The sequence below is a fragment of the Ambystoma mexicanum genome, chromosome 5p (assembly GCF_040938575.1).
Source record: "Ambystoma mexicanum isolate Mex_15411 chromosome 5p, UKY_AmexF1_1, whole genome shotgun sequence".
Taxonomy (NCBI): domain Eukaryota; kingdom Metazoa; phylum Chordata; class Amphibia; order Caudata; family Ambystomatidae; genus Ambystoma; species Ambystoma mexicanum.
The window spans coordinates 600,733,783-600,877,961 of record NC_090930.1 but is presented as its reverse complement, the minus strand read 5'-3'; positions in this window follow the sequence as shown (position 1 = coordinate 600,877,961).

Here is a 144,179-nt window from a genome sequence, read left to right as displayed (position 1 = left end):
AGAGCCAATCTCAAAGGGGAAATAGGGCACACTATTTAAATTTGTATTCCCCATGCTCAGATTTTACGATTTGTCCGCGGACACGCTTATTACATACAGGGATTTTGAGGTTGAGAGGCATGCAAATTAGACATAGCAGAGCAATGGATTGGTCAATAGGGTCTACTGGGTGTGATGTGTGAGCAGATACTTTGTCAGAAAGTCTTTTTCCTGAGAGGAGAGCATATAGCTATGGTTGTGTGTTTCAGAAAGCAGATTCTTTGGATTTTGGGAGATTTATGGATACAATGGTTGGAGGTGCATGCAGATCGCTGTGGAGTGGCTGTACATCTTGGATTCCCTCATGTGGAAGTGCCTATGATGGTGTTTATGCACTAACTTCAAACAACATTTTGCCCTCGCAATCCAAGTAACAAGTAAGTGTACTCTAGTTATGATGTGACTTAGTCCACTACCATTTCATGTTTGACTCCTATATTGTCGTAACTTTGATCTATCAATGGCAAACAAAGGTACTCTTGCAATGCTATACATCACTCACAATTTGGGGAAATCATAATGGTGTCCTTATGTTTATTTCATGTAGAGACATTAAGCAATATTTCTTTTTGTCCCAAATGTAATGGAATCTATAGTCGTTCAATAATGTACAGTGTCTAAGTGACATGTGTACTGACAACAATTCCTTTCGATACTAGATTTGTCATTGTCAAGTAAGGTTTAATCCACTTATTTTGTTCATTTAAAAACAGTTTGTATCTTTCTCTTTCACAGGTGGTACAGGCTGGTGGCCTATCATTTGTTTACATGGTGGCTTCATGGGGGACTTGGACAGGAGAGAATGGAAATGCTGAATATTATGTACATTTTATTTTCGACAATTTTATAGACCAACGAGTCAACTTATCATTCGCTGACCGTTATTGCTGGGTTATATTGTACTCGATTGTTGTTTGTTGTATATTGCAACGACACGCAAATACAACCTGTATGTGTACATATCTTTGTCCCAGGCACATGGCCAGTCCAGCATCGAGATGTATATAGTGCACCACTGGGTTCCACCAGGCTCCACAAACGCCTAATTCAATGCTAATATTTAATTACAATTCTGTCTATGTATTCTTCTTGCACTTATCTTGCTACCTGATTGTAGCGTTAGCTTCCACATCCCATTTAAAGCTGAAAATACTCCATAGCCCTAACCTCTGAAGCAAATTGTGAACTACTTTCCATGTTGTTTTCTCTGTGTTCCCATTGTTTCACGTCTGTGTTCATCATTAGTTTTAATATGGGGCCAGATTAATGGGTGAAATGATAAATTGTAATAAAGATTGGCTACTGAGAGACATTTCTGTCATGTTTTTCAAACAGCTACATACTGCCTTTCTGCGATTGTCATCGATTCCAGATACCAACTGATAGGTTTTTTAATCGGCATGTGCAGGTACACTTGAATGGCTGGATCACATTGACCCTTTTTTGGGACGATCGCCACGGGCTGATAGGCCCTTATGTGGCACCAGCAATAAGGAACAACCTGATATCATTTACGGGTGCCTAGTGGCAAGCTGATGCGAAAGCCTTGCAATTGACGGTGCGTCTAATGCGCTTATTACACCCAAAAGGAACACTGCGTGATTCAAGATAAACATTTGTAGATGGAGATCAAAGAAAATAATTACCCATTTGCTTGAACATGGCAATTGCCGGATGTTCTCGGAGCATTTATTGTGAAATAAAAGTACTTTACAAATTGTACAGTTTAGCTATTTCCTTTAAAAGTATAGTTTTATGATCAAAATTGGGACACGCTGTGTTGTGAGATGATCTGTGTTGATATTACGGGTTGTCCGTCAACTAACGTTAACACGTAGATGATGACTGGGTGTGTTTGGCAACGCTGTCCAGTAACGTCTTGGAGATAGGTGGAGATTATCAATAGGTTTGGTAATGTCAGCCTCAGGGGCGGGGCTTTTGAATTAGTGCCGCCAGGGCAGTCCACCTTGGAAGATGCAGCAACGGATAAGATTATCACAAGATGGCCGCACACTGTTGCCTGATTTCGCATGTGTAAAAAAGAGGCAAAGTACGGTACGGTGCATAGGAAACATTTGTACGATCGATCAATGTATGCTTTAAAAACACAGAGTGTGCAGAGTGTTATTCGTGTTGGGATTCTGCTGCATTTTGAACTGTTGGCCAAACAAAGGATTTTGCAGCCCATTGACTTCGTTGTTGGAGGAAGTCCTTTCTGCTACAAAACCTCTGCCCCCGTCACGGAGCGACGCGGAGTGTGCAGAGTGTTATTTGTGTTGCTCGGGGTGCGCTGAAGCCGTGATACCGGAGTATTATGGCAAGTGGCATTAAGCCGAGGAAGATCTGTACCAATACCCCTGTATCTATTTCCAGCTGTATATCTAACTCGCCTGAGTCTGAGTCTGTATGTAGCACGTTGGAAATGTTGGGAGCGGGCCCTGCATGCTTACAGGCTGATGGCGGTACCAGAGGCCCTCAGCCATTCATTCATCCACTCACGTGACGACTACAGAGCTTTCTGTCTGCCAGAACTGGAAGCTGTGAAGCTTAGGCACGTACTGCGGTTCACACAGTAAGTATGACAGTGTCCAGTAACTCAGCTTGTGTGTCTGCTGCATCTTTATCTAACAATATCTTTCTGGACTGCTCAGCAAGTAGCCCTGTGTTTTTGACTGCCGATAACATATTGGGTTTGGGGTCAGAATGCAATCGGGTACATGAAAGAGGCGCCACCCCATGTGTGGCCGGTAGTACAACTAGCAGTACAACTTCCGAGTCCTTTGTGATGGCGCTTGGCTGCGTAATGGCGGATACAAATCTGAATACACCTATAATTGGACTAAATGAGACTGTATGTTCCTTAAGAGTTACAACATCTGAATCAGCCATGTTACAAGCTAAACTATGTCCAGATGAGCCCCATAAAAGGAACTTGAATGACACTGCTTTGGAATGCAAACAAAATGGCCATATTGGTGATTGCGAGTCTCCAAAACAAAGAAATATGCCTTTAGAGGACGAAGTTCTGAGCACAAAAGAACTGTTACTTGAGAACACCCGTCTAAGCCCTAATGGTCACATTATTCATCTAAAAGATAAGCAATGTGTGGCTGTAAAGTTAGACAAGGATGGTTCCACTAAATGGATGACGCCTTAAAATCTGGAAGAATGTAGTACTATTAATTCTGGTAGTACAAACCGACGAAGTTCTATTGCTGCTGTAGATAAAGTTTCAAAAGATTTAATTGCAATAAATACTAAAATTGGATCCCAACAGAGCAAGGAGATTACTGGTGAAGCTGCAATAGACGGGAAAAGACAGGAGCTTCTGCCTGAGACACAAACTCTAGGTGAACACGAGGGGCCTCAACTGAGTATGAAGGCGAAGTTGTGCTCTCAGCCCCAAGAGCTGGTTGATAAATGACCTGCAAAAAGAAAACGACTGGTCTTAAGTAGTGAAGAGTATGTAACCAATTCACAGAAAAGACATTGCGACAAAACACCAATTGAATCTCAGCATCACATCTTATAAGACTCTTATTCTTCTTCTTCCTCATCTGAAAGCTCTACTTTAGAACAATCCTGTGAGAAGCATGGCTCGAACAGAACGATGAACACTGTCGCACAATCCCGACTGAAAAATACTAATCAAAACTCATCAGAAAAGTTAGCACGAAATCTTGCGTACATGCTCATTAATGACTTAAATCCGATTATGATGGCCGCCCTTAATATAACCATGTCACCTTTCACTAAACTATACAAACAACTAAATGATAATATCAAAGATCAGACAACCTTAATAGCCTTGCATAATGCAAAAATGACAACGTTGGAACAGGAGATGGTGCTAAGCAAATAAGCTCTGGCCTCTGAGTGTTCGAGGGCAGAAGCAAATACTAGAGTAATGCTTGAACAAACAAAAAATAGTGCTGTGGATAAGCGTTTGTTTGCTGAAGTAGCCTGGGAAGCTATTGCTCTCTTAAAAATACAAAAAAACAACCCTAGATCACCGGTAAAGTTTGACTCTGTGCTTGAAGTTGGGCCTTATGTTTGTAGTCAATAGGCAGCAGTCAAAGCTAATAATCAAAGAGAACATGTGCCTTTACGATCTGACAACAGTACAATAGATCTGAGGGGAATCTCTGAGTGGACTGGTGTAGATACACCTGAAAACGTCATTAACGAAAGTGCAGCAAGAAAACAAAAAGAGAAAAGGAAACACTTTGATCATGTGACAACATGATCATCGAAGCACAGCCCATTATTCAGGGAGAGTTGGCACTTAAACCCCTACTTGTTACAGCCAGGGGGATCAAATAAAACCTGTGAAGGAAGATGCGACCAAAAAGCAAATATCGAAGTTTATAATTGTGACAGAACATGATAAACAGCCGGGAATTGAAATAATAAATGAAAGTTTACCCTCTACCTCAGCAAATGCAGAAGGAATGGTGGGAAATCCAGCTGAGTCTGATCTATTACTGGCGAAACCTGGAAACAACTATGAGGCAGCTGTGGCGTCCAACCCGCCTGTCGATTTTATATCAGGCGAACCAGGAATCTTTGCAATTTTCAACCCAAAAAAAATAGAGGTTGAAAAGAAAGTATTGATGAACTCAGTTATGGACAAGAAAACAAAAAATATGAAGAAACATAGAAAAATGCTGCAAAGATCTACTGTACGCTCATTTTTTAGGAATATCAAAGCCTTTAACAGCATGGCAACTACAAACAATTTTGGTGTAAATAAACACCCTAGTGATGCAAACAGCAAAGCAATTGTGCAACTAGGAGTGACACCAGAATGTGACGCAGCTGAAAGGACAACTAATCAATCGGAAAATAACATACCTGTTGAACTCCTAGATGTATCAACGTATGAATCAAGTGACAAAGGACATGTTGTAGAGCATCGGATTCATGAAGTTGAAACTAATGAGAAAGATGGTCAGGTAAACAATCCTTCAATTACAGAACCTAGCCCTGCGATTAAAAATAATCATGATAAAAGCAGCAGGAGATGTGTAATTGTGGAAACTCGAGATAGTAATGTATTACCACCCACAGCAAGTGCAGAGTCTTTGTGCAAGTTTCTTACTTTGGATGAGAAAATAACTATGATTGAAGCAGCACACACATCAAAAGTTCTAATGAGCAACCAGGCTAAGAGTAGCAATGATCGCACTAGAGAAAGTGATCAAGACTGTCAATTCACAGTTAAAGGTCCATCGCTTCCCCGCAAGATAACTTTTGACCTATATAATACTAACCGATGGGAACCAAAGCATAATGAAAAAACAAGTTTAAAAGCCAACAAAGATGAAAGCCGTAAGGTGAAAAACTCAAAAACTGTTGGCAGATATCTGCTGCGGTTGGAACAAATTGAAAAAGAGAAAGATGGCCTGATTTTAAATCGAAAAAACGCTATTATGCTTTTTCATCATATACCACAATTGAGGACCATTTGTTCACAAGATATTTAAATTATTGAATTTGAGTATGAACAAACAAATGACTGTGTAATTCTCCATATTGCTTCAAAAATTATATGAGATCTCCTAATGAATACCTGCTCTCTCCTAAACTCATTGGGGTTTGATCTAACTGAAATTAAAGAAAGTTAGTTTCAGGAATCGATCAAACAGACTGACACAGTTCATGTAGATGGTCTGCCTGTGAGTAATGTAAGATCCATCTGCCTACGTACCTAAGAGAATTAGGAAAAACCTTAATGCTAATAAACATCTACTGGCAGCATGAGGCTATACAATGAGAAAAATTAATTGATCAAATCTCTGAAATAATTAGCAACACCTTTGATAGAGATAAAGAAGTGAATGTGTTGATCTGTGGAGACCTTAATATAAATTGCTTACAAAAAAACAATGGTATGGTTCAAGATGACCTGATGGGTATGGAATCACCAGATGTCGTTGCCTGGCTCCATGAAATGAAAGTATGGAATTTAAAGGAGCTGAATGGTAACACTACTGGAGACATCCCTGCACCCTTCACTTGGCATAGAAATCAACATAAGTCAATAATTGACTATATGTTTGCAACTGAAAGGGTGAAGGAACAGGTTGAACTATTACAAAAAATTGAAAACAAACAAAGTGACCACTGTATGCTAAAAATTCAGATACAGATATCCAAAGCAAAAAAAAGGAGAGACATCATATCATGAGCTTTTGACTGTTGCACCAGGCTGAAATGGTTTACGGATTAATGATTGCAAGATGAGGTCTCTAATAAAAGCGCTTGAGAACAAGCAAGATACGGAGAGAACTGAATATACCTCACTCCTAGAAGCCTATCGAGAGACATATGTGATGAAGGGTAAGCCTGATTTTAAAAATACACACGCGTGGGATACCGAAATATCAAGCAGAAAAAAAGAACTAAACAAAGCGATAAGAAGATGCAAAAGGCTTGTGCATGACGATCGTGTAAAAAAGACAAAACAAGCAAAGCAAGCCTATAAAAACTGGCTGATTAGTCACAGAGCTATAATGTTCCAACATGACGCCGAACTAATGATGCAAACGCAAGCCAGTAGGAACACAAGCTCCTTTTGGAATTACTTGAATGATGTAACGGCACCGCAAGGTGCCCTCATATATGATATGGTGTTGGTTGAGCACTTTAAGAACATATTCTACGAAGAAGAAAAGGATGCCACCAAGCAATTTGAGATTGACAAGGAATGGCAAATTGTAATAGAAAGAAACGACATTCTAAGAAACATCCAGAGGCTAAGCATGTCCAGTTCCCCAGGGCCGGAAGGCTTAACGAACTATCTGCTAAAACAACATCCAGAATTATGGGCTGACTTTTGCTACGTCCTGTTTGTATCAATACTATGAAACGGGAAAATTCCAACATCATGGCGGAGTGCAATCGTTGTCCCTACTTTCAAAACAGGCAATCGAGCTGAGCCAAAGAATTATCGACCAATTGCACTCCCTAATGTGGTGGGAAAAATCTTTGCCACTCAACTCCAAATACAACTACTAAAGTGGATTCAAGAAACCTCAAGATTCGACCCACGCCAAGCCAGTTTCGCCAAAGGAGCTGGATGTGGCATAAATTTGACAATCCTAAACTTCCTAAAAATGGAAGCGATTCACCAAAATAAGAAGATCTTCATAGCCTTTGTTGATCTATCCAAAGCTTTCGACTCCAATGACCTTGAATTGCTATGGGGAAAGATTAGAAAATGGAAATGTCCAGAAAAATTACTCCTACCCATTAAAGAACTTCACACTGGAACAGAAATTAAGATCAGACTGGATAATGTGGGGACTCTAAGCAGAACAATACCGACTAACTATGGAGTAAAGCAGGGCTGCACTTTGGCGGCGATACTGTTTTGCTTATTTCTGTCTGATATTGGAGAGTCTCTTGGTACGACCAACTGCTATCCACCGAAAATCAACGGTAAAACAGTAAATTGGCTGCTGTACGCTGACAATATTGTTTTATTAGATCTTACCCCAATTGGTTTGTCACAACAGTTGGCAGTCCTTGAGAGCTACATGGAAGAACATAAACTAAGAATCAATCCTGCAAAATCTGAAGTAGTAATACTTGAAGACCTTACCAGAGCAAAAAAATCAACTAAAAGGCCAGAAACAACCTGGAGTTTGAATAACAAAAGACTGTCCTGCATAAAAAAAGGTAAAGTATCTTGGCATGTGGATCAATAGTAGCATAAATGATGCAAAGTGGCCTGAAAATGCAAAACAAAAATGTAAAAAATTGGCCTGCCAGGCTGCGATCATAAACAAAAAATATGGGAAATTCTCTGTGCAACCAGTCCTTGCCCATTACAATCAGAAGGTGGTGCCGACCTTTATATATGGCACAGAAAGCGCTCTTGGTGTATCTGCGGATCTGTGGACACAATTAGAAAACTAGTATTGGATGCGCGCTCTACAGTTGCAAAAGGGAATACCATCTGCCTGCATTTCTGTTTCCAACGCGCCCGCTCCCGATGGTCGCCATGGAAAGGGAAAATGGACTACATTTTCCCTTCCCTGGCGGCCATTTTATTGGTCAGTTTTTTTGGTTTTTTTCTGTCCCAAAATGCACGCAGATCTTGTGGGCCGGGGTACTTAAAGCAATAAGCCCCTCACATGGGGGGGGATCACCGAGTCGGGTAATGCCCCGGGGCCTTCGTTTACTATGGGCCCTGGGGGATTACCTGACTCAATAATGCCCCCACCGCTTGGTTCATGGGCATATTGCCCAATTATATGAATTGTGCATAATTATTTTTTTTTTAAAGCAAGAGTGAACAACTACGATACTCAAGCACATGTAGCTCGGATCCAGATTGAACATGAAGTGCGAGTTTAATAACATTTTTAAATTCACCTTTAATTTAGATAATTAAGAAATGTTAGGCATTGCTAATGGATACAATTATGTTCCAGGCGCCACTGATTTTTTTTAATAATGTATGTGTGTGTATCTTGTTCAACTCAGAAAAAAAATGTATACTTGTTTTTAAATCGCACGAAAGTCGTTCCGATGTAGCTGCAGGAAAAAATTATTTTCAGAATTTGAATAAAAGAAAACAGCTGTAATGAGGAGATGACTGTTTATTCTAATTTGTTTAATTTGTTGTTTGACCCCTTTTTGCTAGCCATTGCATTGGATACATTAATTTCACTTCTAATTCTTAGTTTGTTTTGGTTTCAGTAGAGCACAGCTTTGCACGCCACACACTCTGCAGTGAATCTGCAAGTGTGACATGCCATGATGTTGAAACTGAAGCTTTTGCAGCTTGTGAACTTTGCCTCTTATTTCCTATGCCAGAGTAACATGGGAAAGTCTTATTACAAACATGTGTGCAATCAGGCACATTGTGTTTTAAGGGTTGGGTGAATTATAGGAATGCAATATATATCTTTGGGGTAGATAGTTGACCCACAACTCATTCTATGAGTACCAACTTTTAGAGCAGAATACCAAGACTAGCTTGCAGTCACACAAGCCAAATATGGTTCTCATGACATCAATCACTAATTCACTGACATGGTCAATCACACAGTTTGCCCAACCCTACAACTCATAACATCTATTAACGCTACTGTTATAGTAATAATCACCTCTGCCAAAGCAATGTTGATATTCCTGCATTGTAATAAATAGTATATCATGTAATGTTCAGATGATGGCCTACAGAATTCCCAGACAACCCCACAACTTCAATATTATTACAATGGTAGTTAGTAACTATACAGATTTCACATAATATAAACTACCTTTAAAAATACACTACATCTATTTGTATTTGTATTTATTTAATTTTTATATAGCGCTTTACACAAAAGCGCTGTACATGACAACAAGGCAGCACAATAAAATGCAGATAAAAATAGAAAACTGTATTACAGTAACATTGTTAACCAGAAGAAAGAAGATAAGATCTCACAGAAGCCCAGAAAGTCGAATAGAGAGAAACAGAATGAAGAGAAAGACGGAGAGCATTCCAGTTTAGAGAGGCAAGAAGAGAAAATCAGTGAAATTGAGACTGAGCACAAGGAGGATGAGGAACAACAAGAAGGGACTGGGAAGAGGAGCAGAGTGAAAAAGAAAGGAATATACTGTGAAACAAAAGAAGAGATACATGTAGGTGCGAGGCCATGGAGAGATTTAAAAACTAAGCACAACAAATTATATTTAAGAAGATAATGGAAAGAAAGCCATCCCAGTTCTACCAGAGAGGAAGAAATGGAGTCACACGGAGCAAGGGGAAATAGGACACAAATAGAGGCATTGAATATAGATTTCAGAGGGGCTAGGTGAGATACAGGAATTCCAAAGAGGGTAGAAGAACAGAAGGAGTGCCGGGAAACGATTAAGGCAGACAGAAGAAGTTGAGTGGCTTAAAAGTCATAAAAGGACGAGCCTTCCGAATGTTGTGCAAGTGACAACTGCAGGAACCATTGTTTGTATTTTTTATTTATTTAACGTGATTTTACGCTTATACATTAGACAACCTTTGATCACATGTTTTAACTTCATATTTAGAAAATAAAAAAAGAAAGAACGAGAAAAGATAAGATGATATGGATACAGAGACCTCAGCATTGTATATATGTCATGTAGGCTACAACAGTTTCCTCTAGTCCAATTTAGCAAGGTGATACATTATGATGATTAACAGTTTGATCAATGCTAAGGTTATTGATGTTTTTTCATTGGCTAGTAGCATTTTCCACCACATGTCCTGTGGTCTGTATCCATATTTTTTGATGACATCATACATTACCAATGTTTTTGATTCTCAGAAGTTGAACAGTCCATTATCAGATGTTGTAGATTTTCAATTGATTGTCCTTCATTACATAGACGGCAGGTTTGGGTCCCTGCTTGTATGGTTTTGGACCATGTAGTTTCTTTAGTTTGAATTAGATTTAACTTGAATCGTAGAAATTTATCCCGGAAGAACCAATGAGGGAATATCTTCGAATAGTTCGGGATTGAATGTGGTTTCTGACTGATTTCCCATAGTTTGCCATATCCTTTGTACCTGCGTCTTTGTTCTTCTCTATTGAACCAATCTAATGAATAAAGTTTCTTTTTGATTTTATCAGGATTGTTCATTAAGGTTTCATTGGTTTCTTGTAAGGAATGTATGATGGTTAGACACTTTTCTTCCCATTCATTCAATATTGGCTCAGATCTAGTTGCCAGTGCTTTATTTAAATGTAGGAAGCCTCCTTTTGGTTGATCATCTTTGCATTTCCTGTAAAATGCAAGCATCTTCCATTCCACAGCTACCGCTAAACAACTCAGACCCAATTCCATTCTAGTTGATTTTATTCGGATTCCTTTTGGAAGTCTCAACACCGTTTTCCAAAAACGTCCTTCCAGAAGGGCCAAGTTTTTCATTTCAAAATTGAATGATGTCTCATCGCCATATGTCAGAATCGGAATGACTTTGGCTTTGTAGAATTGAATTAGTGGTATGAGACTATAGTTGCAGTACCTTTTTAGCAAATTTTCAGCCAAATTTGCCAAGTTTGCTATTTTCTTGGTCAAGACTTGTTGTCTCGGTGCATCTATTTTGCTAGTATTCAAGCACACTCCCAGATAAACAAATGACTTTACTACTGGAATAGTAGTTCGCAGTAACGAACCAGCTTAGATTTTTAGATTTTGTCTGATGATGTCGCAAGCCCATGGGTAAGATGGCTGATTTGTTTGGGTTAATTGTGAGGCCATTAGTTTGTAGGTAGTTATTACGATTATTTAGTTATCGTTGGAGGCCTACTGGGGTCTGAACTATGAGGACCACATCGTCAGCGTACATAAACCTGTTGATTTTTGTAGTGGCTATTGATGGTGGAAAGTGCCTAACATCTTGAAAGCTATCACCGGCATCTGAAGTAAAGAGATTAAATAGTTTGGATGCCATAGGGCATCCCTGCTTCAGTCCTTTCTTAGTTGGTATGGATTCGGTAAGCAATCCTGTCCTGTTGAGTCTGACTTGTATTGTGGTGTTTTGATGAAATGCCTGAATTGGGACTAGTATGGATTGGGGACAACTCCATTGTTGTAATTTTGCCCAAAGTCATGGATGTGATATGCTGTTGAATGCTTGCGTTAAATCAGTTTTTGTCTTCAGTAGATTTAGGATGAATATGTTGAGGGCTGTTCCGATCCCACAAACAAATCCGCCTTGCCATATGTCTATATGGTTGGATTTTTTGCCCAATTGCGTAGTGCTTTAAGAATCAGAGTGCCAAAGATCTTGCTGGGGCCATCCAGTAATGCTATAGGACGATAATTTGATGGTTCAGCTCGATCGCCATTTTTGTGAACAGGGACTATAATGGATTTCTTCCAAGATTATGGAATTTGGTTGACAATAACAATGTGAGTGAACAAGATCGAGAAAAAATTCACCCATTCGGCAGCATCTGTTTTCATTGCTACATTGCTGAGGCCGTCTGGACCACATGCTCGCGAGGTTGATAGCTTGTTAATGATTTCCATGATAGTTTGACTAGATGTGTCTATTAGATGCCATTTTTCCACTGATTTTGGTGCTGAGAATGGATATTCATTTTTGTTCACGAGGCATGGATGTTCAGTTTTATCCAAGAGGCATGGAGGTTCAGTTTTATCCAAGAGGCATGGATGTTCAGTTTTATCCAAGAAGGAACTGAATTGAGAAATCCATTTCTCCGGCGCTATAGGTCTCATAAGCATTGAATCTTGTTCTATTTCTGGTCTGAGTTGTTAATCATTTTCCACATCTCAGATGTGTTCTTATTTTTTAATGTGGACAGCATGGTTTCAGCATCTTGTTCCTTTTTGTTAATTTCAAAGTTTTTGAACAGGTTTATGTATTCAGGTGTGTCAACTGACCCTTTGACTTGTGGTGAATTAATTGAGGTAATCAGAGCATCGGTTAGCTTCGGTAGTTTTGACGATGGTATTCTCAGTCAATTTTTACTCATGGTTACTTCAAGACATAATGGATCCATATGATCATCTCTGTGAGAGACTGGGAACAATGTCACAAATAGCAAGTTATTATCGCTATCTCACATTTGGATTACTCTCATGTTGTTATTTGAAGAGATCAAAGGGTTTGGATGAATATATAGTCTAGGATATGCCAGTTTGTGGAGCTATCCCTTGTTATTTGTGCTGGGGAAACATCCATAGTTGAACCATTGATAATTGACATATTTTTTTCTTCCATGGCCATGTTCCACTGGATACCTCTTCATTCAGCCGCTGTGGCCAGTATGTCATTGGCCTTGATAGTTTCATCATTGATGTTTGAACATTTGCAATTTAAGTCCCCACACAAGATGAACATTGTGTTTGGCCAATTTATTTTGCGGTGATCGATCCATCTTTCTACTTGACTAAGATAATCCACACTAATTAATGTATTTGGGTTCCAATATAGGTTACATATGGCTAGTGTTTGCTCTCCCTTGTTATTTTTATTTGTTAATGTACCAACAAGTATCTGGGTTAGACTAGTTGGGTTCAATTCTGCCACAATTTTAAATTGTACATGGTTCTCAACTAGGATCAGGAGACCTGACATAGGGCGACCTTTGACATCTTTGGGTGCAGGATTTAGGTAAGTTGAATATCCATCCACAATTGGAAATTCACGGAGCCATGTTTCTTGTAGACAACATATATCATGTTCCTCAATGTTGTCATTCTACTGAGTAAAAAGATGTAAAAAACCCCTAGCATTCCATGATGCAATGGTTAGGGGTTTGTTAGCGATTGTCGGCCTGGCCTATGGCATTTGAATTTTGTCCGCAACTAAATTCTTTAGCCATTTCCAGTTATCCTCAGTGCCTTTAGCAGGTACACTACTGGCTTTCTGAGGGGTCTTTCCTAATGGTCCTTTACCCTGAGTACATATGATCTAGATCAACTTCTTCAGCCTTTACTTCCTGAACATCTTCCTTGACGATTTGAGTCTGGATCTAAAGGAGATTTTGATCTCTCTCTATGGATCTACCTCGTTGGCTCTTTTTTTCCTGGTGATCTTCCTCGACGTTTTGTATGTCGATCTAAGGGAGATTTTGATTTCTCTCTATAGCTGGACCGTCTATGGTGATTGGCTGATCTTTGTTCAGGTGTTCTATGCCTTGAGGAGCGACAATAATGGTCACGTCTTTCTCGTGAGTACATGTGAGTGCCCTCATTGTTGTTATGTGTTTTTGGTTCTTTCGATATTTCTTCTTGGAGAATGCATTCCTGTCTTCAATGCAATCTTGCTCGGTAAGTTTGTTGGCTTGGATATATTTGACTGCTCAATTACGTCAAAGTCCAATGTTCTTAATTGTGACGTTTCTTGTTTCAATAATTGGGCTATTAGAGGAGTTGTGGGATGGATAAGAGCTCTGTCCAATCTTTCTTCATCCATGAATTTGACTCTTGCTATATCATTAGATGTCAATGACCTAAGCGAGGGAACATGATGTAGAAGTCGAATGATGTTTGCACAATTCAGGATGAGACCATCCTCTTCAGGGCAGAGTCTTTCAATTAATAGTCCATTTGCATACTGAACTGGACAAGATTGATGTTTCATTGTCGGGTCTTGTCTCTTGACTTGGGGATATTTAGATAATTTCAACGGTGATATGTGATAATGGTCTGTAGGATCTGTGTTTGAAGTTTTATCATTAGCTGCTCCAGTGAAGTGAACAGGTGTCAAGTTTTCTTCACTCATTAAGGCTGCAAAATCCAGTTCAGGTACCTGTAGTTTTTTCGGTTTTGTCTTGGACGGCTCATGTTTTGCATTCTTGATGTCTTCTGTCATGTCAGAAGTGATTGACTGTGATGTTTGGAGTAATGTTGTTGCAGTTGTTGATTTCACTTCATTGTTATTCATGCAATTTTTGCACATACAGGGCTCCTCAGCACTAGGTTTGGACATCTTCTTTGGCAATTGACTCCATCAGCCCTTTCCTTGAAACAAAGGGCTATCTATCTCATTGTCAGATTCAAAGGATGCTATGAGTGTGCCGTCAGGATCTGCTTCGCCGTCGTCACTTTTGCTATCTTCCATAACAGAGTATGTGGACAGCTCCGTTAGTTCCAACATTTCATTTTCTCTTGTTTGTTTTCTTAAAATTAAGGTTTGGCAAGTTTTGGATGGTGACCTCAAGTTTGCAAGTTTGATTTGTTGACTTTTTGGAAGTAACTTAGTTGCATCGACGACGACCAAATTCACCTCGGTTTCAATTTGTTGCAAGTCGTTTCCTGGATTTTTAGAATCTGTGTTGGTGATCTTGGTCTTGTCATTCTTGATGATTCCTTGTTTTATCGCACTCTGGTGAAGTTTTAGACAATTGGTCTTTGCAGGAACTGACTCTTTTTTGGTTTTTGTAACATTTTTGAAATTTGGCAACATTTTTGATTGATTTAATTTTGCGGCTTCTGTAGCCTTTACTAAAATTGAACATATCTGTGGCATTGAGATGTGCGGTTCGGGTTCCGCTAAGACAATGTCATCATTTGAATTTGTGACTGATGTAATATCAATCACTAAGACAATGTTATTGTTTGAATTTGTAACTGATGTACTATTATTCGAGCCCGTCACTGTTGCAATAGCAATCTCGGGGTCAACATTCAATTTAGCTGTCTTTAGAGGTCCAGTATTGTTCATATGGTTGCTAGTTGAGTTTAAAGTCAAATCAAGCCGTTGTGTCTTTGGTACCTCTAAATCAAATCTTCATTGATGTTGAATGTATTTCAGTTAAAGATTCTAAATCAACTGAGCCCAGTCATCGTGACAGACATCGGTTCTCTCTGTCTTTAATCACTGGGTCCAATATTGAGTGAATCAGAATAGTTATTTTTGCTTCACTCAAATCCATTTCTTTTTGTATTGAGGTAATAAATCCTTCTACAAAAATCATCTTGGAGGTGAACATTGCAAGGACTGTCGTCTGATCTTTCATTTGTTTGGCCATTTGCTCATGAAGTTTCATGAACGGAGCCATGATATTAGTCAGTGTAGATACAATTTAAACATTTTGATCGCTGACAAGTTGAGTTTGAATGTCTTTTGGCTGTTTGTGGATTGTAGTTTGAGTTGCTACATCTTCGGACTTGGTTGACATTATTTGCCGCTGCTTCAGACGTATGACTTCCGCATTAGTGTTTTGTTCTGTTTGTTGGTTGTGCTGTCTTGACGGTTTCAAGATGTTAGCTCCTTGTAATTCCAAAGTAGTAGTGGATTCAAGCAGCAGCTGATTAGGTATCTCATTATCCTGTTTGCTGCGATTCTGGATAGCATGTCCTCGAGAAGTATTAGAACTACTTCTGTTGAATTGTTGGCGCTCATAGGAGTGAACCTTTTCGGCTTCTACTCCCACAGGCTTCCAAATGGACCTTTCAGGTAAGTAATATGGCATGGAAAGTTGTTTCTGTGGTATATTATGCCTCAGTTTTATTTTGCCTCCAGCTATTCCTTCATCTTTGTGTATGATGTTAAGATCATCATTCAAGGCATTGGACAGGTTGGAGATGGCTTTGGGATATGAGCTGGGCACACTTAGAAATGTGGGTGTATGTAGTGGTAAAGATAGTGTTGATGTTAAACCATAATTCGCAGTATGAGCTGCAGTAAAGAAAATAACCTCAGGATTGGCAGCTTTGAGTACCAAGAAGTGGTCCGTCATCCAGGTTTTAATAGCAAGGAGACAGGTGCTGAGCTTATTGTGAATATCATCAGAGAAATGTGGGAAGGATAGAAAGAGTTGAGTGTCCTCAGCGTAGAAATTGTGAGATAGCCAAAAGGAGGAAAAAATGCTGGCAAGTGATGAGGTATAGAGAGAAATGAGGAAAGGATCAAGGACAGAGCCTTGAATGTGTTGGAAGAAGCCTTGGCCCAAGCTCCTGAGAAAGTCCTCTGGGACAGGTATGACTTAAACCAAGATAGCATAGAACCAGAAAAAACAAAAGAGTGGGCAGACAATAGAGGTGAGTGGTCAATAGTGTTGAAACCTACAGTAATATTCAGAAGAATGAGAAGAAAGGAGTGTTTATAATGATGTGCAGAATGTAAAGTGTCCAAAACAGAAAGGAGAGTAGTCTCAGTGCAATAGCCAGGACGAAAGCCAGATTGATAACAAGGAAGAATAGAGTTATGAGAGACAAAAGTGGAAACCTGAGATTAAATAATACATTCAAGAATTGTTTTAAGATAGATAAGGCAAAAGCAAAATAGGGCTGAAGTTAGGAGCAGAGGATACATCAGAAGGTTTCTTTAGAATCAGAATGCTGGCAGCATGCTTAAATAAGAATGAAAAGTTTCAAGTGCATAGACAGAGTTCAACAGAATTGTAATGTAGGGACACGCAAGGGGTAGACTTTAGGAATAAGTATGGATGGAATAGATTCTATTGGAGAGGAAGTTTGGGGGGCCTGAGCAAGCAAGAGAGAGATATACACCTTCCGAAATACACCATTCCCCATGTATGTATTTCCATGATTACCTCCATGAATACAAATGAAGAAACCAAACAATCCTCATCGATTCTTCTTCCAAAGCCATCTTGCAAATATAGAGCTGTGCACACACACACACACAAAGACACACACACTTTCAAGGCCATGGCACCCTTACACTTAAAAAATCACTGTAAATACACATTCTTCTTTTAGAGGAGCAGTCAATGCCAGCTTTGCCACTGCTATGAAAGTGCACACTATAGAGAATAAACCTTGACAACAGTGATGAATGCACACAGCAACAACACTGGACTCAATACAACTCATCTAAACTTTGTTCAATAGTCACACATGACCTATACCCTGCACATTTTATGATATCAGTCTAAACCTCCTGACACTTAAACTCCTGGATAAACACATTTTGAAAGGTGTGTCAAACTGAATTAGATAGTGGTTCAGTTTGGATTCCGATGAACATGACCGGGATTATAAGAGTGACATCAGGAAGTTTTTAAAGTGGTGTAGTGTAAATCTTGTGCCCAAGTCAGTGAAAGCAAGCAATGTGAGACAGCCTCAAACCAAACAATTCCCCCACACAACTGTTTTTAAATTGCTCGATAATGCTCTATAAAAAGTATAGGATTTACAAACAGTTTGGAATGGGATCTCATGGCATTTTCCAGAACATCATTTGACAGACCACTAACAGTACTAAGAATATTTCACTGCAGCTAGTATTTGGATCCGCATTTATTTGAAAAAAAGGGATGTCAATTTCTAACAGAAATAACTTAGAATAACACATTTACATATGGTGGAGGCATTATTTAGAAGGGTGAGCCACTTTATGCGGGTGTAAACAAGTGGGACATTTATCAGCAACAAAAAAAAACAACCAACATTTACTTCATAAAGCAGGTGGCTTACACAGATAAAATTAGCCTGCCATATGTATATACAAAATCACATTATTAAGCATCACTGAAGAGTGTGGTGGATAGGCCCATTAGAAAAAGCTGTGCCACATGGAACAGATGGATGCGTAGTATACAGATATATATATATATATATGACACAATATCACTGAAGCACCAGCCCGAAGCAAATCCACTACCACACTGGGAAAAAGGTCAGTTGTTGGCTTACAGCTGAGTAAACATGTAAAAGGGGTTGGCAGAGCTGTATTTCAAGCTTCAGCTTTAATTTTGTGAAGAATTTTTATTATATGAATTGTTCATAACCCTTTTTTTTAAATCCAGAGTGAACAACTAACTACACTGCTCAAGCACATATAGGTCAGATCCTGATGGAACATAATGTAGAGGAGAGGCTGCATGCCTCTGCAGGAAATACCACCCCAACTGCAAATATTTGAAAGACGATACCCACTGAGAAAATCTTATCAAATGTATTCCTGAAGAGACGATAATCTGAGGGAGGAACTCCCTGACGGAATATGAAAACGAATGAAAGATGAGGCGGTGACGTCACAAGTGACGAGCGTGATGCACTAAGACTACTGGCTGAAGAGAATGCATGGACCTTATAGAAACTGATGACAAAGTTAAGAATCAAGTAAAATTGCAAATGCAAGAAGAAAATTGCACGTGTGTGACACACTGCAGAAAATGCAAGTCATTCAGTAACTACAGATGCAGCAACACAAGTAGATTAAGTAATCTTAGAAGCTGGCTATTTGTACTGAATAGACTGCAGGTGGATCCGCCATTGTATAGAAGCTGGACATCGGTTTCATAAATTTAGTCAACCTGGACCCATGAAGCAGGAAGGCAGAGAACTGTGTTGAAACAAGAATTAGCTGAGATCGTGGATACGAATGGTGAGGCTGTCTGGCATCATGTCAAAGCTGAGGCAGCCAAGGCCAGTTATCTATTCTCAAAGGGAGTGAATGTGAGAAGCTAAATCACCCCTTGTTAAGGTGCAAAGAAACAACACCAAGCGTGTCAAGTTTTATTCAATTAAGACATTTAAATGCTGAAAAATTGTCCAAATTGTGGTCTCCTTTCACATGAGTCAAGGATAGAAATAGAGTTGACCTTGGAGTTCTAGAACAGCAATAGTGCATGCTCGTTCTCCCTTATATTCCTAGAGACAAGAATACTATGCAAGGCCAAGTTCAAAGACAATCTTCTTGCAGAAGGTATGGGTGATGAGAGATTTTGGGCTAATTGAATGGGGAGGTTAAGTCCACATCCTGGCATCTGGAAATGAGCTTACGTTCTGCTAAGTCAACAAAATGTCCCAGACATGACACAAACGTGCCAACCAATTATAGAGGGCCGTATAACGAAGGGCTTTAAAGTTGAGAGCCAATGATATACTGTGTACTTAATATTGTTGAAGATGACATGTTTCAGAGGTGGGCATCAGTTATCCATCTGACAGTAGATATCCAATCACAATCCCACTCCTTATAGAAAGTATACTTAGATGGTCCCCTAGAGTCGATCACAACCCCTAATAGGTTTTTTTTTATTTAATTTGACATGTAGTATGACAACACTTATGATGAATGTCTGGCATATAAATGTGTTTTTATGTGGCATGAACCAAGAGCTCGAGTGAACGTCCGTTGCTGTCCGTTGTAACGCCTTATTTTAGACAATTCATATTAAGTTGTTTCGATTACTTGGTGTCTGAGTTATTTTGCATTCCCATCTATTGCATGAACGCTATCCAAAGGGCCTTAGGCTCAATGAGCTAAGAGTTTAATAACATTTTTAAATTCACCTTTGTTTTAGATCATTAAGAAATGTTATTCATTGCAAATGGATAAAATTATGTTCCAGAGGCCAGTGATTATTTTTCTAATCCATGTGTTTGTATCGTGTTCAGTTCAGAAAAAAAGTATGTCTGTTTTTAAATGGCACAAAAGTCTTTTGGTGTAGCTGCTGGAAAAAATACTGTTCGAAATTTGAATAAAAGAATACAGCTTTATGGAGGAGGTGACTGTTTATTCTAATCTGTTTAATTTGTCTGACCCATATTTGCTAGCCATTGCATTGCCTACATTCATTTAACTTTGGATTCTTATAGTTTGTTTTGGTTTCAGTAGGGCACAGCTTTGCACCCTGGCCACTCTGCAGTTAATCTGCTAGTGGTGACATGACATGAAACTGAATACTTTGCAGCTTCTTATGCCAGAGTACATTTCTGTGACATATACATTGGGCCGAATTTTCAAAAATGTTCTAACATGGGAAAGTCCCTCTAAAACATGTGTGTAAATCAGGCACAACGTGTTTTAAGGCTTGAGGGAGCATAGGAAGCCTGATCTAGCCTGTGGGCCTTATATCTGATGCACTTGGTCTAGAGGCATTTCTGAACAGAAGGGAGGCTCAAGCAACTCCACTGAAATTGCACTCAGGGGTACAGAGGTCGGGTTGATCTAGACTCTCAGACTCTCCGTTATTGGGCAGCATTCTGTCCAATCAGAGAGGCCAGAATTCTTAGAATCAGGTGTTATCAGAGGGTTAGAACGTCCCATGCTTCTTGATTAGCTGGACTTCTTTGCACTACCAAGTCACCAAAAAATATTATTAGCCCTACATTCTATGTGTTTCTTTTTTGGGATAGTTAATGTACAAATGGGCGGTGGCGGGACCCCACGTCAACACCCGTCTCTTTCTCACTCTTGTGCGCCCCATCCCATCTTACACGCATATTTCCTTTGTCAGCATGGCTTCGAAATTGTGGGATTCTGAACAGAATTTTCAAACTGGTAATTTTTCAAGCATGGGAATAGCTATCAAGGAAGGATTCGGCTGTAAACTATAAAGCAGGTGTACACACTTCTGCCAAATCTGCATCGTCATCAAGTCAATCGACCTACTCCATGATCAATAGGCACAGGTCACCAACTCCACGTTAGTTCACACTGGAGAGGGCCACTTGTCGTGTCTCGCCCAAGGACAATCAAAATTACTAATCCTCTGTAAGCTATTATTTGCATACAACAGAGTTGATCACAACATCCAGTTGAAACGATTTGATGCATTATTTGTGTTAATGCTGTTCGGCTGAATCTGTTAATTTTCCCTTAATTTAAGACTTCTTGTCATAATAGATGAAGCCCCATCAGGAATGAGGAATTCCACCGTCGGCACCATCCACCATTCTCTGCACTGTCAATATTACTGTTCAATATTTATATAAAAAGACTGTCAGAAGTGAAAAAACAAACAGTTCCCGAGCTAGGTGCATAACACTGAACTCCAAAGCATCCTGAAAAACACCACAAATCCATTATCGAACCAGAACTTTTTTAAGACAAACGTGAATGGATTGAGAAACAATGCATTTTCCTCAATGGTTGCAAGAGCAACATTTGAGGGCAGCATAAATGATGAGGGCAGCCCAGATGAAGGTTTGATTCCATTATCATGGTGCAAAAGATGTAAAAGCAAACCCACTCAACCTTTTCTGAAAGACATTGATGTGGGGTTAAATGACTTTAAGTGGAACATCGCTGTAATTGCACTGCCTTAACCATAGATTAAATAGGCTGCAGAGCCAAATCCACCGATGCAAATATATGCAGTTATAGCTGGTGTCTCTACACAATCGCATCATTCCTCAGAAACACCCACATTTTGTATTGTGCCATTTCTGTCGATCATATGACCCAGGGGTGTAGTAAATGGGGAGGATATGCTGGACAAATCCCCCACAATTTTAAGCAGGAGGGTATAATGCTATTTACCCCCCCCTCCAATCTTTCAACTTCCAAGTGAAGCAGGGCAGTATTTTTCAAAATGTGTATTTTTCAATATGTGCTCCCCTTCCCTTGGATTACTGCTCAGCATCTCAGGCTCAGAAAGGCAAGTGACAAGGCCAGATGGAGAAGGAACAGGGATGTACTGTCTGGACAGCTGTGAACGATTTGTACAGTCTTACCTGTAAACAGGTTGTTCTTTTGGTAATGTCATCTCACGTGAGTGCTCACTCAAACAGAGAGATCATATCAGACATACTGAGACCAGTTAAAGCAGATGCTCTCATCTCCTACACTCTCCCCAGAGTTGTTTATTTCGAAGTGAGACTTCTAATACACTGCCATCTGAATTGTTGCACTTTCTACTTCTGTCTGCTTCAAGGACGCTTATCTGAACTAGGCATTTTCTGCTGCTCCAGTTAGGTTGTTAACATTTTTAATTGCAGTTCTCCTTGCTAAGCACCTGCCTAGTCAGCTCTGCAGATTCAATAAATCTTGCTGTATGGGCAGACTGGCCTGTCAATGTATCACAGACTGGCTGAGGCGTTCCTTGAATGTAAGGGCAGCTGGGCTCTCACACTACAGGAAGGACTCAGAGAGAGAGAGAACACAGCATACCTTATAATGCTGCTCCTAAATGACCCTGCACATTGATGTCTTGCATTGCTTCCATCAGCTTCTTCCTTACTGGGCAGTGATGAGCCACTGTCATTTAAATGTATAAACTGAGTCCCATAGCTTTTCCACTAGCAGGTTCAACCTCCTTCAGTCAGGGTAAGAGGAATTGCTGTTCTTCCTTTAAATTCTGACCAGATGGGAACTCACATCAGGCTATCTGGCTACAGCTACAATGCAATGCAATGCTGGACATTTTCCCTTGTTTTCTTGCTTCCCTAAGACTCAGGCACTTTGGGTTATAAAAAATGCCACAAGTCTCTGAAAGGCAAAAACAATACAGCTACATTTTAGCAAGCATGAAAATAATTGTTTTCTCAAAAATGTCTTCAAGTAGCTATTGTGGTCCTAGCGTGTTTGGCAGTGATGCATGTCCTGTGTCGGAAAGCAAATTCCAGTCACGTGTCTGTATATAAGTGACACAGTTGCATGCTATTCAGTGCAGCAATGCATTTAGTAATACATATTGATTGTTCTTAATTATTGCCCTTAAATACTCATTTTCAATTGGAAGTAAATATTCTGCATGAACAAATCAGCAGCTTAAATGCTCTGAGTGAAAGCACAACTCTAATATTTTGCACTACTGTAATGAGACATTTTGACTTGCTCTGATATTATCTTGACCATACCCATATGAGAATGAAGGCACCCTAGAAGCACCGTGTCCCAATACTATGAATAAATATAATGAACTGCCCGTCAGTGGTATGAGACCAGGAGATGATTTGCAAAGATAACAAAGTTTATATAATCATAAAAACTGCCAGCAAAGAACTCTGCTGTCGGAGAGCGCTCTGCCGAAACATTGCACGGGCAGCACATTAAAAGGTCGACATACATAGTGTACACTTCTTCCATCAGATTTTAGAGGACCCTATAGAACAGTTGATACTATAAGGGATACAGGAGGTTAATTGGATGTCGCCTCTCTGTTGCTCTTGGCACAATTGGGTTTGCTGGCTAATCTATTTGGTGTGAAGGTCAGATTGAGGGTGCAACATAACTATCTAACTAAACTAAACAACATGAGCTGATAATGCAGAAATAATAGCACACATAAAGTCTTGCATGAATAGGGGTACTTAGGTCAAAATGAGCTAATATATTGGCATTCCAACCTCTGCACTTTGGATTATTTTTGATACTGCAATCCCTGCACCGAGGTGCCCACCACAAAGGTTTGATCTACCATCAGACCCTCTTGGGTCCTAGTGATATAGGGGGACACGTGTTGCTTTTAGGAGAATATACTGCTACACAGGATTAGGGGTATGGTGGGGGTTCTGGAGTGGTCAGGGCATGGGAGGGTCATATGGGTATCAGCATGAAAGGAACTGGGGGGTCGGAGCTGGTGGGCTCTAGACTGGCAGGCTGGGGGTTGCGAGGGCACGGGCAGTTTAGTGGAGATCAATGGCCATTTTAGTCACATGACCTGTCACTGTCTCACGCTCTCTACAGAGCACATTCCTTCGGGAAATGATACCACAGGATTGTAACAAGGCATGGCTGGGCTTCCGGGAGAACAGGGCTCGCGTGGAGCCGGCAGGGGGAGGTGATGGTTTGGGCTGGCGGTGCGAGGCGGTGCGAGGCGCTGGGGATGGGAGAGCTGCATTTCTACTGAGAAATTGATTTTCAGGCCTATTAAAAGGCTTCTTATTGAGAACTCGGGGTTATAGTGTATGTGTTATTTTCTATGGGATGTGGTGAAACAGAATGTCACAGGGAGTAGCTGTGCCTCCCCCCTTGGTTATTACATATGTTATGTACCTAGAGTGATGCAAGGGGGGTGTAAGGATTGTTTCCTTTCCAACAAGAGCAACAGTTTTACTTCTTAAACTCTTAAGTGCCATTGAGGTTCCCCCCCAGTGCCAATGGCTTTTTTTTAAAATCGCGGTATTCACCGCCCAAACCCGCCACCATTTCCCCCCTCATTAACCCCTTAAGTGCCACCGACGAGCCGGCTCATCGGTGGCAACCTGGAGCAGTTTTTACCGACGAGCCGGCTCGTCGCTGGCATTTAAAGGGTTAAACTGTGTTGAATAAACATGGTGTTACATGTCCTCCCCTGTACCTTGCTTTTTATGACTATTTTTTATTACCATGATTAAATTCTAAGCAGTTTATCATAGGTTTTGTTCTGGGAACAATGCTTAATATACCCTTTATATTTATTTACTTAACAGAGGCTTCAGTATATAACAAGTAGAGAAGATTCAGATTACTATGCTCTATTTATGGGATACAGAACTCCTTAATATATGTTAGCATGCTATTACACATCCATGGGGAGTTCCATGACCAAAGAGAGGAACACAGCAGAAGGTCACAACACTCCGAGGTGACTTTCAATATCATTTTTATATACATTAGTGGGATTTTATTCCATATAATACATGGCCATACACTGTCATCCAATATAATTCATAGCCTTTTGCTTCATATAACACAAGAAGCTAATAGATTTCTGATCAAAATCATCCATTTACAATCTGTTTGGATTTAAAAAAAAGCTAAAAAGCAGCTTCTTAAGCAATTTAAAAATGCATTAAAAACTTTTCATGTTTAATAAACAATTTCATACAGATTCTTCCTGACAGTGTTTAAATAAAACATTGTACCATGAACAGTTTCTTTGTCAATGAATGGATGAATTCATTCAATGGATCAAGGCATGACAGAGAATATTTGACAAGAATGGAATATGTAAAGGTTGTCAAAGCTTTAATTAAGTGGTGCAGGGACAGCTGAATTATCTCTGCTGGCTGAAACCGTAGGCATTGTGAAGTCACAAGTGTAGCGTAATAACTGATTACAGAGTGGTGGTGATTCATTTTCATATTACAGGTCAGTTGTGATGTCCCAACGAGTCTGCGCTAAGCATATTATTTGCAGGCTTTTATATGAATATTGCAGGCTGCCATGTATTACATATGTTATTATGAGGTGGATCGAGTTTCAATTGCATTGTAATGCAAGATTATTGTACACAACTGATCAGAGACCCTCTCTGGCCCAGGACACTGGTTTGAATACATAAGGCAGAATTCTCCCTTAAGTATCGGTCTATGCTAAAGAAGAATGGGTTTTACCAGATGAATTGCCTGAGACTGTATAGATTTGGTTCTACCCCAATCAGCCCCTACTTTCATTTGGCATGCCCTCTTTTCAGTCCAGCTCTAGCTTGAACTCATAGTGCCTTCTCTAACTCTTGCATGCTTTTTCCTCTCTGTCACACATTCTGCTACCCATCACCACCTCCTTCCTTCCTAAATATTCATATGGCATCATTTCTGTATATTGTGCTCCCCAGTGCCTTGCCTAGTGTTTGTAAATTCTCCTTTTAATCCTCTGTTTCTACATGTTCCATGTCTTATCTCCTTCTCTTTGTTTTGTGCATTGTATCTCCCCAATTCCTAAAATCTCCCCACTTATTTGCTCTCTTGAACACGCATGAAAAATTGCTTGCATCTCTTGATTCCAACTCACCTGCTGTTCTGCTTCTACTTGATCTCTCTTCTGCTTCAACACGGTTAACCACTCCATCCTCATAAAACCGCTCCATGATACCCGTGGTATCTCGGAGTGAACACTGGACTGTCTGACCTTCTTCCTCACTGACCGTCCATCCCAGGTAATTCTGGGTTCTTTCTCCTCACCCCCCTTTATCTCCACCTATGGCATTCCCCAGGGATCTATCCTATTGCCTTGCTTCTTTAACATCTAGTTTTCCCTCATTCTCACCTTATCTCCACTTTTCCATGCACTTCCAGTGTTATGAAGATGACACCCAACTCTTCTTTAGACTACCCTCTGCATCTCTTCTGTCATGTCTTCCTCTGTCATTCCTGATTGCCTGTCCGCTATCCAGTCTTGGTGTACCTCCAATGATCTCTGCCTCAATGCCAGCAGACTGAGATTCTTCCTATCCAGACTACTGGTCCCTCTTTTCTCCCTTCACTCTGGCCACCCTTGATGGGTTCACCCCTCTTCTTCCTCTGAAACCAGAAATATGGGAGTTATCTTCGACTCCTTTTCTCTTTCATTCCTCACATCTTCGACTTTGCAAAGAAGGACCATGTCCAACTCTACCTCTTCAGAGACATCCTCCCTTTCCTCACTTTTCCCCAGAAGTTCAATGTCTCCGGAGCTCTGGATCTCTCCAGGTTGGATTATTGTAATAGCCTCTTCCTTAACCTACCTTCTTCTCTCCGCCCCATCCAGCTAATCCAGAATAGTTCTACAAGACGTATCCTTGGCCTTTAGCCCAGCGACCATATCTCTTCATCCATCCCTAAAATCCCTCCACTGGCTCATGATTACTGCAGGGATCACATTTAATTCCCTCTGCATTTCCATAAGGCTGTCTGGGGCCACGACTATACTATCTGCAATGGCCTCTCAAACAAATACTCTCCTTCCAGATCCCTCTGATCCGCCGGCTCCAACTATCTGCATTTAAGCAGAGAGTTGATGGCCATTCCCTATCCTTAGCTGGCTCTCTCCTCTGGAACAGCCTCCCCCTTTCTCTCTGGTTTGAGCCAGATCTCCACAAGCTCTGCAAGCTCCTCAAGACTTTCCTCTTCTCCACATCCTTCCCTCTCTCCCTCGCGTTCTAAACCTCACAGTCGGTGTGATTGGTGGCCTGGGCCCTTGTGTGTTTCTTCTGAGTTCTGGCTTCCTGTCTGATCTCCCGCAGCTTCCAGCTTCCCCCTGCTCTTGCATGCAGGCACCATGTAGCTTGTGTTGTCCCACAGGCCTGCACTTGTTTATGGGTAGGTGACTCCTATACCATCTAGTGGTCACTTACCTGTTGCCTTTCCATCTGGCTCTCTGGCACTTACCTATTGGCATTGCAGTTGGCTATCTGATAATTCACCCCGCTTTGGAACCTATAGCACTAACACCCCTTCCCCTGTCCCTTCTCTCTCTCTGCACTTGCATGATCCAAATGTTCACAAGGCCTAGTAGGACCGTTTTTATTTTTTGCTCATCACTGTATCATGTTCCATTTTCTTGCTGTTCCCTTATTCCCTTCCCCTCCCTTTGCCCTGTTAGCGCTTTGAAGCAAAATGTATTGATGTATAAGCACCTGACAAATTCCCAATAAAATAAAGTAAATAAATAAACTATCTACTAAATTGAGGAATAGCAATATTCAAAATATGTTGTGAAAAACTTTGTTGACAGAGGTAAGAAACCTATTTTTCTAATGATGTGATTTCCCATGGGGTAATTCCCTGTGGTGTCACCATATACACATTAGAGGGATTCCACATTTAAATTGCTGCACTTGCTATGATGTGATAATTCATTTATAATGTACCTGTACAGAAGTGTTTCTAGGTGTGACAAGATAAGAAGGGGGGAACAGAAGGAGGACAAACAATGATCTTACTAGGCCTTGTGCCATTCAGATCGTGCAAGAGCAGGTAAGGGGGGAGGGGGGGTGAGTGCCAAAGTGGCTGGGGGTAAGGAGAAGTGTAGGTGACTCAATAAGTTCTCCAGAGGATGGCTCTCAGATGCAATGAGAAGGGACTGTAGGGTTACTGATACAGACCCTTAAGTGCTGAGGGAGCCTGGAGGCAGTGCAATGTCAACTGGACATGCAGGAGCCTGGGCCCGAGTTCAGGGGTGTCCAGGTGACCAGTGTGTGAGCTATCAGGGACATTAGCAGGGGTAAGGAAGAGAGAATGTGTAAGCAAAAAGGAAGGTCTGGAGTTGCTTCCGGAACCAGAGGTGGTTCTGTTCAAGTTTAAGAGAGGCAGGGAAGCTGTTCCAGAGGGAGGCCCCAGCCAAGGAAAGAGATATGCCCCCCCCTTCTTTGCTTGTAAAAGCATCTGACCCTCAGTGATTTGGAGATGGATGAGCGGAGAGCTCGAGAAGGAAGATGTTTAGGAACAGAAATTTTGAGGTAGTGCAATCCCAGGCCTCAGAAAGCCTTATGGATGATGCAAAGGGTCTTGAATTTGATCCTACCAGCCACAGGGATCAAGTGCAGAGATGTCGGAGCTGGAGTGAAATGATCCCTGGACTTGAGGCCAAGGACACATCTCACAGCCCTGTTATGAATGAGTTGTACAGGCCAAAGAGTAGAGGCAGGCAGATTTAGAAAGCGGCTGTTACAATAGTCCAGCCTGGAGAGGACCTGGGCTCTAGAGATAGTGAGCTTCTAGGGGAAAGTGAGAAAAGGCAGAATACCTCTGAAGAGGTGCAGCTGAAAGTGTGACTTCTTAGAGATGCCAGAGATGTGAGGAGAGAAAGAGAGGGAGGAGTCGAAGATGACACCAAGGTTCTTACCCTCACATGATGGAGGAGGAAGAGGACCTATTGTGGGTGGCCAGGGAGAGAGAGAGAGCGAGAGAGAGGAAAGGAGGGAGCAGGTGTCCCGATGTGGAGGATCTCAGGCTTAATGTCATTAAGGCAGAGATCATTGGCAGCACTCCATTCCTGAATTGCGGCCATGCAGTGTGGTATGTGAGAAGGAGCAGATGTGGCTGAGGGGAGCCTGAAGGAGAGCTGGGTGTCATCCACATAAAACTGAAAGTTAGAACAGAATGTAGCGATGTGGTGGGACAGAGGTTCCAGGTAGTGTTTGAATAGCCAGGGAGAAAGGTTAGACCCCTGGGGAACACTACAAGTAGAGAAAGAGATAGAAGAGAGGAAAGACCCCAGTTGGATTTGGGAGGGTCAGTTAGTGAGAAAGGAGGTCAACCAGAACAGGACTTGACCAGTGATACCCAGGTTGTCACTGAGGCGATTGAGCAGGATGGCATGGTGGACCATGTCAAAGCAGAGCATAGATTGAGGAGAATGAGTCCAGTAGGAAGATTAGAGTCAAGATTAGAGAGCACGTCTTCACAGTTGTTCAGGAGAGCAGTTGGCCCCACAAATCCTTCGAATGGCCCTGCATGAGCAGACACAGAAACACATTCTTCCTCTCAAGCCACTCACACATATAACATACACTGACAGATACTATAGGTTTATGTCCCTAAAAGAAATGGATGAAACCCCTCAGTGTTTATTGGCAACTCAATGCTTTTATTTCTACTTCTGTATCAACTTTCACTGTAGCATCCGCCCCTGGCATCAACTTATCTTTGAGAAAGCACAGAAGTGTGCATTGTGGAGCTTCAAATGTTGTGCATTGTGGAGCTTCAAATGTGTTTAGATTGACCTGCCTGTCATTCATCATACAATTGCCTTGCTTAGACTTAGCAATGTGAGACTAGATCACTCTCCAGTTATGCAAATACTGGCCTTTTATTATTATTATTATTATTATTATTATTATTATTATTATTATTATTATTATTATTATTATTATTACATTTACTGAGCTTGGACCTAGCTTCACAAAGCAATAGAGCACTTTACAATAGTATACAACAATACAGAAATTAAGAAAGTCACAAAAGCCAAAAATAAATGTCATCAGCTCCCATGACTTTATCATGGACCATAGGAATTTAATCATCACTAATATTTCGAAGGACGAAGAAAAGGAGTCTAGACAAGCGAAGCACTACAAGGTCCTCGCCTGGCTTCGACAGAAAACAGCGCCGGGTGTAGTTAGACTGTCGGACCTGAATATTCTTCGCACACTGGACCTTAGTGACAGGTGCACACAAACAAACAGTGACTGTGCCCTAGTAGGTTGTGGGGGCAGCTTCTTACCTGTTTTTTTTAAGATGGTGCAAATACTTTCCTAAAGGTCCATCTAATTGCAGTTTGATCATTTGATATGCCTCGCTTTTGGGGTTTCCTTCTTTTGCTCTTTTCCTATGTTTAACTGTTCCTTTTAGCTCCCTGTCATTTGTTTATGGAGAGATCATGTCAGCTGTGACTCATATTTCCATGCTGATATATCTTGGTATATGCAATTTTTTAAAATGTTTTATGTTGTTTGTATTGTATGTGCCCTCACGCCTCCGGGTCTATTGGTGAGCATTATAAGTGAAATAAAGTAAAGTACAACAGACACACATTGAGTATATTACAGAGGTATACAGAACAGATCCTTCGTGCTATAGGAGACCAGCAGTGTGACATTCTCCACAAATACTCAGACATATAATTCTGCAACGACATTGTTTTTGCGGCCAATAATATTAAGATAATTTGGTTTTTGAACCCAAAATAAAAGTTGGAGAAAACTGTAAACCTCTCACTAATGCACCTACGGTTGCAGGGTTCAGCAGTGTAGAAACATATAACTCGGTTATTTGCTTATTCAGAGAAACCTCATTCAAATACTGATTTTACCTTTTTTGTACAAAACCAATCTTTATGTACCCTTCGAAACAATAATTGAGACTAGAACAAGCCCACTGATTACTTTAAAAGCCCCCTCACTAAAACTGCATCAATATCATGAAAGATATAAAGACAAATTGGGTTCCTCTTATTCTCTGCTGTAAGATTTCAAACCTTTGAAAGTTTGTTCTAGCAGTGCAAAAATACTTTGTCCATCACTGTTTTGATGAAACCGTGTTTTCAATCAGCTATCAATATTGTTGCATAGTTTTAAAATCTGAAACTTGCTCGAAGCATGACAGTTTTTAAAAGTGCCATTATTGGTGGTGTTTTATTTTAAAATGTATTAAACGTATGTGTTTATCTGAGCTTTAAGGCTTTGGCACTCGGCTGACCAAGCCTTCTGTTAGTTTGAATATGGGTGTGTGTGTGTCTGTAGCAAAATCCACACGTTTTCCCTTATCCGCCCCCGAACTGCATGTGTGCCATACGCCCCTGATAGGACCAACTGCCGTCCACTATCCCTTCAATCACACTGGGATTCTCCAACCACATTCAGGAATAATAAAATACTTCTCTCTTGAGCACTGACGTCGCCAACACCAAACATGAAGTAGCAGAGCACCATAGGCCTGCACCCTACCTTCCTGCAAAAAACAGCTTTATGATACATGATGTTCTTAACACTGATTATTTCAACACTTAAAAGTGATAAAAATCCAGCATAAGGCACTTATTATTATTATTATTATTAGTAGTAGTAGTAGTAGTAGTAGTAGTAGTAGTAGTAGTTATTTTAATGCACTAATAAATACTTGTGCAAACTTAGAAATGCATTTGGACTATATATGGCACAGTGCTTCTGAAGAGTGGGCAATAACGTGACATTTGCTGTATCTGTACATTTTAAAGGTCGAGGCATCTGCGTAAGTACTGCAATAAGCCTGGACTGAAGCAGACTCATTCACTGCAACTGGAGCACAACTCCTGGAACTCCTGAAGGTATTCTTCCTCATCATTTTCTAAACCCTGGAAACTGAAAAGGGAGCAGACCAATTGGAATTTTGGGGATTGTAGTTCTCCAGCCCTTACATACGTATAGGTAGGTTTATCAAAATACCAAATTGTGCGCAAAGGAACATTTCATCCTGCGCTTAGAAACCAATCTCTGGTATTAAGTGCATTATAAAAGAACAATTATAATAATACTTATAATTATAATGGTGTTCAAGTGGCAGAATCATGAACATATGCCAGTCAGTATTGGGTTCAAGCTAGATACATCGTCCTTTCCTGGGACAAAAGTACCCTCTGACCTAGTATGGTCACTGCCTCTCCTACACACAAACAGTGACACATATCAGATATGTGAACCCTCAGGTCTTCAAGGAAAACCAATACTACCTCAATTTTATGAATGGAGGAGAAGTTAAAAAATGACAACAGCCAGGTAAAATGGATGCCACAATAGTGAAGACATTTTACACTAAGAAAAAACCTGCACCAGCCTTGCCACATGATCAACAGAGCATCACCGCTCTTGGACAATATGGGATGCCTTTACGGTAACTTTGCCTTAGGTTTCATTGGGGCTCTTAAGGCACAGCCCCAAATATAGAGCCACTCCCTCAATCATCATATGGCTAAAATAATTTAATGAATACAAATCAAAAGGGTCTAGGAAGATGGGGAGGGGATCCTCAAAGAACAGTAAAGAACTCCAAATATGGAATTGTGTCCTAACGAACTGAAAAAAAAACAACACTGCCAAAATTGCACCATAATGTCTTTTGTACCACGCTCCTACCCTCTGTTTATTTGTATCATAAGCTACAAGCACTGTACCTTGCAAATTAGGATTCCACTGCTTGCCACTAGCCAACATAGAACTTCCATTCATTTGTGGTTAGGTGTTTACTCCAGAGATTGCTTCATGGAAAACAGCAGCAGTATCACACTTATGTGATTTAGGTGAACAACCCTTATGCATTGTTAGGGCCTGTTGTGACACAATTACTTCTACTCTGCAGGAGTCAAAGGATGAGTAGTCGCTAAACCGCCTACTTAGCCCCCACACCTCCACAAACCAACAATGATCCCAATCATAAAGGTAAAACAGGTACAGCCTCCTTTACCTATTGTGTTAGCTTGGCCAAGGGAAGGCTATTCACTCCGAAGGAGTGTGAATGTAAACTGGTGGTGACCCGAACATTCCAAAAATAGGAATGGCCAATCAAGTTTCTCTAACCATATAAATACCTTATTTTAACACACCCATGTACAATACAATATTAAACTCACTATAAAAACACACCACTAAAAGAGAGAACACAGAATATGCAACTACAGAAAATTGCAGCACTCTGGGAAATGAAAACAGGGAAGAGGATGTAAATCGGTATTGAAGCAAATCAAAAGAAAATGTTGTTCAGTGGCAAAACGGTGCAAAAGTGGTCTAACCTTTTTCAAAGGCCCAGAGATGGACCAGTGGAGCAGGTATGAGCAAATTGTACCTTTCTGCAATTCCTAGGCAGTTTGACAGCACCACACAGGGTTTCCAGCTATGCTGTGGTGTGGGTCAAACCAGACTTAAGTCTGGCGAACTCTGCTGGGTCAAGAGTGAAGCTGGTGTCTAGTCAGTTTGAATTGGGATCTTGTTGGGGTTCAGATGGCTCACCATGGTTGAATCAGTAGTTGAGGCAATTGAGATGTTGATAACTGCTGGTTGCAACGCTTCATCCATTTGAGTCAAGGTCGGTCAGTTTGATGCAGTGACCTTGGTACTCCAGTGCAGGGTTCGAAGAGATGGCAGTTCCAGTTTGATATGCAGTGGTGAACAAGTTGTTTGAGCCAATCCAGTGAAGGGCTCCACTTGGCACGATGCAGCAGCGAGTCAGTTTGACAGGTGTGATGTAGCAGTAGTTGGAATTGAATGGAGTGCCAAAAGCAACAACACAAGTCCCTTGGATTTGCATGCATTGAACATGTGCTCCAAAGGCTCTAGGAGTCTTTTTTAGGTTCTGCTCTCCCAGCCTAGGGTGGATTGGTGCAGAGTGGCAGGCTCTGGTCCTCAGCAAGAGTTGCCCCCAATGTACCCTGGAAGTGGGTATGGCGCAGAGCTTGCCTCTGCCTTGGACTGCTCCTTCTTCACCTCAGTGGTCTTTGGAATGTTCAACTCTCCCTAAGAGGTCCACATGAATTCTTCCCCAAGTGTTTTCTCAAGAGTGAATGAATCAAATAAGGAATAGGAAACCCTTTATTTTAAAGACAAAGGTCCACACGTGCTTGGACTAGAGTATTCCTATTTATAGGGGCCCAATCCCTGTTCTTGAGACAAGTGGTATCAACATCATACTCAAAGTGTTTTTTTGTTAAAGGATGTGGTGACAGGAAGGAAAGAGAGATGCAGAAAGAAACACATGGTTTAATACTCTTGCAGCTATGCTGAGTTCTCTGTCTACACTTACTACACACTCTTCCCTTTTCAATAACATCTAATGCCCTTCTGGTATGAGGCTAGTCTTTTTGGGATGGATGTGCCCTTTAATACCTGTTTCCCAGGACAGCTAGTGCAGGGAGGCTGTCTTGCTGGAGCGAAGTGTTACCCAAACTCACAAAGGATCAAAGGAGAAGCATAGCCATGCATGCTCCTACCTGCCAGCTGGCCGAGCCATGCTGTCTGACCAGAATATACATAACAGTTCCACGGCTATGCTGGTCTCACAGTGCTGACACATGTATGATATAACGTTGATATGGCTGTTGTATGTATCAGAGATACTGGCCACCAGGTTCTAAACTCAGTTATGACATAACGTTAAATAATAATGTTAAATTTATGAATGCAACAAGGATTGTAGCTCTAATATTGTTTGTGAGGAGGGATGCATATTTTAAATGCATATCTGTCCCTGCAGCTGTAAAGAGGCACTTGTGACCTGAACCGGCTCTGTGGCAATGGAGAGCACTTGCCTCAGATCAGGATACTGATTCGGCAGGGCACAGGTGTAGACTATTATTCTGGAATGGAATTTGTTGAAAGGGAGCCTGGCAAGCAGGTCACCCTTTCTGAGCTAGAATTACCCACATCATGTTTACTATTAATAAAACTTTTAAAAACTAGCACTTCTACATTCTTGCCAGATGGTAATCCTTAATGTCAATAGATCAGTAACATTAATATATGTCAATAACTGTCTGTGCTGGCTATAGACCCAAAATACATCAACATTGTTACAGGACAAGAAAGCAGCTTCTCATCTAGCATTATGTGAAAATGTCACCAACATTTGTTCATCCTCCATTTAGTATTCATTTATCTGATTTCTTCAGTCTAAATTGAAACAGTTATCTCTTTAGAGTCAGCAATCTGCTTCACGTCTTACTTCAGGCAGAAGACGAGCATAGAATATATACCTGTTGGGCATGGTGTAAAGAACAATACAAGAGACATGGCCATAATATGGAAAAATGAATTAAAATGTCAGGTGGGACCAAAGAAGACACACCATATATGAAAGACTATGGGCCTGATTTACAAAAGCGTTTTACAACGGTGCAATCCTATTTGAAAATGCTTTGCACATCACACACTATGCCTCTGTGTATCCAAATAACCTTCAAACTGTCAGAAGGTTTGATCCAATTATCCCCTTTTTGTTTGCTCCTGAAGGATTTTCCCGATCTGATGGAAAGTAGCAACTAAGGCCCCATAAAAAATCTAGACCATAAAACTCACCCTTAGATGTCTGTTTCTGAAATCGGGAAATCTGACACTGAAGCTTCTTTGGTAGACAAGATTATCATGTGAGAGAAGCAAAAATGATGGACCACTTCCACCGATAACCTGTACTATTTATGCCTGTGCATGCAGAACGTCTCCAAATGTGCACTATTTGAATGTGTTTGGTTAGAACATTTACATTAGGGGCACATGTGAGAGGTACATTGGTATAGCATTCCTAGCCAGCAACATGTGCTTGGGTGTAAGTGGTGAACCTTTGGTTGCTGACCATCTGACTGGCATGGTTAAAGAATTGCTGTAAATAATTATCATATCTTAAATATTTTGTACATTTCAGTGGAGAAAATTGTTACCAATCCAGGTCTTATATAAGGTAATGTAGTAAACCACATGTTCTCGCAAAAATCATTGAACACCCTATCCTGTAATGCTGGAGAAACATTAAGGATTGTAGAAAGAGTAGCCCAACTGCTTCTCTAATATCAATGTTTTCCTGGAATGAAAGGTGCGGTATAAACATAGGTTTGAAACACATTGTGGTCAAATACCACATTGAGTAATGTGTGATACACAAACCCCATATACAAACCCCAAGTAATGTGTCCTTGCAAGTGGATAACCTTGATTTCTGGTTATGATTAGACCAGTGTTCGTGGGTGTAACTTGTCCAGGATTGTAGGAATGAGTTGATTGGCGAAGAGCACTCAAACAGACATTGTTACCAAAGAGCCAAAGGTGCAAAAAGATTCTTAAACACCTCATTGAGCCTCATATGAAGTTCACTCCTCTGATTGCAATCAAACTTCATCTTTCAGGATGTGTACCCGAATTGGCATACCTGGGGGCACACAGAACATCTGTGAAAACTGTATCAACTCTTGCATGAGGCACGAAACACAGCAACAGAGAGTGTGAGAAAGAGCCTCTTCAGGAGTAACTATTGCTACCTGATCTACACTGTACTACCCTCTACCAGCCCTTAGGGAAGTGACAAGAATACTGACCTATTGACATTATGATATTGTGAAAAGTACTGCACCATCCAGGCACCTGATTATACAAGTGGGACTACATCTTCCATCTACACACCACCTAAATTTGGACACATCCGGCGCATCAAAGCTGGTTTGTGCCCGTTTGTGCAGGGTCGCCAGGGAAGACCAGGGCACAATATACAAGAGTTTGCTATCTCCATTCTTGCTGAGTACTTTAGATACACAGACCCCTTCAAAGCTTCACCCACATAATCACGGGCTGACTAATCAGATCAGAGATTCTTCTAGCCACACAGAAGTTAACTTGAGAAGCAACTGTATAAAAATATCTCGCAATGGCACTTCCTAAAAAAGAAGCCACAGCACCCGTGATTTCTACACTCACAGACGGCATGGTTTCTCCTAATCACACCAACCCTCAGAAAACAACACCAACAACAACAGACACACACTCATCTACACCCCTAAAAGCAAGTTACTGATACCAGCGACCAACAAACAGATAAACCTAATTGCTGACATCAGGAGAGGCTCACTCAAAAACTCTGAATTTTCGAATAACTCAAAAGCGAATAGGCCAAGCAGCACAAACAGGGTATGCTGAGGTGTGAATGGCGCCTGTCCCCATCAGCTCGGACCATCGCACCACTACAACAAGGTCATCAGATACACTGACCAGTCATAACCATCCAGACCTAGAAGTTTCACCCAAAGTACTGATAGAAATTAACTCCCCATCCAACAAGAAACACATTACTGCATGTCAAACCACTACCATGGCTGTAGCTCATCAGCAACGCCGAACAAATCTAGGAATGCTATTATTAAATGATCTCCACAAGACACCAGATCTTTAAACAAAAATGCATTGGAAATACACAAATAAATCCTTGAATATGACATTGACATATTTTTGAATACAGAAACGTGGCTTAAATATTTAATGGTTCGCCTATTGATCTAGTCACCCCTCAACGTTACGCCTTCATTGCTCCGAATCATATTGTGGGCAACAGGGGAGGAGTCGCAATGCTAGCCAAAAAGGAGTTTGTGTTATACAAGGTCCCTAGTAAATGCAGTGGATGCAAAATTATATACTCAAATTCAACCCCAATCACAACATGTGCATACATTCCATCTTAGTGTACAGTCCAACTGAAAACAGGGTGATCTTCAATGAAAAAAATCACACAATCCTTATCCCTTGAACAAACCCAACTGTTCCACAATTCTAATGGGAGGACTACACTGTTGGTGGAAACATACCTTAAGCAAAGGGGCCCTTTCCCTGGAAAAAGATCTTAACAACATCGAGTTTAGCATCCACAACTCTGAAGCCGTGCATACTAAAGGAAAATATTAGATTGGGTGGCTCAAACATTTTTGTAACTAAAACAAAGCCCTGTAATTGGTCAGACCACTCACTGGTGAAAACCACACTTTATCACCCAAGTAAACTGAAAGAAAAGTCAATCAGACCAAGAGTTACTAAAACATTGAAACCCATCAATCTTACTAGCTGTATAAAAAAAGTTGTACACGCTACCAAAGACTTATAGCCCCAAGACAAGTTGGCCACCTCTTAGCAAACAATCTTGACAGGCAACTGGGATCAGTTGGTACTGTTAAGATGTAAAACGGGAAAAGACAGCCCAAACTAACAAAACGTGTTCACTGCTGATTTCGAGGGCATACAGCAAAAAAAAAACACTGGGCTGAAAGATCCTGGCTCAAATCCAAATCAGAAATTGACAAACTCATTTGTAAAGACCTTGCAAAAACATACAAACTGTCCATTTATGAAGCCAAATGAAATGTTCTCAATACCCACATGTTGAATGCAAAAGATTACTCAAAACAACACTTTGACATCATGACATCTCTAGAAAAACCAAAGGCCCATGCTAAGCCATTTGTACCTGCCACAAAATATTGCCTTATGGCCCAACAAGCCTTTTCAGACAAAGTGAATTAGGCCAGAGATAAAGCAAAAAGGGCAGACATCCCTAAGTAAACTGTACACAACAGCCTCGAAATAAGAGAGAAGGGTGAGGAAGCCTCAAACACCAGACAACTATCCGATATCCCTAATTTCAACCTCAACTCAATGAACATTCTTGAGATGGAAGAGATGTTAAGGAAACTCCACCCAACCTCATGCTTTGGAGACGTTATTCCAACCAATCTATTTCTGGAGAATATACAAATCTCCCCCCCCTTTCTTACAATATTTGTGAACTCTTCATTCCAACACACACTAGTGCCGGATGGCATAAAAGAGGACACTGTGACACCACTTGTAAAAACCCCAGGACACAGCCAAACCTAGACTGATCACCAACTCACATTTCATACTATATAGTGGACAAGGTTGCTTGCTTCAGCTCCAAAAACACCTGGAAGAAGCCTATCTCCTACATCTCAAGAAATCACGTTTTAGTATGCATCAAGGTACAGAAAGTGCTCTGATTGAAATGGCATCAGGTAATATTATCCCCACCAAAAATATCGCTGTATATATGGTCATCAGGAACAGCCACAGGCGATATTTTTAGTGGGGATAATATTTGGGGTTTTTGAGAGTGGGGTTGCGGGGGTGTCCCGCTCCCTTTAAAGTAATATGAGTGTTGTGATGGTGTTTCCCGCAGGTTCCATGCCATAATATTGCCGCAAAAATATGGCATTATTTTTGTATGGCGATATTTTTGCCGATATTAACACATGGAACAATAGAAATGCAATCCAACATGCTCAATATTATGGACCGGGGGAAACAGGACTACTGGTCATGCTGGATCTTTCTGCAGTATTCCATCTCCTGGATGGACCATAATCTCTTACCAGCCAATCTCGCTACATTAGGTCATTGCTCAGCAAATGTTACCTCTTGGATACAATCCTTCCTGAGCAATAGAAGGTCTACATTCCAATGTGGTAGTGCTTTCTCCACCTCAGCCCTCATTGATCATGGAGCCCCACAGGGCACAAGCTTGTCATTAGTGCTTTTTAAAAGTTATATTAAACAACTCTGTGACATGCTGGTCAATAAGGGTGTGACATGTGCAAATACACTGACAACATGCAGTTACAAAAAGCTACAAAACCATTATATTAAAAAAAGACAGTCACAAGGAGCTGGATGGGATATATGAGATGGATTCTAACAAGCTCCAGTCTATATGCACTATTATCCAAGCATGGATGTCGGACGATTGGCTGTGCCTCAACAACAACAAGACCAAATTGTTGATATTTGGCTCATTCCATTCCAGGTCTAAGCTCTCGTCCGATTGTGCTACCTTTCTCAATAGATGATTGCACAATGTCAGTCCTCAGTAAATTAGAATGGCTAGGAGTCATCTTAGAAGCATCATTAGGCACAGACGCCTATGTCAACTACATAAAAAAAAAATCACCTGCTATAACCTAAAATTTCTGAGAAAAATAAGACAATTTCTCTCTGAGCAAACTGTATCCCTCTTGATCGAAGCACCATCCTCCCAATAATAGATTTCTGTAAGGCCTTCCTGGGGGGCTTAGATAAAACCAGCCTCCAAAAACTAGAAGTGCTTCAAAATCAAGCTATCCGCAATGCCAAAAAACTGCCACAGCACTCCTGCGTTTCTGAACTATGAAGAGAACTACACTGGTTCTCTTTGGCATCCCGCATACAGTTCAAACTACTCACCTTGGTGCATAAATGTCTGTATGGCTCCACATCTAGTTGCCTTGCAGAGAGAATAATCAAATTCGAACACAGACAAACTATGAGGTCCTCAGGGACCAAGCTACTTGCATGTACAAAAGCAGGTCATGCCTTAGGCAATGGAATATCTTTAGTAACAACAGCCCCCAAGGAATGGAACATGTTGCCCTTGGCTTTACGACAGGAGGTCAACTTATTGCATCTTTGTAAACAACTGAAGACAGTCTTGTTCACATAAATTCAAGTGGCCTACACCTCCCCTGGCTGTGTCCTGTGCTTCATGTTCTGTCCTGTGTCTGATTGCGCTCGTGATGCCTGTGGGCTTTGGCACAATATTAAGTACGTAAATAAATAAACATGTCCTAATGACTATGAAGTAGGTTTTAGGGCCAGGCAACATGATTTTACCTTTCTTTTATGCACTTCATTGGGCATGTGTGGCCATGAAAATAGGCTATTGCATAGACTGAACCCTGTGGAGGCTGGATGGGCAAGAATTCCCCAGATTGGTCCCTTCCCATCTAGCAGCTATCTTGTTTCTATCGTAGGGCGGGCTTGTTTGGTTTACATTATGTCAACCAGCACTGTACAGGAATACTCCTAATACCACAAACCAGGGCATAGTTGATAGACAGACAACTTATTTTAGTCTGGCATTCATGAATGCAGATAGATGTGTGAATAGAGCTTTTTGACTTTTGCTAACAAGCTTGTTGTACTCTCGAACACTCCACTTCCTGCCCTCCAGCCTCTGCAATGAAGTGATGAGGAATGCATTATTGCTTCCTGTCACTGTCAAACATGTGGTCCCGATGTCACCATTGCTCTTCCTTGTCAAAAAGCATCCTGCTCATTTCTGGAGTACCTGCATAAGTAGGTGACAGAATAGAGACAGATACATTTTTTAAGCCATAGAAGAGTCAGAGGTTACAGAAAATAGTCTGTCATGATGATAAGTGACATGTTTTTCTTCTGCATTGGATATTCCGGACTCATCTAAAGACCCAAGGACATGATGCAGAATTGTTGCCCTGGAGAAAGTACAAATGTGCACGTTATGAGCACTATGGCAAATATTCCCCAAGTACCAACATGTTTTCTTTCAATGAATTTTTACACCAGAAAAATGTTTACCACTGTATAGGAACACAGTTGTATTAGCATGACGGCAAACAACGCCCTACTTCAAAAATGCATAAATGCATTCAAGGAATATGTGTTTGTATAAAAGCAATGTTTGCCCTAGTCCTAATACCGTGAACAATGAACTTTCACTTGTGACATGTTTCTCTGATACATTCCCAGAAGTGTTTGTATGTAAGGAACTGTATGTTCTATTACACATGTGGCAGTGATATATTCATGGCCGGTGCAAGAATATCTGCTGCCCTAGGTGAAAGGTAATTTTACACCCCCCCCCCAACAATCGCTGTCCTGACTATAGCATCCTCTCCACAAGTACCGTTTCTCCATCATGTTTTAGATATTCTTTACATAACATGCTAAAGTAAGAATAATTTTACACACTGCCTACACTCAGGCAGAATCATAAATCATCTATGATTTTGGGTATATATAAAAATAATGACCTTTATGCGCGCGCACGCACGCACGCACGCACGCACGCACGCACGCACGCACGCACGCACGCACGCACGCACACACACACACACACACACACACACACACACACACACACACACACACACACACACACACACACACACACACGCGTTCTGATTGAGCATGATACTGACATCTGTGCAATAACAGAATCGTGGCTTCACAGTGCAGCAGGACCTGCCTTGAAAATAGCCATCCCTCAGGATTGTATAATCTTAAGAGCTGATAGGCCGTCTGGGAAGGGAGGAGGTGCAGCACTTATCTTTCGCAAGTCTCTGAATATCCGACTTCTTAACAAACACCTTGGGTATTGATGACTGTGAGTCCTTACATGCTAACCTGCTGTCTGACCCTAATGCCAGAGTGAATATATTTTTGATATATCAACCCCCCCCATAATATGTCAGAGTTGTTAATCCAATTTAGTGATTGGATTTCAGCATCACTGAAACCGCAATCAAAGGTACTTGTACTCGGGGACCTGAACATGGGGGACCAATGACCCTGATGACACCTTAGCTAGATCTATGCAAAAAAATTTGGAGTGGTTGAATTTCAGCAACAAATCTTGAAGCCATATCATAATGGTGGTAGAATTCGAGATTGGGTGGCATCTCATGATCTATTAGTGGGCAACGTTACAGTGAACGCTTGTCCTTTGCCCAACCATTCCTTTATTGTTTTTCAGCTGCCCAAGATATTGCCTCCTGAAAAGAAGAGAAGTACACTAGTGAATTGCACTGTAATTGACAGCATGTTCATTACACCCCTTCTTCTCTTCAGTTCTTGACAATCTCTCCTACCTAGATTCAGCATCTAAACTTGTTGCAGCTTATGAAAATATGATGACACTGGCCATCAAAGTCTTGACACCACTAAAACAAAGACTGGTAAAGCCACAGCCTTCCAAACTATGGTATTTGGTGGACATCCACAAATTAAAAGTGGTGAAAGATAAAACATTTAAAAGATGACAAAAATCTTTTTCCTCAGAAGATAGGTTTAGGTATTCAGCAGCAGTAAAACACATGAATTGGCTATCTGTGAAGCAAAGACAATGTTTTATGAGGAAAGGATTAATGGGGTCTCTTCAAACTTGCAGGAGATGTTTCATATCTTGAGAGAATTGAAGGATCGCTGTCCGCCTTCCTCCCTGATCAAGAAAGACACACAATGGTGTTTGAACATACACAACTGTATGCATCTTAAGGTTGAAAACATCAAAATGTACATTGCCACTAATCTGACCAACCTACCAAATACCCCTCCAGTATGCAGCGCAGAAAAATCTACTATGTATGTACCTTGATTCGGTTTTTCTGAAGTAACCGAGGCAGCAGTCATAAAAACACTGGAATAACTTAAGCCAACCAATTGCAAAGGTGACATCTGTCCAGCAACTATTTTCAAATATTCTACTAGGGTTCTTGCTCCTATGATTACCAAATGTGTTAGGATTGCTATGTCCCTAAATCCATTAAACAGGCCTGGATTTCCCCTCTGTTAAAAAAATAAAATAAAATAAAAACTCCCTGAACCCACTGGAGGCTGGCAACTATCATCCCATATCCAACACACCTTTTTTGTTGAAGATCCTGGATTAAACTGCCCATCAACAAATCCTGAACCGTTGGGAGTATTTTAGGTCAAAAACAGTCAGGGTTCAGATGTCATCGCAGTACAGAATCCACCTTGTTGGCCCTGAAAACAAACTTCTTTTTTTTTTAACAACTTTATTTATATTTGCCCACAGGTTATGCACATACATTAGCAATTTACGTTTGTACAGGCATATTACATATATAATTCAGTTGCTTTCCGTGTCTAGCTGTTCTGATTCATTTAGTTCAGCCAGATATTGCTTGTATCATGCCCATATGTTTCTGGGTCTGCTTCGTGGGGTGACCGAGTCAATATACAGTTCTTCAGTGTCATTAATGCAGACCATGTCCCTGTTCCAGTCGTCTATTGTGGGGGGTTGTGCATTCTTCCACCTCATTAGTATGACCCTCTTGGCTATGAGTAAACCCAGGTTCAGCAATTTCTGCCACTTCGGATTCATTTTCCCTTCTGCCCCCAACATGCAAGTACGAGGTGTCCATATCACTGGTTGATCTGCCATTTTGTTTAGTGCTTCGCATACCTCCTCCCAATAGTGTCTCAATTTGGTGCAGGCCCACAGCATATGATATATATTCGCATCTTCGGATTTACATCTTGGACAGGCACCTTTTGAGGTAGGATATATTTGCTTAAGTTTTAATGGAGTGTAGTGTGTTCTGTGCACTATTTTATAATGTATCAATTTAAACCTTGAGTTGCATGATATCCCTTTAGTCAACATCTTGATAAGGGAAAGATTACCCGTCTGATGTTTATGTACCTGACAACATCCTTTGATCTGGTTGATCATGCCACACTAGTAACCAGGCTGCAAGAATCTTCTGCTTTCTCAGCCGAAACCTCAAGTTGGGTTCTGTCATTCTTGTCTAATTGAACAGTCAAAGTGTATATTGAGGAGGCGACAACAGAAGTTTTTGTGCTGCCCTATGATGTACACAGTGATTGTGTTATGATGCCTATGCTTTTCTCCATATTCACCTTGTCTTTTTCTGGACTCAAAAAGAGTAGTTTATGCAAACTACGAAGATGACACCCAGTGCCTTACTCCCCTTACAGGCAATTATGCAAATGACTCCAAAACAATCAACATCACATACAACTATATACATAGATGGATGTTCTTAAATGGGATCTCACTGGCAATTCAAAAACTGAAATTATGATTGTGGGCACAACACATAGGCTTTGCAAACTGAACCCTCTACATCAATCCTACGAAGTGGTTGAATGTTCACTCACATCACGACCTAAAGTTAACACTTTGGGAGTCATCTTAGATCAAGAGCTAAGTATGAAAACTCATATTATCGATCTAGTCTCATGCTCCTCTTACTGAAACTCCTATGTCTTATTTGTCCATTTCTGAATCCACGTAGCTGTGCCACGGTGTCTCGTGCCATCATTCGGTCATGTCATGATTACTGTTCAAACCATCTGCAAGGTCTGGGTAAAGGAGAACTTAATTGTCTCCAGGTGGTCCAAAACAATGCAGTGTGTGTGATTTGCGGACTGCAAAAATTTGATCATGTATCATTTGCCAGATAATCCCTGCATTGGCTTCCGATGGGTAAACAAATTGTGTTTTGAACCCTCTATATTGTGTACAATTGGTCCTGTCTATCTTTCCTCTTTGCTTGGCTGGCTCCCTGTCAGGCATTCATTGAGGTCCAATAATTCTGGCCTTTTAGTGGTCCCTAAGTCCAAACTTTCACTTGTACTGGAAGGTTGCTTCCCTATGACAGCTCCTCGCCTCTGGAATGCATTAACTCCTGATTTAAGGTCCTGCTCTTTACTAGTATCCTTCAAACGCAGACTCAAGACTCTCCTATTCGAATGAAATTATATCTTTCTTTTCCCGAAATCTGACTCGATGATATCCCATTTAGTTGTTTTCTCTTGTCTGCTCTTCCATGCCCAAGATCTGTGTTCCAAAGTGTTACAAATACAATAAATACATACATTATGCATGAATAAAGATCAGGCGTAACAAAGGAAGCAGCATTAAATGTTGCACTCACACACTGATTCATCATAGACAGCAACACTGGATGCAACTCTCACAAACCAAACAGGCGCAGCATTGTAAGCACCAGTGCCAGCTTCCCTCAAAGGCACCCAGTCAATACCTACAGCACTGCAAAGTTCCCAAAGGTGTTACCCTCCCAAATACAGCACACACAGTTGTTACATGGGCAGGACCAGCACAGGCGCCCCTCACAAATAGAAGAGGCGGTGCAACCCTTCGTCAGACAGGTACAGTATGTACAGGGCCAGTGCAAGTCTCTGTCAAACTATTAGGTGTAGCATGGGCAGTGGCAATGAATGTTTTGTTCAAAGATGATAATGAATGTTTGGGGATAGAGTAAGCTTTTCTTACAAATGGTTCAGCTTGGGCAAATGAAAGTTTTCTCTCAAGAAGTAGAGCATGGGCATGGTCAAGGTAGGTTTCTCTCAAATACAGGTAAAGAATGAACATGGCCTGTGCGTCCTTTCATCAGAAGAAGGTACCCATACAGCTTCCCCTAACAAAAGGTTACATGAACAGCATTGGTTGGAACAGGTTAACATTCGTTCACAAGTTGTACATTTACAGCATGGGATCGGCCAGTGCGAACATTGCTCTTAAACAGGTACATCATGTGCAGGGTCACTGAAAGATTTTCTCACAAAAAGGTACACCATGGTCAGGGACAGTGCATGCTTCCCTCAAATACAAGGGCCTTTGAACATTTATCTCACAAAATATTACAATTACAGAACAAACAGGACCAGTGCACAGTTCTCTCTGCAAGGCTGGGGCAAACTTTCCTTACTCATGGATACAGTCGCAACATGGACAGCCCATTGCAAACACGCTTGAAGATGGGTGCATGTTCAGCATGGAGAGTGCCAGTGAAGGTTTCATATGCAAAGAACAGTTACAGAATGGCTGATGTCTCTATACAGATTGACTGCTTCCAAGCAAATGGACTTCTCTGCATTCAGATTCCTCAGCTTTTACTGGCAGCTGGCTGCAAAGAGGGGGAGGTACAGGTGACATACCATGCACCCATGCCTGCTTTATGCACTCTGTTGCAGCAACATCTCTCTGTCAGTCGTTCTTTCTTTCTTTTTGCGTAGAAGAAGAATGGAGAGGTGATTAAAATGTAACGTTAGGTGCAGGTGTTAGAAGACACACAGACACACACACACACCTTTGGAGCGCAAGTGCACTACAGGAAACGTGCTATCAGTGTCCCCTTTATTCATACTCCTGTTGGCCTTTACTCGTGCCCTGCTTTTCAATTGAGCTTAATTCAAAGGCTCATACCTTTTGATTATCACCACATTACCCATATTCTGCAACAACCTTCCAAAATGTTGAATAACTTTAATACTTTTCACTGTAAGTTTAATATAATATTAGATGACCCACGTGGAACTTGTACAGGTTAAGTGATCTTAATTTATGCTCAACACACACACATATTCACAGACAGCATCTTGGTTTTATAACCTGTACTAGATAAACATACATGGGTGTACGTGGGAAAGTCAACCCTATTGTGGTTCAGCAGCGTTTGAAAAGTTAGTACAATTACAAATGAATTGGGCAGTTTTTGGTTACGAACTTCCCAAGAAATGCAAGAAATACCAGATATTGTTTGCATCTTTGAAATCACCCATATACAAGGTATTGAAACTTGCAAGTAGTGTTTCTGCTCAAAATAGTCTATTTATTTAATGCAGTTTCTCTAAAGATGCATGATTGAATATCCCTCAGCTTGAGAGCAAATGCTGCAACAAACCCAACATGGGGCTACTCGGAGGCAGTCCTTCAATCAATGCTTTAAGACTTTGTCGTATTCTGAGATTGTGGGCCTCATTACGACCCTGGCGGTAAGTACCAAACATTACCGCCATGGAGTAATCAACGTTTACGCCATGGGTCGATGGCGTAAAGTGCGACATATTCCGACCCATCGGGCACGTGCATTACGCCATGGCGTTAATGTAAAGTACGGCATGGCGTAGATGGGGCAAAAACGGCCCTTACCGCCATCGCACGCCACGCAAGGAGCATTACCGCCACACACACCATAGCGGCGACCACAATTAGCGGTCACCGGAATTAGCGGTCACCGTAATTAGCGGTCACCGTAAATAGGCGGAACCGGAAATAGCGTCATTGCGGCGGAACGGGAAACTGCACGACGGCCATCTTGAAAAACACAATCCATTGCCATCCTCCACAACCATACCTGATCCAACCCTGACAGCTATCCACACCCAACACCCACCCAATTAGCCAAGTAAAAATTCCCAAAGCCGTTAAAAAAGCATGTGACCGGCAGCGCCAAGACCATTTCTCAAGGGAGGAACTAACCATGCTCGCAGAGACTCTGCAAGAAAATGCTGCAGCTGTATTCTCCGCGCAGATGACAAGGCCGGCAATAGCGAAAAAGAAGGCCATATGGGCCCTAGTGGCACAGCGTGTGAGTGCAGTGGGGGCTGTACCCCGCACTGCCCAGCAGTGCAGAAAGCGCTGGGACGACTTGAGGCTCCGTGTCCGAAGCATCCTCTCAGCTAACCGGAACCTAGCCACGTCAACTGGGGGTGGATCCGATTCGCCCATAAAGCTGCAAGCATGGGAGGAAATATGTGCATCCACCATCGGGATGGAGAGCATCCATGGTGTCGGAGGGATGGAGAGAGGAGCGCCGACCTCAGGAGATGCAGGTAGGTGGCCAGAGCAAGCCATGCTAAACTCAACAAAGTCCCATCATGTGAATTACCATGTAGCCCCATAGTGCATATGCAACACATCGGCAGGTGTATGTCCACAGACACATCCAGACTCCACCCTGTACACATGCAGCATGCACACCCTAACTGCTGGCACACACATACCACCATGCTACCTCCACACAAAAGGCACAAAACCTGTATGCCTCTGCCTGAAATGTGCTGCATGTACCCACTGTATAGATGTCATCCCTCACAATGCACGGCCAATGTCCGCGGACCCATCAATAACACTATCCCTCCTTTGCTCCACCACAGGATCTGACACAGACCTCGAGGAAGAGGACAACACTGCATCCAGATCCACCAAGAGGGCCAGGCCACAGGCATCCATCTCAGCCGTCCTGAAGGAAACACACCAGCAGCCACAAACCCTGCCTGGGGAAGAGGACAGGCAAGTGCCAGCCCCCACAACAGCAAACACAGACCCAGCAGCAGCACCGCACATGTCACTAGTCGTGCCCACTGAAGGGACAGGCTCTGCTGCAAGCAGCACCCTCGGTGAAATCGCTGCCATAGCGGCAACCTCCGACAGTGAGGCAGGCAGCATCGAGGTCATCGATGAGGGAAGGCACACTGCCCAGCCACATTCCCCCTGCACATCCCTAAGCCCCCTGCAGGCGGATGCCACACAGGGGCAGTCGGAGGCCGAGGATTGGCCAGCCACCCCATCCCCCCAGCCTGAGGTGAGCAGCCCAATGGATATGCAAATGCCACTGGGCATGGGCCAGCGGAACCAGCAGACACTTGAGGATATAGTTACCCGCCCGCAGCAGCTATCCGCCCTCCTCAACGAACATATTGCACAGTGTGGGGTGCCAAGGGATGGCATGGAGAGTTTGGCAGACCGAGTCACAGCTGCCATAGAGTCCTCCACAAAGGACATATGCACGGAACTCGCGGCTGTGCGCAATGTCTTCACAGAACTTGTGCGTCCAGATGTGCAGGCCGGACCGTCCTCATCAGCCAGCTCGGCACAGAGCAGCCCCATCCGCAGATCAGGGCGCAATCTACGCAGCACAAGCAGGGGTGCAACGGGGGCCAGGGGAGGGGATCGACATTAGTGGCTTGACAGTCGAGCAGGACTACTGCACACCCTGCTGCACAGACACTACCGCACCTTCGTAGGGATTCCAGGGTGGAGGGGGGAGGGGGTGTGTTGGGGTGTTCAGGGGGGAGGGGGGAGGGGGTGTGGTGGGGTGTTCAGGGGGGAGGGGGGAGGGGGTGTGTTGGGGTGTTCAGGGGGCAGGGGGGAGGGGGTGTGTCACGACCTTTCATAGTTTGAATACACTTTTTTCTTTCCCAAAATGAAATGTGTGGACATTTTCATTGCATATGTGTGCTTTATTGGTGTACAGTCCACAGTGTGCATGTCCCAGAGACACACAGTGCCCCAAGTGCAGTCTCCATGTGATTCACACCAGCCGTGTGTGCTAGAAGCAGAGGTCGATGATACTTTGGCGCATTGCACGCCCCTCCTGTGCGTCGCCTCCTCCATGGGGTGCTGCCCCATCGGCACCCTCCTCATCCTCATCGTCAGGTGGTTGCAGTCCTGCGTCAGGGGGCAGGGGCACATTCCGTCTGACGCTCATATTGTGTAGCATGACACATGCCATGACGATCTTTGCCACCTTCTCATGGTGGTACAGGAGTGCCCCACCAGACCTGCTGAGGCTTCGGAACCGTGCCTTCAATAGGCCGAATGTCTGCTCTATGACCACACGAGTACGTGTATGTGCACGGTTGAAGTCCTCCTCGTGCTGGTTCTGCGGGTTCCGGACTGGTGTAAGGAGCCACCTCTTCAGGGGATAGCCTGCATCACCTGTATGTAGACGAGAATGTATGTGTCAGTCATGTCGTCTGATCAAGAACATGATGTGCCACAATGGCTTGCATCCAACTGTTACTTCGGCTCACTTCTACATGCACTAATTGATTCACACAATGCAACCAGTATATGCTCATGGCTCCCATGGCCTGTTTTGCATGCCATCACCCAATGTATGCAGAGGGGTTGAGTGCATTGTGAGTGGCCATCCTCTGTCTCCGTTCTCTGTGTTGCTCACAGCCAGGTGGAGTATGCATCATTCCCCCCCTTCAGCCAGGTGGAGTATGCATCATCCCCCCCCCTACAGCCAGGTGGAGTATGCATCATTCCCCACCCCCTTCAGCCAGGTGGAGTATGCATCATTCCCCCCGGCCCCTTCAGCCAGGTGGAGTATGCATCGGTACGTCATTCACCTGCCCACTTCCATGGCATTGGACTCACCGAGTAGCCAGGATATTGGGCCTGCATGTCGCTCCATGTAGCGTGGTATTGTGGAGTTCCTCAGGACCATAGAATAATGGGTTGATCCGGGGAATCGGGCACAACAATGTGTGATGATCTTGTTGGAGTCACAGACCATTTGCACGTTGATTGAGTGGAACTGTTTCCGGTTGCGGTACGGTACCTCCATGGCACGTGGAACCACCAATTCCACATGGGTGCAGTCGATGGCACCAATGCAACCGGGTATGCCGGCTAGTGCATGGAAACCCACTTTGGTGTTTGCAATGTCCTGGGCAGTCCGTGGTAATGAGATGTGGTCGTCTGTGTGCTTGAGGAGGGCATCGAGCACTTGGATGAGTGTTCGTGAAAATAATGGTTGTGAAATGCCATGCAAGTGCCCCACTGTGTGCTGGTAGGTGCCTGTGGCCAGGAAGTGGAGTACAGACACTACCTTCAGTAGGGGGAGGGGGTGGCGGTTGGAGTTTCTATCATGCTGACGATGTTGTTGTGTATCATGTCTACGATGGCGGTGATGGTGTCCCGGTCCATACGGTACAGGGTGTGGATGTGCTCAGCAGTGAGGTTGAATGGATTGGCTCTGATGCGTGGGATTGGGGGCTGCCTGCGTGGTGGCACTGGCTGTGCTGGTGAGGCTTGCTTGGCCTGCCTTGCCCTCCTTCTCCTCCTGTGTCTCCTCTGTGCAGCCTGTTGTTGTTGTTGTTGTTGTTGTTGTTGTTGTTGTTGTAGTAGCACTTGCATTGCTATCAGGTCCTCCAGCCCCAACATTGCTAGTCGTATTGGTATCATTGTGGAGTGTGACTGGGTGTGGGAAGGGGTGGGGTGTGCTCTTTTTGTACTTCCTGAATCTGTATTGCCTTCACCTGTGCTATTTCTGTGCACCTGTGGCAGCTGCATTCACTTTACATTGCCCTTTACGGTTGGTTCGCGATGGCGTAATTAGCACCATGGCGGTAAGGTTCTTAACGGGCTGGGTGATGGGGTTAGGTGCATGTCCGCTTGGGTCGGCATTTGCGTACCTTTCCGCCATGGCGCTAAGTACGGTGTGGCCGGTCGCGTGCGCGCAACCTTAGCGCAGTTAGCGGTGGCGTTAACTACGATGCCGCTAATGGCATTGTAGTTAACGGTCACGGGTCATGATCGGACCTGGCGGAAAACGATGGCGGTAACCATTTACCGCCATCATTTTTCACTTAGCGCCAGGGTCGTAATGAGGCCCTGGGCCTCATTACAACCTTGGTGCTAAGTGCACCAACTTTACCACCATGGTGTAAACTCTGTTTACACCATGGTGGATGGCGGATTTACCGCCCCATTCCAAGGTGAGTGGGGCGGTAAATCCCCATTTCCCATTTTCCTTTCCCCATTCCCATTTTTGCCCCATAGGGCACAATGGGAGTGGGGAAGGCGCTAATTACGCCGCCGTAAATTACGGCGGCGTAATTAGCACCATGGCAGGTTAGCGCCATGGATTTTAACGCCTGCTAAAAGCAGGCGTTAAAATCGGAATCAGGCGTTAAGGGTTAACAGTGGCGTTAACCCTTAACGCCTGAGTTGTAATGAGGCCCCCTGTGTGTTAAAAGTGTATTCAGATCCTTATTGCTGAACTTGCATGAGATTGCTAATCACATCCCATTTCCCACCTGCTTCTATCCGTGAGGTGTCTGCTTCAGCTGGCCCATACTCTGCCTCCAGATGTTCCAGCATGGCTCTACCATCACATTGACATGCCTGCGGTGATTGATCAGTTTCTGATATTTTTATCAAGACTTCTTCCTACTATATTAATTTTAACTTTTGGACCTGAGAAATTGGTGTTCACCCCGAAATTAGGTGTAAGCAGTAAACAGTACTACCAACACCAAGTTAGTGACTCGGAGACCTTTGAGCACTGTGATTGCATGATTGCATCATAAAGCACTATTTCAGACATTTCTACTACTCTTTTTGTAATTGATAAGAGTGAAGCAGTTGCTGTTTGGAGCCCACTGCTGGCAAATGCCTATGCAGCTGCTTAGTTTGCTTAGTGCTTGCACCAGCGCTGGATATGTTTTGGACAGATAGAGTGTATCAAGGCACAGGCAGCAAAACCAGCATAGTACACGTAAACAAATGTGATGTCATGCAGCCTCTGGAAGACTTAAAGCACATGGCCCTTTTACCGGGAATGTATTTTGCACATTGCTTTGAAATAATGACAATGCATCACACATGGCATTAAAAATGTGCATAATACTGCCTCTGATACATATGGTATGTCATTTATAACGTGCCTGTACACAAGTGTTTCTAGACATCACCTTCAAAATGTATAAAAACATTGCATGTAGTTCATGTTATAATAAGCTTACATGACGACAGCGTATGTGCAAGAGTGAACACGTTATGTCTACTGTATGTGTGTAATATATATTCATATTTGTTTTTTTCAGGAGTAATATTATATATAAATAAATTTATATTGTCTTTTTCTAATCAGACTAGCTGGGAATAATCGAATATAATTGTGGCATTAATAGCTCAAGAGACCATCGAAATTTGACCATTGGCTGTACATCAATTTTACTTAATTGTATAAAGAGGACACATGCATGAGAGAAGAGAACAGGGCAGTGCATTCCACAGACATGCATTAGACCTACAGGTGAGATGCTTATTTAATCCCTGAAGTCTCAAACTAGTAATGCCTGGATCCGTACCGACCAAAGCATTTTTTCATGTTAAAATAATGCTTTGGTTGACAGCAGTGAATGTGACATATAAATCGTATTCCATAACTCTCTCACAGAGCTATGTGCTGGGCTATGATTAAAGGCAGTTGGCCATAGTCCACTGAAGAGAGAAGGTCAGCGCATTCACCGAGGAGTGACATTAAGAACACTTTAGCGCAGTGTATAACTCTGCAAATAACAGGCCTGAAATGTTTCTAATAAATAAGACTTGCAGAATTATATCTTTCCCTCTGACCTTCGTATGACTTAATGGGGAAGCTAAACACTCAAAGTTGGCTGTTTCTCAAAACGCCTTGCCTTTTAAAGAAATTTTAATCCAAAATATATTCATAAGTAATTCTATTAAAATACAGCGTTTATGGAATGCCTTTATTAATCTCAAGGAGAACGTATAACCAGAAATAAAATAAAAACACATCATTGAAGATGGTCAAATAGCAAATGCACAGAACAATGTTCACACTATGTATCACACTCCTGTGTCATTCTAGATTATATACCTTTTTTTAAAATTATTTACGAGATTTAATCACTGAGGTTATTTTTACAAGTGACAAGCAAATGAAATCTTGAAAAATAGAAAAAAGTAGAAGTAGAAGTAGAGACAGCAATAAAAGTAAAAGTAGAAGTTAAGAAGAGTTTTAAAAAACAAGAATACATTGTTTTAAAGGAATGTAGACCAATAATTCACGTGGATCTTGCTGCGGTCAAGACCTTGATCGAGGGCTCCGTTAATTTGCCGTTGAAAATTAAGTCCAACATTTTTGTTGTGGCTATCGCCCATGATGGTCTAAGACCCCCAATTAGCCACGCCCACCACAACTCTTCTTCTGACAAGTGACATTTGTTTAAGTGGTGAGACAATTATGGTGTTCTACAGAGCCTAGTAACAGTGCAAGATAATAAAACATGTCAAAGCGTTTCTGAGCTCGACTGTGTGTCGCAAAAACGGCAGCTGTTGGTCATTGAGACTCCTCTTATGTTTAGGATCTCGTTTGATGGCAGTAGGTTCAGCCTTGCCCGCAGAAGGGTTGAGCACAGTTTTCTATTTGGGTGCTAATTTAGAAATGTTTGTAGCTCCTTTAGCTTTCTGATCGTTGAGGGTAGGTGCAGTGTTAATTCGTAAGTGGAGGCTTTTTCTAAGGTGGCGATCCAGTCGGTTTCATCTAAATGTTTTTTCGTTTTAGTTGGATTTAGAATGAGTTCTTCGATTGAACTGCCACATGTCGCCAAGTTTGCTTTGCATCCGTTCTCCCATGTGGACAGCATTTTGCACTGACCTAGGCTCAGCTCCTCGATTAATAGTGTAAAGATAAGTAGTCTAGATATATCTATGGTTTTCCGATATAGCATTATGCTGGTTCGAGCTACGATTGCCTCAAGAGATGGCCTGGACCTTGGAAGGTTAAGAGTTGGGCACCAACACAGGCTTTCCAATGTAGACCATAATGACTGCGGAAGAAACCGCATAGCCTCCACACCATATGTGATTGCAAGAGTCACTTTCCCCCGATAGAACTTTATTATCGGGAGTGGTGAGAAAAGACTGCATTTTCTATCCAAGATTTTAGCTTGAGAGATAAGGTTTCGCACCTTGGCATGTAGATGCAATTGCATTGTGTTGTCTTTTTCTAGAGGAGTCAATCAAAACCCCTAGGTATTTGTAGTCCAAGACATGTTCCACTTTCCCTCCTTCTAGATACCAGGTCGGTTTTCCTCTTTTCTGACTCTTTTTTTCAAAAACCATAATCTTTGTTTTGAGCTTGTTTACTTCAAGGTCGTTATCTGCAGTGTACTTAGAAAGAGAGGCAAGCTGGCGTTTCAGACCTATTGGCGTTTGATCCAGTTGGATAAGGTCGTCTGCATGTAAGATCCGGGGTACTTTCGCTTGGCCGATTGCTGGAGGAAAAGATCTAGTCTCAGCGTGTGCTTCCTTATTGTCACCAAAGTACGCCAGAAAAAGAGCCGGAGCAAGAGGGCAGCCCTGTTTGACCCCTCTGGCTGTTGGAATCACAGAAGAAAGCGAACCTCTTGAGCTCAGCTGAACTTGTACACTGGTGTTTGTGTGTAGAGCTTGCAGCGGGCCCAAGATCTCCTGCAGGCAATTCCAGTCTGCTAGTTTCTTCCAAAGTTTCGATCTATTGACTAGGTCGAAGGCCTGAGTAAAGTCTATAAACACTATGTAGATTTTCAGGTTGCCTTCCAAAACATTTGCTTTCAGGATACAAAGAAGCATGATGTTAATGCTGGTGCCTGTCCCCTTCTTATACCCAGATTGCAGAGGGTTGCCGCAGGGGGCTTTTTTTGGCCAGAGTTGGAAATGTTTCAAAAGTAGGTTTCCGTGTACTTTGCCTATAATGTCCAGCAATGCCACGGGTTGGAAGTCCTTAGGGTCACCTTTGCAGCCTTTTTTAAAGATGGGAACAATCACTGACGTTGTCCAGGAGGGCGTAATTTTTCTTTGGTTGCTGCATCTTTCGAAGATTAAACTCAGCAGTTTAGCCCATTCCACTGGAGAAGATTTTACATTCTCATTAGATAAACCATCGGGCCCCAGAGCTCTCGAGTTTTTCAACTTTGTTATCCTTGACAATATGTCATTTGTGTCGTGCAGATCAACTCAAGGGACAGTTGACTGGGCCAATAAGGAGGAGAGCGTCAAAGGTGTGAGTATGACAGGTCTCCTCATTTGCGCTGCTCTTGGCCACAGGTTTGGAGCTTCTGAATGGTTCCATGGGTGGTTTATAATCCACTTCAGTGATATTTTTTCAAGTTCTTGTAGTATTTTGTTATGGCTTGGATGTTGTTTGGGGTAACCCGTAGACGGTTTCCCTTGCCTACTGCTTCGACGTCTGTCAAGTAGTAAGAGTTGTCTCGCTTTGCAGATGACCATTTTATATACAGCAAGTTGTGGTCACTTTGAGCTGTTTGCAAGACATTAATTTCCAACAAGTTAGGGAGAAATGATTGTGAGGCGTAAATGTAATCAATGATGGAGTTTAACGAACCTCGCTTCCATGTTGGGGTCTTACAGCTTTGAGCCGACATAGTGACCGTGTTGTATATGTTTCTTAATGACAGTATAAAATGACCTGAGAAGCTGTAGTATCTTGAGACTCTACATTGTTCGGAGAGCAGTTGATGTTGAGATCCCCACAAATCAGTATGTCAGCGGTCTTCAGCTCAGAGTATGAAAAGTCCAATATAGATGTCACCAAGACGATGTTACGCTCACCTGGTCTCTGCGGGGGGGTTGGGTCATGGTTGGAGCCCTCCCTCGACTTGGCTCCCCTGTGTCGGCTATCTTCTCCAGCTGCTTAGGTGTAGGCTGTTCTGGATGCTGGTCTTGCCCCTAGGAGAAGATGAGAGGTAATGAGAATGGTGTGGGCGTGTCGCGAATTCCCTCCACCCTTTTCGTGCCAAAATGTAGTGCACAAGCGTTTTCCCATAGAAACTAACCTGTTGTTTTGTAATGCTGTGCTCTCCGTCCTGCTTCCTTCAGCAGGGGTGCGCAGACTGGACCTAGTTGCTTCACTGGCCCAAGGAAGTGGCTATCCAGACCAGCTGCGACCAATCCACTTGGAAAGTAAGTCTTTTGCTGTGATTGTTGTTAATTTATTATAATGTCTTTGGCAGTGAGACTTGTGCTTGTAAATAATAAAATAATTCTTGCAATGTCTCTTCTCTTCCCAATCGGTGTGAAGATGGTAAATCGGAATCATGGAGTGGTTCCGGTGATTCCCTAGGATGATGGAGCTCTCAAATCTGCAGGTAAATTGGCCTTATCTAAACTCAGGTATGGAGCAGCCAAGTGTATGTTATTTATAAGATTTCTAACCTGTTGTGTTATTTTTCCCTTGCAGGAGCGGTCTGGCGGCGTGGAGCAGAGTCTGGATGCTCGAAGGCTGATCTGCGGCCCCGGATGAAGATGCTGCGAAGATGAAGAAAAGAAGAGGAGCTCCCGCATTGCTGGATGTCCGGATCAGGTGAAGAAAGGCTCAGACTCTGATTGCCATGGAAAGCAGTTAGGGTGCGTGCACAGCGATGGAGCAGCTGGAATCAGGTAAGGTGCACCTTCAGCGATGGAGAGGCTGGGATATGGTAAGATGCGCCTTCAGCGATGGAGTGGCTAAACTCAGGTAAGGTGCACCTTCAGCGATGGAGAGGCTGGAATAAGGTCAAATGCGCCTCCAGTGATGGAGCGGCTGATCTCACGTAAGTTGTGCCTTCCGCGATGGAGTTGCAGGCTTCAGGTAAGATGGTCTTCAGAGGTGGAGTAACAGGAACCGAGCTGAGGAACAGTGGTAAGAGTCATGCTGCAAATCAGAATAACGTGAAGCGGGGGCATGTGGTTGGGCTAGCCTTAAATAGGCTGGCTCTGGCCCCTTCTTTTGGCCCCACATTGTGGCTCCACCTTGCCCCTCCCAGGGATTCTTGCACGTTCCTCCCAATGATGTTCTATAGCCATGCTCGGCCCTGATGCATGTTCCTTAGGCACAGAGTGTGCAAAGCACACTTTTCTATGAGCCTGGTGCCAGAAGCCCAATTTCGACCCTGAGGGTGAGGAAGGCCCGGGCTCTTGCCCAATGGCCATGACAGTCGAACAGCACTTCTCTTTGTATTTCCTTTGGATTCCATTAGATGTTTGTAATTAGGAGAGGCGTAGAGTAAAGCGATCCAGTTCCTGGATCTGTGCGCGACCTTGAGAGGCCACTTCCCAAGCGGACTGCAATCATCAAACCAGGGGTGGGTCAACCTTGTTCTCCTCACATCACTGATGAGAAGGCTATTTCAAATCCATCCAAGGTTGTTTTTTCTTTTAGCCACAGCTCCTGTAGACATAGTATGTCATACGCTCCTAAATTGATCTCACTGGGGGCCGTTAGATGGAGGAACCCCATGGTGTTCCAACAGGCTAAGGAAAGAGAATAGGTGTAAGGAGTGCTGTCAATTCGCTTTGATGGTCATTTATGCAGTCTTGTTATCAGTGCTTTCGAAAGCCATGACCACGATTGCTTCTATAAGTTTGGTCTATGGGAGTCAGCGTTCCTCGGAGCGATTAAGTCCCGGACTGGCACCACTGGATCCTTGGAACTATTAGATGATCCTTTTAGCCGATGGGGTTGGTCTCCCTTTTGTTGCAGGTGCTGAACTGTGTCTTGTCTATGGCCTGGGGACGACCTTGCTCGAGGTCGCTTCTGTATGGAAGACAAAGCTGTTTGAGTCTTGGTTTGTTGATTATCTGCCCCTATTTCTTGAGATCCTGGCCGTGGTTCGTCCTCGGAATGTGGTCACATTCTCTGATCTTGCGCAAGGCTCCACTGTTGATTGTTTACTGGTAACACATTATCGTTCTTTTATAGATGTGTTAGCTCAAATCCTTGTTTGTAGAGCATGTCAGAATCATTTTTTAGCAAGTCATCCACCCCATTGGACTTTGTGTAAAGAAAACAGGATGTTTTTGTTTTCCTCACGGGATGTTTCAACCATCCTGAAATCCTCAGATTTGATGGATCTGAGTGATGAAAGGCTGTGCATCAGGTTCAATACTGTGCATCTATTCAACACCATATAATTTAGATTTCCCGTTTGTTGGAGCAAGTTGAAGGTGGGACTCACCCTGTGCTTGGAGCACTCACAGCGTTGAGGGTGGCCTTTCTGTTTGTTTTGTGGAGAGCGCCTTTGTGCTTGGTCAGCATAATAAGTTTGTCTTTGCTGTTTTTCAGGGTTAGGAGAGGCGTGACCAGTGTCGTCCTTAGCTCTGAACGTGTGGACCCTCGAAGTGTACTTTGACGATGTGTGGTTAGTTGTTGTTTCCGTCACTGGTGATAGGTGGTTGAGCTTTCATCTGTGTGATTTAGGCACTGACATAGGAGAGTCCGGCAAGTTTTTAAAATGGTCACTCAGTGAAAGGAAACTGCAAGGGTCGACTGTGACAGTTTGTAGTGTTGTCAGAACACCACTTGGTGGGTGTATAACGTCACTTGATTGACTGTCATTTGCGTTTTCGAGATGTTGACTAAGGTCCATCGATTCCTTGTGAGCAAGGAAGTCTTCAACTGTGTGAGGGGAGCGTTGGTTACGAGAAACAGCTTCCTGTGGATTCAATGGTTCAGTTGACTTTGCTCCTTCAGCACCACTTGGTACGCCTTTATTTTGGATGGTCGCTGATGGAATAGCCAGGGCCTTCATTAGCCCCGGTGCAGCTGGGTTCAGCGTGCTGGCAATTTTTAGGCACACTTGGGGAATGTTGACCTGGGTTATACGTGCCGTTGTGGAGTTAACACTGCTGTTAACTGGCTGCTTAGCTGGTAGCTGGCATCAGTGTTTTCACGTTGACCTGCCTTTCTGACTATTTTGCTTGCAAAAGTGGAGTGTCATCCAAGCACAGCACCTTGTTATCCAGCGGTGTAAACAGAGTTAGCTTTGTTTTATTTGCCGGGAACCCTTCTGGACCCGAGGGACGAGTCGAGAGTTCTTTGGACTTAGCCCCACTTGGGTTAAACAAATTTGCTTTCACGTTCAGGTCCCATGGTTCCGTTTGCGTGCTTAAATCTGTAGTTGACCGGGGACCTGAGTTTGTTGCTTTTGTGCCATTGCCACTAGTAGCGTTTGGGTGGTTCGTGTGGGTTGTTATTTCGACGTTCCAAAGTGTTTATGTAGCCCTCCAAGTAAATGAGCTTGGAGTTCATCATTGCGAAGATTGAAGTGTGATCCTTAAGTGAGTCGTTAATAGCTTCATACAGCTTGCAGAAAGGCGCTAACGCTATAGTGACTGAAGACATAATGGTGAAGATGTCAGGTTTCTTTGTTGGAGTGTCTTTAGGGTTAGTCTATGATAAGTCACTCATCCATCTGGAATTAGAGAGTCGTAGAGGCGAGGCTGGCAAAACAGGCTTGTGACGGTTGTGTAAAATTGTACTGTGAATGGTTGAGTGAGGGAACCGCGTCCCAGGGCTCTTTGAGAAGCCAATCCAAAGTTTTAACGGGAGGCTGTGTGTGGGGATGCAGAGAAATAGGGCCGATCCTATGAGCATCGGAAATCTCCTGATGAGCCAGGCTTATGGTTGATAAGTCTGGCCAATCTAATGGTTGAAGGTGGCTTGTCTGAGCCTGTTCTTTATCCGAGGAGGAAACTTCCTTAGATTCTACTTGAGCTTTTGCTCCCGGCGGCACAGGCGGAAGCATTGGAGAAGAAGGAGAGCTAATGAAACCATTGTCTTCTGTGGATGAATTGGAAGAGGGCAGCTGCTTTGCTGGGTACAGCATAGGATGGTGATTCACTGGTGGGTCCAAGCCCTCCGTTTCCTTGGGCTCGGACGTTTGGAGAGATGGTAGAGGAGCTGGCACGTTACCAAAATGCCATCTTGGATTGCTTGATGGCTCTCGAGAAGGACTTGGTAGCTCTATTGCTGCTTGAGAAGTTGTGGTAGCCACAAGAGGCTCAAGGAGTGTCTCCAGTAAATCAGCATCCGAAATCTCGTCCGGTCCATTTTGCTTCAGTTTGTATACCGTTTTACATTCTGCAAGTTTTCAACCAGCAAGACCACAGCTATGTGAAATACAGTACAGAGGTTGCCCTAATGTGTGCTATAGCACACTGAGTACACAAATCCGTATGTGCAGATCTCCTCGATCTTGTCTTTTCTCCCCTAATTGTCTGGTCCAGCATATGCACCAAACTGAATAAAACAGCCTGTTGATGAATGTGGTGGCGAGCGCTCTCTTTGAGTTACGCATACCTTTGCCATGTAAGTCAAAGTTATGTGAGTTGGTCAGGATACAAGTAAGGAAATGACGTTTACTTTGTGCTGTCTGTCTACTGGTTGTAATGTATGGTCGTATTAGATAAACATTGTATCCATTCCACTCAGCTTTGATGCCAACTTGCATTTTTTCCATGGATATATAAGCCGCATCACCAAAACTGCAGGGGTAACAGTCCAGTCGTGCACATGATTCTTCTATGGATTACCACTTTTCTGGACAACATAGTTTGCACACCCGTGCAGAATTTTAGGCAGTGATAATGTTGAATTGCAAGTACTCGTAGTGTGTGCACGTTTACAACGATCTTGATGTAAGGCTTTGTGAATGCCAACAGGGTTCTTTTTTTACGGTTATCCATTGCTTTCATCAGAAACCTAGCGCCATTCCAACACCCCCTCTCATCCCATCGTAATTCCGTCCCCTCTTTGCATCATGTTTTCTTTCACTTTCTTTCCATCTCCCTTTTGTCTTTATCTCCATTTGACCTCATTGCTTTAATTCTTTCACTTTCACTTAGAAAACAGCTTTATCTGGCTTACATACCCCAGATCAGACGTTGGGGTTAGGTCAGAGTTGGTGTGCTGCTGCATACTGGGACCTTCTGTGCTCTCACCCCACCTGTTGCCTCATCCTGGTGTGGTGCAGTTCATTGTGGTGCAAATATCTTGGAAACTGTGCACCCTAATGCCTGGACCTCAGGTTTTGTTCCTCGTGTCGGGACCGATCCTTCTATAACCTTGTTGATATTTCACCAATTTCAGGCAAACGTCTCGTGTTTGTGGGGGCTGAATCCAGGGAAATTTGTGGGGTGTCAAAATGTCATGTAGCTAGTAATGTTCGGAGCATCCTAAAAGCATCCTAAAAGGTAACTATGCAAAATATTGTGCATATAGGTGAAAGGGTATTTGTATAAGGAACAATGCTTTACCAAGCCACAAACCCACAGACACTTTGTCACTTGGGCTGATATCCGGGGAATGGGGTGGTGTCCAAATGTTATGTAGCCAGTAATGTCAGGAGAATCCTAACAAGTAACTCCACAGAATTGTGTGCAGATTGGTGAAACGGTGTGGAATGTATAAGGAACAACGCTTCGCTACAAACCCACAAAAACATCTGGACTAACGCTGAAATACGGGAAAGTCCTGGGGTGTCCTAATGTCATGTAGCAACTAATGTCTGCAGGGTCCTAACAGGCAACTATGCAACATTTGGTGTAGATTGGTGAAACAGTGTGGAATTGTATAAGGAATAACACTTTGCCACAAATCCCACCACAAACAAACACATTTTGACTTTTATAATGTGAAAAGAATTAGGGCATTGCTTTCCCTCCCTGATCTCAGTCAACACCAATTACATTTTTTCACCCCCATTCCTTAACTGCTACTCTACCTGTACTTACGCATTAATACAATTCACAACAGCATAATTACTATCCAGGACTTCGCCTTGGTGTATAATAAGCACTGCCGCTTGCATCCCATTGTTTCTTGGCAGAGGCTTCAACCAACGCTCACTCTGCCTCAGGTAAAATCTACAATGCCCCAATGTCCCTTTTTAAGAGGCCTCAACTACACTGTAGATCTTCGTATTTGTATTTTCTTTTCATTTATACCACGCTTTACTACGTTTTGTAATTTGCATTCCTCTGCTCAAAGTATCTATCTCTCATTCTTGTCGATTTAGCTTGTATTTCATAATTGTATTCCTCATAGGGTTATGCATGTCAGTGAGATATGGCCAGGGATTCTAGCCCTTGCATCGACCAATGCCTGATGAATGCCTGACACACGCCTTCATTCCCTTCCCAGGTCTGACAGAATTCACAGTAGGCCATTGGGCACATCACCTAAGCATGACAGAGTGAGTTTTGAGGCATCCCTCAGTTTGCCTACCAGCATTTAAGAGAAAATGGGTTACTGTGGCCCCATATTTCAAATAGCCCTGTCTCTGAACCATAGGTCCTTACCTCCGTAACCCCTAGCTGTTGCTTATGGTAATTGACTGGAGTTCACAGACTGGCTAACCCTTCCCCCTCATCTGCCAACTCACACATTCATGTGTTGCTGCACATCGGATACAATATACCAATGTGAAAGAGAGAGAGAGAGAGGGATTGGCAAGGGCAGTAGGAACTAGTGAAATGTGACCTATATGCAAGAGGCCAGTGGTGGGATATCTAGTTGCTTTTGCCATGACTACATGCTTTTCAGTGTGCACGTAGTCAACTCAAAATCAACTGCAGCCCTTCACTCCCACCACTGGCCTTGTGTACAGTTCTCATTTCACCAGCTCAGTGCCTGTTATTCAGTGTGCATATGTTCTGCATGTCAACTATAGCAGAGCCCTCTTCTCTGTGTTGTACATCTCCTGTTTACATTTCAAAGCTGTTTTAGAATGAGACCAAAAGAGCACAATGACCCATTGCTTTTTGTGGTCACAGACGGCATGTGCAATGGCTGCCCAGTTTGGGGGGAGTGTTGGGTACTTCTGCTGCCTTCTCTGACATTTCCCAATACATCTTACCAACTTGTGCAAACTTTTTTAACATAAGAGCACAATTCGGTTAACAATCCAAGTACATCAGCGAGACAGACCGGCAGCACCTCACTTGCTTCCCTCTCTTCTGTAGTGTACACAGCTGTTAATGGGTAATGGAAAACCTTCCCTGGTGACAGGAGCTCCGCTGTGGGAAACAGCTCACACCATGTGCACATGCTAATCCCTCCCAGCCCCTCCTTTCCCTTGGAAGGACAGCCCCCAGAATCTGGATGAATAAAGCATGACTGTCTTTATCCTGCTCTCATCATGTCAGCTGCGGCACAAGTAAGGACATCCAGCTCAGACCCTTACCTAGACAGGGGACAGAGAGACTGCAAACTCGAGATTGCAGATGTATTAGAAAGCCCATCAAATCCCAGAGCCCAATAACCCCTGTCCGTCACTTCCAACACAGTGCTGTTCACTCTCCTGAGGCCATTGCACTTCCCCATCCACTTTTTCATGTCAAGGTGATGCATATTTTTGAAGACTCGCCACCCCTACTTCTATCTTGTCTGATATGCGTTTCATCATGAAGAATACCTTGCAGGGTTACATTATTGTTGATACCGAAGCCCTGTTGACAAGTCGAAACCCAGAGAATTTGTGTCTGTTGGTGATGATGCAGAGGGAATTTTCACTGTGGACTGTGCGAGAAAATTCTTGGGCTTCAGTGAGACAGCAAGGTCTACTCCTGGCAACATGACCAGGAATTCTGATTCCTGTCCCAACCAATGCCTAGTGAAGGCGTGACAAATGCCTTGTTATGCTGCCCAAGATGGGCCGTGCCCTGATGGGCAGAATACCCACAGGTCAATGAGCACAGCACCTGAGCACAGTAGAGAGGGCTTTGAGGCATCTCTCTATGTGTCAACCAGCATGCCGAGCAAGGCAAAATGGGTGACTGAGCCCCCAAATTTCAGTCCTTTCTCTGAACCAACGGTTGTTGCCTGCCAAAACCCGTAGATGTTGTTTATGTTAATTGACAGGATTTTAAATAGTGCCTAACCCCTTCCCCCTGTTGGAATGGAAATGAGCCCATCCCACCCCCCTAGGCACTTTCAGGTAAGGCAAACACCATATGAGGTGATGTAGTGTATACGGGAGGAGTAATCCACACTATTAAGTGCCATGGTAGAGGCACTGTAGGGCCTACAGTGGATTCACGGCCCTAGAAAACACATAGCACACAACTCCATGTTGTATTAGGCCCAAGACAACAGGAGCCTGCACACTGTTCATGAATCCAGCTCACTAGGCCCAATCTCATTTAAGAGAATGGATCCACAGAGCCCCCTTCCCACAGAGGTTCACTTTCCCCTCATTCCTTCAGTGTTGCAAATATTTAGTATTTTTCAAAGGAATGCACCCTGCAAGAGTGTGAGACAACACCAGGCTCCACATTGCGCCCATTCATCTTCACTAAACTGCCAGTAGGCCTCCAACCCCCAAAAGCCAGTCCGGAGCCTGCCCCACACCTTTTCCTTCCCCGATCAGCAAATGACCCCACTGTCCCGACACAAATTAAGGGTCCACAGAATATCTAAGAATGTGTGGCTGTATTTCCTAAAGCAGGAAAACACATCTCTTATAGCACGAGGTACGGGGAGGGATAAAAGATCAAAACCCAGGGTGGAGACCTTGAGTACGGGAACTGTGGTATCAACAAAGCCCTAAATGCGTGGGTCAGCGTGAATATATTTTATCCTCCCTTCCCCTTGGCACCATTTCCCAAACTTAGCATGTTTAGTTTAGACAGAAACAATGTAGTCTATGTTTGCCCTGATCTTCACTGCAAGGATGAGCCCAGCTGACCCATGTGGATCCTGATCGACGGGGAGGAATCATCCAATCACAGCCTGGCATCCCCTATGGATGGGTGCCTCCAATCAGTGGCACCAATTAGTACTTTATGTAATGATGTTTTTCTGTCTTTTAAGCCCTTGTTTGTAGCAGGCTGAGTCAGACCCCTTCTCGGGCAGCAGAGTCCTTTGCTGATATTTGTATTCTGTACAATTAAACCTTGTTATCCTTGCAACACTATCTTCTGGCCTATTTCCCTATTGGGTTGTTTTTATTCTGGAGTGTACATAAAAAGGAACTTGCCTTCATTTGGTGAGCCTTATGATGTGATTCCATCACCCCATACTTGCAGAGGTATCCAGGTGGTCTCTGCAGAAGGGCCATGCCCACCTACGGTGACCAGCCCCAAACGATGCTCTCTGAGTGGCCCTTTCGGGTGCTGTCTTTGCAGAATTCCCTCCTGCTCATTGAAGCAGGGTCCATCCCCAGGGAGAGGCCTAAGCCTATTGTGGATTTCCTGTGAATGGAGACCTTTGGAAGAACTTGGAGATGTGAGTATATCTTGAAAGGAATAACAAAATACAGTTGGGGATGTAGAGCAGTGTGAAATGGTTGAACACGCAGTGAATGCAAGTGAGAGTGTATTTTGGTTTGCTGATTGTGGACCTTTTAAGGCCATTTTTGTTCATTTATTTTTCAAGGAATATTAAGGATGAGGGAAAAGGAATACGGGAGCCTCCCCGAGTAAGGGGCAAAGGTGGCGGCACATTGCACTGACCCGACAAGTGCGAAAGATAAATACAACAAGAGATACAGGAGCTCCATATAATTAGAGAGCTCAGGAAGAGTAGTGGTTGTTATTTTAGTTTATTTTGTTAGTGTATGTTTACATGTACGGAGGATGCCTAGTAGGGGTGTGTGTGACGTGTGTGAGAGCATCAGAGGATCATGTAGGGAGTGAATGAAGAAGCTCTAGTGGGGAACAGGGGAGGGGGGAAAGTGAGTTTGTTTGTGTGTTATGAACGATTTGACAGTATTGACTGGTAGTAGAGACACAATTACAGTGCATATCGTTTAAGTGATATTGGAAGTATTGTATCCCTGTTGTAATTGTGGTACAGCTTTACACGCATCACCCCGACACAAGATAATGACCGGGCATAGCCATGAGGATGGACACACCCCTAGACTATATAAATCCATGCCCCTGCACTGTGAGAAAATCAGAAAGTATCACAACCAATGGGTTTCTGAGACTAAAGGGGAGTGAATGCCCCACTCCTGGCCTTTACAGGGATAGTTTGACAGATGTGCCCTGGACCATATGTCCACCTACTTGACTGCAAAATATAAGGGGAGACAATTACAGAGTAGATGGGAAATTGGACCTCTGGAGAATGTTCAAAGAAATGCAGGTCCCAACTGGAGGGGGGCGACAACTGATAGTGACAAGCAGAAGAGGCAGGAGGAAAAGGGCAGATGAAAAAGGGGATATAACCGCTCGTCACATGGCCGGCAGAAGGGTACACCAACCCAACATATATTTCAGAGGACACGATAGTGGCTGCCCCAAGTACGGCCCTGCCCCTGCTGTATGTCACGCCCCCTGCAGTGTCGACCCACACAGGCGTAAGCGTAAGAGACCTCGAGGTAGCAGTAGCATCCACACACACAAATTTGGCAAAGTTGAGGGCAGCCTGTGAAGCAGCACAGGTGACAGAGATTCCCATGTTGCCTGCAGGAATGCCCCCACTGCCACCCATGGATGAATTGAAGTCAGGTGAGTTCCTGTTCAGAATAGACAATGCACCCATAAGAACTGCCCATGTTGAACGGGATGAGGAAACAGACAGTTTGCGGCATGAGAATGTGGGGATCCCGGAGAGGGGATGATGATTATTGATATGACTTCAATGACACAGAAGAGGATGCAGATGGAGGGGCTGAGCAAGCACCCCTGACAATACCGAGAGTAGAAAGCCTATGGGACAGAAGAGGAACCACTGGTGTGGGCACTGATAGGGAATTAGCAATTAATCTTCATGGTGGACTCGGAAGTGGAGAATTTGTGCATTAGTGAAGGAAACTTCCTGCTATCATGAAAGACTCTCAACATACAGGATACTCTGGGGCTCTTTTAACAGTCCTTACACAAAAGACTTAGATGTCAATGTGGGAGGGAAGGTTGTGTGAGCATTCCTACTTTATTCTGAGAGTGCTCCTGTCAATCTGCTTGGTAGGGATCTGCTTAGCAAATTAAACATGACAGTATTGTTCACAAGCAGGGGGATTGTCTGCACCACACCTGGCATGTGCTCCATCCGAGTCATGCTGGTAATACATGCCATGGCCAGCTAGGTGGCATTGAGGGGTATTCCCGTAAATCCTGACATGTTTGTTTATGGCATTAGGGTGCTTGCACGAGAGTCCCCCAGATTACCAGAAAAGAGTAAAAGGTACACACCGACTTCATTTTCCGACCTGTATTGCTACCTAAGGTGGTTCCAGGCACTATCCTAACATTAGATCTGCAAGACATACTGGTGTCTGCTAAATGGATTGTAGTGCTGGGTACTGACCCTCATGGGTGCCATTTGTGCGTGGTACTATGCGTTGACCCCAATGTGCCCCTACGGCAATTGTCTGATGAAGAGCTTTTCAAGGAAAACAATAACGATGGGGAAATCATCCTCAAGATTTGCATACCATGTGAAATAATGGTACAATACAGGAAAGTGCAGAGCCCCCTCACGGATGTTATTAGTGGACCACGCCCATTCAGTGAGACAGATTTGCAATATGACCCCACACATTTATGGACCACAAATCCACATGATTTACAGATGTTGAAAGAAGTAAGCACTGTAAAAATAACACTCAAACCAGGAGCCATACTCCCATGGGTCAACCTTTACCCCTGTCCAAAGAGGCGAAGGAAGGGATTCAGGAAACACTGCAAGCCCTATTACACCAAGGGATCATAGTGCCCTCCATCTCATCATGTAATAGGGCGATAAACCCTATTAAAAAGGCAATGAGGGGCAGTTGTAGGTTGATTCAGTATATAAGTCCTCTTAATGATATTGTACAGAAAGAGTTTCCACTTGTTCACAGCCCGGCATCCATTTTGTGTAGCATTCCCAAGGAAGCCACCCATTTAACGGTGGTTGATTTGAGAAATGTGTTTTTCTCAGTGCTCCTCCATCCAGACTCACAATACCTTATAGCATTCACCCTGGGAGGATAGTGCTATGATCATCTTCGCTTGCCCCGGGGTACTGTGAAAGCCCCAGTATTTTTTTACAAGATTCTAGGGAACATCCAAGTAGCAAGCATGATCATTCAATACGTAGATGACCTATTGGTCTGCAGTGACAGTGAGCAGAGCTGTGAAAGGGACTCTATCACACTACTACAGTTGCTAGCAAGGAAAGGGTACAAAGTGGATAAGCAAAGCTCCAGCACTGTTTACTGGAAGTGCTCTACTTAGGACAACTCATCTCCAAGGATGGTAAGCAGATCATTTCTGACAGGGCAGCTACAGTACGTGCCACTACCAAGCCACTCACAGTCAAAGACTTGCAGAGATTCCTTGGGTTGGGTTATGCAACTATTGCAGAGAACGGATCTTAGACTATGCAGCATACACCAGACCGATCCTACAAGGCCTCAAAGAATCCCAAAAGGAGAGCAACAAAATTGAGTGGACAGCAGAAACGATAAGCAGTTTTAATGACTTAAAAGTGGTGATTTCAACATCTTCTGTCCTTGCCATCCTTGATTACACACATGAATTCTAAATTTTCTCCCACTCAACCGGCACACTCATGAAAGCAGTACTCACACAAAAAAACATAATGGGCCATTAACAACTAGCATAATACCGTAGCATGCTCAATTCTGTCATGCAGGAACTGTTTGTTTGCAAACGAGTCCTTGCTGCCACAAACTTTGCCATTGAAAGAAGTTCCACTATTGTCATGGGGTGCTTAGTAACATCATATGTCTTTGTGATATTAGTCCGCTCCAAGTCCACACACACTACACAAAGACCATCATCATATGAAATAATACTGTCCAGCCCCCATATCCATGTAGTGCAGTGCAAAACAGTAAATCCCACCATGTTTCTCACTAAGCCATGCACTGCTGAGGAAGTTCAGCAGCATGATTGTACATCCTATGAAGGGGAAGGCATGATATCCCCAAAGCTAAAGACGGCCCATTAAAGAAGGAGACGTACTCTTCATAAATTTACCAGGAAACAGGTGAAAAGCATGTTGGGTGGCAGTGGTACACCTAGAAGAGGGAGAATATGAAATACTACCCTGGCATTATTCTGTACAAGCAGCTGAACTGGTAGCGCTGATAAAAGCCGTGCAGTTTTCGAAAATTTGAAGGGGTGTTATGTTAGTATCTATTCAGATTCACCACCACTGTACATGCAGTTCTGTCATGCTGGAGAAGGAGGGAATTCCAGAGAGCAGATGACTCACTGGTACAGCCTTCAGCACAGCTCAACACATTGATTACCGCTGTTGCAGTACCTTCTGGTGTGGTGGTTGTAAAATGCATGGCACATACACTGAACACAGACAGAATCTCATTGGGGAATGCCGCCGCAGACACAGCAGCAAAAGCTGCAGCATATCTCCCATTACAACCATCAACAGAATACATCATGACCACAGCAATCACAAGACCAGCCACATACACAGCCCTCCACATCACACACATTATTTAACAGCAGTGTAGGGCGCTCCCAGAACATTTCTACTTCCAGATTCATCCACATCTCCACCCACCAACACAAACTACAGGTATTCATATGTTTTATAATTCACATAAAACATCAAACTGCATGTATGTTACCAAAGCATAGCAAGTACACATATTGCATGCATATGTACAGGGTGCCTGACACTTGCCCTGCATACCCCACCAAATAATCATACTGTCATTTGTACCAGCTCCTCCTATCAACTGACAGTTGCTTACAATGTGGTTTGCTTTCACAGTTTTCTTGTACTGCCCACTAGCATAACAGCTGCAAACCACATATTTCAATGTCAGCACCACTGCCTTTGATTTTGTGTAAAAAACACATTGGGACCATTTCCACCGCACATGCAAGTGCCAGATACTTTGTGAAATGCCCAGAATGGACCCAACAAAGGGAAACTGCATGTTTATATATTAGGAAAGCATGCCAAGCATATGCACTGCACAAGGCACCATTGGGATGAAAGCGAAGAAATGCATATGCACATTAGAAACAGTGCTATCTATAAATTTGCATACATAAATGCAACAGCTGAAAATCATTTCTGCACTCATGTAGCAGGCATCTAGGTGTGAGAAAATTAACAAAATTCCACACACAGTAACATTCCCCTTTCCAGTCTCTACATCTGTATTCCTTTTTCACACTGCACTATGACTTCCACTAATCCATTTCCAAACCAAATAGTGTATAAAGATCTCACACACTTCAAAACTGCACCCCCATAGGACACTGTTATCACTGCACCACTGGCCCCCATACCAACAATGCTACTTGTATGCAGTGTTGTACAATTGCACACACACACTAACTCTTCTTGCCACCAAATCCTCCTACGATCTAAAACAATGTGTTCTCCTACTGCTACTGCTCTACCATTAACGCACATAGACATTAACTTCCTTCTTTTGCAATTGCAGTGAAGAACCACCTGCTAAAAGCTAGTGGTGTGGCTGCTGGAAGATGAAACCCAGAAGAAACCTACTCTTCACATCGACAAATGTAAGTGCACTACTGTTGTAGTGTTCTACCTGTTACTCAGACAGTAAAGTGTCTTATATTGTAGCCTAGACAATGTTTTCCAAGCCCAGAGCACTTGCTTCACCCTTACTTATTGCACCTTGCCAGGTCCACTGTTTCTATTGTCATCAAAACACCAGTATATTAACACCCACTAGTTTTATAAAAAAAAAACATTGCAATGTCCTTACTTCCTCAAGCACATTACACTGTAATGCACACTGAAGCAAACCTTTCCCACAGGAACACAAACACATAGTAGTACTTTCTTCCCAACCAAAAGTAACAGCCATTTGTACAATCAAACTCCTCTATTCATACATACCCTCATATTCAGACACTCATGCACAGTACACACAAATACATTGCACAACTTCCAAACCAATACTTTCCTTTTTCCTCCAACAGACACAAGGCAATGCCTACCAAAAAGCAACTCCATAGAAAACAATGCAAACATAGAGCAGATAAAACTCCAGCCATGCAAAATGGCCATCCACCTCTAGCAGTCATTGTACAAATGTTCAAACAAAACAGCTAATACAGTCACTAAGCAAAACGGTGCCATGTACAAGAAAAAAAAGTGTGATTTCTCTTTCAAAAAGTAAAACTAAAGCTAAAGGCATTAATATGAATGCAATTACCAGTAGTGCTAACACTACATCTGCCAACGGTAACATAGCCACAAGGCAGCCTTCCAAAAAATTAATTTGGCGATAAATGTTCCACCATAGAATCCTTCAGAACCTTATAAAAACAGGGAAGAAATTACGCTCTATCCTAAAAACTTACCGCAGAAAACTCATCCTAGAAGCTCTCATAGACAGATCAATGATCCTCAAAAGGACATTATTTATATTTGTTTTAAACAGAATGAAACCACTAACAAAAAGAATTAGTAAACTACAAAAAGCACTACGCAGCAGGTGCAATATAAGCATAGATATCTTTGCAAACATCAATGCACACAGCCATATTTCAATGAAGAGGCATACAAACAAGTGCAAACAAATTCCATTGCTATAAATAACAGTGGGCGAGGGTATTAAAAGGTGGATAATACCATTATCGAAGAAGAAATGCTGCTTGCAAGAATATCCCAGCAAACATACAATCAACTCTCTATTCCACCAAACCAATACGTACTGTCTACAAATGGCTGTGCACATCAATATGTAACATGTGCAAACAATCTTTCAAAACTTTGCAGCAGTTCCTCAATCAGTATGTGCAAGCCAAAGACAAATTAAAAATTAAAACATTGACCACTTTGTACTCCTGTCCAGTGCGCAAATACACGGGAGTACAAGGACATTCATTAGCCTACATTTCTGGACCTTCTTTCAAAAGCACCTTCAACCACATCACATAATTTGCAACACACCATTCTACTGTACGGAATCTCATTCACAAACTGTACTATGCAAAAAGTCCAGCTTTAGCATAGGAGCATTTAAATAACATTCTCCTGCATGATGCAGCCAAAGAACTGCTCTAAGAACTGCTCTGAGAAATAGACCATATCCAAAGCAAATATTTTGTAACTGCAGAGCAATTACAAAATCCAGTAACATAAGAAAAAAGTACCAATGAACTTGCAGATGTCAATCTTCTATCACACACATACAAAAAATGAAATAGCAAAGTTTAAAAGCATATCTGCTGAAGTACCAAACCAAGTATGTGTGTGTTGCCGCAGAACTGTCTATACAAATGCTCCAAAACTGTAGATATAAAGTACAAAATAGAAGACAATGAGCAATCCCAATGGTTCCAATTATTTCTCTTTATTATAGCAAAAACAAATACGAAATTACTAACCCATCAATACTTTGCACATACTGCACTAGAAAACTTGACAATAACCAAATGCCTTCATGGGCTATCACTCCTAACTTGGAAATATTCCCACTGCCAAAACCACTCCAACAGCTTAATTTGTATGAGAGCATTATAATCGAAACAGTAGACCCTTTTCAAGCGATAATATGCCTTCAGCCGAAACCAGCTAAATTGCATCCTGCTGTCATGATCCCTGCTTCCAAGGGGTCAGGACTTGCCCCACGACCTTGGAAGCAGGCCCATGACTCTGATCCCAGGAACCAGCCAGTCCCTATAAGGACCCTCTGGACCTTGTCCTGGCGCCAGTGGCGCCAGGCTCATGATGGTGACTGGTCCCGGCACAGGAAGCGCCGGGCTCATATTGGATAAGAGTGCTTGGTGGACCTACCTGTAGCAGACCATGCTGCTTACTTACCAGCTAACTGGTCTCCTGATCCTTCTCTGCCTGGAACTACTTTTTCTGTCTGGGTGGAGCAGGAGCCACTCCCTGGAAGCAGAACACAGGAACTCTTTTAGAAATCTGGAACTCTTTTCTTACCTGGGTGGGGCCGTGGAAGGAGACGCCTAAGCACTACAGAAGGCTATTTAAACCACACCCGATTGGTTTCACGTGCTTCGCGTTACTCTGCATCTGCAGCAGGACGCTCACCGTGTCAGCTCCAGGAAACCTCCAGCTCCAGATCCTGTGAACACGAAATAACCTGCTGGAATCCAATCTTCAGTCTTCTTCAGTCTTCTGCAGCTCCTGCAAAACAAAGGCACAGGTTAGGCTAAAGTAAAGGCAGTGAATCTACTTACCTAATCCAACGGCAGCATCCAAGGCGCCTTTTTCTGCCTTTCTCTTCCGGCATCCGACATCTGCAAAGAGAGAGAACATCGGTCAGTAATATTCGACTACAAGTTCTGCTTACCTGTGTTACGCCCGTTCCAACTCAGCTCGCGCTGCATTCCGGCACCTGTAAGGCAAGATACATCGGTTAGTAACGCTTAGTTACAAGACTGCTTACCTGTGTTATGCTCGCTTTCAATCTGTTCGCGCTGCACCTCAGCACCTGCAAAGACAAAAGAGACATTACGGAGCAATCTCCAGCGCTAGTGCAGTCTTTCTACTTACGTGCCATTAGAAGGATAATCTTCATCGTCACAGCGTCTGAAAAGGGAAAGACATAGACTTTACAGACTTAAGACTTTTGAAAGAGAAGAGAACAAGGCAAAAGGAACTTTAATACTTACAAGGCACGCTCGTGCATTAACGGCGTCTTCGCTCTCAGCAAATCCTCTGCTATCAAGAGACAGAGCTTGCATCCAGTGAAGCAACTGGATCCAGCGCCCCTGCATAAGACGCAGGATGGAGAGCCCGGCATTTACCTATATAAGGTAAGCGCAATATCACCCCAGTTCCACGGGGAAAGAAAGGGCGAGAGGGGCTAGGAACTTTCCGAACCTTCCAAACACTAATACCTTGGTTTACCCTTGCAGACACCTCACTCTTCAGCTTAAACTGTCGGTGGGAAGGGGGCCCAGTCCGGGAGCAAAACGAACCCTGCGCCTAACACTGAAGACAGTATCCTCGCCAGATCAAGACCTGCGCCTCCGGGGGAACCAGGTGAGCGTTACAGAACGCGAAGCCATACCACAAAATTCCCGCCCAGGCGCAATGGAAACCTCAGACACAGACCAGTTGGCCCAATTACTCGGGGAGTTGAGGGCGGAAGTACACGCTGCACGTCAGGAAACAAATGCCCTAAGGAGGGAGTTAGTGGTCTCCAAAGAGCGAACAGATGATTTGGCTAGACAATTGCTGCAAGCCCAAGCTGGGCAAACTCCTCTATCAACCCCAAGTGGGGGCCACGCTCCTCCAGCTTCCTCGAATCCGGTACAAATCAATCTACCAGGAAATATACCTTTGGCTCTGCCCGAACGCTTTTCAGGTGATTCAAAAAAGTTTGCTGTGTTCTTCAATCAATGTCGCTTGCACTTTTTGTGCAGACCCGCCGCTTTTCCAACGGACCAGGCTAAAGTGGCCTTCGTGCTCTCTTATCTCAGTGGCAGTGCCGCAGATTGGTGTGTTCCTTTAGTGTCTCAAGATGACCCCATTCTCCATAACTTCCAGGACTTCCAAGCCAGTATGGAGAAACTGTTCGCAAGGCACTATCAGGGACAGGCCTTGGACAATGAACTTCTTTCACTACGACAGGGCAATCAAGATCTTCTGACTTATATTGCATCATTTAACAGACTAGTGGTGGAAACCGGATGGCCGGAGGATAAGAGGATCACACTGTTTTACAGAGGTCTGCGTGGGGAATTAAAAGACGTTCTGGCCCAAGTGGTAAATCCTCCACAAGACTGTTCCGAATATATCGATCTGGTAGTGCAATTGGATCATCGACTACAGAATCGGAAAGCCGATCGATCCAGATTTGAAACCCGACTTTTTTCAAGGCCGCAAAGTTCTACGAAAGGAACTGATTCCGTGGAACCCATGCAAATAGGGGGTGTAAAAGGACCTTTAACCCAAAAGGAGAGGGAAAGGAGGAGACAACTGCAATTATGCCTCTATTGCGGAAACTCAGGGCACTTTCTTTGAGATTGTCCAGTGAAGCCCAAGAAGAAGATAGTAGGGGCGTCTGATAAAGGTACCGAGAATTCTGAGCCGGGAAACGACCTCGCCCGGCAAGTGTAGAGGTCCGCTTGCCGAGCGTTAAAACCAGTTCTTTGACCTCGCATTTCATCATGCCCATGGTCCTCGTGAGTCCTGAACAACCTAATCGTATGCATGCCATTAAAGCATACATTGATAGTGGCGCAATCGGGAATTACTTGGACTGTGAGCTGGCCGCCAGGATCAATCTATCTCTTTGTCCAAAGACGGTGAAAGACGTCATTACCACCGTGGATGGGACGGAAATAGCTTCCGGACCCGTAACTCACACCACCATGGAAGTAACGTTAGTAAGCCAAGATGGGCATCAAGAGAAGATCGTGTTTGATGTGATCAAGGCCCCTAAGTTTCAAGTCATCTTGGGAGTTCCTTGGTTGGAGAAACACAATCCTCAAATTGATTGGCGAGCAAAGACAATCGGGTTTCCAGAATGCGCTTCTACCTGCTACCCTCAGCTCTCCACCAAACTAGCTGCAACTGTTTCTGAGAGTCCGCAACTGCCTCCTGAATACCAGGAATTCCAAGATGTCTTTCGGAAAGACCAAGCTAATTCTTTGCCTCCCCACAGATCATACGACTGTCAGATAGACCTGATTCCCGGATCCACTCCTCCGTGCAGTCGGATTTATGCCCTTACTGAACCTGAAAATCTCCACCTAAGGCAATATTTGGACCAGTACCTGGCTAACGGATTCATCCGTCCTTCGAAGTCCCCGGCCTCCTCAGCTCTGTTCTTCGTGCCAAAAAAGGAAGGAGACTTAAGAATGTGTATAGACTACCGTGCCCTGAACCAGATTACAATTAAGAACAGGTATCCATTGCCATTGATCCCAGAACTACTTGACCAAGTCAAAAACGCCTGCATATATACTAAGTTAGACCTCAGAGGAGCCTACCATTTGGTGCGAATAAAGGAGGGCGATGAATGGAAGACGGCCTTTCGTACCAAGTATGGACTGTTCGAGTATCAAGTGATGCCCTTCGGGTTGTGTAACGCACCGGCCGCATTCCAGTTCTTTATGAATGACGTGCTCCGTGAACTCATTGATGTGTGTGTAGTTGTATACATTGACGACATTCTGGTTTATTCGTCCTCTGAGGCAGAACACCGAAAACATGTAACCGCAGTACTGGAGAGGCTCCGCAAACACAAACTTTTTGCAAAATTAGAGAAGTGCGTCTTTCATGTTACTGAGGTCGAATTTCTGGGATTTATTTTGTCACCTAACGGAGTTCACATGGACTCGAGGAAAGTAGATGCAATAATCAAGTGGCCCTCACCATCATCTGTAAAAGGGGTTCAAAGTATGTTGGGCTTCGCCAACTTCTATTGCAGGTTTATTCCAGACTTTTCTCGGGTAGTCCAACCCATTACAGCTCTCCTCAGAAAAAACAAACGTTTTGAATGGTCTACCGAGGCAGAACAAGCCTTTCAGGAGCTAAAGACTAAATTTACCTCCGCCCCGATTTTAAAACATCCCCGCCCGGAACTACCTTACATCGTCGAGACCGATGCCTCCAGCCTTGCTATGGGAGCAGTGCTTTCACAAAGAGATCCAGAAACCAACCAGTTGCACCCCGTGGCGTTTTGGTCTCGCAAATTATCAGCCCCAGAAATCAATTACACCATTACCGATAAGGAACTGTTGGCTATTAAGTCCGCCTTTAAGGCCTGGCGGCATTATCTCTTAGGAGCCCGACACACAGTCACAGTCATTACTGACCATCGTAATCTACAGTATCTTAAATCAGCCAAAGCTCAATCCTCCAGACAACTTCGCTGGGCATTATTTTTTGCCGAATTTGATTTTATAATCACCTACCGACCAGGCAATAAGAATGGTAAAGCGGATGCCCTCTCTCGAATCGGAGTAGAGGAACACATGGTTAACCCCGAGCTCGTACCTATTATTCCTGAACAAAGAATCCTGGGTTTGATCAGCATGCAATCCATTGAAGAAATTGAAACCCAGGTTAAACAACTTGTAACTCCAACGGACATACAAAAATGGCAACTTCAGGGGGAAGACTTCACAGTAAAGAACGACTTATTATACTTCAAGGAACGACTTTATCTACCCTGTACCAGCTTACAAACTCAAGTCATCTCTTGTTATCACGACTCCTTAATGGAAGGACACCCGGGTATGGCCAAGACCTCGGAAAAGGTCAAGCGTCACTTTTGGTGGCCATCTTGGAGAAAAGACATCAGAAACTTTGTCATGTCCTGTGGAGTGTGCGCCCAGAACAAGAGTCCTAAGGAAAAACGAGCAGGCCTCTTACAACCACTTGAAATTCCACCTCATCCCTGGCATACCCTTTCCATGGACTTTATCACCGACTTACCTCCCTGTTCCGGATACAATACAATCCTGGTAATCGTAGACTTATTTTCAAAAATGGCACATTTCATCCCACTAAAGGGGTTACCGTCAGCAGCAATCCTGGCTCGAGAATTTCTTGAAAACATCGTTCGGTTGCACGGCTTTCCTTCAGTTTTAATCTCAGACAGAGGAAGTCAATTCATCTCCCACTTCTGGCGGAGTTGCTGTCGGTTAGCTCAAATTGATGTGAGGCTTTCCACCAGTCACCACCCACAAACCGATGGTCAGACCGAAAGGACCAATCAGACTTTGGAACAGTACCTACGCTGCATGCTGCAACAGACAGGAGGAACTTGGAAGGACATCCTTTGGATAGCCGAGTACGCTTACAATAACTCAGTCCACTCTGGAACCGGAAAGACCCCGTTTTTTCTTTTGTATGGTAATCATCCTCGAACCTCTAACCTGGATCCACCTCAGGATCTTGGAACACCAGCAGTTCACCACCTACATTCAACCATCACCCAAGCCTTCAAGGAAGCTACTATCCACCTTCAAAGGGCGAAGGAACAATACAGGAAAGGAGCAGATCAACATCGAAAGGAAGCCCCTCAATACCAAATAGGAGATCAAGTCTGGTTATCCACCAAATATTTACCCCTAAAGGGACCACGCACCTTTAACCCAAGATACCTGGGACCCTACTCTGTTACTGCCATAATAAATCCAGTAGCGGTCAAGTTGGATTTACCCCCTTGCATGAAAATGCACCCAGTCTTCCATGTTTCACTACTAAAACCTGTTCAACCAGAAACCCGATTGACTAAATCTCCTGAACCTATCCTAGTTGACGGAGAACTTGAGTTTGAAATCAAAAATATCCTTGATTCCAAGATCTCCAAATCAAAACTACACTACCTGATTGACTGGAAAGGCTACGGCCCCCAAGAAAGATCTTGGGAACCTGCAGAACATGTACACGCTCCCCGACTAATCAAGAAATTTCATCGGACATTTCCTAACAAACCAAGACCCCCGGAGAAGTCAACCTTGGGAGGGGCCTTGAGGGGGGGTGCTGTCATGATCCCTGCTTCCAAGGGGTCAGGACTTGCCCCACGACCTTGGAAGCAGGCCCATGACTCTGATCCCAGGAACCAGCCAGTCCCTATAGGGACCCTCTGGACCTTGTCCTGGCGCCAGTGGCACCAGGCTCATGATGGTGATTGGTCCCGGCACAGGAAGCGCCGGGCTCATATTGGATAAGAGTGCTTGGTGGACCTACCTGTAGCAGACCATGCTGCTTACTTACCAGCTAACTGGTCTCCTGATCCTTCTCTGCCTGGAACTACTTTTTCTGTCTGGGTGGAGCAGGAGCCACTCCCTGGAAGCAGAACACAGGAACTCTTTTAGAAATCTGGAACTCTTTTCTTACCTGGGTGGGGCCGTGGAAGGAGACGCCTAAGCACTACAGAAGGCTATTTAAACCACACCCGATTGGTTTCACGTGCTTCGCGTTATTCTGCATCTGCAGCAGGACGCTCACCGTGTCAGCTCCAGGAAACCTCCAGCTCCAGATCCTGTGAACATGAAATAACCTGCTGGAATCCATTCTTCAGTCTTCTTCAGTCTTCTGCAGCTCCTGCAAAACAAAGGCACAGGTTTGGCTAAAGTAAAGGCAGTGAATCTACTTACCTAATCCAACGGCAGCATCCAAAGCGCCTTTTTCTGCCTTTCTCTTCCGGCATCCGACATCTGCAAAGTGAGAGAACATCGGTCAGTAATATTCGACTACAAGTTCTGCTTACCTGTGTTACGCCCGTTCCAACTCAGCTCGCGCTGCATTCCGGCACCTGTAAGGCAAGATACATCGGTTAGTAACGCTTAGTTACAAGACTGCTTACCTGTGTTATGCTCGCTTTCAATCTGTTCGCGCTGCACCTCAGCACCTGCAAAGACAAAAGAGACATTACGGAGCATTCTCCAGCGCTAGTGCAGTCTTTCTACTTACGTGCCATTAGAAGGATAGTCTTCATCGTCACAGCGTCTGAAAAGGGAAAGACATAGACTTTACAGACTTAAGACTTTTGAAAGAGAAGAGAACAAGGCAAAAGGAACTTTAATACTTACAAGGCACGCTCGTGCATTAACGGCGTCTTCGCTCTCAGCAAATCCTCTGCTATCAAGAGGCAGAGCTCGCATCCAGTGAAGCAACTGGATCCAGCGCCCCTGCATAAGACGCAGGATGGAGAGCCCGGCATTTACCTATATAAGGTAAGCGCAATATCACCCCAGTTCCACGGGGAAAGAAAGGGCGAGAGGGGCTAGGAACTTTCCGAACCTTCCAAACACTAAAACCTTGGTTTACCCTTGCAGACACCTCACTCTTCAGCTTAAACTGTCGGTGGGAAGGGGGCCCAGTCCGGGAGCAAAACGAACCCTGCGCCTAACACTGAAAACAGTATCCTCGCCAGATCAAGACCTGCGCCTCCGGGGGAACCAGGTGAGCGTTACACCTGCTGAATTACTGAAAGGCATTTGTGGCAAAGTAGTTTATTAGCCATCAGATCTCAAAGAAATTGTAGACAATCTAGGAGTGCAACGGCCAATAGATCAATGTTTGATTATCGCAGTGAATGGTGTACCTACAAAAGACAAATAATTTGGCAGCAACTAGTAGACTTAAACAAAGTTAGAGAAGCCCTGCAATATCTAAGAGACAACAATGAATACTACAGAGAAATTAACATTGAAGAAAACCCGAGGGAAACCATTGACATTTTTCAGCATATGGGAAAAAGTGTAGAAGCATGCACATTTCCTCCACTGTTTCCTACTGGAAAAGGTGGAAGGCGCAATGAAAGATGCACACAAATAAAAGCATTATAATACTGCTATTTACAAATGAATTCTGATGACCCTAGATTCAGACAAAATGTGGAATACATATTCCACCTCCTCTTTTTGGAAGTGAACTAGTAACTCTATGTTATGGAGTTGCACACCCATTGAAAACAGGGTTCAATTTTCTAAACATGTCTGCTACACAGCTACTTGAAAAGATGCAAGAGAAAGATGACGTTTTACAGTGGAGTATTACGGATCTCTTGGCAAACATTTGTGGTACGAAAGAAAACATGTTCTAACGGCACGCAGATGTACGGTGTATGCTACGCAACCTTGGGCCACCCACATGGTTTGTCACTTTAACTTCTGCAGAGTATGGATGGGAAGACTTGCACAATTTCCTACGTATAGCAAACAAAAAGAAAGCAGGGATAGACATGAGAACACCCTGAGAACTTTGCTCTCTTGACACTGTAAATGTATCAAGGTACTTCCATCATTGCTTTATTGCCATGCATCACTTCATTTGTAATAAAATAATTCCCCCCCTCAGAGAAGTGGAGCAATTCTTTTCGAGAAATGAATATCAAGCCACAGGTGTACCACACATCCACATGCTTTTGTAGATTAAAGATGCTCCTAAATTTGGTCATGACAATGATGCCACTGTTTTGCAGTTCATTCACAAATATGTCCCTTGCAAAACTCCTTCACAAAGGAAACATAGTGACCTACATGCACACATTTTGCAGTTTCAAAGACTAATGTTTGGCAAGTATTATCACTGCAAATATAAAAACAAAGGCAAATACTACAACAAATGCTGCTTTGGTTTCCCTAGACCAGTTCCAGAAAAAGGACAAGTAAACACCTTCATGTCTTCTGTTAGACACAGTGTGAAAGACAAATCGCCTAAGAACACATCAATGATTACAATACAATCATTGCCCTCCTATGGAATGCAAACATAGATGTGTAGTACATAGCAGACAATTCCACTGCAGTTGCACAATATGTCACAGCCTACTTAACCAAAGCAGAGAAAATAGAGCTGAAAGGCCTCTGGGATTACATATTCTCTGACAAAACACTGTCACAAATATTATACAGCTTTGGCATAAAAAATGCTCTCTCAATGAGAAGGTGGCTGCTACAAAGCTGCAGACCATTTAACCGGCACCCCTTCGTATGAGAGATCTGAAAACATAGTCTGGCTAAACCTTGGTCCTGCTGCATCCAGAAAAAGAGTTCTCAAACTGTATCAAGACATAAAACAATAGACAAAAATGATCCCAACGAGCCAAGACATTTAGAAAAATAACTTATTGCACACATGATATGATATGATATGGAATTTATAAAGTGCCTATACACAAGTGTTTCAATGTGCGGCGAGGCAAGAGAGGGGAATAGAGGGAAGATAGAGAAAATGATCTTACTAAGCCAGGTGATATTGAGATTGCACAAGTGCAGGGGAGGGGGAAAGGGAAAGAGTGGGTAGGGGGCGGGGGCAGTGTAATACATTAGATCAATAGTAAAAAATAAATAGAATAAATAAAACAGTAGGTAAAAGTGTGGCCAGCTAGTGGCAAGCACAGGGGTAAGTGCAGACATCACGTGTCAAGAGCTGGTGGGGACTTTAGCAATATAGAATTAGCCCCCAAGTGCAGGGGTTGCCCAGGATGCAGTGCAGGTATGCAGCTGGGGAGGGAGGGGACCTGGGTCTGAGATCAGAAGGTAGCCAGGTGACCAGTGCAGTTGCAGTCAGGAGTTCAGCAGTGGAGAGGAGGAGAGAAAACAGAAGCAAAGAGGAAGGTCTTGAGGTGCTTCCAGAACCTGAGATGGTTCTTCTAAAGGTTCAGGGAGGCAGGAGGCTGTTCCAGAGGGAGGCCCCACCCGAAGAAAGAGCTCTACCATGAAGTTGTTGCTTGGAGAAACGAATGACCTTGAGGGAGTTGGAGGCGGATGAGCCAAGAGCTCAAGAAGGAAGATATTTAGGAAGAGAGAGTTGGAGGTATTGAGGCACCAGTCCCCAGAAGGGGTATGGGGCCCCTTCTGGGGCCAAACAGGAGAACTGCTTTGGAAACAACATGCGTATACCACATAGCCCAAAACATCTCATACAAAAATAATATTAAACCAGCTGAGAAAAAAAGGTAAATGTTGTGAGGGCAGCCTGTTTAAACTTACCAAACACAGCCTGATTAATCATATGAAACTATCATTAAAAACTCCTCAACATAGAGAACTGTACTACATGTCCCAAGTGCAACTTGTTAAACCATGAAGAAAAGAAGAAGATTTATTGGACACCTGTTATGGAGAATTCTCGGAAATGTGCTAATCCCCTTAACCTTAGAGACCCACATCAACTTTGCTGGATTTTGAGGACTTGATATTTTTTAACCTGGAAAGAGTATGAGCCTTTTTACTCACTATTTAATGTGTTCTGATGTGTGTTTTACATTTGTGTTCTCTGGTTATGGAGTTTTAGATAACTCCATAGGCATGATCTTTTTATGTGTGTTACACAACACTCTCAGTGCAGTGACACAGGAATGTCTTTTAGACTTCCCAAAAATGTAAATACCTTCTCTGGGATGAACTACTCTTTCCCAGAGAATGTAAAGTGAAATTCACTTTACTAGCCTTTTCCAAATTCATAGACCCAGCACACACCATCTTACAATGGAGTGCTGGGGGGTTACCTAGTATCCTCTGTGTCTAAAGACTCATGTAGCAGTCCAATGCTACCCTTTCCTGTTGAAAAGGATGGGGGCAGTGGTTTTACAACAAACTACCATGATTTTTCCCATTCAGGAACACTAGTAGCTAAAAGTCACGGGAGCCATGTTTTTCAAGATGGCGCCCTGAGCCCCTTTGTTTAAACGTGTCCCAGTCTTCTTTTTTCAGCATTTCTTTTTGGAAAGGTCCTTCTAGTTATTGTATCTATGCGCCAAACCAGGTTTGGTCTCTTTGTTCATGTGCCTTTCACAGGCTTAAAAAATGAAGTCCACCCTTGTCGTCTGGGTGCAGGAAGCGAGGGAGGTGCCCAAAACTCCCGGTGCTTAGTCTCAATGGAGACCCAAATGCACTCTGGTGTGATTGGCTGGCTGGCAGTCCGGCAAGGACAGCGACCCTGCTGGATGAGTGACAGCTAGGCTGGAATGAAAGGGAGAAACTGTTCAAAAGGTGAGTCTCCAGGACTGGAAGGCAGAGTCGACCACTGGAACGAAAGAAACAAAGACAAGCTGGAAGAGGATGGCTGCTGCAACCACTGGACCATTGGTTTGCTGGTGAAGCAATGCTGCAGGTCCATATTGCCAAACACCATTCGACAGAGAAGCTCCTTCAAGGACAACTTCTTCCTTTGAGTTGGTGGGACCAATCAACTCATAAGACTCCAGGATACCACTCTCAAGGCTGGTTAGGTCTAACTCGGTAGAGGGACACAAGTTTGTGTTCTTGAATCTACAGCTACTAGAACTGAAGTGACTCCATTTTGTTTGCTTTCTTCAACGATCCCACGCAGTGCAGGAGTCCCCTGACGTCCTCCCTCTTGTCCCCACGACTGAGGCTCAGGAACAGCGACATTTGCAGGAACTGCCAGGAACCACGACTTCAGCAACATGTGTTTTCTTCACAAAAAGGCACTGTGCCAACCCTATTGAGGGAACACCACTCTTGCAGAGAAAGTTTGTGAACCTTTCCCCACTTGAAGGCCTAATACGCTTGTGACCCCATAACTGATCCTTTTTTGCCTAAACTACTTCTGAGAACCTTTGGGAAGACTTAATTGTTTGAAACCAGAACCACTCTTTCCTATCCAGAACACTAGCCCATTGACTTTGGCCTGGCCTTTTGACTTGAATTGAACTATTCTGGTGAACTGAAACTATTTGCACTGCCTAGAAAGTATATACAATCTATTCTACTTACTTTTGCCCTTTTTGCTCACTGCTAAGTAACTGAACTGGCATTTGGCTCCTTTTTCAAGGTAGCTCAAACTGTATCAAGAACGCGTTTCTATTCTATTCTAGTTTTGTATTGAAGTGTATTGGTCTATAATATTAAGTTGCCTTCTTCTAGTGAAATGTTTTATAAATGATTGTGTAAATAAATTAATGCGTGTTTTACCAGGAAACCTTGAGTATAAGTGTCTACTTGAACCACTGTGATTGAAAGTCCTTGGTGTAACTACTTTTACTGCTCACAACCACTCTTGAGATAAGCCTGGCTGCTCAGTTCGCTACCAACAAACTGTGGTACAGACTTATACCAAGGGTTGGTCGGTCTTACTTACACCTGTAGTCCTAATTTGTGTGGTGGTCCCATGCTTGAGAGGACTGTCCAAAGTCACACCTGTGACTACTCCACCAGCTGAGGCTGAGTGTGAGGAACAACTAGGAAAGATAGAATCAGCTGCTGAGGATTCAGAGCTGGAAGAATATGTGACCCCTGTTGGAGATCTGGATCCTAAAGACCATTTTAAGCTGCAGTCTTTACTGGCAGAAGGTGGCCCCTGTAGGGCAGACTTCAGCAGAGGCCAGAGAGAGTGTTCTACTCTTGAGGGTCTTTTCCAACAGGCAGCTTCCCAGCTGAACGGGCAAGAGCCAGGGAAGCATAGGTTGTACTGGGAAGATGGCATTTTAGACAGTGAACCAACTGAGTCTATCCCAGGGGACTACCGAAGACGTGTAGTGCATCTAGGGACAAGAAAGCAGTTCCGACAGTTAGCCCATGAGATTTCTTTGGCTGGTCACTTGAGCTTCAAGAAGATCAAAGAAAATACTTTCTCTGTATTTCTACTGGCCTAAGTTGGGGTCTGATGTAGATACATTCTGCAGGAGCTGTCACACTTGTCAGACCTCTGGCAAGAGTGGAGTAAAGAATGTGGCGCCTTTGATGTCCCTTTTGAGAGGGTAGGAATTGACATAGTTGCTCCCCTAGACCCTCCAAACTCTTCAGGCAATTGATTTATTTTGGTTGTAGTAGACCATGCTACTAGGTATCCTGAAGCCATACGTATGAGGACTGTTAAAGCTCAGGCTGTTGCTAATACCTTACTAGGTATTTTCTACCAGGGTAGGTTTTCCTAAGGAAGTCATCTCTGACAGGGGATCAAAATTTATGTCCAACTACATGCAGGCCATGTGAAAGAACGTTGGAGTAAGCTACACGTTCTCAACTTCCTACCATCCACAGATAAATGAATTGGTAGAGAGATTTAACCGCACTATGAAGAGCATGATAGGTGCTTTAGATGAACCCCTTAGAAGAAAGTGGGACCTTCTGCTGCTATGCCGTCTGTTTGCTTATAGAGAAGTCCCTCAGGAGGGTTTTGGATGTAGTCCCTTTGAGCTTCTCTATGGTCATCCAGTTAGAGGCCCATTTGCCCTAATTAAGGAGGGGTTGGAGAGTGCTCCTTCTCCCAAGCCAGTGAGAGTCACTGACTATGTGTTAGGTCTCTGGAGGAGAATGACACACATGATGACAGAAGCATCTGATAACTTAAAAGCAGGTCAGGCTCTGGTGAAGCATTGGCATGACCAGAAGGCCAACATGGTTGATTTTACTCAAGAGCAGCAAGTTTTAGTTATTGTACCTGCAAGGCAGAGGGCCTTACAGGACAAGTGGATAGGACCCTTCAAGGTTGTGGGAAAATTTGGAGAGGTGAACTATCTGGTAGATTTAGGCAATCCTAAGGAGACCCCCCAGTCTTTCACACCAACCGTCTAAAAGCGTATGTCATGAGACCAGAAGTGGGAGCTTTGCTTCTCGCTTCAGCTCAAGAGGAGGAAGAGAGTTAAACTTTACCTGTTCGCCTCAGGGGACAGCCTTTAGATAAGAAAATAGAAGGAGTCAACCTCTCTTCTAATCTAACATTGGAACAACAGGAGGAGTGCAAGTTTCTGTTAAATCATATTGCCTCCCTGTTTTGACTATCACTAGCCCTGACCCCTTGGGACCAGCATTATATTCTCACTAGTGACTGTTTACCTGTTAAACACAGAGGTTACAGAATGTCAGATAATGTCAGAACCCACATAAAGGAGGAGGCCAAAAAGATGCTTGATCTCGGGGTAATAGAACCCTCTAACAGCCCATGGTCTAGCCCAGATGTGCTAGTGCCAAAGGCAGGATCTAAGGAGTTGAGATTCTGTGTAGACTATAGAGCTCTAAATGCAGTCCCAAAGACTGATGCCCATCCTTTACCTAAAACAGATGATCTGTTGGACAAACTTGGTTCAGCCAAGTACCTCAGTACATTTGACCTAACGTCAGGCTATTGGCAAATAGCCCTGACAGACCATGCAAAGGAGAAAACTGCCTTTTCAAACCCAGCAGGCCTCTACCAATTTAAGGTAATGCATTTTGGATTATAGAATGCACCTGCTACATTCCAAAGGATGGTTAATCAAGGTCTGAATGGGATGGAGTACTTCTGCATGGCATACTTTGATGACATAGCAGTGTTCAGCCCTACTTTGAAAACACATGTTGACCACTTAGGATATGTTTTGCAGGCTCTTGAGCAGGCCCATATGACCATAAAGGCAAGTAAATGTCCAATTGGTCAGAGAAAATTGGTCTACCTTGGACATGAGGTAGGAGGAGGTGAAATACGCCCATTGCCTAGCAAAGTACACACTGTACACGAATGGGCCACCCCTACTACTCAAAGCCAAGTGAGAGCCTGCTTAGGTCTCATTGGTTATTATAGGAAATTCATTGAATTCATGAAATTCATGGGCCCATAGTCTCTCCCTTAAATGTGGTCTCCTCACCTAAATTTCCAAAAAAGGTCAGGTGGAATGAGGAGTGCACTAAGGCATTTGAAGTACTTAAGAACGCCCTTTGTCAAGCTCCAGCCTTTAGAGCTCCTGACTACAACCAAACCTTCATTGTGCAACCAGATGCTTCCAATACAGGTATAGGTGCAGTTCTGAGTCAGTCAGAGGAGAAAGGTAGGGAGCACCCCATCAGCTTCATCAGCAGAAAGCTCAAGGAACCAGAAACAAAGTGGGCAACCATTGAAACATAATGTTTTCCTATAGTGTGGTCACTGAAGAAGTTTAGACCATACTTGTATGGATCTACTTTTGTGATTCAGACTGACCACCAACCCTTGAGATGGTTAATGCAGATGAAGGGGGGAAATCCTACATTGTTAAACTGGTTAATCAGCCTACTGGGGTTTGATTTTACCATTGAACACAAGTCAGGGTGTAATCACCAAAATGCTGATGATCTCTCCAGAATGTGTGACCGACTAGAGTAAGGATATTAATCCAGGGATGGATTAAATCATCTGGTTCCTTAGTCTGGGGGGGACGAGTGTTAGGGAGAATTCTCAGAAATGTGCTGATTCCCTTCACCTTAGAGTCCCCGAGCAACTTTGCTGGATTTTGAGGACTTGATTTTTTTATCCTGGAAAGAGTGTGAGCCTTTTTTGCCACCATTTCATGTGTTTTGATGTGTGTTTTACATTTGTGTTCTCTGATTATGGAGATTTAGATAACTCCATAGGTATCATCTGTTCATGTGTATTAAACAGCACCCTCAGTGCAATGACATAGGGGTGTCTTTTAGAATTCCTAAATGTTTAAATACCTTCTCTAGGATGAACTACTGTTTCCCAGAAAATGTAAAGTGAAATTGACTTTACTAGTCTTTTCCAAATTCATAGACCCAGCACACACCATCTTACAATGGAGTGCTGGAGGGGTTGCCTAGTATCCCATGTGTCTAAACACTCATGTAGAAGTTCAATGCTACCCTTTCCTATTGAAAAGGCTGGTGGCAGTGGTTTTACAACGAATTGCCATGATTTTGTCGGATCGTGAACAGCGGTAGCTATACATCACATGTTTTTCAAGATGGCACCTTAAGCCCCTTTGTTTAAACAGGCCCTGTCTTCTTTTTTCGCCATTTATTTTTGGTTTGGAATGGTCCTTCTAGTGTTTGTCTCTGCATGCGAAACCAGGTTTGGTTCCTTTGTTCGTGTGCCTTTGGCGGGCTTCAGGACTGAAGTCCGCCCTTGGTGTCTGAGCATCTGGGGTGGGCAGGAAGTGAGGGAGGTGCCCAAAACTCCTTGCGCTTAGTCTCCTAGGAGACCCAAATGCACTTTGGTGTGATTGGCTGGCTGACTGTTCGGCAAGGACAGCCATCCTACTGCGTGAGTGACAGCTATGCTGGAATGAAAGGGAGAAAACTGTTTAAAAGGTGAGTCTCCAGGACGGGAATGCAGAGTAAACCACTGGAATGAAAGAACTGAAGATGAGCTGGATGTGGACAGCTGCTGCAACCACTGGACCATTGGTTTGCCCGGTGAAGCCCTGCTGCAGGTCCGAATTGCCAAACTCCATTCGACAGAGAATCTCCTTCAAGGATGGCTTCTTACTTATAGTTGGTGGGACCAATCAACTCATAAGACACCTGAATACCATTCTTAAGGCTGGTTAGGTTGAACCAGGGAGAGGGACAACAGTTTGTGTTCTTGAATCTACAGCTACAAAAACTGAAGTGACTCCATTTTGTTTGCTTTCTTCAATGATCCCGGGCTGTGCAGGAGTCCCCCAACGTCCTCCCTCTTGTCCTCATGACTGAGGCTCAGGAACAGCGACATCTGCAGGAACTGGCAGGAACCACGACTTCAGCAACATTTGTTTTCTTCACAAAAAGGTATTGTGCCAACCCGATTGACAGAATGCCACTTTCGAGGAGAACATTCATGAAACTTTCCCCACTTGCAGGCCTAATCAGCTTGTGACCCCACAAATGATCCTTTTTCGACTAAACTCCTTCTGAGAACTTTTTCAAAGACTTTACTGTTTGATACCGGAACGGCTCTTTCCAATGCAGAACACTAGTCCATTGACTTTGGCTTGGCCTATTGACGTGAATTGAACTATTCTGGTGAACTGAAACTATTTGCACTGCCTAGAAAGTATATATAATCTATTCTACTTACTTTTGTCCCTTTTGCTCACTGCTAAGTACCTGAACTCCCATTTGGCCTCTTTTTCAAGGGAGCTCAAACTGTCTCAAGAACTTAGAGTTTTGTATTGACGTGTATTGGTCTATAATATTAAGTGCCTTCTTCTAGTGAAATGTTTTATATTTGATTTGTAAATAAATGAATACAAGTTTTTCCAGGAAACCTTGAGAATAAGTGTCTACTTGAACCACTGTGATTGAAAGTCCTTTCTGTAACTACTTGTACTGCTCACATCCACTCTTGAGATATGCCTGGCTGCTCAGCTTCCTACCAACAAACTGTGGGGTACAGACTTATACCAAAGGTTGGTCTTACTTACATCTGTAGTCCTAATTGTGTGTGGTGGTCCCAGGGGGTACTGCATGCAATTCTGCTATATAACACCCATGCCTCCAATGAAGATGCTTTCAATGCAAGTGAAAGCACTCTAGCAGATATAAACTTTACACAGTACAAGGCATGTTGAACAATGAATGCCAACAAGGAGAAGAACTTCAAGCATAACTAAATGTAGACACACCTCAGAACAGTCAACCTTCTCTTGCAGGAAGCCACGAACCACTTGGACAGCCATGTATAGCAAATGAGGCAGAAGTAGCCATGACTTAAGTAGAAAACACCACATGTCAGTATGAACAATATGCAGAAAACATTGCTCTACTGAAATTACAACTAAACAATGAGCAGCGTAGCATTTTCCTCAAAGTAACTAAAGAAATTGAACATGGTGTGCAGCCCGAAACTAAAACTTGTACCTGTCAAAACTATAAAACTTTACTCCTCTATTTAAGTGGTCCAGCTGGTTCAGCAAAACATTCTTAATCAAAATCATCAACAAGTTCCTCCAACAATTGACAAACAACAAGCTTTCAGCTGTTGTAACGACCCCCACAGGTTTAGCTGCCTACAGCATAGGTGGTGCTACTTTACAGCGTTGCTACTACTTCCAGTAGAGCACCAAAACAAATAAGACTACTGCAAACTTGAAACAAATGAAAATGCGGTGAGCATGGTCTCCAACTTAATGTTGACTTTCATTTACCTTAGATTGCAAGAGGAGCTTAAAATGGACTACAAAGAATTCTTTGGAGGAAAACACATTATTGTTTTCCAAGATCTTCTTCAATTAACACCAATGGAAGGTGAACCTATTTTTAAAACTTTAGGACACAAACTGTTCCGTAAGACATTTGTCAGGATAGGAAATGTAAATCTCTGGCAACATTTCCAATACAGAGAACTAACTGAAAACATGTGTCAGTCTGCAGACCTCGACTATTCCAACATTTTGAAAAGCATTTTGGATTGGTGTGCTTTCTAAGGAAGTACACATATCTTTAATAGACACATCCATGAGCTATACGGGCATAACACATGTGCTACTGATGTCATGTAACAATTAGCACACAAACATGGAAACTGTATGTCCTTAATGCCAACCCTAGAAAGCTGTGCAATATTCAATGAAACAATGTTGAAAAAAGAAATGCAACCACTAGTGCACATTTACTCCACATACAAAATAGACATGCATGGTTTGACAATACCTATGTGTCAACAAACCACAGAACAACTAATTACCTTAGAAAACTCTAATGATAAAGTGGAACCTTGATGTGGAGTAAGGTTTAGTTAATGTAGCACTTGGTACAGTTGTTGTCTTCCGGACATACCCACGTGACAACAGCATTCAGTTTGTCAATATTCAATTTGACACACTTTCAGAAGTTAAAAGGATAGGACGCTCAACAGCCTCATTCCTTCTTTTCAAAGACATATATGTACACAGAGAACAGTGTTCTCTCGCTCTAGCATACGCAGTCACTATTCATAAATGGCAAGGTCTAATCATCAAGCATTAATTGACATTGGCAGCACAGTCTTTAAAGAAGGCATGAGTTATGTGGTACTGTCATGCCTATGTGCACTTGAAGGACTATTTCTAGTCCATTTTGATGCAAGTAAAGTGAAGGCTGGCATTCCCTGCATCTTAGAGTACAACAGACTGCATGCACTCAAAATGTACCCTGTTCATGAAAAAAGGCAAACTTTGTAAAAGAAAACTAGTGCAAACACTACTTATGCATGATCTCCCAACAGTACCACCAAAGACAGAACTACCTCTCCAAAGAAACTTCCATCAAATCAGTCAGACACAGAACTGTCTAGTCCATTCACATTTTCCAATACAACTGGTGTAAATTGCTATGCAAATGTAGCAATCAATGTTCTATTCCAATTGCCACCAATTGTTAAAAACATGTACTTAAATGGCGTGGACCAGTTGTCCTTGCAAATGCTACTCATTCACAGAAATAGAACAAACAATCCTGACAACACTTACAGTGTCTCAGGAATAAGGCAGGAATTGGACTACTGTGCGGGAATGGTGAGATTCACTATAAACACAAAAGAAGATCCACAAGATTTTCTAATGTACTTACTGCAAGTACTGGAAAACAAAAACATACCTATACATAAAATCTGTGGAGACATACATGCACTCTCTGCAGCCAGGTGCTGCAGAAACAAGACCCTGATGAGCGCTTTGTATATGTATCTAAATCTAACTATGAATCCATTCCATTTCAGTAGCTTGTACAAAATGCAAACCATGGCATATTATGTACTTCTTACAATTCAACAATCGTTCCCCCTTATAGATACAATTACATAGACAGTACGTAATAGTAATGCTTTGACGATACAATATAGATGGTCCCAAAAAAACAAATCTAAGATTACTAGCTTCATACACATGCCAGTATCACTTGGCAAGAAAACGTTCACAACAGTAGGCATAATCTACCACACGGGCACCACAACCAGTGCAGGTCACCATACTGTGTACATTAAAAAGAAATGTGGATGTTATGAATGCATTGACACTTCCATTACTCTGAAGCAGAGATTACCACAAATCTTGCAAATGCCTACTTAATATTCTTGAAACCAAAATGTACTCACTGATTTCAGTATGAGTGTCAACAATCTGTCCTCAATAACCTCTGAAACCACCAACTGGTAGGATAAGGCAACTGCTGTCTAACAATGCCCATACCAATGAAAGAAATATTCAACTAGATGTATCTACAGCCACAGTGCTGCAAAAGCACTTCAAAGGATTGAAAAATGTAAATCCACCAACAAGAATGAACGTGCTTGAAGACATAACCTGCAAAACAGAGAAACTGTAAACAGATAAAATACGCCAACTGGTATTTAACCTCTACCATAAAACTACAATATTACTTCCCATTACTACACAATTTGAAATCCACAAGCAAAAATGAAAGTTCGGTTGTATACGAAATGTTCAAACTACAATTGTTCGAATCACAATTGACCTTTGCACAATTTACCAAATTGGGAAGCTCAATTGTTACATATATGCGGGGGAAAACCCCCCGCAACCCTCCATTATATATATGAATATATATCCAAACCAAAATATATATTGCACAGCTAGTTATGATGAAGTTTCTAATCCCATAGAAGGAGCACTTTTGGGTGGATTATAACTTCGCTCTCCCTGGAGGAATCCTCACCAAACTTTGCAAAAAAGGTATTTGGACACTCTGAATTGTTTTGCAACGTTTGGTGAGGTTTGTTCCAGGGGAGGCAAAGTTATAGTGGGGTCTCAAAATTTCTTTTGTTCCATAGACTGAATGGGGAAAAAACTTTGCGCACGCCTACAGCCCAAACCTCTGGATGGATTTTCACTAAATGTGCAGCAGGAGTAGCGACTTGGTCCCGAAAGCATGTTTTTGTAAATTTGGTGAAAATCCGTCAAGTATTTATTTTTTAAAATGATCAAAAAGTAGGTCTAAAAAGATGAGTAATATCTATGTCCGCTCCGCAGACACACTTCCCTGTTCGCTCCACGGACAGGAAACCGATTGGCTGATTGGCTCGCGTCATGTCCGCGGACATGTGATGTGTTTGCTGATTGGATGGTGAAGAGCGTGAAGTGAGTCAGATTTTTTCCGATGCGCCCGTCATCTGGGATCCGCGAATTGCAACTTTGGGGAGTGTTTTGGTGTGTAAGAGTACTTGGGGAGGTTTGGGGAGTAAGAGATGAGTCAAATACTGTATTTGTTTAGGTGACAAGTGCCCCTGATGTTTGCCATGCCCGCGTTGTCTGGGATGTCCGTAATTAGTCAAAATGAGGGATGTCCTAAGGACAATATTCCCGCCCGTGCTGTCCGCAGGCAAGTTGAAACTGTTCTAAGGACACACGCGGTGTCCGCGGACATAAAAATGCCCATATGGCATAGTTAAATGTTTGATTCTATGTGTGTGATCTATGGGTGTGATATGCTGTGGTGGTTGTGGCCAGGGCCTAGAGTCTTGGGTGCAGGGCTGAAGGCTGTAGGTCGTAGTCCATGCACCCAAGACTCTAGGCCCTGGCCGCAACCACTGCAGCATATCAAACCCATAGATCACACCCATAGAATCAAATATCTATCAAATATTTGCAAATCTACAGTTTGTGTACTGTTTGATTTGTATAGTTTGTATGTGAAGTTTTGGCTACATCATATCATTAAGATTGTAGAGTTTGGTAACAAGCATTGCAGTATAAAATATCCATGGAAGTAAACATATATTGTATTGTGGTGCATGGTTAGATGTTTGCTTCAATGGTTCTGTTATGCAGTAGTCTTTATGTGTTCTATTAGAATATACTACTGTTTGATTTTTTGTGATTGGATATATTTCTTTCATGCGTTGGATAACTGGATCAGATATTCTTTTTCAATTTCTGTGATTAAAGAAAAGATCATGTTAGTGTAGGTATTTTATAAAGACTTATTACATTGCAAAATAGACATGTCTGCTTTTTTTAGACCCTCATATTTAGTAGTTTACAAACCAGTGTACTGTGCAATTTGCTCAGTTTCTGTGTTTGTTTTTTAAATCATTGGGTCTGTGGGAAATAAAATCCATGTTGGATTAAAAAAAAAATGTTTTATTATGCTACAGTATGTGTGTTTGTTTTCAGTGTTCAATTGTTGTTTCTGGCTAATGTTCAATCTGTTGGCTTGTTGCAGATTGTTAGATACCTGTTGTCGAATTCTAACTCGTCATAGTTTTTTATTTATATTCTCAAGTTGCTAATCTATCTGTTGAGCTGTTGCAGATTCTTGGGGCAGTTAGATACATGTTGGCATAGTCTAACTGTTTATTTCTTTTTATAATTTATTGGTATTGATTTATTTGTTTAGTTTTTGCAGAATTTTGGGACAGTTAGATACCTGGTGGCGTATTGTAGCTGTTTATAGTTTTCTAATTGAAGTTTTATTGATGTTTATGCAAAGATTAGTTATTGGTGGTATTGATTTATTTGTTTGGTTGTTGCAAAGTCTTGGGGCAGTTAGATACCTGTTGGGCATATTCTAACTGTTTATTTCTTGTTATTTTTCAGTGGCATTGATTTATCAATTTGGTTGTTGCAAAATCTTGGGGCTGTTAGATACCTGTTGGCGTATTCTAACTGTTTAGTTCTTGTTATAATTTAGTGGTATTGATTTATCTGTTTGGTTGTTATAGAATCTTGGGACAGTTTGGTACCTGTTGGCGTATTCTAACTGTTTATAGTTTTTTAATTGAAGTTTTATTAATGTTTATGCACAGATTAGTTATTAGTGGTATTGATTTATTTGTTTGGTTGTTGAAAAATCTTGGAGAAGTTAGATACCTGTTGGCATATTCTGTTTATAGTTTGCTAATTGAAGTTTTGTTAATTTTTAAGTACACATTAGTTATTAAATGTTGGTTTTAAGAAGATTAAATAAGAGTTTGTAAGATTTGCTGGTAATCTCTGCTTTGGAGTAATGGTATTATCATTACATTCAAACATCCACATTTCTTTTTTATATATGCAGTGAAGTGACCTGCATTGATTGTGGCTCCTGCATGGTAGATTATACCTATTGTTGTGAAGGTTTTCTTACCAAGTGATATTTGACCATGTGTGAATCAGCTTGCAGTTGTTTTTGGTACCATCTGCATTGTAACGTCTAAGCATTAGTATTACATGTGTACTATGTGTTTACATTAGTAAGGTGGAGCGATTATCTGAATTGCAGGTAGTACATAATCTACCATGGTTTGCATTTTGTAGAAGTTGCTGAAATGGAACGGATTCACAATTAGGTATGGATACATACATGAAGCGCTCATTAGGGATTTGTTCCTCTGCCACATTGTTGCAGAGGGCGCATGTATGTTTTCACATGTATGAAATCTGGAAGATTTCATTGAAAGGTATGTTTTTGTTTTCCAGTACTTGTAATAAGTACATTAGAAATTCTTGTGGTTCTTCTTGTGAGTTAGTAAATTTCACCATTCCAGCACGGTAGTCCTATTCTTGTCTTATTCCATGAACACTCTATGTGTTGTCAGGATTGTTGGTTGTGTTTCTATGAAGGACTAACATTTGCCAACATAATTGGTCTCTACTGTGTAATTAAACGTTGTCAACAATTGGTGGCAATTGAAATAGAATATTGATTGCTACATGTGCGTAGCAATTTACACCAGTTATATTTGAACATCTGAATGGACCAGATAGTTCTGTATCCAAGTCATTTTTTCAGAGTATGTGTTGCTTCTTTGAAGAAGTACCTGAGTTACTTTGAGCAATATATTCTTCTTTGTTTGTGGTAATTGATGAAGTATTAGCATCTTTTATTCTCTTTGGAGGATTTGCAATGAGGTCCTGTTGCATTTGTGTTTGAATTAGTTTCCTTTTACAACGTTTTCCTTTTTTTGGAACAGGATATGTATTTAGATGGGGGGTGTATAGTGAACGTTGTCTATTGTATTCTAAAATGCAAGGAATATCACCGTTTACTTTACTTGCATCAAAGTTGATTAGAAATAGATTGTGAAGTGTACGTAAGCGTGATAGTGCTACGTAGCTCATTCATTCTTTAAAGACTGTGTTCCCAATATCTATTAATGCTTTATCTAGGGTAAGACCTTGTGTTTTATAAATGATGACTGCGTATGCTAGAGTTAGAGAAAATGGTTCTGTGCGTACATACAAGTCTTTGAAAAGGAGGAATCGAGCTGTTGAGCGCCCTATCCTTTTTACTTCTGAAAGTTTGTGAAAAAGAATATTGACAAACAGAATGCTGTTGTCACGTGGGTATGTTTGAAAGCCAACAACTGTACCCAGTGCTCCATTAACTTGTCCTTGCTCCACGTGAAGGTTACGTTTAAGCATTACTCTACAGTTTAAGGATAATTTTAATATTTTCTCCAAACCAGCTGTGTTGTAGTTAGAATTTTCTAAGGTATTTAGTCTTGTTGTGGCTTGTGATACATGGATAATGTCATACCATGTACGTCCAGTTTGTCTTTGGAGCAAATTTCAATTATTGGTTGCATTTCTTTTTTCAACATTTTTTCATTGAATTTGCAACAGCTTGCAAGAGTTGATATTAAGGACATACAATTGACATTTTGTGTGCTAATTGTTCCATGACATCAGTAGCACATGAGTTATGGCCATAAAGTGTATGGATGTGCCAGATTTTTAATATTGCTTGTGCTTCTTGAAATAGTAAGCCAACTCTAATACTTTTTAAAATATTGGCATAAGTGAGGTCTGTAGATTGGCGCATGTTTTCTGTTCATTCTTTGTATTGGAAATGTTGCCAAAGGTTGACATTTCCTATGCTGCCAACAGTTTTACGGAAGAATTTGTGTCCTAAGGTTTTAAAAATAGGTTCAGCTTTCACTGGTGTCAATTGAAGAAGATCTCCAAATACAATAATGTGTTTTTCTCCAAAGAGCTCTTCATAGTTTGTTTTAAGTACTTCCTGCAATCTGAGGTGAATGAAAGCCAACATTAGGTTGGAGACCATGCTCACTTCATCTATTAGTAGCATTTTCATTTGTTTTAACACTCTGCGTAGTTCCATTGCAGCTTCTGTAGAAAGTTTGAAATATTCTAATGTGTTGTGGTGTTCTACTGGAAGGAGTAGTAATCAGTGTAAAGTGACACTGCCTATGTTGTAGGCAGCTAAACCTGTGGGTGCAGTTACAACAGCTGACAGTTTTTTGTTTGTCAATTGTTGAAGGAACTTGCTGATGATTTTGATTAAGAATGTTTTGCCTGAACCAGCATCATCACTGATGTATAGTAGTATAGGTTTGTAATTTTGGCAAGTACATTCTTTCTTTTCATGTTGTACACCATGTGCAATTTGTTTTGTTACTTCTTGATAAATGGTACACTGCCCTTTGTTCAATTTTGATTGTAGTACAGTTAATTCTTTATCTTCTTCATAGTCACACATGGTGTTCTCTACTTCTGTCATAGCTAATTCTGCTCATTTGCTATTAGTGGCTGTCCCAGTGGCTCTTGGGTTCCTGTTACAGAAGGTTGACTACTGTCGGGAGTGTCCTTTTCTAGTTGGGCCTGGAGTTTTTCTTCGTGTTGCTGTTCATTGTGCAACATTTATTTGTATTGTGTAAAGTTTACATTGGTGATAGTGCTTTCATTTGCTTTGAAAGCGTCTTCATAGGAGTCATAGATTTTTAGTAGCTCTTCTTCATTTCTCCATGGTTTAAAAAGTTGTATTAGTTGGTTCTTTATGTTGAGGAGTTTTTAATGACAATTTGATGTGATTCATTAAGTTTCGTTTGGTAAGTTTTACTAAGCTGCCTTCACAATTTCTCACTCTACATCTACCTTTTTTTATCTGTATTTATATTATTTTCATATGTGAAGCTATCGGATATGTGGTATAGACACATGGTTTCCAAAGTGGTACTCCTGTTTGGGTAGTGTGTGTCTAGTAAAGAATTTTTCAAAATGTCTTGGCTGTTGGGATCATTTTTGGCTATTGTTTCTATGTCGCCATATGATTTGAGAACTCTTTTTATAGATTTAGCAGGACCAAGACTAAGCCATACTATATTTTCAGATTTTCCATACAAAGCAGTACTGGTTAAAGGATCTGCAGCGTCATAGGAGCCACATTCTCTATGAGAGAGCATTTTTATACCTAAACTGTACAATTTATGAGATAGTGTTTGTCCAATGATAGTCCTTCCAGAGGTCTTGAAGCTCTGTTCTTTCTTCTTTTGTTAAGTAGGCTGTAACATATCATGCAACTGCAGTGGAATTGTCTGCAATGTACTGCACACCTATGTTTGTATTCCATAAGAGGGCAATAATTGCATTGTAATCATTGATATAGGTTGCTTCTTCTGTTCTTTTTATGTAATATGTGTTCTTAGGTGATGTACCTTTAACGCTATATCTAAATGAAGACATGAAGTTGTTCACTTCACCTGTTTCTGTAACTGGTCTAGGGAAACCAAAGCAGCATTTGGTGTAGTATTTCCCTTTATTCTTGTATTTGTGACAACAATATTTGCCACATTTGTGTCTTTGAAATTGTACAATTTGTGCATGAAGATCACTATTTGTTGCTTCCGATGGTATTTCACAAGTGACATATTTTTCGATAACGTGGCATCACTGTCTTGACCAAATTCAGGCGTATCTTTAATCCATAAAAGGATGTGGATATGTGGTGCTCCTCTGGCTTGGTATTCTTTTCTCCAAAAGAAGTGTTGCACTTCTCCGAGGGGAGGAACAGTTTTATTAAAATAAAGTGTATCATAGCAATGAAACGATGATGGAAATATCTTGAAACATTAACAGGATCTAGAGAGCAAAGTTCTCCAGGTGTTAGTATATCTATGTTTGTTTTGTTTTTGTTTCATATGAGTAGGAAATCATGTAAATCTTCCCATGCATATTCTGCACAACTTAATGTAACAAACCAAGTGTCTGGCCAAGGTTTCTTATCATACAATCTACATCTCTGTGATGTCAAAACAGTACTCTTTCGTACCGTGCATGTTTGCTAACAGATTTGTAATGCTTGATTGTAAAACCTCATCTTTTTCTTGCACTTTTTGTATTAATTGCATAGCTGACATATTTTGAAAGTGGGTTCCTGATTTCAATGTGTGTGCAACACCGTAACATAGAGTTGCTAGTTCACTTTCAAAGAGTATGTGGAATATGTATTCCACATTTTGTCTAAATCCGGGATCTTCAGAATATATTTGTAACAAGTGCTATTCTGATGCTGTTATCTGAATAGGTCTATCATCGTACCTTCCTCCTTTGACAGTAGGAAAGAGTAGAGGAAAAGCATGTGCTTCTATATTTTTTTCCCATATGCTGATTGGTGATCCTTTGTCTCATTTGGTACGTTTTTTAGTTCATCTTCTATGGTGTCATTACAGTGTAATGGATGAATTGTATAATGGTCTAAAATATTGGATACTGTAGCAGGATCCAGAAGTTTCTGGTGACTCTTTGTATTATTTCAGTTGGTTCCCTTAAGTTTTCTTCAATATTTATTTCTTATTAGTATTCATTATTGTCTTTTAGATATTGCAAGGCTTGTCTAACTTCATGTAAGTCTACGAGTTGTTGCAAAATGTTTTTGTCTTTTGTAGGTACACCATTTACTAAAACAATTGAAGATTGCTTTATTGGATGTTGCACTCCCAGAGTGTGCACATTTTCTTTTAGGTCTAATGGTAAATAAACCACTTTGCCAAAAATGTCTTTCACCAATTCAGAGGCATGTAATGTTGCTGTTTTTGGTTGAAGGAGTATTATTGATTCAAATGGGTGCACTGTTTGAATTATGATGCTCTCATGTAAATTGAGTTGTTTGAGGGGTTTTGGTATTGGGAATAATTCCAAGTAATTTCTGATAGCACGTGAAGGAGTTTGGTTGTTGTTAAGCTTTGTAGTGCAGTAACAGCAAATTATTAAGGGGTCAGTTATTTCATCTTTGTTTTTAGAAAGCTAATTTCAACCATTTGGAATCTTCATTGTCTTCTATTTTGTATGTGACGTCTATAGTTTTTGTGTTACTTTTATAAAAAATTCTGCGGCAACACACACACACATGGTTTGGTACTTCAGCGGATGTACTTTTAAATTTTAGTATTTCTTTTTTGTATGTGTGCAGTAGAAGGTTGCCATATGTAGAATTGTTGGTAGTCTTTTGTTAAGCTAGTGCATTTTGTAAGTGGCTTTCACTTCCAATTTATTTTTCTGGATATGCTCTATTTCTTCGAATAGGTCTTTTGCTGTACCATGTAGAAGATTGTTATTTAAATTAGCTAGTGCTAAATCAGGACTTTTAGCATAGTACAGTTTACAGACTAGATTTCTTATAGTTGAATGATGTGTTGACATCATTTTGATATAATGGAAGGTGCTTTTGCAAATGGGTCCTGAAATGCAGGCTAATGAATGTCCTTATAGTCCTGTGTATTTGCGCACTGGACAGGTATCCATAGTTTGCAGCAGTTTCATTTTGATTTTGTCTTTGCCTTATACATACTGATTGAGGAACTGGTGTAAAGATTTGAAAGATTTTTTGGGAATGTTACACATTGACATGCATGGCCATTTGTATACTGGACATTCTGGTTCAGTCGAATGGAGAGTTAATTTTGGGTTTTATTGGGATATTTCTGTAAGCAGTATTTCTTGTTGCATTATGGTATGATTACATTTTTCATAACCTCGTCCACTGCTATGCATGGCAATTGTGTTTGTTTGGTTTTATTTGTATGCTTCTTCATTAAAATATGGTTCTGTGCTCGTGGTTTGACTCCATTCACCTCCACAGATATTTCAGAAGTTATTTTTGTTGACAATCCGTTTATTGAGAATTATTTTTTATAATTTAGTAGTTAGTTTTGTTAGTGAGTTCATTCTGTTTAACGCTAAAATAAAAGATTAATTTTCTATGGTAGGTTTTAAGGGTTATGCATGATGTGTCTCCTGATTTTATAAGATTCTGAAGGACTCTGTGGCGGAACATTTTTTGATAAAATACTTTTTTTGGTATGGTTACTTGCAAGTATATTGAGATTTATAGGAGAAGTTTTAGCAGTAGTGTTAGCTGAATTATTGTTAATCATTTTCTGTTTTGTTTTACATTTTGATAGAGGAGGCAAAGTTTCTGTACTGTAAACTTGTTTTGTTTCACTAAATGACTGTATTAGCTGTTTTGTTTGAATTCTTTGTACAAACTGTGCTAGAAATAGATGCTTATTTTGAGCACTTTTATATTCATTTGCTCGATTTCTGCAAAGCTTTCTACAGACTTACTTTTTTGGAGGCATTCTTAGGAGTCTGTAGAAAAAAAAAAGAAGGTATGGGTTTGGGCCGTTCTACAATGTATGTGTGCTGTGTGCATGAGTATCTGAGTATGATGGTAAAGATGTATGTGGTGGTGTGTGATTGTGCATTGGGCAGCTACAACTAGTTGGGAAGGCTATTCTTCTATTTGTGTGTTACTATACTGTGGTTCAGATGACAGTAGAAACTGAGCTAGTGGTGAGGAGAAGCACCAATAGTAAATCTAATGGTATACAATTAAAACAGTTCTCTGTTTTGTAATAATAACATTCTAGAGGTTGAGTTATTTTATTTGTGTTCCAATAAATGAGGATGTGTGTGCCATTATGCCTGCTAATCCCTGTTTAATAAATAGGGATTTGTGGACAGAATGGTTAAGAAATTTCTGTTTTTTTGGTGCGCAAATTACATGAATGAACTAGACAGTGTATTTCAGTAACAGTAAGAATATTAAGGTAGTATTGTACTTACTCTTTTTTGTGGAATGAGCAGGTTTCTTCGGATATGTTGTTTGTAGTTCAGATGCTGCTGATTTTAAGGAGCGTGGTCTTCACTGCAATTGTAAAAGAAAGAAGTAATTTTGTGTGTTTATAGCACTGATTCAGACGTTGATTTTTATGTTTTTGGGGTAGTAGTCTTGTTTGATATCTTAACATAGTGTGTGCATGCATTTCATTTGACTGTGTGCAGCCTTTATATTTTATTTACAGTATGTTAGTTCAACATGGTTTGCAAATGAATTTTAAGTGTATGAAATTCACTTGTTTTTTTAAAGCTATGTTGTAGAAAGCAGACAGGTTTGGAAGTGACAGTTGATTATAGTAGATGGGAAAAATTGCAATAGGTTATGCAGGTTTAGTGGCATTACTCTGTTTATATGCATTCATAAGAGTTGTACATGTACTGTGAATAAAATGTGCATACCTTTAGTTTGTATTCATTCATGTGGATTTACATGCAGCTGTAAGTAGAAATCTTGGAGACATGTAGAGTAGTTTTTGTAGTGCTTTCCAATGATGTGAGACTTGTTCTCAGAGTGATCAACAGTACATTTGAAGTGAGGAACTCTGATAATGGAGTTATATGTAGAGGTCTTGGATGTGATTGGTGGATGGTTGTGTGACTGCTTAGCTGTATCCAATGAGGTTATGGCACTTAGAGTGATCTGGAAAGGATAGAAGGGCTGGCTAAGAGATGCGCGCTCTCCGGACACCGCGGCTGCCCATGGGCAGGGCTTGCCACATCTGGGGTTTTCCAGCAAATCCAGCATGGAAAGGGGACTGTAAGGATCACCCAATCAGATGTTGAGGTTGTGGTTTTGTGTTGAAAGAGAGTGTGTAATGAAGATGGCAGAGGTGGAGAAAGTCAGGTTGTTGGTGCTTGGAGATATGTTTGTGCATGCTTTACAGCAGTATGCTCAATACAGGCATGTGGCAAACAATTTCGATGTTAAAGGAGTGGAGGTGGTATGGAACACTGTGCCGGATTGCAATGTACATGGAATTGTACACGTTTGTGAAGATATGGGCAGGATGAACAGTCCACATCTGGTAGTTTTGCTTTCCATTTGGGCTACGTCAGAGCCCCTACTTTGTTGGCAGATTTGGAACACTTGGTTCGAGCAGTAATGAACATCCTTCCAAATGCCAAAGTAACTTTTTCTGGATTACTACCTAGGGCAATATAGGACAATAGTTCTGTTGTTTGTCCTCAGCAAAACAATGGTAGGTCTGCAATCAACTGAGGCATGTGTGCTCTCATGCTTAGAGCTGGTATGTTTTTCTGTAATAATGAGAATATTGATTCCAGTAATGCTGTTTATTTTAAAGAAGATGGCATTTCCTTAACTTTTATGGGAAATGCTATGCTGTTTTGGAATATAATGTTTACTTTGGAGAAGGTTATGTGAAGTTTTTAGTAGTAAATCAAGAAGAACAAAACCCCAAAAAAATACAAAATAACAGGTGTCTGTCAAGCATCTGCAAAAAAACCAAAAAAAAACAGCTCTTTTCAGAGCCAACCTCAAAGGGGAAATGGGACACACTATTTAATTTTACATTCACCACGCTCAGGTTTTCGATATGTCCGCAGACATGGCGGTAGTCCGTGGACAGCACGTATCAGATACTGGGGTTTTGGGGTTGAGAGGCATGCAAATGAGAACGAGCAGAGCTAGGGATTGGTCAGTAAAGTTTTCTGGGTGTGTTGTGTAAGGAGAGAGTTTGTCAGAATGTCTTTTTCCTGAGAGAAGAACAGATAGCTATGGCTGTGTGTTTCCGAAAACAGATTATCTGGATTTTGGGGGACTCATGGATACATTGGTTGGAGGTGAATGCTGAACGCTATGGAGTAGCTGCAGATATTGGATTCCCTCATGTGGAAGCACACTGGTATGGAGTGTGTGCAACGAAGTGGCTGGACTTGGTACCTCTCTGTGCTACTTTAGAGACAGAGCATCATCCAGACATAATTATAATTAATTGTGGAGGGAACAGTTTAGGCCATGTGTCTGGAATTTCTTTGAAATTTGCAATGAAAGAAGGACTTGAGAAGGTCATGGACATGTTTCCAATTTCCCAAGTAATTTTTTCTTGTATTGCGCAAAAACAAATGTGGCTCCGTTCTTCTACATTTGGTCCAGAAATGGAGAAAGTGAGGCGCAATGTCAATAAGGCTGTTTGTGCCTTTCTAAAGATGTTGGCATGTCCACTTTTCACAATGAAAATATTATGTTTTGTAGCACATACATTTTTCGCAGAGATGGGAGTCCATCTTACTTACGCTGGCAATCAGATTTTTTTGAGAAATGTACAAAATGCATTGCAACCTTTTTTGGAATTACAGTCATCTATTTTGCAGTAGAAATTGACAATGTCATTTTTTCAAACACACAAAAACATCACCAAAAGGCTCTTTTCAGAGCCACCACCAGAGAAAAGTGCATTGGTTTTGCGAGGGCAGCGCCCTAAAGCTTTATGGTGGTAATTCATAGATTTCAGCGCAGAGGCAGCGCACGTGAGCATCGCAGAGAGCTAGCATGTGCCAGCATGCGCCAGCCATGTGCGCTAAACAGCGTTGTGGCGCACCGCATATTCATGGAATATCAACGCCATTTTGAGCGCTGGCACAAAGAACATCCCGCAGCACCAGTTACGCCCCCAAGGACGCCCCTTGTGCAATGATAATGCATTGAAATCCCCAATGCCGTGCAAAGGGCCGCGCTAACCCTGCACCAGTTCATGGGGCCGGGACAGTGCATTTGGGGGTGCTCAGGAATTTTCACACAAGATAGGCATTGTGCGAGTCGGGTACATGTATTCCGATGGGTGCGCGGAGAGAATCACACGTGATAGTCCTTGTGCGAGTGGGGTACGTGTATTCCGAGGGATGCACGGGGAGAATCACACGCGATAGGCCTTGTGCAAGTAGGATAAGTGTATTCCGAGGGGTGCGTGGGGAGAATCACACGTGATAGGCCTTGTGCGAGTGGGGTATATGTATTTCGGGGGTGCGTGTGAAATATCACATGCCATAGGCCTTGTGCTAGTGGGGTACATGTATTTCGGGGGTGCGCGTGAAGTATCACACGTGATAGGCCTTGTGCTAGCAGGGTATGTGTATTTTGGGGGTGCACGTGAAGTATCACACGTGATAGGGCTTGGGCTAGCGGGGTACATGTATTCCGAGGGGTGCGCAGGGAGAATCACACGTGGTAGGCCTTGGGGAGCGGGGTATGTGTATTCCGAGGGGTGCGCGGGGAGAATCACATCCGATAGGCCTTGTGCATGTGGGGTACGTGTATTCCAAGGGGTGTGTGGGGAGAATCACACGCGATAGGCCTTGTGCGAGCGGGGTAAGTGTATTTTGGGTATGCGCATGAAGTATCACATGCGGTAGTCCGTATGCTAGTGGGGTACGTGTATTTCGGCGTTGCTCGGGGAGAATGACAGGCGATAGGCCTTGTGCGAGCGGGGTACGTGTATTTCGGGGGTGCACGTGAAGTATCACATGCGATAGGCCTTGTGCGAGTGGGGTACGTGTATTCTGAGGGGTGCGCAGGGAGAATCCCACACGAAAGGCCTGTGCGAGCGGGGTATGTGTATTTCGGATGTGCGCATGAAGTATCACACGTGATTGGCCTTGTGCTAGCAGGATACGTGTATTTCAGGGTTGCGCGGGGAGAATCACATGTGATAGGCCTTGTGCGAGCTGGGTATGTGTATTTCTGGGGTGCGCAGTGAGAATCACATGCGATAGGCCTTGTGCGAGAGAATAAGTGTATTTCGGAGTTGCGCGGGAAGAATCACAAACGATAGGCCTTGTGCTAGCAGGGTACGTGTATTTCAGGGGATACGCGGGGAGAATCACATGCGAATAGCCTTGTGCGAGCGGGGTACGTGTATTTCGGAGGTGCACGTGAAGTATCACACACGATAGTCATTGTGCGAGCGGGGTACGTGTATTTCAGGGAATGTGCAAGGAGTTTTACACGTGTTTTTGCTGCTATGGGAGGGGTACGTGTATTTCCTGGTGTGCCCCAATGCAAATTGGCAGTGTGTGTCCTCCCAGGTGTGCCCTCTCCACGCTCTCCAGGCCCTGCAGGGAGCCCACAACACAGGGGACTACCCTGCACCGCTGGCCATGCCCCGCAGGCAGCCCATCCACCCTGGCCATGCCCCCCAGCCAGCCCACATGTCAACATGCACAAGTGAGCACCGACACATGTCCCCCTGCACTCCCACCCACCCAGCAGTGACATGCACCTGCCAGCAGGCCCTGACTCATGTCCCCCCACCCACTCACCCAACCAGCAGTGACAGGCACCTGCCAGCAGGCTCCGACTCATGTCCCCCACCCACTCACCCACCCAGCAGTGAGAGGCACCTGCCAGCAGGCCCAACTCATGTCCCCCACCCACTCACCCGCCCAGCAGTGACAGGCGCCTGCCAGCAGGCTCCGACTCATGTCCCCCACCCACTCACCCACCCAGCAGTGAGAGGCACCTGCCAGCAGGCCCAACTCATGTCCCCCACCCACTCACCCGCCCAGCAGTGACAGGCACTTGCCAGCAGGCTCCGACACACGTCCCCCCACCCACTCAACCACCCAGCAGTGTCAGGCAACTGCCAGCAGGCCCTGACTCATGTCCCCCCACCCACTCACCCACCCAGCAGTGACAGGCACCTGCCAGCAGGCCCCGACTCATGTCCCCCCACCTACTCACCCACCCAGCAGTGACAGGCACCTGCCAGCAGGCCCCGACTCATGTCCCCCCACCAATTCACCCACCCACCCAGCAGTGACAGGCACCTGCCAGCAGGCCCTGACTCATGTGTCCCCCACCCACCCACCCAGCAGTGACAAGCACCTGCCAGCAGGCCCTGACTTATGCCCCCCACCCACCCAGCAGTGACTGGCACCTGCCAGCAGGCCCCGACTCATGTCCCACCACCCACTCACCCACCCACTCACCCACCCAGCAGTGGCAGGCACCTGCCAGCAAGCCGAGACTCATGTCCCCCCAACACCTCATGACGATCCACAATCATGGGCCTTATGGCTACCCAAATCACACCCCACGCCACCCAAGTCCAAACACACAATCAGGTATGACATCCACCCCACAATGAAATCCCCATCACATGATACATCCCAAATGGCAAGTATGCACATCAATACATTTCCGTCACACCCACACAATGGGTGAATGTGATTGAGAAAAAACACACATTGTGACATGCATGAAACCAAAGAGAGAATACCACACATTGAAGTAGGAAATAAAAATGTATTAAACACAAAAGCAAGGGATTGAAATGAAACACACAAGAATGCAAATAATGATTAAAAAGCTGCATGTCCAAAATATAAAATAAAAATGTAGGAAAGCAGAAGCCAAATCAATCCAAAAGCACGTGTCCAAAGTGTCAGTCCGGCAAAACAAATCCAAAGTGAAAAAAGAAGATAAAACCATTGCTCCATGGAAAAATAAAAAATAAGAAGTGAAATCCAGTGAAGAACTATTTACAAAGTACAAATCCAGGGTCCATGAGCCCAACCATTGAAATGAAACCTACAAAAAACACTACCTAATGAAGAACTATATACAAAAAGCTGGGGCATTGTCCAAGCGTCCCAACAGAAATAAAAACAGAAAGGAAACCTAACACTAACTAACTATATACAATGGTGGCGGGCAAGTCCTAATGCTCACTCTGTGATGTCCCGGGCCAGGGCATCATCGAACTTCATGTCGATTTCCCGGAGGTGGGCCTCTGCCCTGGCCCGAGGTCTTGCAGGGATGCAGTCATGGCCTGTTTCAACTCCCTGCAAGTTGCCTCAAGGCACTCAGCAGGCCTCAATGTCCTGCGCATGGAGAACTCTGCCCTGACCATGGTGAGCCGTGCCTCTTCTGCCAGCCGCCGCTCCACTTCTATCTGCTGGCCCAACCGCTGCCACACAGAAGACACTCCCATTCCAGGGTCCTCCTGCCCTCCGGCCGATGTCTGCCCCTCTGATGTTGATGGCCCCAAGCCAACATCGCTCCCACCTTGAGCCTACTGCTGCTGTCCATGTGCCCTGCCCGATGATGCCGGCATATCCTCCATCTGCTGGTCTCCAGTTGGTGGGTTTGTCCACCCTGTTGGACCTCTGACTCCTGACTGTGGCAGGGATGTGATCTCCACCAAGTTGGCTGTGTTGGTCGGGCCAGGTCCACAGGGGGACCTGGTGGAATCTGGGCCGGAAGACAGCAGGGAGAATGACCTGTGCACGTCATCACAAATCACACGAGTGCACAACGCAACACCAATCAGGACGGACCCCATACAGTCATGGGTCTCCTTGTCTGCAGGTAGTGGAGTGCCAGATGATGTGGGCCTCCCCCCTACCTGCAGGCGGGCCTGGGACAGGGCATCCCTGCTGGTTCATGGTGGTGCAGTCACAGGGTCAGGGACAGTGAAATGTACAGGCCCCTCCGCGGTGACCTGTGCTGTCTCCTGCCCCTGGCCCTGGACTGCACCAGTGGTACTACCCCCACCAGGGCCCATGTGCGGCTCAGTAGCGGCCTCCTCCTCCTCTGTGGAGACCACCAACCTGGATGGCTCCGCACCGTCTTCCGCCACTGTGAGCCCCTGTGGGGGCTCACCCGGCCCTTCTGCTGCAGTCGTGGTGGCAGACGCGGCACCAGTGCCCTCGCTCCCGGATGATGGCAATTCGTGGGAGGGCAGCTGGGCCTTGCATCACTGCCCGGTGGAAGCATCCCCACCGCTTTGCTCCACAGCACCGTCTTTGCCCTCTTCTTCACTCGACGATGCGTAGAGGGAGACATAGAACACAAGCATCAGGGTACTGTACAATAGTCCCCTAGACAGGAAGCAATAACACATGAGTGGCACTGTCAAACATCACTTCCATCCATTCCCACAACACATGGGTCAATGCAGGCAACAGACATGCAGAAACAGGCACTGGCCATGCAATCAACATCAGCATCCATGTACAAGGGCCTCTATTGACATAAATGTTGGTTTCAAACTCACATGCATCATGGATCATATTGATCCCGTGCACACACATCACCGGAGGGTCATGCATCATGGCTCGTACACCACAGACACAGTGGATACAAGGATGACTAGACTGCATAAGTGAATCAATACATCATCACAGACATGTGTCATGCATCCATGGCGTTTCAAAGTCACACACATGCTACTCAGACACACAGACATGTACACCATACATGTACATGAGAGCAGCACCCATCTCTCACACCCCATCCATGTCCAAGAACAGAGACAGTCATGCATTCAGGTGTGCATACTGCTCCCCATGTTGCATTGGAACACATGCACCATCCATGTGGTTCACGCATGACTGGTCTCACATGCATTACCATGATGTCCCTGCATACACACACCCATACATGGACTATGTCACACATACAGGCAAGTAGCTGACTACCAGCACACTGAAACATGCCCTGTTTCACACAGCAATGCATGGCCACTTACCGCTCAACTCCCGACGGGTCTGCCTCTGTAGGATCTGGACGTGGAGCGCCGGGCTTATGCGCTCCAGGACCCTCATCTGGATGTTGCTCATGCTGACCCGGCACCCCTCTGCATCCTCTGCCTTCAAGAGGCGCTGCGCCTTGCTGAGGGTCCTGGACCTGAAGTCCTCCCAGCGCTTCCAGATGTGCTTGATGTCCCGGGTTGCCACCCCCTCCTCATTGATGGCAACCACTACATCCTCCCAGATCCTCTCCTGTCCTTCCTTGTTGGTGCGCGATGGTGTGAAGAGGGCATCATAATGCCCCAGAACTTGCTCCACCAGGATACCAATTTCCTTATCGGTGAACCTGGTAGCCCTATGCCTCTCTGGCTGGGGGTCGCCAGTGGTCTCAGATGGTGTTTGCCCCGACCCCCGAGGCAGGTGTGGGTGGGCATCTGGGTCCTGGGGCTGGGCTGTGGAGCAATGGTATCCCAGTCGGGAGTCTTCTGTTCCAGCAGGGGTGGACACAGCAACTGGACCCCTGCAGATGGCTGACGTGCAGGCACCAAATAGCAGGGCAAGTGAGCAGCAGGCAGGCAGGCAGCACCAGATGGCAGTTGGGAGCGTGCTCGGGGCTCTGGGGGGCAGGTAAATGGATTTTTGGGCAGGAGCGTGGTCTTCCATGTGTTGTCGCATGGCCAGCTTGATATGGAGTGAGTCGCGCTATTTTTCCCACTGTGGGTGCCCCTGTGTATCGCGTACCCGTTTTTGAGGTCATATTAGCCTGCGTGTCCCACGCGTACGTGTTTTTCGTGTCCCTGGGTGCCACCGCGTACTGCAGGCGGTTAATTCCACACACTTGGGCTACCGGGGGATGCGTGCACGGTTTTACTGCAGTTTCGGTGTGCCTGAGCGGTGCGTGACCTGTCACTTCATCACCGGGGTCACATACAGCCTTGCAGGTGCAGGGGTGCTTTTAACATCTTGTATCCCACCGCCTTCACCCCAATTGCCCAGGTCAATTGTCGTTTATACCTCCCATTGACACTACTCCATCTCTGCCGCAACTACTCCATCTGTGCCATGGTTGGGAGGCCACATAAAGTGAGGGCCGCCTCAGCTGAGCATACTCCTCGTGGCGGGCGTGGTCAGGGATGTGGCAGGGGTGACCAGGGAGTAGGGGGACTCCAGGGTGCCCAGGGTGGCTGCAGAGGGGGAAGAGGCAGTGGTGAGCTAGCTCAGGACGATGTTGTGCCACGTGTTGGTGCAGTCATGCCACCACCCCTTGCGGCTCTGGGAGATGCAGTTCTTGCATCTGGCACTGGCACCCATGTGACCCACAGTCCGTTTCATCGACAGCCACAGGCCCAAGGGTAGTGGTAGCTGCAGGTGCAGCTGTGGACACCACAACCCAGGCTCAGGGTCTGCCAGCACAGGCTGCATTGGCTCTTGAAGAGTCCATGGATAATTTCCAGCAGGTCAGGTGGAACACCGTAGGTGCACGCGGGGCTGCCCTGAACGAGGCACATGTCCCTGGGGCAGTAATGTCATCTGCTGCCCCGACCAGCCGGGTGTTGGCAAGTGAAGGGGCAGATGTAGCCAACAACACCCCAGTTGTGAGTCTACCAACCAGGACAGTCGCGGTCAATGACCCTAGCACAGCGGATGTTGCTGCACAGGGTCCATTCCAGGGGACCCAGTAGCCACTGACGCAAGTTGGGGCTTCACTCCATGTTCCACCTGCCACTCCCTCGGCTCATTCCACCAGCGCTACTGCCCATGCTGATCAGTGCGGCATTTGCCAGCCAGGGTCCGGACCAGCGTCCAAGAGGAGGAAGGTAGCACCTGCAGGACAGCCTGGGACCCGACATACAGCCACGACCTCCTGCACGTCGAAGAAGAAGCCTTTCTGTGCGCAGGAACTGGACTTCCTCATGGACTACATGTGGGACCACAAGCGTGACATGCTAGTGGGGCCTAAACTACGGCTGCCCATCGTGATACCCAATGGAAGCAAGTTGCGGAACATGTGAGAGCATTCGGCCATGAGGTGCGCATGGCGCAAGAGTGCAAAAAGCGTTGGAATTACCTCAAATGCAGTGCTAAGGCGAAGAGTGCCTCAAATTACAACATGACTCTGGTGACTGGCAGTGGCCCAGCAACTGAGGACGAAGACCTCACTCCGCATGAGTCACTCGTTGCAGAGTTCATACCAGTAGAATTGGTCGGAGTGGGAGAGATTTGCAGGTCTTTTATGCCCAGTCCAGTGAGTGCTGCTGCGTGTTTGTCGAGGCCATGTGTGTTTTACTTGTGTGATGTGTTGTGCATGACTGCCACTACATGTCATGTGTACATGGTTTGATTGGATTGTGCAAGTAATGCACTGCTTCACTGATGCATGGCTGCTCTGCAGGATGGTGGACATTTCGAGCAAACCGGGACTGTCCTCATCACCACACTTGCACCCTACTCACATGTTGATCACCTGGATGCCCCTTCGGTCCATGTTTCAGCTCACTGGCCCTTCTGCATGTAGCCTGGGGTGTCCTTCCTCTCAGCACTGGGACTATGTCAGAGCATGACTGACGTGCATGTGTCCTCTGCCTGCATGCAGGTACTCCAGGTAGGCATGCTCCCTTGCCCCTCCACCCCCCTCTGTACCCCAATTTCACCTTTGCACTGGTGTGCATGATGTTGCCTTAATGCAATGGCCTGTTCATGCCTCCTGTGCACATGCTAACTTCCACGAGCCAACCTGCCACACACATGCAGTGGGGTACATTCATGCTCCATGTGCATTCCATTCATGCCCCTATGTGTCCTTGACTGGATGATCATTGTAGTACGTGTCCAGGGTGACCTACATTTCATGGCATTTCATCAGCCTTCCCATGCTACTGTGGCTCAGTCCTGCGTCCCACACATGTTTAGTGTGTGACAGACTGAGTGGGTCACAGGCCTCACCCTGTTTCAGGCCTACTGACTCTGTCCAACTGGTGTAGTGTCTTCTGCACACATGGGTGTACTACTGAGGGTTCATCATGTGTTCTGCTTACTGTCCCATCATCATCTGCTGTGTTGTCAGTGGACTCAGATGATGCAATTGATGCTAGTCAACACTGTCTGCCAATACACAGGTCTCTGGTCATCCTTTTGATACCATGCAAGGCATCTGTGCATTTCGACTTAGGGGGAGGGGTGGTTTGCTTGTAGCCATGCAACCCATTGCATGCACATTGCATGTGATGCCTGAACTTGACCTTGCACTGCCTTCACGTTTTTTGATACACATCATGAAGTACTTGTACATGTAGATATTGAGTAACGTACACATGCTCTGCACTGCATCGACCCACTTCTGAGCCGTATAACACCCTTCTACATGCCTACTTACTGAAGCAATGTCAAGTTGACCTAGCATGCATGGGAGGTTCTCTTTTGTGTGTGACATGTCTGCTTCATGTGTTGGCTGTCTGTGTGATGTCTATGTGGGTGTGTGTGTTGTGTGCTTCTAACATGTGTACTCATCTTTTTTTCTCTCAACTTTTCAGATGATGACGCAATGGAGCCAGAGGATGGTGTTTTCATGCCAGGCACAGGGTTGTTATCACACCAGCAACCCAGCACAAGTGGGGGTCATAGGTGGTAGACCACAAGAACCAACATTTGCTACAGACCATCTTGTCTTTGGCTGGCAATGAGTCCAGCCCAGATGACCACTCTGACGTCCATGTCGAGTTGGATGGGCATCAGGTCCATCTGTCAGGGGTGAGTGATTCTGATGTGGACACTCCTCTGTCGGCGACACCTGCACTGAGGGGCCAGACAGTGGTGGGACCTCTGCCTGTGGTGGATCAGGACGCAGGGTCCTCTCCACACCAGTCGCTGATGTGCCTGGCCATCACATCGACGGGGGCATGTAGTCGTGCAGCCACGGGCGGTCCTTGGGTCCCGCAGGTGTCAAGCCCAGCAACATCGTGCAGCCACGGGCGGTGCCAACCCAACAAGGACTGCCGGTCCTTGGGTCCTGCAGGTGTCAAGCCCAGCAACATGGTGGCAGCGTGTCTCCGAGGTATACTGAGTGGGAGAAAGACATGACTGCCAATTCAGAATGCCAGGGGGCAGCAATGGAAAACATTGCTGTGAGCATGGAGCGTGTGGCCCAATCCGTGCTCCCCCCTGTTAGGCAGGTGCTTCTCCAGCAGCGGGCAGCACAGTCCACGGCCCGCTCACTCAGGCTGGGCATGGCGGCCTCAGACAGGGCACGCCAGGCTGAAATGTTGTCTTTGCATCAAGCAATTGGTGCTCACTCAGAGGCACACATGGAGGCCCTGAGGGCTGAGTATGAGTCCCTCAGATCCACTCTGGGAGTCCTCTTGATGTCCCAGGGGGCACGGTCAGAGGAGAGGTTTGAGCAGCTTGAGCGTACTATCTTGGCTGAGCTACGTGCTTGCCGGGAGGTGCATAAGTTGTCCAGCCAGACCTTGCAGGAAGAACTCTGTGTTACACGTGTTACCTTGCAAGAGGATGCATGCGTATCACAGGAGATTCTGCATGCAGACCTACATGTCATCGCCGCACAGAACCAGGCTCACGCGTCTGGCAGACGTGCTGCCGATGAGGGGCAAGCTGCGGCTAGGCATGGTCAGGCTCCTGTGCCACGTCCTCCTTTTCAGGATGAGCCAGACTCGGAAGACGGGATATCTCCCACACAGGTCCGGCTGTGCAGGCATTGAGCCCATGGAGGATTTTTTTTTGTCTCAACATCATCACATGTGGGTGTTGAGCTGCACCCTGTACCTCCCCCCTCCTGGGTGCCTCACCACCCCCCGGGTCGTATGTGGCCATTTTTTATTTTTGATTTATTTGTAGGTTGTTAATTGTTAGTTTAATTAGTTAATATAGTTTAATATTGTTTGTCTATTGTGCATTCATGTGACGGTGTAGTGCTTTATGGCTTTTGAAAGCATCTACTGTCTGTTTCAGCTGGGCCCTTCAAGCTTGTCTCATGTATGTGTTTGCAGCTTGGGTTCCTGACTCACATATGCCACTCCTGCCTCCCTTATCCATGTGCTTGCTAGGATGGTTCGGTGTAACAAACCTTTACACAAGGGCTTTGGACTTTCGTCATAACTGTGGCATGTCTGCTGCTGTATTACTTGTGTTAACACCCCTAGTGGGGATATGTAGCGTTATATCTACCCGATGTCTGTAATCAATTTGGGTGAGTACGTGATTGATGTCTCCATTAATTGATGTGGATTGTAATGTATGTTATTTTCTTGCCTGTATATGTGCTTGATGCCCTTGATGCTGTAGACAGTAGCCTGCACCCTTGGCCTGTCAAAGTCACACTGATGGTGGGAGAAGTTTGGATGTAGGTCTGTGACCTGGCCCAGTGACAACCAGCATGGAGACACACACAGGGAACTTTCAAGCCTTATTAATATCTTTTTTGTCCTTTCTGCAGTGAAATGAGCCTCCACACTACCTTTGCCAGCAGGCACAGGGACGAGTAATCCTGATGACTGGCCACGTTCGGTGGAGCAGACGTGTGCATGTGTGCGTGAGCAGAAGCACATGTCTTGTGCTCAGACATCCGACAAAAGCAGATATGTTTCCAGGAGCTCCAGGCAAGATGAGCAGCACAAGAGCCCACACCGCAGCCAACCTTCCACCAGGCCAATTGCACATGCATGCTAAGTATCAACAGTCCTGGGGAGCTTTGCCAAGCATTGTTGGCGAAGGACACAGTACAGTTGACATGCTTTGAGGAACAAATGCTAAGTGGCTTTACAAGTTGTCAGGGGCACACACAGGGGCCATCGAACATATCCTTGAGTACCCCCTGCTCCATTGAAGCAGAGTTATTAGGGCAGTAGCGTTCCTAGCCAGGAACTGATACAGCACACAGGGACACCCTGTGAGGCACAGACTTTTGTGCAGTGCATATCATTTGCACGTGCAAATTGCCACCTGCACTACCTATTGTAATTTGCGGCTGCCAGAACACAACTTGTACTGAAGATGTACCTCACTATACGCGTGTAGCAGCTCACCCAGGGACCATTGTATCATGTGTGATTCTTCACGCATTGGTCTTCCATTTCCCACGCACCCACATGCGCCTGCATTACTGCATTGGCAGTGTACGAACTATGAGGGGGCCAAGCTAACGTATGGGTACAAAGCAGCAGGCAGGAGTGTTTGTTTGTGGAGGAGTCACTTACTTTGGGGCATGGATGGTGTTGTGTGTGTGTGTTGTTGACACACATTCAGATTAGAAACTCAGGCTCTCTTTGCAGCATTGAACTGCTCCTGTTACCAGACCTGAGAGTGCGCAGGCAGGAGGCCAGCACTCCCCCCAGAGATAAGTCACTCTTTGGCTTGCATTTGACGCATTTGGTGCAATGTGCATGATGAACATGTTTTCTCAGATTGAGTTTGTGTTATTGTGAATCGTATTTTTTGTATTTTGACTACTTTCCTTTGCCCACCCAACTCCTCTCTCCTGCCCCACTTTCCGATTATCCTGCATACCCATGCCCGTCCAAATGACACATCCCTGACCCTCCTTCCCCACCGGGGTCTCAGAGGCCTGTGTAAGTTTGACCTTGCAGGCGCCCAGACCACAGAGGGGGTGGTTGGTTTGTGCCACTCCTGCGCCTGGACAGCAGAGCTGTGACACTACCCATCAGTTGTTGCATCCTCATTGTATGTTATGTACCGTAATTGGTACCCATCCTGTAGGACCATTGTTCAACTGTGCTACATTGGTTGTTCTATCATTGCGCATGTATATGTGATTCAACATTTCCTGCTACTTCAAGTCATCTACTAGAGACTCTTCCTGGGTTTTTTGGTGTCTACTGGCTTTTTCCCTGGTTTGTGGGTTTGGCTCCTTGGAGTTCTCTGTGATTTGGTATTTTTACCAGTCAAGGTGGCCTCTGAGTGGGCTGGATCCTATTTACACGCAAGCTGGAACATGGAGAGCAAGAGGTAGGGTGATCCTGTAGCCAGATAGACTTGAAGGAAGAAGGCTACATACCCCAGACACTGTTGTTCAGATGGTCACGGTGATGTGTGAATGAGGGAGGGCCTTTTGTTGTTGGACAGTTGGCTTGGGCAACAGTGTTTTGGGCTCTCTGACATTGTAATAGTGGGGTACTATATACATGATGAGTTGTGCTGGTCAATGCCTGTTCCTGTGTTGTCTTTACTTTTCAGGTGTCAGGGATTGGTGTGGTCTGACATGCTGGGGTGTCCACATGGGCAATGTTCACATGTGATGTGTACAGGACACTGAGGGTCACTTTATTTCACATGCATATATAGAGTCCATGTCCATAATGACACACACAGTTGCACAATGATCCACCACACGTACAAACACCCTTCCATGGCCACAGGTGCACACAGATTGCATTCTCGGGCCGATGTGTCCCTGCAGCACATGATCTATGACAATTTGGGTATCCTGTACATGCGTCATGTGGATATTGATTTGATTTGTCATTTTCATGTGATGCTCAAGGTTTATCTGCAACACAATGGCAGTCAATATGCTATGTGCTGAGCAGTGTGTTTCAGGAGACACACACAGCACACGGGTTTGGGAGTAGGGATTTTGATGTGCCCAATGTGCATGTGAACAGGCATTCAGTGTTGTGTTCATGCTACGACTGGTGGAAGCATTTGTTTCTGACTTATATGTATAAGTGTATGTGTGGGAGGTTGTTGGTCAGTCATTTCATCTGATTCCATGTCAGGCATCATTGTCTCGTGCCAGTTTCATTTATGACATGTCACTTTGTATCTTATTGGTCATGTGTTGGCCTTTTGCTATTGCAGCAATGCCATGGTGTGGCAGATAAGGGTGATGTGGGTTGGGAGGCTTTGGGTGACATACCAGGGATTGTGATGGCATGTTTTGCGGGGGGGGGATACACACCTTGCATGTTTTCATTTTGGTCACACAGGATTGGTTATGTTTAAGTAGCTAGGGATACACACAATGTAGCACTTACGTGGCAACATTCTCAGGGTGGTAAGGTTGTGACAGTTGACTGTCTCTTTGTCATCATCGATTGTCACCTGGTATGTGCCAGGCCTCTGTGCACTCCGCAGGGGTGGGCATTTAGGTGAAAAATGTGGCCACAAGCTGGGTCTGGGCTGTCTCGCCACGTGCCCTTTCCCCTCCCAGGGGCAGCGCCTGTGTCTTTGGTTGGGGATGTGGGTGCACCACCATGTCCACCGGTACGTTCCGCCGTGTTGCAACATTGTGCAGAACACATGCTTCCACAATGATCCTGCACACTACTGGGGGTGCATATAGTAACTGGCCGCCAGAGCAGCCAAAGGAGCGGAAGCGTGAGTTGAGCACTCCGAATGTGCACTCCACTATGCCCCTGTTTGCATTATGGGCAGCATTGTATCTTACCTGGAATGGTGTGGTGGAGTTCTGGATTAGCGTCATCATGTGGTTGCTCAGAGGGTAGGCACTGTCCCTTGGGGAGGTGATAATGGTTGTGATTATTGGGGTTTGTGTATTTGGCTGTGTGTGACATGCATGCATGTGCACAGGCATTTGTACTCACCTAGGAGCCATGTGTCGCCATGCTACCCAGCTTCCGAGGCCCAGCTCAGGGTGGACATTCTGTATATGAAACTGTCATGGGTAGAGCCAGGGTAGTTTGCATAGACAGAGATGGTGATTCCCTTTGCATCAAATACAACCTGCATGTTGATGGACTGCCAGTGCTTGTGGTTTCGATAGATGTGCTCAGTGGCCCTAGGTGGACGTAGGGCCACATGGGTGCAATCTATGGCACCAAGCTCTTTGGGGAAGTGTGCCACCCTCTAAAATTCCTGGACCAGGGCCTGCCTTTCTGTTGGTGTTCTGGGCATGTATATGTGCCTGCGGACTGAGTGATGCGCAGTGATGATTGCCAACACCTGGTGTAGGCAGCGTGACTGCATGGCCTGTGAGACCCCCACTATGGCAGTTGTCCGCTGAAATGACCCAGTGGCAAAAAAATTCAGGACATTGAGCACCTTCTCCAAGGGGCTCAATGCTTGGGAGCACAAGGTGGGTGATGTAAGGTTATCTTCCCACTCCCTGACCAGGTCTAGGGTGATATGGGGTGGAAACCTATACCTGCCATAAACCTGGTCATCAGGCATCCCAAAAAGGCTAGTCCAGGGAAAAATAATGCGGGCCCTGGCTATTCTCCTCCTCCTGCGGTGTCCCACGATCAGTGCTGCGACAAATGGGGCATTCATCGTAGATGGATATACGTGTTTGTTGTTTGCACGCACTTTTATACTGTGCGATGGGACACATCCGCCTGCCTTCGATTCCATGAATACGTGTTGTTTGCGTGCGTGTGGGCGTTCCATGTATTTCCCTGCAGTACTTCCCCAGTTACACCTTTTTTTTCACACGTTGTTCACCATTCCGCGTGTTACGCCCCATGTCTCGCCCCCTTTTTGGTGTGTGCGCCAACGTTATGCGCTTTCCCTGTGTGCGTCAGGCACGGCGTTCGGGATGTTGCAATGAATTGTGCGCCCGTGTGCGCCACGCACGGATTTGGCGCACATCCTGGGGAAAACACACGCAGGCCCTTCCTTGAATCGCACATATGCGCGTGCGCTTCCTTTTTCACGCTTGCGCCAGCTTGCGCTGAGATTTTCGGCGCACATTTGTTCCATAAATCGGCCCCTATATGTCCTAGAACAGAATAGATTCAATCAGGGGGAAAATAACCAATATCGACCTAGGCCACAGAGAGCAGATTCTAGAGAAATGGAAAGATTCCTGTGTCTCGAGGCCCAAGTGAAAATGTTGGCTGAGCAAATAGGAAAGCTCGGTACAGCACAAAAACAGTCATGAAAGGGGGGGCACAAGGCCATAGAAAGTATTAATGATACCTGCAATGCTAAGAAAACAGATTGGCCTGATGTGATTTTGCATAATGACTCTGAGATGCCTAATGATTTTAAAATGAAAGTACCAGCAAACGAACATGTGACAGAAAGTGCAAATACATCTGAAAAAGAAGTTTGGTTTAATCTGGAGCTAAATCAAACAGTAGAAATTTGCAGAAATGAAAAATAAAAACATGAATCTCCAAAAGAGCAAATGGGCAGATTTAAGAAAGACAGCTCATGCACGGGTAATACAAGTGAACAGGGAGTAAGAGGGGATTCTAGAACTCCTTCCTTGGGCAATCAAACACTAACCAAACACAAGCAGTAAGAATAGATATTCAAAAGGAGGGTGCATAACAATCACCTGAAACGTTCTTTGAGCCACAGATTTTCGAAGAAGTTAAAAAGACTGATACCATGCCAAACAACCACAAATGCACAGAATTAGAAAATGGCAGATTACCAAGTGATATTGATACACAGGTTCAGTTGGAGGATTGTAGTGTGACCTCTGATGATCCCCGGATGGATGGGCGAACAGTGGCCACACTCCAAAAGACCTCTGAATGTGGGGAAATGAATAAAGTCTCCCACACAGAAATGGACTGAAAGGAGAGAAAAATGTCTTTCCAATTACCAATGTGCTTGCCAAAGTGAAAAAGGCCTGAGAACGGCGAGTCCTGAAATCAGTAAGAATTCACACTTTTTATGTGTATTAGAGGAAGTTGAAGACAGGTATTGTGCTCCCATCACTGTGGAAGAGAAATGCAATACATTTGCGATGATTGACACCGGCTCAAAGGCCACAATTATGTCCAAAGAATTGGTAAAAAGTATCAATGAAGGGAGATCTCCACAGAATCAGATCACAGTGAGGCAAAGTGAAGGTCCAGTGCATAATTTTAACGATGATGAGGTGCCTATTATAGGTGTTACCGAAGTTGACATAAGGATAGGAAAACACAGAATGAAACAAGAAGTATTGATCACAACTGTTTGTGAAATTCCATTTTTGATGGGGACAGACTGCCTGAAAAGATTGTCTACTCTCATAGATGGGGTGAATGGTCCTTAACCAAAAAACATTGAGACCTAAGAAAATAAAATCACAAAACAGCAGTATAAATGAATGCCATACCGTTGCCAAAACGAATGATACAGTGGAGGTATACCTCCAGAATAGCTGCATACCTAGTGTGATTGTCATTTTGATGTGTCAAGATAAAATGCAAAGGGGAAAGGAAAAACAATATGTGCAGATTTATTTAGACCCTAGGAAATAATGGAAAACTGAAGCAGATGAGCACACACTGTGCTTCTATTTAAAAGAGAAGAAATGCAAACAGAATACTACTCCTAAAACACTTTTACACGCATGTTTGCTAGCGCGAGAGGGGTACGTGTATTCTGAGGGGTGCGCAGGGAGTTTTACACGTGATTTGGCAGTGTGGGTCCTCCAGGGTGTGCCCCCTCCACCCTCCCCAGGCCCTGCAGGCAGTCAACACCACAGGGGACTACCCTACACCCCTGGCCATGCCCCGCAGGTAGCCCATCCACCCTGGCCATGCCCTGCAGGCAGCCCACACCACAGGGGACTACCCTACACCCCTGGCCGTGCCCTGCAGGCAGCCCATCCACCCTGGCCATGCCCTGCAGGCAGCCCACATGGCACCATGCACCTGTGAGCCCCAACACATGTCTCACCCACCATTGATGGGCACCTGCCAGCAGGCCCTGACTCATGTCCCCCTGCACCCCCACCCACCCAACAGTGACTGGCACTTGCCAGCAGGCCCTGACTCATGTCCCCCTGGACCCCCACCCACCCAGCATTGACAGGCACCTGCCAGCAGGCCCCGACTCATGTCCCAACAAACAACATGTCCCAACCCACTCCCAAATTACCCATGCCATGATAGTCTAAAAGAACCACCATGCCCATGCAGGAATGCACAACGGAGCCACATAGTGGCAACACATGACAGAGTAAATGCTCAATGACACATGCACAAAACCAATGACGGAACACAACACTAATTAAGAAGTTATAATAAATGTATTAAAACATAATGAACAGAGTTGGAGGAATTGTAAACTGAAAACCAAAGAGCAATGACAGATTTTGAAAAAATAAATTTCAAATCCAATGAAGAAAAAAATAAGAAAAATCATGTCCAATAAAAGAGAGGTCCATTGCCAATATCATAATAAAACATAATCCAAATAAAAAAATAACCATTGATCCATGGGAATATAGAAAAAGAAAGTCTGTACAAGTCTGAAACTATATATAATGGAAGTCCAAATGTTCCATGATCCACAAACAAAAGGAAACCTACCAAGAACTCCCATGAATGAAAAACCATATACACGAAGTGGAGCAATGTCCATTAACTCCAAAATAAAAGAAAACCAAAGGAAGCCTAAGACTAATGAACTATATACAATGGCGGCGAGCATGTTCCCTGTGATGCCCTGGCCCTGTGATGTTCCGGGCCAGGGCATCATCGAACTCCATGTCGATGTCCCGGAGGCGGGCCTCTTCCCTGTTCCCAAGGTCTCACAGGGATGCAGTCATGGCTTGTTCCAACTCCCTGCGAGTTGTCTCGAGGCACTCAGCCTGTCTCAATGGACTGCGCATGGAGTTCTCTGCCGTAATCATGGCGAGCCGTGCCTCCTCCGTCCGCCGCCGCTCCGCATCTATCCGCTGGCCCAACCGCTGCCACACGGAAGACACTCCCATTCCAGGGTCCTCCTGCCCTCCGACCAATGCCTGCCCCTTTGATGTTGATGGCCCCAAGCCATGATGCCTCCCACGTTGAGCCTGCCACTGCCTCTGACGCAACTGCCTCTGCCAGCACAACGGCATCCAGGCTGATGGAATCCACCGGCACCGTCGTGCACATGCCCTGCCCAATGATGCCGGCACAGCCTCCATCTGCTGGGGTCCAGTTGCTGGGGTGTCCACCCCTGCTGGACATCTGACTCCCGACTGTGGCACGGATGGGATCTCCACCAAGCTGGCTGCGTTGGTCGGGGCAGGTCCACAGGGGGCCCTGGTGGCATCTGGGCTGGAAGACAGCATTGAGAACGACTAGTGCATAGTCTGCACAGAGGAGCAGAGGGCTGCCAGAGTGCCCAACACATGTAGGAAACCCCCGACCACGGCCCCTCCCAACTGGGCCACATTGGCACGCAGCTCTTTGTGATGACGTGTGTGCTCCCCCCAGGAAGCACGCACATCATCACAAATGTCACGCGTGTGCAGCGTGACACCAATCAGGGCGGTCTCCATACGGTCACGGGTCCCCTCGTCTGCTGGTAGAGGAGTGTCAGATGACGTGGACCTCCCCCTACCTGCGGATGAGCCTGGGATGGGGCATCCCTGCTGGTGCATGGTGGTGCAGTCACAGTGTCAGGGACAGTGACATGCACAGGCCCCTCCACGGCGACCTATGCTGCCTCCTGGCCCCTGCTCCTGGACTGCACCACTTGCACCAGTGGTACCACCCCCACCAGGCCCCATGTGCAGCTCAGTAGTGGCCTCCTCCTCCTCTGTGCAAACCAGCAACCTTGATGGCTCCACACCGTCATCTGCCGTTGCAAGCCCCTGTGGGGGCTTACCCCCCCTTCCGCTGCAGCCGTAGTGGCAGACGTGGCACCAGTCTCCTCGCTCCCGGATGATGGTAATTCTTGGGAGGGTGACTGGGCCTTGCGTCGCTGGCCGGTGGAGGCATCCCTGCCGCTTTGCTCCACAGCGCCGTCTCCGCCCTCTTCTTCACTTGCTGCTGTGTGGAGGAAGACATAGAACACAAGCATCAGGGTACTGTACAATAGTCCTCTAGACAAGAAGCAATAGCACATGAGTGGCACTTCCATCATGTCCCTCCACAACACATGGGTCAGTGCAGGCAACACACATGCAGATACAGGCATGGTGCATGCAAAGAACATTTGAATACATGTCCGGGGAACTGTTGAAACATACAATGGTGGTTGTTTGAAACTCACATGCATCATGGGTCATACTGATCAGATGCACAAACATGACCGTAGTTTCATCCATCTGGCCTCGTACACCCCTGACACAGTGGATGGAAGAATGACTAGGCTGCATCAGTGAATCAGAACATTGTCACGGTCATGTGTCATGCATCTATGGTGTTTACAAGTCACACACACGTTACTCAGACACATAGACATGTACACCATACATGTCCTTGACAGCAGCACTCATCTCTCACAAACCATCCATGTCCAACAACAGAGACAGGCATGCATTCATGTGTGCATTCCACATGTTGCTCCGCATGTTGCATTGTAACACATGCACCATCCATGTGGTTCACACATGACTGGTCTCACATGCAGCACCATGATGTCCCTGCACCCACACATTCATACATGGCCTATGCCACACATACAAGCAAGTAGCTGACTACCAGCACACTGCAACATGCCCTGTTTCACACAGCAATGCATGGCCACTTACAGCTCGACTCCACACGGGCCTGCATCCTGAAGATCTGGTGGTGAAGCACTGGGCGAATGCTCTCCAGGACCCTCATCTGATGGTTGGTAAATTGGCCCCAGCTCCCCACTGCATCCTCTGCCTCTAAGAGGCACCGGGCCTTCTTGATAGTCCTGGACTTGTAGTCCTCCCAGCGTTTCTGGACGTGTTTAATGTTGTGGGGTGCCACCCCTTCCAAGTTGATGGCACCCACTATGTCCATCCAGATCCTCCTCCGTCCTTCCTTGTCGGCGTGCAATGGTGTGAAGAGGGCATCATACTGCTGCAGGACTTGCTCCACCAGGACGCCAACTTCATCGGAAGTGAAGCTGCCAGCCCTCTGCCTCTCTGGCTGGGGGTTGCCACTGGTGCCAGAAGATGTTGTGTTGGAATGGCAACCCCCGAGGCAGGTGTGGGTGGGGCTGGGCTGTGGGACCCAACTGGGTCCTGGGACTGGGCTGTGGAGTGATGGAACACCAGTCGGGAGTCTTCTGTTCCAGCAGGGGTGGTCACTGCAACTGGACCCCTGCAGATGGCAAATGTGCAGGCACCAAATGGTAGGGCATGGTGGCAGCAGGCTGGCAGGCAGCAGCAGATGGCTCGTGGGAGGCTGCTCAGGGCTCTGTGGGGCAGGAAAATGGCCTCCTGGGCAGAAGCGTGGTCTTCCATGTGTTGTTGAGTGGCCAGCTTGATACAGAGTGATTTGGCACGTGAAAAAACAGCACGTCAGTGGGTAATTTGAGGAAAGGCCCTTGGTGCGTAAGCGCGTCTGTGACGTGACACATGCGGTCGTTCCCCTGGCAAGGGTTGAAGATCCCACGTGGGTTTCCATCACTCTGTATGTGCTTTTCATGGGAAGCACTGCGTGTGTTTTCCAGGCGTTGAGGTTCACATGCGATTATTTCACAGCGGGTGGGTGTTGGCTACACGTTCTTCTTCTACACACAAGGCAGACGGTGAGTCGCACACGCTATTTTTCCCACTGCGGGTGGTCATGTTTGTCACATACCCCTTTTTTCACAGCCATAGTAGCCTACGTGTTGATCGCGTACATATTTTTTGTGTTCCTGGCTGCCACAGCATCCTGTGTGTGTTTTTTTACACGCATGTGGGCAACAGGGGTCGCTTATCTCTTTTTCTTCCTTTTCTGGGATGCATGTGCGTTGTGTGACACGTCATTTCTCCTAGAGTGCCACAGAATGGGACATTCATTTTAGCTGTATATATGTGTTTTTTGTTTGCGCACACATTTAGAATGTGCATGGACGCTAACGCCTGCCTTTGTGTGGTGGATGTATTTATGCATGTGCCTGTCTTTGGCCGAGCGCGGGTTTCCCCTATTCGATTAAATGAATACGTGTGGTTCGCGTGCATGTGGGCGTTCCCTGTGCTTCGCAGCAGTACATCCCCAGTTACGCCCTTATTTTCACGCGTTGTACCCCATTCCGCATGTTATGCCCCGTGTTCTGCCCCCTTTTTGGTGTGTGTGCTAACGTTGTGCGCTTTCCACCTTGCGCACAGCTTTCTGGATATTGCAATGACGTGTGCGCCTGTGTGCGCCATGCACGGATTTGGCGCACTTCCCGTGCGCTTGCTTTTTCACGCTTGCACCGGTTTGCGGCGAGATTTTCGGCGCACATTTGTTCCATGAATCGGCCCACCAAAGTTTAGAATTCAAAACCAGTACGTCTCTGGTTTGGACAGTCCAGACTTTGAAAACCGAATTGCATGCAGATGCATGCTGAAGATTAATATTGGGCACAAAACAATTTACCATGATGTGTGGATAGTCAGTGGACAGAATCTGTATGGTGTTAGACTTCCTTAATCAAAAAATATGGTCATGGCTAGGTGGGCCTGCACCTGAATTTGAAGACAAAAGAAAGGCTTATCATTGCGCACAACTGGTTCCATATGCAATTTAATTACAGGTGAGGAAAGATACTACTATTCCTGCATTCACCAAGCAGGTTGCAATAACCCTAAAGTGCAAGAATGGACAGCAAATGAAAGGTTCTGATGCATTTGTGTGCTTGAATGAATCTATACAACAACAAGGCCTGGATTATGAATACACCCCATTGATAGATGTTGGAGAAGGATCTGTCAAAATTATGGTGAATAATAAAGGACATTAGGAACATTCTTCATTAGGAATGACCATACAAAAATCACATTATACTGCAGATTTCAATAACATGGTAATTGGAAATATCCCTGAAAGGTACGTAGATGCAGGGGGTGTATTGCCAGAATGTCTGGATTCCCAGCCCAAAGTGATCTTTAAAATTCAATCTGTGTACCCTTATGATTCAAATGAGACAGTGTGCTGTCCCCTTATGATTCAAATGAGACAGTGTGCTGTCACCAAGAGGATTATATAGTATTTGACTGAAAATGAAACTGAAAATCAGCATATTGAAGTGGAAGCTGATATGCCAAAATATTTAAAAGTGGCAGCTTTACAGAGAGACAGAGCCACAAAGTTGGAAGAAAGCACAGAGATACCTCCACTGGAGGATTTCCCAGAATTCTCAAAAATGGTAGAGGATCAGATTTTGTTGGCAGATGCATGTGATAGCAATGAAGATAAAAATGAATTGAGAAAAATATTTATGGAATTTAAAGATGCCTTTGCTAAAGATGCATATTATTCCGGCCTAACTAATTTACATGTTGTCACATTGGCATGTTTAGAGTCACTCGCAGAAATAATTAAAAACTTGGAGTCTCAGGGAATTATCAGGCCCATTCATAGTACATCCAACACTCCTATTTTGGGTGTGTTAAAGCCAAATGGTTGGTGGCGTCTTTGTGAAGATTTGAGAGAATGAAATAAAAGAGTGCCAGTATGGTGGTGGCGCGAGTTATGGTTGCTTAGCTTACCGTAACTGGTGAATTTCAAGGGTTTTTCGGTTTTACTTGGAACCATAACGTCCCTTTGCCAAAGTTTTTTCACTGAATTTCATAGGTTTTTAGTAGAGCAACTTAACCATAACGTCCCTTTAACAAAGTTTTTTCATTGAATTTCATAGGTTTTTATTAGTGCAACTTAACTATAACGTCCCTGTAAAAACAATTTTAACAAAATTTTAAAGGTTTTTATTAGTGCAACATCACCATAACATCCTTTTCAATAGATGAAGACCACTAACATCTTATGTCCTCAAAGTGGGAACGCCGGGTGGTAAAAAAAACAAAAAGATTTTCCTTCCTAAACCGGGACGCCTGTGGCGTCCCGGTGTAGAAAGGAAAATCTTTTACCAAGATGGCCACCATGGAAAGGGAAGGCGGGGTGTATAAAGAACACAACAGGGCATGAGTGGGGGGTGGGGGGAACAGGTGAGACACATGGGCATGAGCGGGGGGTGAGAGGGAACAGGGTACAAACGGGTCATGAGCAGGGGGTCGGAGGGGAAGGAAGAAAACACGGGGCATGAGCGGTGGTGGGGGAACACGAGAGAGACATGGGGCATGAGCAGCAGGTGGTGAGGAACATGAGGGAGACACAGGGTATGAGCGGGGGGTAGGGAGGAACACGAGGGAGACACGGGGCATGAGCGGGGGGTACAGGGCACACACGGGACATGAGCGGGGGTGGGGGGAAGGAGAGAGACAAAGGGCATGAGTTGGGGATTGGGGGAACATGAGGGAGACACGGGGCATGAGCGGGGGCGTTGGGGTTAACACAGGACATGAGCGGGGGGTGGGGGAAACACGAGGGAGACACAGGGCATGAGCGGGGGGTGGGGGGCAACAGGAGACAGACACGGGGCATGAGCGGGGGGTGGGGCCAACAGGAGACAGACACGGGGCATGAGCGGGGGGTGGGAGGAACAGGAGACAGACACGGGGCATGAGCGGGGGGTTGTGGGGAGAACAGGAGAAAGACACCGGGCATGAGCGGGGTATGGGGAGAACAGGAGACAGATACCGGGCATGAGAGGGGGTGGGGAGAACAGGAGACAGACACAGGGCATGAGCGAGGGGGTGGGGAGCAACAGGGGACAGACACGGGGCATGAGCGGGGGGCTGGGGGGCAACAGGAGAGAGACACGGGGCATGAGCGCGGAGTGGGGGGTACAGGAGACAGACACGGGGTATGGGTGGGAGCAACAGGAGACAGACACGGGGCATGAGCGGGGGTATGGGGAACAGGAGACAGACACGGGGCATGAGCAGGGGGTGGGGGGAACAGAAGACAGACACGGGGTATGAGCGGGGGGTGGGGGGCAACAGGAGAGAGACACAGGGCATGAGCGGAGGGTTTGGGGGTACAGGAGACAGACACGGGGCATGAGCGGGGGGTGGGCGGCAACAGGAGAGAGACACGGGGCATGAGCGGGTGGGGGGAACTGGAGACAGACACGGGGCATGAGCGGGGGGGACAACAGGAGACAGACACGGGGCATGAGCGGGGGTATGGGGAACAGGAGACAGACACGGGGCATGAGCGGGGGGTGGGGGGAACAGAAGACAGACACGGGGCATGAGCGGCGGGTAGGGGGTACAGGAGACAGACACGGGGCAAGAGCGGGGGGTGGGGGGTACAGGAGACAGACACGGGGCACGAGCGGGGGGTGGGGGGCAACAGGAGAGAGACACGGGGCATGAGCAGGGGGTGGGGGGAACAGGAGACAGACACGGGGCATGAGCGGGGGGTGGGGGGAACAACAGAGACAGACACGGGGCATGAGCGGGGGGTGGGGGGAACAGGAGACAGACACAGGGCATGAGCAGGGGGGTGGGGGGCAACAGGAGATAGACACAGGGCATGAGCGGAGGGTGGGGGAACAGGACACAGACACAGGGCATGAGCGGGGGGTGGGGAGAACAGGAGACAGACACGGGGCATGAGCGGGGGGTGGGGGGGAAGGAGAGAGACAAAGGGCATGAGTAGGGGGTGGGGGAACATGAGGGAGACACGGGGCATGAGCGGGGGCGTGGGGGTTAACACGGGGCATGAGTGGGGGGTGGGGGAAACACGAGGGAGACACGGGGCAAGAGCGGGGGGTGGGGGGCAACAGGAGACAGACACGGGGCATGAGCGGGGGGTGGGGCCAACAGGAGACAGACACGGGGCATGAGCGGGGGGTGGGAGGAACATGAGACAGACACGGGGCATGAGCGGGGGGTTGTGGGGAGAACAGGAGACAGACACCGGGCATGAGCGGGGTATGGGGGGAACAGGAGACAGATACCGGGCATGAGCGGGGGTGGGGAGAACAGGAGACAGACACAGGGCATGAGCGAGGGGGTGGGGGGCAAGAAGGGACAGACACGGGGCATGAGCGGGGGACTGGGGGGCACCAGGAGAGAGACACGGGGCATGAGCGCGGAGTGGGGGGGTACAGGAGACAGACACGGGGTATGGGTGGGAGCAACAGGAGACAGACACGGAGCATGAGCGGGGGTAGGGGGAACAGGAGACAGACACGGGGCATGAGCGGGGGTGGGGGAACAGAAGACAGACACGGGGTATGAGCGGGGGGTGGGGGGCAACAGGAGAGAGACACGGGGCATGAGCGGGTGGGGGAACAGGAGACAGACACGGGGCATGAGCGGGGGGGACAACATGAGACAGACACAGGGCATGAGCGGCGGGTAGGGGGTACAGGAGACAGACACGGGGCATGAGCGGGGGGTGGGGAGCAACAGGAGAGAGACACGGGGCATGAGCGGGGGGTGGGGGGAACAGGAGACAGACACGGGGCATGAGCCGGGGGTGGGGGGAACAACAGAGACAGACACGGGGCATGAGCGGGGGTGGGGGGAACAGGAGACAGACACGGGGCATGAGCAGGGGGGTGGGGGGCAACAGAAGATAGACACAGGGCATGAGCGGAGGGTGGGGGAACAGGACACAGACACGGGGCATGAGTGGGGGGTGGGGAGAACAGGAGACAGACACAGCACATGAGGGGAACAGGAGACAGACACGGGGCATGAGCGGGGGGTGAGGGGATGAGAGAGACACACGGGGCATGAGCGGGGGGTGGGGTAGGGAGAGAGACGCATGGGGCATGAGCAGGGGCGGGCGGGAGGGAGAGAGACACATGGGGCATGAGCGGGGGGTGGGCGGGAGGGAGAGAGACACACGGGGCATAAGTGGGGGGTAGGGGGAAGGGGAGAGAGACACAGGGGGCATGAGCGGGGGTGGGGGGAAGGGGAGAGAGACACCCGGGGCATGAGCAGGGGTGGAGGGGAGGGAGCGAGACACACGGGGCATGAGTGGGGGTGGGGGGAAGGGGAGAGAAACACACGGGGCAAGAGCGGGGGGTGGGCGGGAGGGGGAGAGACACACGGGGCATGAGAGGGGAATGGGTGGGAGGGGGAGAGACACACGGGGCGTGGGGTGGGCGGCGGGTGGGGAGAGACACACGGGGCATGAGCGGGGCGTGGGCGGCGGGTGGGGAGAGACTCATGGGACATGAGAGGGGGTGGGCGGTGGGTGGGGAGAGACACACGGACATGAGTGGGGTGTGGGCGGCAGGTGGGGAGAGACACACGGACATGAGCGGGAGGTGGGCGATGGGTGGGGAGAGACACATGGACATGAGCGGGGGTGGGCGGGAGGGGAGAGACACACGGGCATGAACAGGTGGTGGGCAGGAGGGGAGAGACACACGGACATGAGCGGGGGGTGGGCGGGAGGGGAGAGACACACGGACATGAGCGGGGGGTGGGCAGGGGGGAGAAAGACACACGGCGTTTGTGTGCAGGCGGCAGATCCCGCTCCTCGGCCCTCCGCTGGCCACCGTGTGCAGATGGCGTGAGTGGGGGGCTGGAGGAACAGGAGACAGACATGGGCATGAGCGGGGGTGGGGGACTTACTGTGCAGGCGGGATACAAAGCCTCTCATGCAAGGAACAAAGATGGCGGGCGTCTCTGAAGCCAGACGCACTGCACGCTTTCACCGCAACCAATGAGAGAGCACGTCAGATGTCCGCGGACATCACGCAAGCTGCTTGCCCAATCACCGTCCTGTCCGCGGAGCGAACAGGGAAGTGTGTCCGCGAAGCGAACACAGATATCACTAATTTTTTTCACTTACATTTTAGTCATTTTATTAAAAACTACTGGACGGATTTACACCAAATAAAGCAAAGCACGCTTTAGAGACCAAGCCCCTCCTGCCACAAATTTGATGTAAATCCGTCCAGCGGTTTGGGCTGTAGGCGTGAGCAACGTTTTTTCCCATTATGTCTATGGGAAAAAAAAAAGTTTTGGGTCCCCCCCTATAACTTTGCCCCCCCTGGACGAATCCTCACTAAACTTTGGAAAAATATTCAGAGTGACCCAAATACTGTTTTTGCAAAGTTTGGTGAGGATTCATCCAGGGAGAGCGAAGTTATAAGCCGCCCAAAAAGTGTTCTTCCTATGGAAACTGCAACTTAACCATAACTACATGGCCATGCAATATATATATATATATATTTTTTCAGTAACAAAAACTTTGTTAAAGGGATGTTATGGTTAAGTTGCGCTACTAAAAACCTATGAAATTCAGTACAAAAAACGTTAAAGGGACGTTATGGTTCCAAGTAAAACCGAAAAACCCCTGAAATTCGCCAGTTATGGTAAGTTAAACAACCATAACTCGCACCACCATTGTGCACTGCTAAGACTAACATCCAGGACATCAAAGATGACATCACAAATGTCAAGGTTGTACCTTGCGAGGAGCGTAGTAGGTTGACTTCCTCTACTACATACTCCGTTTCCAATCCTGTACCACAAGGAACACTCCTGTGGGACGGCGTATTCCTCAAACTGCCTCACAGGCCATACGCAATACTAATGACCCTTACCTTTCGAGGGTCACAGTTGTGTGTATGTACAGCGACGCAGTACTCTGCAGGGGGGAGAGACTTCAAAGTGCTTTTGAGGCTCTGGTCTCAGAGCATGAGAAGATCTGCTCACTACCCAAGTAAAACCCACCCTACATCTTCCTCTCTCCACCCGCCCTTTATTATCCCCGTTGTTGATGTTCCCCCTTACCCTCCTTTTCCCTCCTCTCCTAGTGTGTCATGTAAAAAAAACAAAAAAAATATAAAACAACACAAATTAAAGAAGAAAAGGCTCTTTTCAGAGCCACCTTTCACAGGTTAAAAATAGAAGTGAAAATAAATGAAGCAGGGCCCTGTGTATTTTTTAAAAGTCTGCAGACAGTCCTTGAACATCTAAAATTTTGGGGTGCTGCCCTATCATAACCATTGCAGTTTTGTCTAGGAGGAAGTGGTGGCTCTGAAAAGAGCCTTTTGGTGGTGTTTGTTTGTGTTTGAAAAACATGAAATGCTCTACTACAAAATGGATGCTGTAATTCCAAAAAAGGAATCAATGCATTTTGTACATTTCTCAGAAAAATCTGATTGCCAGCTTAAGTAAGATAGACTCCATCTCGGCGAAAAATGTATGTGTTACGAAACATAATATTTTCATTGTGAAAAGAGGACATGCCAAAATCTCTTAGTAAGGCACAAACAGCTTTATTGAAATTGCGCCTTGCTTTCTCCATTTGTGGACCAAATACAGAAGAACAAAGCCACATTTGTCTCTGCGCAATCCGTGAAAAAATTACTTGAGAATTTGGAAACATGTCCATGACCTTCCTAAATCATTCTTTCATTGCAAAGTGAAAAGAAATTCCAGACACATGTCCTAAACTGTTCCCTCCACAATGAATTACAATTATGTCTGGATGTTGCTCTGTCTCCAAAGTAGAACAGAGAGGTAGCAAGTCCCACCACTTCATTCCACGTACACCATGCCAGTGCACTTCCACATGTGGGAATCCAAGATCTACAGCTACTCCACAGCTTTCTGCATGCACCTTCAACCAACGTATCCACGAGTCTCCCAAAATCCAAACAATCTGTTTTCTGAAAAACACAGCCATAGCTATCTGTTCTTCTCTCAGCAAAAAGAGTATCTGAGAAACTCTCTCCTGGCACAACACACCCACTAAACTTTTCTGACCAATCCGTTGCTCTGCACATTCTCATTTGCATGCCTTCCCACCCCAAAATCCTGGGATGTAACACGCGATGTCCGTGGACTACCGCCATGTCCGCGGATATATCGTAACATAGACAGTCCTTCTAACATTTCCATTTCAGTTTCTTTGCCATTCCCTCCTTGGATATAGCTAAGCAATCACACGACCATCCACCAATCACATCCAAGACCTCTACACCTAACTGCATCATCATAGATCAACACTTCAAATGTACTGTTAATCTCTCTGAGTGCAAGTGTCATATCATTGGAAAGCACCTTCTACAAGAAATACTGTACAAGTCTCCAAGATTTCGACTTGCAGCTGCATGCATATCCATATGCATGTACACAAACTACAGGTATGCATATTTTCTGTATAGTACATGTACAATTCTTATAGATTCATATAAACAGATTAACTGACTGTTAGCTTGTATAGCATATAAAATCAACTTATTGTCATTTTTTCCATCTCTTAAAATCAAATGTCACTTCCAAACCTATCTGCTATTAATTTCTTTTTATACACACATTTGCAAAGCATGTTGAACTAACATATTTAAAATACAATATAAAGAGTTAACATACTCAAACAAAATTGCATGCACACACAGTATGTGTATTTTATACAAGTATACAATACTTGTATAAAAACATAAAAATCAATGTCTAAATTAAAATCAGTGCTATATACAAACAAAATTACTAATTTGTTTCCTTTACAATTCCAGTGAAGACCACTCTCCTGAAAAGAAGCAGCCGAATTTGAAGTACAAAGAACAACTAAGAAGAAACCTGCTCATTCCAGAAAATAAGTAAGCTAAATACCACCATAATATTTGCACTATTACTCAAACACACTGTAAGGTTAATTCATGCTATTTCTGTGCCTAAAAATATAGATTGTGCACCATTCTGTCCACAAATCTCCATTTCTTAAACAGAGATTTACAGGCAGAATGGCACACAAATTCCTATTTTTCGGCACACAAATGACCCAACTCAGCCCCTAGAATTTTGATATTATAGAACAAACACGTGTTTTAATTGTATACCATTCGATTTCGTATTTGTACTTTTCCACACCACTAGCTTACTTTCTACTGTCAAGTGAACCCCAGTTTAGTAGCACATAAATTCAAGAATACCCATCCCAACTAGTTGTAGTTGCCCAATGCACCATCACACACCATCACATACATCTTTATCATCATACTCAGACACTCATGCACACAGCACACATATATTGCAGAACACCCTAACCCATACTTTCTTCATTTTTTTCAACAGACCCTAAAGAATGACTACCAAAAATCAAGTCTGTAGAAAGCAACACAGAAACAGAGCAAATGAAAATAGAAGTGTCCATCTCTAGCAGAATTTGTAAAAAATGTTCAAACAAAACAGCTAATACAGTCATTTAGCGAAACAAAACAAGCTTCAAGTACAGAAACATTGCCTCCTCTATCAAAATGTAAAACGAACCAGAAAACAATTAACAAAAATTCAGCTACCACTATAGATAAAAAAGATGCTATAATTCTTGATATAGTGCCAAGTGAGCATACCAAAAAAAGTATTTTAGCAAAAATGTCCCATCACAGAGTCCTTCAAAATCGTATAAAAACAGGAGAGAAATCAGGCACAGCCCTTAAAACATATCGTAGGAAATGAATGTTAGAAGCTTTGATAGACAGTGCAATCCTTCTCAAAAGAAAGTTATTTATTTTAGTGTTAAACAATATGAAACCACTAACAAAACTAATGAGTAAATTACAAAAAAGACACCTCAATAAAAGAAATGTCAACAGAAATAACTTCTTAAATATCTGTGGATGTGAGTGGAGTCACACTGCAAGCACAGAACCATATTTTAATGAAGAAGCATACAAAAAAAGCAAACAAATACAATTGCCATACATAGCAGTGGACGAGGTTATGAAAAAGTTAATAATACCATAATGGAACAAGAAATACTGCTTATAAAAATATCCCCAGACAACTTAGAATTACCTCTCCATTCAACTGAATCACAACGTCTAGTATACAAATGGCCATGCACGTCAATGTGTAACATTCCCAAAAAAATGTTCATGTCTTTATGTCAATTCCTAATCAATATGTGAAAGGCAAAGACAAAATCAAAATGAAACTACTGCAAAATATGGATACCTGTCCAGTGTGCAAGTACACAGGACTACAAGGACATTCATTGTCCTGCATGTTAGGACCTACTTGCAAAACCACCTTCCATTATATCAAAATGATATCAACACATTATTCAAATATAAGAAATCTAGTCTATAAACTGTACTATGCTAAAATTCCTGCTTTAGCACTTACCAATTTAAATAACATTCTTCTACATGGTACAGCAAAAGACCTACTTGAAGAAATCGACTATATCCAGAAAAAATATTTTGTAAGGGAAAGCCACTTACAGAATGAAATAGCTTTCAAACAAATTAGCAACACTTCTATGCATGGCAACCTTCTACTACACATATACAACAAACAAATACTGAAATTTAAAGGTACATCTGCTGAAGTACCAAACCATGTGTGTGTATGTTGCCGCAGAACTTTTTATAAAAGTAACACAAAAACCGTAGACCTAACATACATAAAATATCTGACCAATACTTTGCAGTTACTGCACTACAAAACTTGACAACAACCAAGATCCTTCACGTGCTATAACAAATAATTTTGAATTATTTCCACTACCAAAACCCCTACAAAAACTCAATTTATATGAGAGCATCATAATTTAAACAGTGCACCCCTTTCAAGCAATAATATGCCTTCAACCAAAAACAGCAAAATTACCTCCCTCTGAATTAGTGAAAGGTATTCGTGGAAAAGTAGTGTATTTACCAATAGACCTAAAACAAAATGTGCACACTCTAGGAGTGCAACGTCCAATGGAGCAATCTTTGATTATCTTAGTAAATGGTGTACCTACAAAAGACAAAAAAAATTGGCAACAACTGGTAGATTTACATAAAGTTAGACAAGCCTTGCAATATCTAAAAGACAATAATGAATACTACAAAGAAATTAATATTGAAGAAAACTTAAAGGATACCACTGAAATAATTCAAGAGACACAAGAAGCTGGTCAATTTGAGGTCCTAGATCCTGCTACACTATCCAATACTTTAGACCATTATACAATTCATCCATTGTACTCTAATGACACCGTAGTAGATGCACTAGAAACGTACCAAATGAGACAAACAAAAGGATCACCAATCAGCATATGGGGAAAAAAGTATAGAATCACGTGCTTTTCCTCTACTATTTCCTACTGGCAAAAGAGGAAGGTATGATGATAGACCTATTCAAATAACAGCATCAGAATACCGCTCGTTACGGATGTATTCTGAAGATCCCAGATTTAGACAAAATATGGAATACATATTCCACCTACTCTTTGAAAGTGAACTAGCAACTTTATGTTACGGAGTTGCACACACATTAAAATCAGGATCCCACTTTCAAAATATGTCAGCTACACAATTATTACAAAAAGTGCAACAAAAAGATGAGGTTTTACAATCAAATATGACAAATCTATTAGAAACATGTGTGGTACTAAAGAGTACTGGTTTCAATGTCATGGAGATGTACGTTGTATGATAAGAAACATTGGCCACCCACTTGGTTTGTTACATTTAGTTGTGCAGAATATACATGGGATTTTTTACATGATTTCCTACGCATATCAAACAAAAATATACAAAGATATACTAACACCTGGAGAACTTTGTTCTCCCGATCCTGTTAATGTTTCAAGATAGTTTCACCATCGCTTCATTGCTATGCTACACTATATTTGTAATAAAACTGTTCCTCCCCTCGGAGACGTGCAACACTTCTTTTGGAGAAAAGAATACCAAGCCAGAGGAGCACCACATATCCACATGCTTTTATGGATTAAAGATGCTCCTAAATTTGGTCAAGACAATGATGCCACTGTTTTACAGTTTATTGAAAAATATGTCACTTGTGAAATTCCATCAGAAGCAACAAATAGTGATCTTCATGCACAAATTTTACAATTTCAAAGACACAAATGTGGCAAATATTGTTGTCACAAATACAAAAACAATGGGAAATACTACACCAAATGCCACTTTGGTTTCCCTAGACCGGTTACAAAAACAGGTCAAGTGAACAACTTCATGTCTTCAGTTAGACATAGGGCCTCATTACACGGAAGGCGGTAAGGGTTAACGGTTACTGGTAAGGATACCGGTGACCGTTAACCCTTACCGCCTTACTATGAGGTCCCTTTGCGGGAGCCGACCTCATCGATGGGGGAATTACCGGGGAAGGGCCATGGAGAATGGGGGAATTACCGCCCCGCCAACCTTGGAATGGGGTGGTAATTCCCTTTCCTCTATGGTGGTACCGGTATGGTACCGGTGGCAACCATAGTGCTAATAGCACCATGGTTTACCACCTACCGTGTAATGAGGCCCATAGTGTTAAAGGTATATCACCTAAAAATACATATTAAATAAAAAGAACAGAAGAAGAAAAATATATCAATGATTACAATGCAATCATTGCCCACTTATGGAATTCAAACATAGATGTGCAGTACATTCCACTGTAGTTGCACGATATGTTACAGAATACTTAACCAACGCAGAAAAAACAGAGCTCCAAGACCTCTGGAATGACCTGTCATCAGACAAAACACTGTCTCAGAAATTATACAGCTTTGGTATAAAAATGCTCTCCCATGGAGAATGTGGCTCCTATGAAGCAGCAGATCATTTAACTGGTACTGCTTGGTATGGAAAATCTGAAAATATAGTATGGCTAAGTCTTGGTCCTGCTAAATCTAGATAAAGAGTTCTAAAATTATACGAAGATATAGAAACAATAGCCAAACATGATCCCAACAGCCAAGACATTTTAAAACATAATTTACTGGACACATACTATCCAAACAAAAGTACCATTTTGGAAACCATGTGTCTATACCACATAGCCCAAAACTTCACATACAAAAATAATATAAAACCCAATGAAAAAAAAGGTAAATACAGAGTGTCAAATTGTGAAGGCAGCTTAGTAAAACTCACCAAACCAAATGTAATTAATCTTATCAAATTGTCATTAAAGACTCCTCAACATAAAGAACAATATTACATGTCCCTGCTACAACTCTTTAAACCATGGAGAAAAGAAGAAGAAATACTAGATAACTATGACTCCTATGAAGACGCTTTCAAAGCAAATGAACCGATGTAAACTTTACACAGTACAAAACAATGTTGCACAATGAACAGCAACACAAAGAAGAACTCCAGGCCCAACTAGATAAGGACACTCCTGACAGTAGTCAACCTTCTGTAACAGGAAGCCAAGAACCACTGGGAGAGCGACTAATAACAAATGAGGCAGAATTAGCTATGACGGAAGTAGAAAACACCATGTGTCAGTATGAAGATAAAGAAGACTTAACTATACTACAATGAAAACTAAACAATGAGCAACGTAGCATTTTTGAAGAAGTAGCAAATGAAATTGCACTTGGTGTACAACATGAAAACAAAGAATGCACCTGCCACAATTACAAACCTATACTACTGTACGTCAGTGGTGAAGCTGGTTCGTGAAAAACATTCTTAATCAAAATCATCAGTATATTCCTTCAACAATTGACAAACAACAAACTGTCAGCTGTTGTCACTGCCCCCACAGGTCTAGCTGCCTACAACATAGGCAGTGTCACTTGCCACCGATTACTACTCCTGGCAGTAGAACACCAAAACAAATTAGACTATTACAAACTTTCTACAGAAGCTGCAATGGAACTACACAGAGTATTAAAACAAATGAAAACACTATTAATAGATTAAGTGGGCATGGTCTCCAACCTAATGTTGGCTTTGATTAACCTCAGATTACAAGAAGTACTCAAAAAAAACTACAAAGAGCTCTTTTTGAGGAAAACGCATTATTGTTTTTGGAGATCTTCTTCAATTGACACCAGTGAAAGGTGAGCCTATTTTAAAACCTTAGGACACAAACTCTGCCGTAAAACTGTTGGCAGCATTGGAAATGTCAACCTTTGGCAACATTTCCAAAGCAGAGAATTAACAGAAAACAGGCGGCAATCTGCAGATCTCACTTACGCCAACATCTTAAAAAGTATTACAGTTGGTATATTATCTCATGAAGCACAAGCAATAATGAAAACCCGGCACATTCATGCACTTTATGGTGATAATGCATGTGCTGCGGATGTTATGGAACAATTAGCCCACAAACATGTCAATTGTATGGCCTTAATGCCAACTCTTGCCAGCTGTTTCAAATTTAATGAAACAATATTAAAAAAAGAAATGCAACCAATAATTGAAATTAGCGCTGCAGACAACCTAGACATACATGGTATGACACTACCCATGTGTGAACAAGCCACAACGAGACAAAATAGTTTAGAAAATTCAATCTCCAACACAGCTGGATTGGAAAAAATATTAAAATGATCCTTAAATTGCAGAGTAATGCTTAAACGTAACCTTGACGTGGAACAAGGACTAGGTAATGGAGCACTGGGTACATTTGTTGGCTTTCAAACATACCCATGTGACAACAACATTCAGTTTGTCAATATTCTCTTTGATAAACTTTCAGAAGTGAAACAAATAGGATGCTCAACAGCTCGAGTCCTTCTCTTCAAAGACATGTATGTACGCAGAGAACAATTTTCTCTAGCTCTTGCATAACTCTTGCATTCGCAGTCACCATTCATGAATCACAAGGTCTTACCCTAGACAAAGCATTGATAGACATTGGTAACACAGTCTTTAAAGAAGGCATGAGCTACGTAGCACTATCACGCTTATGTACACTTGACTGTCTATTTCTAATCAACTTTGATGCAAGTAAAGTAAACGCTGATATTCCTTGCATTTTAGAATACAATAAACTTTGTTCACTATACACCCCCCCATATAAAAACATATCCTGTTCCACAAAAAGTAAAATGTTCTAAAAGAAAACTAAATCAAACAGAAATGCAACAGGATGCAACTGCAAATCCTCCAAAGAGAATAAAAAAAAAACTAATACTTTATCAAGTACCACAACCAAAAATGAAACTATTAGGGAAAGTAAACCAGGGACTTCTTCAAAAAAGGAAGACCAACTAAAAAAAAATACTCAAATACAGAACTACCTGGTCCATTTAAACTTTCAAATGTAATTGGTGTAAGTTGCTACACAAATGTAGCAATGAATATTCTATTTCAATTATCACCAATTGTTGACATCATTTACTTACACAGCAGACCAATTGTGTTTGCAAATGTTAGTACTTCATAGAAACGCAACAAACAATCCTGACAACACGTATAGTGTTTATGGAATAAGACAACAATCGGACTACTGTGCTGGAATGGTTAAATTCACTATAAATTCACAGGAAGATCCACACAAATTTCTAATGTACTTACTACAAGTACTAGAAAACAAAAACATACCTATAAATGAAATCTTCCAGATTTCATACATGTGGAAACATACATGCACTCTCTGCAACAATGTGACACAAGAACATATCCCCAATGAGCGCTGTGTGTATGTATCAATACCTAATTGTGAATCCGTTCCATTTCAGCAACTTGTACAAAATTCAAACCATGGTAGATTATGTACTACCTGCAATTCAGATAATCGCTCCACCTTACTAATACAAACACATAGTAAATACGTAATACTAATGCTTCTACGTTACAATGCAGATGGTACCAAAAACAACTGCAAGCTGACTGGAGTCACACATGGTCAAGAATCACTTGGTAAAAATCCTTCACAACAGGAGCCACAACCAATGCAGGTCACTATACTGCATATATAAAAAAGAATTGTGGATGGTTCGAATGTAATGATAGTACCATTACTCTAAAGCAGAGATTACCTGCAAATCTTGCAAACACTTATTTAATGTACTTAAAACCAAAATGTATCAACTAAACTGTACATTAACTAAACTTCTATTAAAAAAAACTATAAACTGTTACAATATGCCAACAGCTATGTAACTGCCCCAAGATTCTACAACAACTACACAGATAAATGAATACCACTAAATTATATAAAAAAAAATAGACAGTTCGAATACGCCAACTGGTATCCCAAAATTTTACAATATCCAAACAGATAAATCAATACCACTTCATTATAACAAAAAATAGACTGTTACAATATGTCAACAGGTATCTAACTGCTCAAGAAATCTGCAACAAGCCAATATGTAGAGCATTAGCTAGAAACAACAAGTGAACACTGAAAACAAACAAACAAATAGACTGTAGCATAACAAAAAAAGGTTTTTTCTCCCACAGACCCATAGCAACAAACACAGAAACTGAGCAAATTGCACAGTACACTGGTTTATAATCTACTAAATATGAGGGTAAAAAGAAAATGTTGATTATTCAATGTTTTAAGTCGTTACAAAATACCAATACTAACATGATCTTTTCTTTTATCACAGAAATGAACAAGAAATACATGTACTCCAGTTACTAGACCAAACAGTAAGTACATTATAATAAGTACAACCATCACAGCAAATCACACCCATAGTGACTTATAACTTTGGTGCTTATAAATTTGGTCTTCTCCATGCACCCAAGACTATAGGCCCTGCCCACAACCACCACAGCATTTCACACCCATAGTGGTTTATAACTTTGTTGCTTATAAATTTGTTATTGGATCCCAAAGTTATAAGCCACTATGGGTGTGATATGCTGTGTTGGTTGTAGCCAGGGCATAGAGTCTTGGGTGCATGGCCATATGGCCATGCTCCCAAGACTCTATGCCCTGGCCACCACCTCCGCAGCATATCAAACCCATAGAGTCAAACATTTTAACTATGCCATATGGGCACTTTTAATGTCCGCGGACATGATGAGTGTTCTTAGAACAGTTTCAACTTGCCTATGAACAGTACGGACAGGCATAGCGTCCTCAGGACACCCCCATTTTGTTTATTTACGAACATCCCAGGACACATGATGTGTTCTTAGAACACTTTCATCTTGCCAGCGAACAAAACGGACAGGCATACCATCCTCAGGACACCCCCATTTTGTTTATTGACGAACATCTACCGTCCTCAGGACACACCCATTTTGTTTATTGACGAACATCCCAGGACACATGATGTGTTCTGAGAACAGATTCAACTTGCCTGCAAACAAAACGGACAGGCTTACCGTCCTCAGGACACCCCCATTCTGTTTACTTTCAATAATTTCAGGACACCGCAAGTGTTCTTCGAACAGTTTCAGCTTGCTTGCGAACAATAAGTACAGGCTTAGTGTCCTCAGAACACCCCCATTTTGTTTATTTACAAACATCCCGGGACACTTCATGTGTTCTTAGAACAATTTCAACTTGCTTGCGTACAGTACAGACAGGCATACCGTCCTCAGGACACCCCCATTTTGTTTACTGATGAACATCCCAGGACACATGATGTGTATCGAGAACAGATTCAACTTGCCTGCGAACAAAACGGACAGGCTTACCTAAATAAATACAACATTTAACCCATCTCTTACTCCCTGACCCTCCCCAAACAGTTTTACACACCAACACACTCTACTAAATAGTATTTTTCCAACTGGTTTTACCGCGCTGTCCGTGGACGTCCGCAAATCCAAGATGGTGGGCATTCCCAAAAATCTGACGTGCTTCACGCTCTTCACCGTCCAATCAGCGAACACATTGCCTGTCCACCTACATGACTCAAGCTGGTTGGCCAATCAGGACACTGTCAGTGGAGCGAACAGGGAAGTGTGTCCGCGGACCGAACATAGATATCACTAATTTTTTGTGACCTACTTTTTGGTCATTTTTAAAAAAAAATACTGGATGTATTTTTACCAAATTTACAAAAGCACACTTTCGGGACCAAGCTACTCCTCTTGGTCCAAATTTGGTGAAAATACATCCAGCGGTTTGAGTTGTAGGCGTGAGCAAAGTGTTTTCCCCATTCAGTTATTGGGAAAAAAAGACATTATGGGTCCCCCCTTATAACTTTACCCCCCTGGACCAAACCTCACCAAACTTTTCAAAAAAAATAAGAGTGACCCATATACTTTTTATGCAAAGTTTGGTGAGGATTCGTCCAGGGAGAGCGAAGTTATAAGCCACCCAAAAAGGGCTCTTTCTATGGAAACAGCAACTTAACTGTAACTACACAGCCACTACTGTGGCTGTGTAATATATACATATATTACTAGATTCTCCAATGTAATATAATAAGGTATGGTCACTAGAGTGATATGAGGCCAATCCCAAACACCGGCAAGGATAAGTATTACCAAACTACCGCTTATCTTTTAGCGGTAAGAAAATACTGCCAAACCCCAAATTTACAAAAAATATCCTACAATGTCCACCTTTACATCACATGTGTATTATGGTTAAAATGTATTAAGTTGCAGTTCTGTATGCATATTTATAAATTTACTTTACGGCACACTTTCTCTGAGTGCATTGTACCTAGGATTGTGACAGCAGTATTCACGCACCGCTACACTGGCATGTCTTCACCATTCCCCATATGCAGACATAAAGGACAAGATAAAAAGGGAACACAATTTGTGCAGTGAAACAGCACACCTTATGCTCACTTGTGCAGTGCTGCAGTCCCTGTTTTGCCCTTACTATGCCCTTTCAAACAATTACTAGTTCTACACAACCTTATTGTATTGAAAGTAATA